The sequence below is a fragment of the Pomacea canaliculata genome, linkage group LG7 (assembly GCF_003073045.1).
Source record: "Pomacea canaliculata isolate SZHN2017 linkage group LG7, ASM307304v1, whole genome shotgun sequence".
Classification (NCBI taxonomy): domain Eukaryota; kingdom Metazoa; phylum Mollusca; class Gastropoda; order Architaenioglossa; family Ampullariidae; genus Pomacea; species Pomacea canaliculata.
Window position 1 is genome coordinate 15,215,615 of NC_037596.1, and position 144,179 is coordinate 15,359,793.

Below are 144,179 nucleotides of genomic sequence, written 5' to 3' on the forward strand. Positions count from 1 at the left end.
TAAAGTTTTGTGCATCACCTTCTCTAGGTAGATGTTGAACCACACGGGGTAAAGAAGCAGCCCTGACGAGCTCCCCTAGTGGTGAGGAACGACTTCCCGCACCTTGTTGTTTACGAGAACAGAGCTTCTGAACCCATCATACAGGGCTTTGATGGTCAGGATCAGGTCATAGTTCACTTTGAACGATCACAGTACATTCTACAGTCCCTCATGCCAGACTCAATCAAACGCCTTTCTGAAGTCGACAAAGTTGTGGTAAAGAGTGTTACCCTGGCGAAGGTTCTTTTATGCTATCGTTCTCTCGCTAAACATTAGTTGATCGTATTGTGGCAAACCTTAGGCGGCACTGGAGAACCTTGAGCATAACCTTGCTCGTGAGAATGATGAAGCAGATTGTTAGACGTTTCTTGAATTGCAGCTGTCGCCCTTCTTCGGCAAGGGCACCAACAACGACTGTAACCATTCACTTGGCCACTCCTTGGTTTGCCAGATTTGGCGACACATCTTCGTGAGCAATTTCGTCAGCTCCTCATCCCCTTCTTTGATAAGTTTCGTGGATATATAATCGAATATTGCAGCTTTTGCAGTCTGCCTATCCTGTATTGTTGCTTCGATTTCCATTCTGAAGACCTGCAGGTCCTGTGGGTCGTCTTGTAGTGTTTGCCCTTTATCTAGAACGGTCTCATCTGTCTTGACTAATGCATTTACAGCTCATCGTAATACTCTGTGAATCCCTAACCACATTGCAGTCAAACAAATATATGACAACATCCAACACACACACACAACCACACACACACACATATACACACAAACGCTTGCGCACGCGAACGCCCGCGCTCTCTGATTTAAGTACATGTAGTGCATATAGGCCGAACTATTACTACTATTTGAACACTTACGTCATATTAACGGCTATATTTAATTCCATTTCTCTGTATATAGACCTCTGCTGCATGTCTGATACAGACTACAAACTACAGTCACCTGTTTGTATTACCTAAACATATTTTAAAAATGCTCAACATTTTTATACAACATTATCGTTGTGTATTTTTATAAAACGATTACACTTTTTCTTATAGTTACAACTATAAATATAACCAGTTTTCACAGATTATTTAAATTTAAGTTCATAGCTTTAACATTTTTCTTCAGGAGCGGAGACGAGTACTCCCCAGATTGTCGGCGCTGTTGTGGGAAGTGTAGTCGTCCTCGTCATGATGATCTCGCTCGTTCTTGTGTTGTACTTTAAGTTTTGGAAGAAGAGTAAATATAATTTTATGTCTTCTTCATTTTCATCAATCATCAATCATCAATAATCAATCATCACCATCGTCAAAAAGGTAGCTGTTACACAACCAGTATTTTTAAAAAAATACAAGAATAATAAAGATATTCATGTTAGCTTTTTACTCACCATCAATAAGGTGGGCTAAAAGCATATTTAAAAACAAGATCCAATCGTAATCATAATCATAATCATAATCATAATGATAATCATAATCATAATCATAATAACAGCAACAACAACACAATACCTTTTCTAGTGCGATGTCAACAAAAATGTATTAGCCATGGCAGGATAGTCAAGAAAACCCATGGAGGAAAAATCAAAACACCTATCGGGATTTTACTTTATGTGTAAACGCACAGATGAAAAAAGCTAACTATATAAAGGAAAATTTAGAGGTTAAGCACAAGGCCCGTGAATGAGAAAATATAAAAAGTGCAAGGAACATAGGTAAGAGACAAAAGAGTTATAACTGCAGAGAAATGGTAACAAGCAATCCATCAAGCCAATATGGACGCAGAAACGAACACTATGTAGGAGATGTGATCTACAGGTTGCAACGCTTAGTAAACCATTGAATAAATCATCAAGAGAGATCTGCCACAAAACAAAAACAAAACCAAACCATAAAGTGACATCAATGCCAACATGGACCTACGAATAAGACAAAAAAACCAATAACCCTTTCAAGCCAATGAGATGATGTGACATCATTTAATGATAAGCAGTTAATTGTCTATTTTACTGAGACACAGAGCTTTTTTATAAACTTAACTAACCGTAGGATGAAAATAAGAGACTGAACAGCTGACAATGTTCTCCATCTTGTTGTATCCCTTAGTAAACCACTTCTAATTCTTTTGGTCCAATTTTACATTGTTTCTTGTTCTGTCTTTTAGTATTAGGGTTTGACCTTATCTTTATATTGTCTTTTTCTAATAATCAATAAGATCTTCCTTTTTTATTTTGTAAAGAATTATATACCCTGGGAACTATCAAACTTGTTTCCTTCAGTCTCGTGATGTGCCCAATAAATGCTCACTTCGTCACTTCAATCATTTTAATGCTAAAATCTGCTATTGAAAATAGAAATATTGGCTCTTTATTGGGGTTCTAATTTATTTAGTTTAAAACCTTAATAGTTTACGGTTTCATTTATTTGTTTCAGAATTTTCGACAGAAATTTTGACATCAAAAACGTAAGTTTGCATATTTTTTTCGGACAAATGATTTAAAAAAAAGAAATAATTTTCATTTATAAAAGTAGCAGAATAAACAAAATTAATGGTTTCTGCATTTGTGTTGCTAACCTATAGTTAATATTAGAATACAAAAACCACAGCATGCACACCTTTGCATATAAGTTTTCAATTATTACATGTAATTTATAAACATTGGGAATGCAAACCTTAGTATAAAGTTTCTTTTTCGAGGTTCCTGCCCTACCTGTTTAATCATCATCATCATCATCATCATCATCATCATCCTCATCATCATCAATAATCTTCTTCTTCTGCCTCTTCTTTTTATCCAGGCTCAAACTGATTTATACCACCGCAGGTTCCAAAACTTTACATTGCAACATTCATACTAGACTACTATTATCCCTTCTTATTTCAGAGGGAGCTCATTAGCTCTAAACACAGAGAACCTGGGCGAATCCACTGAAAACAAAACGACACACACAGTCTCAGACAGCCAACTCTAACGCGGTTCCCAGCCAGGCGTCCTCTGCAGCAGGCGTCCTCCACAGCAGGCGCCCTCTGCAGCAGGCGTCCTCCGCAGCAGGCGTCCTCCGCAGCAGGCGTCCTCCACAGCAGGCGTCCTCCGCAGCAGGCGTCCTCCACAGCAGGCGTCCTCCGCAGCAGGCGTCCTCCACAGCAGGCGCCCTCTGCAGCAGGCGTCCTCCACAGCAGGCGTCCTCCACAGCAGGCGCCCTCTGCAGCAGGCGTCCTCCACAGCAGGCGTCCTCCACAGCAGGCGCCCTCTGCAGCAGGCGTCCTACACAGCAGGCGCCCTCTGCAGCAGGCGTCCTCCACAGCAGGCGCCCTCTGCAGCAGGCGTCCTCCGCAGCAGGCGTCCTCCACAGCAGGCGCCCTCTGCAGCAGGCGTCCTCCACAGCAGGCGTCCTCCACAGCAGTCGCCCTCTGCAGCAGGCGTCCTCCACAGCAGGCGTCCTCCGCAGCAGGCGTCCTCCACAGCAGGCGTCCTCTGCAGCAGGCGTCCTCTGCAGCAGGCGTCCTCCGCAGCAGGCGTCCTCCACAGCAGGCGTCCTTCACAGCAGGCGCCCTCTGCAGCAGGCGTCCTCCTTAGCAGGCGTCCTCTGCAGCAGGACATGAAAAAGACAAGCCATTACTTCAATCAGAAAATAATAAAAATGTAGCCTGACAAAAAGATGCCTCTCACAAAGAATATCCTTACACCTTGAATATTTCTTCAGAACTGAGCGATAGAGAAGCTGGGAGGGATTTGTTCGTGAAAATGACTACAGCAATGAGAGAATTTTAATGTCCATATCCGTTGTCATCGTTAAATGCCATCAAGTGTCCATTGTTCGTCATGAATGACAGCCCCTGTCTAGATAACTAGCCAATAGGATAAATGTATTCTAGGGATAATTCCAGTTATATGAAACATACCAGAAAATTATGCACATCAGACTTACATAAATTATATAAAATACTGTGTTTAAGAAAAAAATTCTTTTAAAAGGTAAATACCAGCAAGTAAAAAAGTTATTTCATCTAATCTGTTAGAGAAATGTGTTTAGTGTAACATAGTTTATAAACTGTGACCGAGATTAGAAGCAGCTGCCAGTAATTATTTTGAGTAGTCGCAGTTTTAAGTGAGAAGTCAGGTCTACATCGTAGTTAATAGACATACATTAGTGCACATTCCTCTTAGAGGAAAACTTTCCCAAACTTTTTTCGTCCAGAGTACAGCATAGTTCAAATGTTATTTCTGTGTAATCTTATACACAATTGCAGGAAAAAACAGACAGCATGATGTTGAATAGTGTTAAGTGTCTGTTGATGTTATCTATCAAACTCTACATCAAACAGTAGAATATTGGCATTGCAGTTTAGATTGATAAATATAAATAATTGTGACAAGTTGGAAAGCAGTTTATATGAAACACCATTTAATTTTTACTTAATATAGTAGGCATATTGTTTCTAGTCCAACAGTGCTACAAGTCCTTTTTTTACACAAATTGTGGATAAACCAGAATTGCAGACTGCATCACATAATTAAATAAATAAGACTGACATCTCTGTCCAAGTTTAATATGTCCAGAATTATCAGACACAAATGGATTTCATTTAGCAAAACATTCTAAAGTACATTTTTACAAGAACACCACCGTTTTCATGATTATCTCCCTTTATTAAAATTCAGACACTGACTTTCCACAAACCTCTAGGGCATGTTTCTTACTGAGTAGACTGGAAAAAAACCCCACAGTCTAACTAGACCACCTTTCGGTTCAATCGCGACTGTTACATTATTACTTATGTTTATGGATTGTTTTTGTTGTCTTTGAGAATTTTCTAGAGATTTTTTTATTGCACTGTAATGTCTGTGCCATCTTGCCATTATTTTGGCGTATGTATCCATGTATCTTTTTTTAGCTTGCTGTCACATTCGCTTCTTCTTTTCCTGGATACACAACTCAAACTTAAAATGAAGTATTCAGACAAATCTTTTCTTTACCTTATTTGTATATGTGACACCTGAAATGCTGCTCTGCCTGACTCCGTTGTTTTACTTATTTAGTTTTTTACAACAGTTTTAACACGGTTAGACTGTTCTGTGTTGCTAAATGTACAAGATATTGCTGACCGATTGCTTATGTTAAAGTGTATCAAGCTTGAATCTAGTAGGAAAGTGCTCTTTTGTCACAGATGGTGACATAGGGATATCAGTCCACTTAGGGGCTGAGCATAAGTGCTGAATGACTAATCAAAATTCATTTTACTTAGATAGTATGAAGGATTAACTGATGTATGTTTATAAGCGAATTATTTTTAACATTTTATTGTGTATTTTTGTTAGTAAATATTATTTATATAGAGGCCTATAAAAGAGGTAGAGTTCCTTTGAGTAGATGTCACGCGGTGATCTGTGCCAATGCGAGATGACCTTCACTCTGATTGGAGACGTGGTTTACCCCCGTAGCGTGCCTGTGAAGCGAGAGAGTTTTTACTTGCTGTTGGTTTTGTTGGTTTCCTCGTGCCACGGATATAACCTACATAGTAAATTGTTTCTTCCCCGTCTCCAGTCGTACCAGTCTGCCGACAGTTTTTCGCACAGTGCACTAAGGAAATAGTCTGTGTGCCTGTGTTTTCTTTCTTCTCCGCTCTTTTTCATTCTTCTGTCTTTTTCTGCGCTGTTGTTTCTCCTGGTGTATTATCTTTTTCTTCGTTTTCACATATTTTGTGCTGGTATTTTATGAGAGCTTTGGCCATTTATTAAAGTTTCTGTATAAGAGGGAAAAGTGTACAATTTTGAAATATTTTAAAATTCTTTTCTTGCCTTTGATGCTTGTTAGTCATTTTGTAAAGTAAATTGAGTACTTTGTTCTGTAACCTAACCTTTATGACAAGATGCTCAACTTTGAACTTAACCATTATTCTCAAGTGCCTCTGGGGATCGATAAAGTTGTTCTGTATTGTACTACTGCAGACTCTGTGTGTGTGTGTGTGTTTGAGTATGTATGGGAGATCCAACCTACCATGACAATGTATCTTTAATACCAACTGTGTATAGCTATATATATAACTGTGTGTATTAAATGTCTGTATGAGTATGTATACCTGCCCTTGTGAGCAAAAGACAAATTTCTGTCTTGGGTCTCCTCGACAGACAATAAAGTCTGATTTCATTTGATTTGATTTGATGTGTTACTTGTGTAACAACTATAGTTAACCCATGCTAACGCTAATATCTCAGCCATCATTATAATTATTGTTAAGTTTTCCTTTGTGATATTTCACTGTTTTATATTTACTTGTATTTAGTTTCATTTATCTTTTATCTGCCTATATTTCTTCAAGCTTAGTCGTAGTAGACTACTAGTTGTCTATAGAATTTCTCCATCCTCCCCACGGGGTTAAGGAATAAAAAAATTTCAAATTCAACAAAGACCATCCTATAAAAATTATTCTTCAAAACAGGTGAAAGAAGTATCTGTAGACGGCACATGCTGAAATAGTGCAAACTAAATGATTTTTTGTGAAAGACATATTGCTTTTTCTAAAGTTTTTGTACCAGCGGTCAACTACACTGTGACATTCTGTGGCAGCTGGTCCTGCAGACCTACACAATTATATATATATATTAAAATTTGCACTTATATGTGAAATACAACTTACTGAAGCAAAATTAATAATTAATTTCTCAACAGTCTTGAAAGATAGTGAATTTGTACTTAATGTTTTGTAGCTCAAACATGCTGAAGATAAAGAGAATAAATTAAAATAATAAAATGCTAATTGTTTTATTTCATGAAGTAAAAAATGTATACATGTAAGCAATTTATTTATCATACTTACATTGACCTGTGCTATTAATGAGTGGAAAGGTAATATTTGAGCTGCCTAGCTCTGTTATGTTGTGTACCGTCTAAATCCTTTCTCTAATCCTTGACTCTACAGAGAAAAAGGAGGGTTAGGTTGAACTCTGGGGCACCTCCGCTTAGTTTATTATTAAATACAGCATAGTCCGCTACCATTGAGTTAAAGTGTGGGAGAGATACGCTGGTAAAAGAAGAGTTTGCAAAAGGACTAATGTTAAGAAAAGCAGCTGAAACTCTATTGTACACAAAAAGCAGTTTATGGTGTGCTAACTGTGTGATAAGCAACATTTATTTTTTACTTAAGGTTTATACATGCTCAGATAGTGTACTGGGATATCAAGTAGAAAGCAATATAGCTTTTGATGACAAAACCAGTGCAAAAAAATCTTTTCTCATCTACTCCAACTTGCCTAAGTAGAAAAATTTAGTCTCAAACAATTTGTTAAGAAAAAATTTCACTCACTTACAAAAAGGACTTTCTGGTCACTGTCATGTCTTATATTATGTTGGGTCCTCCAGGTAAGACTGTTAAGTAACTATAAAAACACCATCTGGTTTTTTATTCATTATTTATATAAAGGCCAAATGATGGTTCTAGTCTTATTAAAGAATGGGTCAATTATATGATGAGAAATATATGCCCCACAGTTGCAAGAGTTGTCACCCTTCACTCAACAGAAAAGAGAATGGTTAGACATAATATTCCTGATATTCTTATCTTTTGTGACACTGTAAAAAAGTACCTTGCCATTTGCAAGTAAACTGACTGTAATGTCGGTTATTCAAATATTTTTTTAAATTATCAAGTAGTGATATCAGTAAATAATAAAAATAACAAGTTGGATCACGTGTTGTGTCTCTGAGTAGTGTCATTCATCTTTTACCATCTTCAGAGTTAGTGAAAACAAAGATTACCAAAGACAAAAGGTGAATACCCAGAAACAATTGCATGTATTTTTACTGTGTTGAAGTCACAATGTGTCTGAGCGCTGTTTCCGTTTCTCATTTACAATTGTCCTTGTTATTTCTAAATTATTGTCATCTTCAAACTGTTTTCGTAATGAGGAGCTCCGCTGGCGAGAGGAAACCAAAGGAAAAGGCGGTGCTAAGTATTTTGTTTCCTCAATTTTTCTCTTGTTTTCAGTTAATAGGAACGAACAGTATTCATCGTGTTGAGCTGTTCTGTTTCTGAAAAGACAAAAAAACAAAAAAAAAAACAAAAAAAAAAACAAAACAAAAACAAAAACAATAAAAGAGTGTAAACAAGTGAATAAGCAAAACCGAAATGCCCAGACATTTTATGTTGTTGCAAACCAACGCATTCATCAGCATTCATTTTTCAACAAGCGCATATGCTTTTATAAGTTATAGAAGGTGTTGTTTATATTATACATTGTCGTTTATAATTGAATAAATGCTCGTTAGAATTTATTATATTGCGCGTTTTTTGCAGATCATAATAAAATAATATCCCTTTACATTATACATAAAAAGCTTTACAAATTATGTAATAAATACTTATAACAATTATTAATCTTACCTAAGATGAAACAAGCATATAATATCATGTATAGGAAGACGGGCTGTCAAAGTAAGGCGAATTAATAAATATTATCTCTACCACCAGCATGTTTTAAACATTTTGTAAAAATGTTACTACCGAGGAATAACTTACGATTTGCGAATATTCTTATCTGAAACAAGCAAACAAAGAAGTCGTTTTCGTCATTGAATTTCAACCGAACACCTGGTTATTAGAAATAAAGTTACAAACTCGACTTTATCTCTAAAAATTAAAACAAATTCTTTCTGGTAAAGAACTGTGCATTTTAAAAATTACTTAAATTGCAAACGATCTTTAATTTCTAATAATAATTATTGATATCAAACTTCGTGAGTAAATTTTAGTTAATTTGTACTAAATGTAGAATTGCAAACAGAGTATTTTATATCACTTGTTTATAACTTTAAAATAATTTATTGTTTAGATTTACTATCTTTTACTCTAAGTAAAAAATATTTACTTTTGTTAAGAAACTTCTTGTACATAACAACGCCGACCGTGGCCAATAGAACAAGTGCAACAACTCCAAAAACAATGCCGAGAGTCTCTTCAGTACTGCTTCCTGCTCCTGAAAAAAAAATGCATCTTTTAGTATGTATTTAAAGAAATTTTTTTAAAAAACTAGACAAAAATGTAAACTGCAGTCAAATAAACACACAATATTATGTAAAAATGAAATAATTATATGTGTTACTTATAATTTTCAAAGGTGTATTATTAGGTGACTCAAATGTGTTTTCAGATCATGGACCACTGCTTATATATAGATTTTAATAAATAAGCGAGCCTAAAATGGAAACACTGGATACTCTGTGATGTTTTTGTTTCAACGGAACAAAAAGATCAGAAATATGAAGGACATTTTTTTAATGTGTCACTCTCAAGAATGAAAAAGCACGAACGATAAAAGCATCAAAAACAATAAAATGGTATAACAGAAATGGGTATAGTCATCATATGAACATAGAACAATCCTTACTATGCCTAAGGCACAAGCACAGATAAATTCTTAAGATATCATTAAGACCAATAATTTTGTCCATGAGGCTTTTTCCTGGTAGGATTTAACATGTTTTTGAAGGCAATCAGTTATAAAAAATGAGCATCTGACAGACCTTGGTATGCCAATAATTAGCTCATACCTTTGTCACCATGTTGTTTGAGATCGCCTTCTCTTTGATGTTCATCCTGGCTTTTTTCTTGTTGTCGTTCACTTTGGTTCTCGGAAAATTTACATGATATGGTGTTTTCAGAGCTGGAACCTTCAGGAATACAACTATATGTTCCAGAAAATCTTAAAAATCTGGTGGGAACACTGATGTCAGCAACGTCTGAGACTGGCCACTTGCACTTGAAGCCCACTTGTTCGATACAATGAAGCTGGTCACCTACCCATGCACAGTCTACCAGCAAATCTGTGTAATTCATGGAAACGTGATTATTTGAAATATGGTAATTTCTTCTAAAAAATGTTTGCAAAACTGACGCAAATTAACTTCAGATTCTTTTAACAATATTCACATCATACAAAAAAATCAGATGACATTAATATCACTTTATGATGAGGTCTAACTAAAGGCCAGTAACAGTATAAAAACGCATCTGTTACTGAGTGAATAGCCAAGTAGTTACATAATATGAGTCCTCGAATAAACCATCATTTCCATCCCCGTGAGGTGGAAATTATTTGTCTTCAATTGATCTTACCTGACATCTTTAAAAGTTAGGAATGTCAAACAGTACGAAAGCTGGCGTGGACATCACTTTCCCAATAAACAGCTGGCTACGGGATGAGTTCGGTCTCTAAGTCTCACTTCCGGAAGACAGAAAGACTAGATGACTATGTAATTACTACTTCACGAAATGTAATTAATGTAAACAGCGAGTATTTATTGTATGAGTTTTATCGAGATGCAGAAATAAAAGGTTACCTGCTTTTCCATCGGCAGAATGAAAGTAGACCGTGAAATCTGTCCGCGTAGTGTTCAAGTTTTTCGGGAAAATGCATCTTAAAGCCACTACTTCTGATGAAATGCACTCTGTTTTTGTGATGTTTGCTGCAACACACATAAATACATAAAATGTCTTGGGACACTGTACGGACATCTGTTCTCCTGGTACTCGGGTTTCTTTCATCTCCCTTTTCCCTCACAGGGTGAAATCCCTCTAGTTTCCCGCCCAAATAGTCACCGAAAGCAAGGCAGTAAACAGTTAAACACAAGTTTTTATCGCAAAGATGTGTGCCTTCTCTCTAAACTTCAACTAATCTGTATTTAACCGGGTAGTGTCTCTGCTAGAGCAAATAGGTACAAGGTCGAAGGTTATCGCGAGAAGTGCACGGTGAGTGCGGTATTTTTATTTTATATTTCTCATAGTTTTCCACAGAATATTAAAACAGTATCTTATGACCCGGTTCTTCCCGTTGAGCCACTTAGTTTCTATCTGTAAGATCAGTGTGAGAGCTGACATGGGGGATCCTGACATGTCACTGCAGCCTGACACCTCGTATTCTTACTTGACTGACCAGATATGCATGAATGAACAACCAACAGACTCCAAATACACATTCTTTGATTTGCTACTCAAGTCACAGCACAGTCTCTTTTTCTATTAGTTTGAAAGTGTGACCAGGACATTTTAGAATCTTTTCAAAACAAACCAACAAAAAATAAAAAAAAGAGTGAAAGCAAATTAGTTTGAAGATCACATTTGTAGTCTATACTTACCTTGGACAGAACCAATAAGCAGCAGAAAGAAGCAGAGAATTTCATTCATTTTAATATGGTTTGTACCATGTAGTTGACTGTTCCGCACACACCGATAACTGAAAGGAAAATTAAATGTTAATCCACAATCAATGCGTATCGTTATAAACAGCAACTTAAAGGACTCGAAGCGTTGTGTGTATTTGTAAACAACCCTCGGCATAGATACATTTCAATGTATCCTTGACCTATCGTGTTGTCTGATAACGCTGCAGGTCATACACAGTCATATCATTTAGGGCCGACTGTATGTGTGCAGCGCATTTTCAGATGTTTGTTATCTTGTATTTTCCTGATATTACCACTAAATGTTTTGAAGGCGCAAATCTTAAAATAGCACATTAATAAAACTATATTGCTATAATTTTAAGCATTTAGTAAGTTTATCGCCTTTTATAAACTTATCAATCATTTCTGTGAAAATCATAGATTCACGAGTGTTTAAACATACATGTATTACTTTTCCTCTGTCTTTTTTATTTCTTCTCACCTCCAGTGGAGCATAGGGAAGACTTGTCCTTTTACTTGTGTATGTTTGTGTATAAAGCATACGACGTTTATTCTTATGTGATGTTTATATGTATGGTATATGTGAGGCTGCTTATATATATGTATGTGAAGGAGATTAAAAACTCTTAAGTATGGTCAAAAGTATCTCAGAATAAAAAATCCACGTTAACGGATCGGTAAGTAGACTCAAGAGTTTCACTAATTTACATTATATTAATTCTTTTTTTAAAAAAAAACTGTAATACTCACCACTTGTTGAAAGCTCTTGTTGCAGTTTTCGATATTCTCTCACACAGAATTGTCGAAGCTAGTGTCAAAACAATCGTCTGCCCCGACGTCAAGTAGGACGAGTGGCTTATTAAATTTGACTGATGCTTGCACAACTCTCACTTTTAGAAATAATGTCCGATTTCATTTTGCTAAAATGCGTTTAGTATTTGAGAATAAGAAATGGTAACCGGTTTTTGCAAGCAACAGCCTAACACGACAGAGGTAGCTGTGAAAAGGGCAAAATCCTCACTCACTAGGATGACTCAACTGGTTGTGCTGCGTCACATGGAACTTAAAACTAAAAATAGATTCGGGAATGTCCGAAAGTGTGTCCATTTATATTTCGCTTCTCAGTAAAGCTCGTAAACAACTAAAACAGCACGATGCTGTAGAAACTGTGGTCTCTAACACTTCCAAGAGCTCTGGTCAAATAACTACCTTTTAAATTTATGATAAAAGAAAGAAAGTTGTTAAAAGCAGTCTACCAAAAAGATAAGTTAAACCATGAGTTTAGTTGCTACTGGCGAGTAGGAAGTAATACGTATGTCTTTATAGATATTATGTACTGCATACTTATAAATATGTAAGTCTTGCTGGCATACATGGCATATTAGCGCTTTACTCGCGCTAGCATTTAAACTAAAGATTAGCTTAGAAACTATATTTTCGATGTCCTACTGACATTCAGTAAAAGCGAAAGACATATCACACGAATAAAAACTGGGCAAAAGTATGTGATAGAAAAACAAAATAAGGGTAGACAGGCCATATTAACCTCCAAACTTCTCTATTTATTTTTATTTGTAAGTAAGAGTCATAAAATGATAATTTATACTTAGTTAAACATATCTGAAAACTTCATATGCAAGTTGAAAGCCAAAATACCAGCTTCTCTCTTATCTTGTAAAAAGGAAAGTTTAAAAAACTTACTAATGACTGATAAAGATATACTTTTTATTCAGCAAGTTCTATAAATGCCCTCTAGTGTGGCAGTAATTTACAGATAAAAGCATTCGCTTGAACGTTTGAATGCTTACCTCTGTAAGAAGGCATAAAATCTTGTAAAATATAGAGGCGGTGTAATTAAAACAACATAAAAGTTATTTGTTCATTGCATAACAAAATAAATCGCATACAACAATGTTATAAAGCGGACTTTGACTATCCGGTTGTTTGATCCCTACAAATTAAAAATGTAAAATTGTTCTACTAATACCATCTGTAAAGCATAAATACATATGGCCTTTGTGAAAGAAGCATGCACTTTATGAGTTCTACATGTTACGCACTGCATTCCCTTTACAAATATTTATTATATGATTACCAAATATATTAACTAAAGGCTTTTATGAAAATAGAGATTATTAAATGTTGACTTACTTAAACAAATATTTTAAGAGGTACTCACTTTCAGAAGTTTTATTGGTGAGTACAAAGGTTATGTTTGAATCCCCGAGGTCTGTAAAAACACGCAGCATCCAAATCCCTTCTTCAATCGGTGGTTCTGTAGTAAGGTTAAGGGTTAATATGAAGTCTGGGGCACTTCCACTCAAGCCACACGCCACTTCCTTGGTGTTAGGTTTCGGGGGAAATTTTGTCATGACACATTTACTGATGACACCAGTGTAGGATCTCAGTCCAAGTGTCAGACCTTCGTCTAAAACTCTTGTCAAATCTTGGAGGTGACTATCAGTGTGAAACAACTGAGGCAGACCTGAAAAAGTAATCAGGGAAAAGAAAATGAGTAAATAAAAACTGTCTGTCTGTCTGTCTGTCTGTCTGTCTGTCTGTCTGTCTGTCTGTCTGTCTGTCTGTCTGTCTGTCTGTCTGTCTGTCTGTCTGTCTGTCTGTCTGTCTGTCTGTCTGTCTGTCTGTCTGTCTGTCTGTCTGTCTGTCTGTCTGTCACAGTGTCGTTGGCATGTTACCTAGTATGATACTTACATCTGCCAATGATGGCCACGGATCTGTTCAGTTCTGAACCCGTAGCCTCACACTTAATGATCGGCCAGACCTCCTGACAGCGAAACACTCCAAGAAAAATCACCAAAGGTTCGACTCCATGCGTTGTCGAACTCTGTGCTTGTCCGGTGCTGTCTACAAGTCGAATGGTAACCGGAGGATTTCCATTGATGAAAAAACAGGAGACGATAACCTCTTGATTCTCGTCAACGACGTGAGTCTCGGTAACTTCTTGTCCATTCACCTGCAACCCTGTGACCTTTGCTGGGTCTGTGGGAAAAGAATAATGCAAGAAACTACTGTGCTTTATTCTCATGCAATCTTTATCCGTATGATACATTAAGGCTTGACATTTCTCTGCTGTAAAATGTTGTTGGTGAAAACTCTTATTATTGAAATAAGTATCTGACGCCAACACAGAAAGGGAGAGAGAAAAAAATATCAGGAGAAAGAGATATAAAGGAGAAAGAAAAAGCGAATAACACATATTCTTTGTTCCACAGACATAAATGTGAGTTTTTGAATAAGACTGTTATAGTTTTTGTCTGTATCTTGAGAAGAAATGCTTAAAATCTGCAATGCAAGCTCACCAATGAGAAAACAATAATGGAGCCGATTTGAATATGACAGTTATATTATGACTGAAATCTTGTGATTGTGCAAAATAGCTATCGACTAAATGCATATATATTTTACTAAAAAAACACATTAAAGAGTATATATAAGAGAATATTAAAACTCATATTTATAGCAAATAATCATTTCCTGGAAATCTCATTCTGTAATACTTAATACTAATACTGTATACATACCTGCATACCTTATATATGAGTTTAAACTTTATGCAGAACAATTTGCATTACGATTCTTCTTTCCTTGTACAGTTTCCCCATAAATATCTTACAAATAATCTTTTTCAGGTTTCAAAAAATAAACAAAGAATGTCATGTTTACAGAGACGGATAAGAAAAAAGCATCCATTAATGACTTTAGCTTCAATCTACTGTTTACTTAATCTGGAATCAATAGCTTTTTATAATGTTTTTCTTGCAATGTTAAGGAGAAAATGCTTTTGCATTTATAACTAAAAGTTCTATCTGTGTCTGAAAATAAACATTTTAATCGCTCACACATGACTTGAAGTCTGGTTTTTTTAATCACGACTGGAGTGGCATTCGATCTGTAGAGTTCCCACAGGATGTCACTGTAGGTCCGCTTGACAAACACAGAGAACCGCATCTCATTGTTGTCAGCCTCGCAGATGGAAACATTTCTCTGATTCTTGCACACGGCATCCTTGTCAGGGAGCCAGCGGCATCTGCAAACATCATGATATTTCCCATTGTCACACAGCCTCATCTCGATTACAAAAGCTGATTCCTTGGAGGTCTCACTATTTTCTGTTCTCAAATTACATCTGAGGTCAGCTTGTGTGTTCTCTTTAATTGTGACCTCTTCGTGAGATGTCTGATTTGTTCCCATTCCCCCACCTGCAACAAATTTATTACAAAATTCTGGTTAAATTAACTGGCCTTGACAAAATAATTCATATTATTTTGTAAAAAATAATATTTTAGTTGGGATGGTAATTGTTTTACTTTGTGTCATTACACGCCGTAAGTTAGTAACAAAAGAATAGAAGAGAAAGAAAATAATGGAAGCGATAATGTTCAAAAGCTAATGGGCTCGAAAAAAACTATTAAAGAGATTGAAATAACAACGGTATTGTCCATTAACCATTAAAGCATATACAATGATCGTAGTAGAGAAAATGAATGGCTAAGCACTATATCTTCTAAAAAGTAGAGTACTCACAGGCAAACACGCTGTTTCTACCATTCTCATGTAAAATGAGCAAAAGAGTTATCAAGCAGCATGGTCGTTTCATGTTATCTCTTGTCTTCTGGTCAAGAGAATGAGGACGAAAAAGGGCTTGATGCGTCTTCATGTATTTGAGATTAATCCAGATGTAGCTAGTTTCGTATTCTCTGGTTGGTTTCCTTATTTTGCACCGGGTATTATAAGTAAATACCGTCTTATTTCTATTGTGCACATTATAAATTCCGTTTTAAATATATATATAAATAAATATCTTTGAGGAACACACAAGTCTTTAGAAAAAAAATTGGTAAAGCATGTACTTTGTGATGATGCACCACTTGTAACTAATACTTGTTTTGTTTCATTGTTCTTTCTCCACTAAGCTTTTTTTTTTTTTAGTAATATTGGTAATGTGTAATTTTCTTTCTTATTTTACCCGTTGACAAGATTTTTTACCCAAAATTTTCGTAAACATTTTAATTTTGTTTTATCCGTTCGATTACATACATATATGAATATGCACATAGCTCTATATGTTGAAAGAAATAATAGAGACTTGAAGAGTATCGAATAACCAGGAAGAAGAGAGACACCATTTATTCCCTCTTCCCCTATTGTATCCCATTTTTAGTAACTATCAATACCCTGTTCACTTCCATTGATAAACCTCTTTATAAATTTATCTGTTTCATAAAGATTTAAAGTGATCTGAAACTATTTGAGACAATCATCACGTGTCTGGCGAGTAACTGATCCCAAAGAATGCAAGTTAGGTTTGAGACATATTTTCCGAACGCATGCCTTGGTTCATCGAATCGGAGAGACTTTACTAGTGTTGATTTGTTTTAACCTGGAAACGGAATGAGTAAGGGATTCTTTCCTGAATCGGTCGTGTAACAGTCTCGTGAAACATTGACTGGCATAGAAAGCTGGAACTGCATTACTAAATGCTAAAAGAAAACAAAAATACGGATCAAGACGGCTAAAAGAATAAAACTGCACAAAAACAGCAAAATCAAGTACAAATCAATGACACCAAACCACACTCCATTTCAGATGTAAAAAAACAGTTCCTTTAACTTATCAGACTCTAAAGTGAATACGACCGCTATCCTAGTGTTTATTGCACGCTGCTAAGCTCATTATCGCTTGAGCCTGTCAATAAAACTGGGAATATTTCCTGTTGTAGTTTTTGCTTTACCCTGTTTCATTTTATAAATTTTTCATAGAAGTAATTTTTTTATAAATTATCGTCGTCGTCGTCGTCGTCGTCGTCCTCGTCGTCGTCGTCGTCGTCGTCGACGTTTTTCAGAAACTTCTACCAGTGAAATGAATAATAATTGCGATTTACGAAGAGAAATCGAAACACAAAGTAGCGAGGAAAAAATCTCAAACAATAGTATGCAATGCCGAATTGTACATTGATGAAATAGAATCTCTCTACCTCACACACACACACACACACAATGAAATTTTCTTTAAGATCTTTACACTTTACCTGCATTCTGTATCTGTCTTTAATCTCAGTCTGGTGAGAACTCATCTGCAATCAATCTGTAAGCAGCAATTGCATCCTGGTTTTACATTACAGTACTTTCCATGATCAAGAAGGGTTAGCTTATAGTTAAAACATTTGTTTGCAAGTTTCTGTAAAATTCGTTGTATTTATCGTGTGTCTTGCTGAAGGGTCAAGATTTAGGATTCAAATATTCAAATGCCAAAATGCTTCAGGGTCATTAACAAAGAGACTTTCACAAACATGTCACCCAGTTTTACTAAACTGTTGATAAATGCTTTAATAAAATTCGTGATGCACAAAATTGAATTCATGGCTGTAAACACTATACTTGGAGTCACTCAAAAGGTATTAGACGGGCTGAAGCTCGCTCCTTCTGTAAATGCTTTTGTCCATGTCTTTACGTGTAACTAGAAGAGCTGCAGGAAATGTAGTGTGTGGGTTCGTCTCTCCCTAGCAGTTTTGAGTGTATGAATCCCAAGATGCTGCATGTGTGTCTTCAGTTGGTAGTGTTAAGTACGAAGGTGGAAGATGACAGTATGCTAATGACATTTCAGACTGAGCATCTAGTCGTCTGATGGCGAATTGTATTCACTTGCCTGTCGGCCCTTGAAGTAGTGATTAAACTACAGCCTTGGTTTCCTTGTAGGTGATTATACTTTTATGTTCATTTTGTGACCCCGTCACATTTATTGTCAACTGTATTAAAGACATTTATGTTCAGTCCTAGAACTACATTCAAATATCCTTATTAAAACCTCTTTTGTTAAGTGGATTAACCAGTTAAATAGACTCTTGGTTTAGGTGTTTGATGTGTGTCAGTTGGCTCAAGTATTAATTCTCTCCGAATGTTTAAGTTCTGTCTATTTGTGTCTGTAGGAGGAAGGAAAGGAACGAGTTCTTACTTTGTTGGCTCGTCGTTTAAGGTTCGTCATAAATTCGTAAGTCCCAACAGCCTGGTATAATTACACTACGGTTACAGGTGAGCAAATATTCGCGAGTCGCATCATAAAACACATTGCGGTGCTTGAAAAACAATGACTACATAAGGGAGGCAACTACTGCAACAGAAATTGTTCCACTATTGATTACTTCCCCTTAAAATGGAAAAAAAATCACACCAATCAGGTAGCTGCGTTCGTAGCTAGGAAAAGATCAAAGTTCAGGCGCCATGTTCGTAGCAGTTACCGGTGTCCCAATTCAACAAGGTGTAATAAATAACTGAAAATGAGACTAAAACAGTAAGTGCTACTTAAATTCGAATGCATATTCTAATAAAGTATCTGTTTGTTTGGCACCTTATGTTTGTATACGTGATCAATGCAAGGAGACAGACATGCTAAAACATCTCTTGACTGAACGGTGGATACGTGATTCAAATGTTTGAATTGTAAAGTAAGTGAACATGAATATATAACTAATATCACTCTAAACACCCAGTCTTTGAAAAGATAAAATGTTGACTGGCTAATTTCACATTTATTATCGTACTAAGTATTAACTGCACGATGAATACAATGATGGTAATAGTTGAATGTCATACGATAGAGATTCAAACAAGAGAACTGAAGTCGAATGACAGAAAGATATGTACGCCGATTTCATAGGTGACGGTCAAGAATATATGTAATTTTTACATGGTGTCAAGTAAATAAACGATGTATAAACAAAGAATGAATCAAAATTAAGGATAAAAAACTCGTCACAGCAACTATATACATTAGGAGATGTTAATGTATGCAATCAAGCAAACTACAAAGATATCAACGATGCTATCAAGAGCCTTTTGTCAGATATCAGTCCGTGACCTTATGTTCTTCTGGTTATGTTAACTCCTTTGTGACACAGCTCTATGCATGAAAAGAATGAATGTGAGCATGCATGAGGAAGTCAGAAATATAAGGGTTAACGGAGATGCCAAGAGTAATCTTACCCTAAACTTTGGCGGAATAAAAGGTAAAAAAATTCTATCAGACCCGTAACACCAAACAAAGAAGCACCTGAGTTGAGACCTCCACATCTCACCTAGGTGGGATCGTGAAAAGTAGTGTATTGGTATCAATCTACGCTCTGTATGGAGGTGCTGATCCCTGTTGTTTATCCTCGCCTAGACGAGGGACGGTAATTATTATCTTTATCGCTTTTTTGCGTTATTATAAGAAAACTCTGTACACAGTCTGAGATTTTTTTTGTACAGAATTGACAGAGTGCAAATGTATGGATAAATAGTGTTTCAAATAGAAAGTACAGCGTAAAATGGAATTACAGGTTTTAATGCTTACCAGTCTGAGCCTCCAAAAACTTCACCATCCAGTCGCCTTTGATCCTCCAACGCAGCAGCACTGGGATCCTCACCACGAAGCAGTAGGCTAACTCGACCATACACGTGCAGTGTGAGTGTAAACAACCAGCGAACTAAAGTCGACCGTGATGTCGATGTGAGAGGACTTGTCAACAAGCCTACGTCAGTACATCATCAAGAGCCTCTCAAACCGATTGATCACCTGATCGACGAAGAGAATGCCCCTCGAGGGATGACTCTCGGATTTAGAAACTGGAGTGTCTGTGTTCTTTGTGTTATTCGGGATTCTCTTTGATGGCATGTTGAAGGACGACAGTTCTGGAGTATGTTCAAAACTGTGAGTATAGTCATTGACGACTGGCATTTATGAGCAAGGACCGTGAGATCTTTCAAGATTGTATGACTGTGTAAGTGTGTGTGTAGGCGTGTGAATACCTGCATATTTTTTTATAGTGTAACGAGTATTCTGATTGATTTTATGAGAGTGCTACATAGGTCTAGAACAGGGGTGGGCAATTAATTTTCCCAAGGGGCCGGATGAGAAACTGGAATGGTTCTAGAGGGCCGGATGAGAAACTGGGATGGTTCTAGAGGGCCGGACTAATATAGTTAACTCAGTTTTACCCAATACTGTATATATAGTATATTTACTGGTGGGCGGCCAGCGGGCGGGCCGGTCAGAGACAGGAGGCGGGCCGGATCCGGCCCGCGGGCCGGCGTTTGCCCAGGTCTGGTCTAGAAGATATTGCGTATTTTTTTTTCTTTACTGATGTTTGCAATTTATTGATGCTGTTTTGAAACTACAGCTACAGAAAAATAACATAATCTGGACAGCCTCGGGTAATCGTTGTGCTCGTTGAAAGAACGCTCAATTGTTATGAATGGGTGTGTTAGTAAAACCATTCGTCCTTCCACACAGTTGCATTACCACTAGCAGGCATCGACAGAACCATTGAATGTATTGCTATTATAGTAAGGCTTGCCGCCAGTAACAAAAATAGATGATAGAAAAGGTCATTCTACTTTTTGTCTCTCCACCATCATCCGGTTACAGCTCTGTCCTCCTATAAGAGACAGATTTACCTCGCGTATCTTAATCATCTGCTTCCTTACTCGATCAGGGAGCGGACTGAAATAACGGTGCACAGTTTATCTTTTTTGTTTCCCACGCCCGTCAAGTTCGGACACTCATCTCTGAATGCTTGTGTTTCCTTGGGAAGTCGCTACTTACCTGTCCTCAGCTATTTCTTCCCAAGTACAACCGTATCAGAATGTTTCTCAGCCCAACCGCTACCCCTAGGTTCTAGCGACAGTAACAGTAACTTTTTTAGCCTACACATTCTACCTAAGTTGGCTTGTGTTGCTGCATATTGTATTTGATCATGACTGGTGTCAATTAAGATTTTACCGTATGAAGGATCACAAACTGTCTTAGAAGTCATAACGCGCTGCAATATGTGGTAGGGTACATGAAATATTACAGGATTTTCTTTTTCATTTTATTCCTTTAACGACAAAATTCTTGCTCGGTAAATATACCTCTTAAACATAACTCTTACATTGCTAACCCTAACCCTAACCCTATGCCAACAGATTACAAATCAATCGACTCAGAAAACGTGACCGTTATTTAACTATGACCTCAGTTTAAAAGTTCTACACTCACGAAAAATATGATCAACACTAATTCCTGATTTCCCGTGAGGAAATTGCTGAAGACTTAAAATATTAACAACAGCAAAAATGATTGAGGAATTGATACCCTACTACCTTATATGATACTTACATCTGACAAGGATGGTCACAGATCTCTTCAGTTCTGAGCCCAGTGCCTCACACGTGATGACCGGCCAGACGTCCTGACAGCCAAACCCTCCCAGAGACATCACGAGAGGCCCTACTTCATTTTTGTTAGAATTCCGTGTGTTTCCTGTTTCGTTCACCAGTCGCACGGTGACAGGAGGGTTTCCGTTGGTAAAGGAGCACGAGACGTTAACCTCTTGGTTCTCTTCAACCACGACAGTCTCGTTAACTTCTCGTCCATTCACCTGCAACCCTGTGACTTTTGGTGGGTCTATAAGAAAAAAATAGAATATATAGTGAGTGTGTTTTGATATTTTGTATTAAAAAATATTCTAGAATGTTATACATACCTTTTGCGCAAAAGAAACTCGTAGCTGTTCTCCCTTTTCTACCCATTTCTCTCTCTCCCACTAAGTTATATTAAGATACATTTGTTTAAAATCAGAAGAAGCAGCAGAAAGAAAATAAAACAAAGATCAGGAAAGTAGACACGAACACATTTTTGTTAGTAGGTGCAATAACTGTCTTTAGTTGCAACTCGCACTGCATCGTCTTCATTGTGGATTATTGTCTTCGACATTCTCTCAAGGAAAGTTCTCAGTGCATTCGTTATTAATCATAAAGAAATATAAAAACATTTTCGAATTGCTTACAATTTACTCGGAGTTTCGTGTTCCTTAACACAACCAGAGGTGAATTTAATCTGATGAGTTCCCACAGGATGTGACTGTAGGTCCGCTTGACGAGCAGAGAGAAGCGCATCACGTGTTTATCAGCCTCACACATGGAAACATTTCTGTGATTAATGCACCTGATATTATCGCCAGTGATATTATCTGATATTATCCGGCATCGACACACATCGTAAAATTTCTCATTTTCACACAACTTTATTTCAATTACAAAAGCCGTATCGTTGAAAGTGTGACTGGTGTTCGCTTTCAGGTGGTAGACAAAATCAGCCTGTGTGTTCTCTTGAATTGTTAGGTTCTCGTGGAGTGCTTCATTGTTATCTCTTTTTGTACCTTCAAGACAATCAATGTTTAAAGACTGTCAAGAATCCTAAAAAAAGTGTTGTGTTTATCTTAACTAATGTAATTATTTATCAATTTAAATTATTTTTAAAATCTACGACCGTCATAGAGAGAAAACAAACTAAGAGAAACCAAAAGGGAAAGAAAATAACAAAAACAAAAATGAAAGAGAAAAGTCAAAATCAACAACAAGAGTACATTATTAAGCAAACGGAAATGTTTCATAACGATTTGATACATTCTTAGTCATCATAAGAAAGTTTAGTAATAAATATATACAACATATTAAAGATGCACAAAACTTACAGCTGAGAACGCCTTCATTTTTATAGATGAAGAGCAACATTAGGCACAGATAGGTCTGAATGTTCATGATGCTGTTTCTGTTGTCCCTGCGGTACTAAACACGACAGTGTGGTAACTGTGTAAATATTTAAGGTCAACCGATTAGAAATTTGTAGTTCCGGATTCCCTAGTTTCAGTTTTTCTGCAAAACGGAAAAGGAAGTAATTGTGACTTACATCTACATTTAACACTGTGTTTAAAGTATCATGTGACTTGCCCTGGTCATTACAAAAAGCTCTTTGCACATTTCAAAAGATTCTAGTTTGGTTCTCGTAGCTTTTGTTTACTTTGTACTCTTCCACTCATTAGAGCTCATTAAATTGAAATAAACACAATACAGTGATTGAGAAGTCTTTCCTATAAGGAAGAAACAATATTCTGGGTTCAGTACGCATGAGCCCTGCAGTAACCAAAAACCATCACACCAGACGAATGAGCTTTGGAGTAACCAATATTACACTGGTCTACTTTCGTTGATTTTTTTTTATACACACCAGCGACTAGCCTGTGCTTAACGTGTTACTAGTTGTTAGTTCTGGATGGCTTAGCATTTAAGTGAACAAGGACTAGTATTTCACGAAAGTATTTCAGCTTGTGTCACTCGTCGCAATATTGAGAAAATTCTTGGCCCAGCGTTGTGTGAGCACACGAGGAGTATTTGTTTTTCCACAGGTTTTTCTCTTCCTAATAATCTGTTAAATTAATTAACTAAAGAGATCGTAACCAGGGAAAACAATTTAACACCATAATTCGATAATTTTATGAAGTCAGTAGTCGTTGTAGCTTGTGAAGGTGAGGAGTGATGTGATTGTAACTCTCGCTGACATTTGGTGTAGTTCCATCCCTTTCTTCTTTTCTCAGCACTGTATAAATTCTTCTGTTACTCTTGTCTCAATCACAGTAACACGTGTTATTAAGTTCCTCATGGATTGTGTACTTCTCTGTAAAAAACACAGAGCTTTCCTACGAAAGCAGCAAGTTGCTATATAAATCTTTCTTTATTACTTTAAAAACATTGTCATAGTTTCAATGTTGCACTCAATGAGAGAGATAACTGAGTCAACGTCTCCTTCACTTTATGAGCCTAGTGACCTCCCCTTTTCAAGCGATGCGAGGAGGATTTGTGTGCAGCATTTGTATGTTATTATATAATTTATATTAGTAATAATCGCTGTAAGATTAGCACACAAAAGAATTTATGTGTTATCTTTACAAGGAGGGTGGAATTAAGAATAAGAAAAAAAGTAATTAAATCTGTAAAATTCAAAACAACCGTTACATTAAAAATGTATCGCCTTCTTAAATCGACTTTTTTTTCTACAAAACATAATCATCAGACAAGTGTTTTACGCTTTTAAAAATTCAATCGGTGAGATGTTGACCACATTAGTAGAAAAACTGGCCTCTGTCATTCTTTGCTCTCTCTCTATATATATATTGTTGAACGTTATATCTGATTACATTAAGAGCTGTTCAGTATTCTATCAGGAACTATTTTTTTCTTTCTGTCACACACACACACACCTGAGCATAAATTCATACACAGTTGAAAAATAGATGCAAGCATATTAATATTCTTTTTCTTGATTGCTGGGTTGTAAGGGTCTCACGGCCATTGATGTATTCTCCCACGATCTGCGCATTTAACACAAATAAGTTTGGTTTATTTCTTGTTACTCCATAGGGCCGCAACAACACCTGACACACTGAAAAAGGTCTTTAATTTGCCAATATATTTGAAACACCAAGCATTCTTTAAAAAAATCAACACTCACCTTTGCCTCGCAATGCATTGAGAAAACGAATGATCAAGTCTTATTTTTTGTTATGTAAAATATTTATTCACTTGAAAGACAATGCAAATTGGTATTTAAAATGGTTATCAAAACACATTGGAGCAATAAGATTGAAAAGTAAAAAAATCAAAATGAGTCCTTCTTGCTTAAATGACAATTAGGCAATAAACAAAAATGACAATTTTTGATGTGTCAAGAAGTTAAATGATCTTGAATGCAATAGTAAGGCGTAAGGAATCCAAAGGCTACCACTGACACTGGAAAATAGTAATAACAACAATACTTAATTGATCATTTCGTACATGGTTTAGCAAAACTCGACAAAAACAAAAACCCATAAATACTATGATTCATACACCTTGAGCAATAAATCCAGTTTCTAGTACATTCAATCCACTAATCTAGTACACTTATAAATCATAGCACCAACCGCTCACTTATCCCTTTCAAAGAGAGCAATAATATCAAACAAATGAACTTATAAACATAATAGTAAAGTAATCTGCCAAATAATATTGTGATTTTAATTAGCCTAAGTACAACATTTTTGGCGAAGCACAGATGGCTGTTACTCCTGGAAGGACTGAATTATTTGTGAACAGAGAGTTTATGTGTGTGTACATTATCCAGAGGATATCTCCTACATGAGTGTAGCAGTAATCTAGATTTTTATAAGAATAACAGCTTTTTTGGCGAATGAAGTCCAGAATCGTCCTTTAATGATTAACAATTAAGTGAAACCCTGTCCTCATCAACAAGACGACTGCTCCGTTGAGTAGGAAAAAAACTGATCTTTCACAGTTGACCGACTTGAGTTGTCATCTCTGCTACTGTTTTCAGTGGACACCAAGGATGGGGACTCTTCATCCGATTCCTCTCTGAAATAAGAATGACAATGTACAAAGAACAACTTGTAATCTAGAAGACAATGCTTGTATCTCAGTATGTGGGTATGTGTGAAAGCACATACAAATGTAAAATTATGATGATAATAATATTAAAAATATTCATACTGCTGCTAATGATGAATGATGTTTGATAATGTCAATGTAAAGAATTATTCTAATAATTTTGCACTCACAAAGCTTAACTGTTTCAGATTTAAAGAAGGATACACTTTTACTCTGACGTTTTCTATTTTATAATTTAGTGAACAAGAGTTTAACCCAGAGAAAACAATTGCGAAATTCTACAGGTTTTTTTTCCTACAGTTAACTTACGGTTTATGCATCTGGGAATCTGAAAAACAAGAAATGATTACATTTACTAAACTGTGTAAAACAATTTACAGAAACTATTCATCAGCTGCATTTTCTTAAAACCAGCAAATACCACTGTGATCTAGGTGACCTCTTTAGTGTATTCATTGGAAGCATTATCTTATCAACATCTACAATATTAAATACTATCTAGATAGGAAAACGAACTCTTATCAGTCTTTCATTCGCTGATAACCACTAACAAACAAAATTGTCATAAATCGTCAGATTTAACAGTTTGCCACGACTACATACCACGTGTCTCCTTTTAACATTATAGAGATGAGTGTCCTACTCTTTTCTCAAAGAATAAATAAGTATTATTGTGTATTGTTAAACGATTAACTACTACGTATATGATGTATTATTAGTATTACTGTTAGTTATATTTACATATAGGCATAATAATGTTCTGTACAATAATATAAAGTTTTATTTACTTCTGCAAATTTTCCTGTACAGCACAATGACGATCACAATCACTCCAACGGCGAGAACTGCTCCAATAACAAGGCCGATAACCCAAACAGGAAAGTCACTTGATGCTGAGGAAAGATGTTTTTTAGTACATGTGTTTAAATGACAAATAAAAGCAGAAACAATTATAGAAAGAATATACAAAAGAGTAGCATACAATGCACAAAACTATATCATTGTAAATATATACATTTATGCTCTATTACTTTTGAATTCAAACGTTTACCTATGACCATCAAGCATAAACTAGTAAACTTCTATCAAAACTATTTTGTAGAACACATAAAAATACGTAACTTTATATTACATATAAATGTTTAATTAATAAATCATTCGTGTAAAGTTCTATGAGGAAAAATGCATTTGAAATCATGTTTGTATCTTTGTCTTAACTCAAAAGAAATGCAAACATAGTATTTAGTGTTTACCTTTGTGATCATAATTGTTTTCGGTTATGTTAATTTGCTGAGTTTTATTCTGGCTTTCTTTTTGTCCCTCACTTTGGTTTTCAACAAAATGACAAAAGTTGACTTTGCTGGGGTCACCTCCACTAAGTGTGTATCCGATCTGGCTTGGTCTGGTAACAAATGTCTGAGGTACTTCGATTTCTGCAGTATTTGGCACAGGTAACCTGCACTTGAATCCTTCTTGTTGGATGCACTCAAGCTCGTCCCCCTCCCATGCACAATCCACCAGCAGCTCTGTAGGATGTATTGAAAACAGCGAAGTAGCTTTTTATCTTTAAACATATTTGAGTTGAGTATCATTAAATATGCAAGTTACATTTGCCACAACAAAAGGAATCTACGATTTTACGGAACGTCAACAACTTAACTTGACCTTTTTTTTTGCCTATTTATTTTCTAAATCCATCGATAACTTGACCTAAAGTTTTATCCAACATGTCACAGTAAAGTCGACAGAGTATTTTTAAAGGTAAACTATTTTATTGTCTTTGAGACTACTTTATTCAGGACCACCATTTTATGAGGAAAGTGGGTATTTATCGCCTTACCCTCACTGCATTACCTTTACTAATTATCCCTTTATAGTGTCGTGTACCTGTTCACGACAGCTGGGTTTACTGGAAGATTAACTCACCAGACGTGTATTTACACCAAAGTTGACTTAGTTGTAAAAACTTTTTTGAGAATTAGACACTATTGACTATTTAAAAGTGATATGCATATATCTTTTCTATAGAGACAGAGAGATGTGATATACCTGTTTTGCCATTTTCGTCATAAAAATAAACTGCAAAATATGTCCTCGTAGAGTTTTCCGGAAATATGCAGTGTAGGATAGCCGTGTTAGAGGAATTATACTCTGTTTCCATGCTACCTGCAAATTGCACGTACAAACACATATTAATGATATTACCAGACATAGTGGAGGTATTATTATTTTTGCTATTAATAATAATAATAATAAGCTTCCAAGCTCCAAAGATTTGCTCAGTGCACTTTAAATAAAGCATGAAGGGACTAAATCATCAACATCCATGCACACATACCCGTGTACAACAGGCGCACCCACAAACACACTCATACACACAGTAAATTATTCACAACCTTTATGCAAGTTCATGGCCAGGAGAAAGTCACAGTGAAGTTTAAGTTGTGGTTTTAAAAAGATGTGTCTTAACTTTGACCTAAAGGTGGTAAAAGAATCAGAGTATAGAAGGGTAAGCTTAGTGTCAGAAGATGAGCGAAGAAATGGTGCGGGCGTGTAGGTGGGAGTGAGCTCAGTGAGAAACTGAGGCCATACGGACCACGACTGGCACCCAGTGAAGAAATACTTGGAAACTCCGCATAAAACATGCGTTGTACATATACAATTATTACTAATAAATAAGAGTGTAGTCATATGCTAGGGGAAATGCCTGTTATCGACAGATAAAAACGAGATACACTCACCTGTTGGCACTAGACGTACCACAATAACCAAGAAGAAAATAAGTTGCATCTTGCCAAGGATAATGAGAGGACTTTTGAACAAAGCCACGAACGGACTAACTGCAAGCAGATAATACATAACAATTAAAATTAGCATGTTTTAACGCTGGTTGAACAAATAAATCAGGAAAAGAAGGGATCAGTGAACCACACAGTTTAAAATTTTTTATAATAATGGGATTCTGCTGACCCATATGAGCAGAGATTCCGTTAACAACATTTTTTTCGGCTTGAAATTATCCGACTTCTGTTTTCTAAGGGAAGTGAATCATTACGGGTGACTTAGGGATAATTTTTCTAATCGAGTTCCCTCCCATTAAGTAAAGGTGGGCAGCGCGCAACTTTTTTATTTTGTTTATTGAAACACATTTGCCCAGTCTTATTTTTTGACACATTAGCTGATAAGAAAAGTCTATAATGAGTCCAGAGAAATACATCATTGAAGGTACACCATCTCTCCAGTAGACATTTTGTTGTCCTGCAATATTACTCAAAAGCTGAAAAATTGCTTTACGCTGTTCTGCTACTCAAATGGTCAAGTTGAGTCCAGCTCTCCCTCTCTTCAGAGAACCACGGCGTACAAAACTACCTCTGCGCTAACCACTGGGGTATTTGCTGTCCCTTGGCAAATACACCAAGGTGCAAAGCTAAGAGCGCCAGGAAGTGTAATCCAAGGGGGCTAACACTGTAACACTAGCGAGTCTGGTTTCGCTCCCCTGCACGAAGCACACACACAGACAGTCCGACAGGATTCAGTCTGGACTCACATGGGCGCTAACAGAGCTTAAACCCACTTAAACCGACGGGCATATGCAGGTGATTTCAATATATTTGAAGGTACAGGTCATCTCTTGACCTATTTCAAACGATGCATTCTGAAGTGAGCGTACCACGCGGGCGCTTTCAGGCGCCTATGACGGTCAGGCCGTTCCGGAGCGAAACGTGAGTTAGCGCCCGTGAGCGAACGAACGCGTGCGCTCGAATTGCGGAACGCACGACGAATCGTTTTCCCGCTGCACCAAGTTCGAATTGCTATTACCGTAGCTCACTTCCAAGCTGCACTGCTCGCTACACAACTTGAGTTCGCACCCCGCGTTCACTACCCTCGCCCACCCGCGGCTGTTCAAGCCTGCAGCGGCGTTTTAGAACAGCTCACTCGTGAGTCACGGCGACCCATTGTTATCTATCATGTCTTGTATTAATTTGAGAAAAATAACAGTTTAACGAATAAGTCGCTGCTGCTAACTTTATTATATTACGTGAGCAGTAATTTTTCGATATTGATTGTTGTTATGTAAAACTTTTTAAAATTTAACCTAATAAATTTTTACTTACCTTATAAAAGTCAGCTTATATTCCCTTTTTTTCATGGCGATAGAATAAACCACATAGCGCCTGTATGTTTTGACTGTTACAACCATATTTGAATGTTGCTTCACCATCAAGATACTTCAGCTTCATTCCTAATACTTCGTTTCGAGAACTCCCTGTAGCCCTTATGCCAAGAAATATGAAACTTATCGACGTACGGACTACCCAGCGACTCAAGTGCTACTGGAGGGATCTGATGACCCTGTGTCTGCACCCTGCACACTGCATACAAAGACGATTACGGGTGCTGAAGTATTTTCCCCGACTTTATTTATTCTTTTGCTCGGTGTCTTCTTTCGCTTTTTAAAGAATGTGTTGATTGGTCCACTCTGTTTTAAAGCATTTTCAGCGCATGGACACGTGACGCAGCTGTGCTCTCTGGTGGGACCAAGCTTTCCTTTGGAGCTGCCAGAGTGCAAACCTGTGAGCAGTGACCACGTGACCAACGGGCTGCTCGGCTTTGGCTTCTGCTGAGGGGCCCCGGGACCCGGGTGTGTAGCTGACGAACAGGAGAGGGGCGGGAGTCCTCACAGGGTCAGAGGGCGAGCTACAGTAAAACTATGTGAAAAAGTTAATAGACTTGCTTCCCCGAGCTACCATGTATTGTGTGCAGGTGCGGTGTCCTCCTGTGTCACTTCTCCCTTTTAGTGTTTATTTTTAGTTTTATTTTCCAACTGTACACATGCAATTTTTTTTGGTGTCTCTCTTCCAAATCTGAGTATATATCTGTTTAAGATTTTTTCTTAGTTTAACCGCTGATTTTTTTTTTTTTTTTTTTGTTATTGTTGTAAAGGTCTCATTGAACGGAAAGACTTCGGAAGCGTGACGTCAGCGACACCCACAGTCCTTGATAAGTAATCCTCCGCTGTCTTTAAAGTAGAGTTGAGTTAAGTTTCCATCGATAAGACTTTGCACAGATTACAAAGTTTCTCTTGGCAATCAATGGGTTATTACGAAAGGCTTATTTGAATCGATCACATTAGATAAAAAAGTTTTTAAAAAACCCAACTTTCGAACGCAATACATCTGTAACACCACACTGACACGACATGCGCACTCTTCCAATAAATTTAAACATTTGTTTTACAGAGGGACGTCGATCCCGGCAATCTCCAACAATAGACAGCTAATATCCAACAAATACCAAAAGCGGACAACACTAGTCTCGCCATGGTCACACCACACTATCACAACTAGCCAGCATTTTAAGCGCGAATAAATTTTTCCCCAGCATTCAGTTGACGGGAACCAGTTCCACAACAGCTCACACCGTTAAATTCCGTAAAAACACTACTTCAGTCCGAAAAAATGCTGGCACATCGTCTATCGCCCCCCCCCCCACCTCCCCGCTCATTTGCAAAAATAAAAAAAAAGCTTACTGTGTTTCGGATCGTTGTGAACTATCGCAATGTAGTCGTCCGACGACAGCTAGCTCAGGTGACTCAGGGTGGTTTCATTTGTTCGTGCTCGGCTGTAGGGTGTCTACGCGCTTGTATGTCCTCAGGCTGCAGTCAGTCGCTTCACCTTTACTTACACTGTGGCCACTTTTGCTGGACACTTTGCTGCTGGTCTCGTGCCGCCTTCCTTATACATGTTTATCACCCGCTGCTCCGGTGTAGAGTGATGTTCGTATCAATACTGGCGGCTGATAAGGTTGACTGGCTAAGATAGGAAGCTAAAAATACGCCAACAGTCCTTTTGTTCCGGCTGGTGACATCGTCAAGTTGAGGGCAGGTAGACTGGGTAGGGGGTAGAACTACCCCTGTGCTCTTACCCCTCTTTTGTATCGAACGCGTTGAAAGCGTAGATCCTCCAATTTTTCAGGCTATACGTCCGAGATCGGTGCAATACAGTATAAAACATCTTTTTCAGGAACAAATCCGTACCACAGACACAACAAGCACAACAAATCAAAGTTTAAGGCAAAGTCAACATTAGCATGTTGGAAAACACATACCGGGATCAAAGATATTTACCTGACCCTCTACGTGTTGAGTAAAGACTTACCCAGCTGCCTGACTAGTTATTAGATGATGAGAGAGACTAGTGTAACGGTCACATTAACTGATGAGCTCTGTTAGCGCCCATGTGAGTCCAGATTGAATCCTGTCGGACTGTCTGTGTGTGTTTTTGCTTCGTGCGGGGGAGCGAAACCAGACTCGCTAGTGTTACAGTGTTAGTCCCCTTGGGTTACACTTCTTAGCTTTGCACCTTGGTGTACTTGACAAGGGGCAGCAGATACCCCAGTGGTTAGCGCAGAGGGAGTTTTGTACGCAGAGGTTCTCTGAAGAGAGGGAGAGCTGGACTCAACTTGATCATTTGAGTAGCAGAACAACATAAATCAATTAGTGGACTAGGCGCATGACTAAGTGTGGATTTGAGGGGAAAAAAAGTTTCTACAGAGCAAGAATAAAGATATTATGTCTCTTTTGGCACTTCAGGTTTCTGTCGTGCAACCACAAAGAGAAATAAACTGATGTTATCCATCCAGCTAGTGAGTTTGGGTCACTCGTCCCGCTACCCCGCGCTTCGCATTATCAGTGAAGCCAACACCGCGACCTCTTAGAGACAGACGGTTGACAAAGCAACTTTCAAATTTGTTAATTAGAAAACTATCCTTTTGATCTGTCATGTCTTGTTTAAATTTGAGAAAAAAATCACAGATTTACGAGTAAGTCGTTGCTGCTGACTTTATTTTATTCACTAAGCAGTAATTAAACATATCAATCGTCACTTGAGTAAGACAGTCGTCACTTGAGAAGACAGCGTTTGTAATAAATTAAAACCTTTACCTTCAGATATGCTGGCATAACCTTATTCCCGTCGGTTTAAGTGGGGTTTTAACAGTAATTTATATACATATATAGGCACAAGCTTTTAATCCGCAATACTACCCTTAGGCCCTACTTTTCTTCCACGGCAAAGTGGTTCAGCGTCAAACACAAATTTCCCATTCTTCTTTTTTTTTAATTTTTAGGAGACAAGGAGTGTTTCAAGGAAAAGCATTTAGTATTCAGTACGAGGAGTGAAAATCTATGTATCCCTAGTAGAGGGGAGACACAGTGAACCCAAACAAATGTTTTCCATTTTCCTTGAGTAGAATTTTAAGTGGGTGACTGCTGCAGGCGGGGCATTTTCAAGGTTGTCGTGTTTAATGTCCGCATTTAACTGGAGCGCGGACTAAGGGAAACGTATCGCATGACACGTGTGGGTGAAGATATCATTCTCGCTTATTGTCACTCGTCACCATGCTCACATGGCCTTCACATTGCTATATCCGGTTCTCTAGCGAAGCGGAACGATGCAGGAACCCACGGTGGAGCTCGCTCTGAGACTCCGTTGCTCGCTACACATGAGTATTGCGGACGGTTCCCACATATCAGCGCAACGCGGTTCGGAGAGAATGGCAAAAAGAGGCGCAAACAGTTGCAATAAGACAAGGTAACAGAGTAAATAGAGTGAACCCCCCAGGCCCGGTTCTACCTATTAGGCGAACTAGGCAGTCGCCTAGGGCGCAGCGACCGAGAGGGGCGGAAAAATGGCCTGCTGTTTGTTTTTTAAATGAATAATTTTAGGGAAAAATATCATTTTCACAAAATGATATTAGCAGGACACCTTTTCTCTGCTTGTAGACTGACCACCGCGCTAGTTTCTCAATACATGTAGTACAGGAAAACCCCATTATCCCAGGGCGCACTTGCAGTGACCACAGGTAACCAGCAGGCAAGTAGAGGGCGGCAGAGGGGCGGGGAAGGGAGGTGAGAGGGGCGCTGAGAGGGGCGGCGTTGATGGAAGGCAAAGGAAGGCAAAGGACCAAAGGTGAAAGGCACCTTTTCCTCAGCTTGTAGGTTGACTTCACCACCGAGTTTGTCAGTTCATGTAGTGATGTAGTACAGGAAAATCCATTTTTACAGGGCGCACTTGAAGTGGCCAGCTAACCAGCGGGGAAGAAGAGGGCGGAGAATAGACAGCGGAGGGGCGGGTTGGTGGATGGGACTCAGTGCGGACCCCTACGATGGAGTGGACCACATTCCACTAATACCAACCTCACCTTTCTTTCTTCTATCCTACTTTGGAAGATGTTCCACACTTATGCATTGAAAACACTGCAGCTGAGATCAGGGACAACAACACTGACTTGAGTTTGCTACGCGAGTTTCTCTTTGGTTATGACAACTAAACAGTTGCTCAATATTGTTTACACTTACAAACTTTCATCCCGAAGGAACTTAGCTAATGTCACGAACGCGTTCTTAGTTAATAAGAGTATTAAAGTCTTTCGCAGACAAACATTGTCATGAACCAGCCTGGTTCAAGGCCAGAAACCCGGCCGAAGCGGGGTGTAGGTGATTATAGGTAGGCGGGGATCAGTAAAAGCGGACAGTGGGGGAAACCTTTCTGTCCGTTTTTACGACTTGACAGGGCGCCGTGACTTATGGAGGAGATCGGGAACTAGAGTCGGGGGTGGCAGATGTAGTAGGTACGGGATTAGCGCGGTAGGCAGTAGTAGCGTTAGTATTAGAGCGATAGCGTTAGGCACAGGTAGATGGGGTGACGACGAGTCACGTGTTTGATTAGTATATAGTTAGAGGTAGATGGTTAGTCGGGGCTTTTCCCCTTTGTATCCAAGCAGAGACGTCGGTCTCGGAGTTTTCAGACCCTTGCAGCAGGTCTGCGACAGGGAAGCCCGTTCCGCGTAGAACGAACCGCTACCTGCTGGCACTTGCGGTCTGGTGGATGAGAGTGGTGAGAGGTGCAGCAACGACAAGCGAGGGCGTCAACGGTGTTACGTCAACAGGTGTGAACAACCAGTCACACCTATCTCTTCGTCTGCAAGTGTGTACAGTCAGTCACACTAACCTCTACATCAACAGGTGTGTACAGCCAGTCACACCTATCTCTTCGTCTACAAGTGTGTACAGTCAGTCACACTTACCTCCACATCTGCAAGTGTGTACAGTCACACTTACCGCCACGTCAACGGGTGTGTACAGCCAGTCACCCCCATCTTCTCAAGTGTGTACAGTCAGTCACACTAACCTCTACATCAACAGGTGTGTACAGCCAGTCACACCTATCTCTTCGTCTACAAGTGTGTACAGTCAGTCACACTTACCTCCACGTCTGCAAGTGTGTACAGTCACACTTACCGCCACGTCAACGGGTGTGTACAGCCAGTCACCCCCATCTTCTCAAGTGTGTACAGTCAGTCACACTAACCTCCACGACAACAGGTGTGCACAGCAGACGCACCTATCTCTTCATCTGCAAGTGTGGACAGTCAGTCACACTAACCTCCACGACAGCAGGTGTGTACAGCCGGTCACACCCATCTTCAAATCATCAGGCGCGGACACTTGTACAGATACGGTCGTATGTACCAATTAGTTAGGATTAGTTGAATAAGTTTAGTCTGTGCTCAGATTTGGGTCAACCTAAAATATTGTTATTGGTTTTTTCTTGTCTAATTATAATCCTTTATTTTGTACGCTGTTTTGTCAGTTGTGTGTTTTGCGCACGCGAGGAGAGCGACTGTCAGTCAGTGAGCGTGCGGACGTGTGGAACGGACGGGTGTCTGAGTGCGAGGGTGAAAGCGGGCGAAGCGAGCCAGCCAGAGGACCCCTTTCCCCTAAGGGCGGGTGGTAACACCACCCCATCCCTTTACAGACGCGCCAGATCCCCGTGTTCCATCACAAACATCAAGGTAGAGCCATTTGAAGTTTATAGCTTATCTATTTACTGACACTGAAGGCCTATAGTCTTGTGCTTACTGTTGTGACTCATGGTCGTGAATATTTAACTTTCTTATTAATTATTAAATTTCTGTTCGATTGGTGTATTACGGCCAGGGCTTCTGCTTACGCAAAAAATTGCGTACAGTACGCATTAAAAGTTCGGAGGACCCCTTCAATTTTCGTCAATGGGGTCCCAGGGGACCCCTTCAAATTTGGGCGAAGAACAGATACAAAATAGGGTAAGTGTAGTGTCTGACATCGTTGCCTAACCTATTGTTGTCGTCTGCTACAAGGTGAGAGTAACTTCCCTTGAAGTGAGTTTTTTTCCCTTACTGGAAAGAGTTCATTAACCTTTTCCAAGATGTCGTTGACAGCGTGGTTAACTCAGAAACGGAAAGAAAGTGACAAACAGCAAGATAATGAAGATGGTGAACCACCATCATCAAAAAAGTGCCTACAACGAAACTCCGTTATAAGTGTCTGTGTTAGTATGAAGAAAGGATTGGGGACAGACTGACAGCAGCCACGATAATATCCAAGTTTAAGCAAGACAAGTGCCTGGATATTTTTAACGATTATATTGTCGTATTCCATGTACATTTGTGAACGCGCGATGTTACTTCTACCACCAGCACCAGACAGCCAAACAGATTTTATGGGTTGTTTTCATTAAAAAATGTTAGTGCGAAAGATTGAATGGATCAAGTCAAAGTTAGTTAATGAACATAATACACATACTGAGATCATAAATATATAGCAGAAACTCTATGTTATGAGAAAAGAGAAAAAGAAAAAGAAAAGAGAAAAGTCACTGACCTCTGTCGTGGTCTTAGATGATTAGGCAGATTTGTTTAGATGCAAACGCTGGTGTGAGTCGGGGGTCGGTCTTTCCTGAGACACTAAATGACGATGTCTGTTGAACTGCAAGAACCCTGAACTTTGTCAGCCACCTTACCGCACGAGAAGACAGTGTAGAAGCGATATGGATATATATATATCAATAGTCGACGTAGCTGGCGAAAGCGGGTACCTGAAACATTAGAGTTTGAAGGAAGGTTAGGCAGCGAAGGTTAGGGGAAGGCACCGCCCTCACGTAAAGCTAACCCTGAGATAAGTAGGGTCTCATATTGATACGAACAAATAGAATAGGTCAGGGGACGACCTTTACCTTTAGACATACTGACATACTTGTTCCTACGCCACTGCACCTGCGCTGTTCAACCGTGAAAAACCTGCAGCGGCGTTTAAGAACTAACAGCTCACACTCGTGAGTCACCACAAGTCCCATTGTTATCTATCATGTCTTGTTTTAATTTGAGAAATATAACAGTTTAATGAATAAGTCGTTGCTGCTTACTTTATTATATTACGTGAGCAGTAATTTTTATATATTGATTGTTGTTATGTAAAACTTTTAAAAATGTAACCTAATAAATTTTTACTTACCTTATAAATGTCAGTTTATGTTCGTTTCGTTTTCATGGCGACAGAATAAACCACATAGCGCCTGTATGTTTTGACTTTTACAAGCTTATTTGTATGTTGCTTCACCATCAAGATACTTCAGCTTCATTCCTAATACTTCGTTTCGAGAACTCCCTGTAGCCCTTATGCCAAGAAATATGAAACTTATCGACGTACGGACTACCCAGCGACTCAAGTGCTACTGGAGGGATTTGACAACCCTGTGTGGGGCGGGGGTCCGCACAGGGTCAGAGGGCGAGCTACAGTGCAACTTGGTGAAAAAGTTGATAGACTTGCTTCCCCGAGCTACCAGGTATTGTGTGCAGGTGCGGTGTCCCCCTGTGTCACTCCTCCCTTTTAGTGTTTATTTTTAGTTTTTTTTCCAACTGTACACATGAAGTTTTTTTGGGTGTCTCCCTTCCAAATCTTAGTATGTATATTTTTAAGATTTTTTTTCTTAGTATAACGGCTGATTTATTTTATTTTATTTTATTTTATTTTATTTTTGTAAAGGTCTCATTGAAGGGAAAGACTTCGGAAGCATGACGTCAGCGACTTCGACAGTCCGCGTTGAGTGAATCCTCCGCTGTCTATAAAGTAGAGTTGAGTTTCCATCGATAAGACTTTACACAGATTACATAGTTTCGCTTGGCAATCAATGGGTTATTATGAAAGGCGGGTTTGAATCGAACACATTAGATAAAAGAATTCAAAAACAAAAAACCCAATTTTCGAACGCAATACATCAGTAACACCGCACTGACACGACATGCGCACTCTACCAATAAATTTAAACAATTGTTTTACAGAGGGACGTTCCGGCTATCTTCAACAATATACAGCTAATATCCAACAAATACCAAAAACGGACAACACTGGTCTCGCCATGGTCACACCACACTATCACAACTCGCCAGCATTTTATGCGCGAATGAATTTGTTCCCCAACATACAGTTCCACAACAGTTCACAGTTAAATTCCGTAAAAACACTATTTCAGTCTGAAAAGATGCTGGCACATTCTCTATCACCCGACACCTCCCAGCTCATATCCCTGCAAAAATAAAAAAAATATCTTACTGTTTTTCAGATCGTTGTGAACGATCGCAATGTGGTCGTCCAACAACAGGTAGCTCGGTCTCGTGTCGCCTTCCTTATATACCACCAGCTGCTCCGGTGTAGAGAGACGCCGATGCCACGAACCCCCCCCCCCCCCCCCCCGCCCCTACGCCACGACAGAAAGCCGAGACGTTGATCAGCCAAGCCAGGGAGCTGAAAAATACGCCAACAGTCCGTTTTCTGATCGCCACGTTGAGGGCAGGTAGATTAGGTAGGTAGAACTACCCCTGTGTTCTTACCCCTCTTTCGTATTGAACGCCTGGCAACCGTGGATCCTCGAATTTTTCAGGCTATACCTGCGAGATCGGTGCAATACAGTACAAAACATTTTTTTTTCAGAAACAAATCCGTTCCACAGGCACAACAAGCACAACAAATCCAAGTTTAGACCAAAGTCAACATTAGTGATGTAGGAAAACACATCAGGGTTGTAGATAGTTACTTTACCCTCTATATTTTCAATAAATAAAACTTACCCACCTACCTGTCCGGCTATGGGATCATTCGGTAGACTGGTGTCACGCTTGTGTTAAAGGATTGTGTTAGCTTGGGGCGACAAAGACCGTACATGTAAACACGCACTACAAGCCGAATATTGATATCCCGACTTATGAGGAAAGAAAGATAAGAGATAAAGAGAAAGACCAAAGAACGCAACAAAATTAAAGTTTGAAAATTCAGTTGTCTTTATATTTGTGTCGGAGTTCATTCTTCTCTACTTTATATATTCTAGTTTTGTTTGTGGAGAATGCACTCAGTCCTAACCCTGACAGTATGGTCCCATAGAAGTAGTTTTACCTCAGCGCTCAGACCCTACAGCAAGTTTGTCGAGTGGTGAAGACGTTTGTGAGAGTGCGAGACCGACTGTGATAAGCGACAAGATCTCTTTCCACAGACCACTGATAACGGTGGGGCTTACATTCAGGCTTACAGTCTCTTTTTTCGTCGAATCATATTTGAGGGCTGTACCTTTCCCTACACACATTTATCTCGGCATACTCACGAGGTATTAAAGAAGCATGACACTCTCACGAACACCCTTCAAAGAATGTGAAGAAATGTAGAGACCGTTGATCAATAGAAACCTGGCACAGGAACAATAAAATATATATATATATTGTATATTTTTATTCAGTGAAAATTTTAAACCTTAGCTATGTTCATTAAAAATTTCTTATTTTAAAAATCCACAGTGTTCAGTGCACATTGTGTGTGTCTAAGTTCGGGTGTGAGAAAAACAGTGACATTGCAGAGAGGGTGTGACGGCACTCGTGGAGAGCGGGGCGCCGGACTGAAATGGAGCGGGGACTAATGCAAGGTACAGGTGTGTGAGGCAGGCAACAAGGGACCAGCAGCCCCGTGTAGAGCAAAGGTGCCCCACCGTCTTTGTCAGGGGTGTCAAACACCCGGCCCGCGGGCAACATCCGGCCCGCCATGAAATTTTACCTGGCCCGCTAAAGAATTTTAGTTAATCATTGTTAATGGCCCGGCGACGGCGACAGTTAGAAGGCAAAGAACAGAAAAGTTCCCGTCAAGCACAGCAAGCGATGGGATGAGTTTAGTGAAGTTTGTGCAGACCACCAACAGTGCACTGGTCAAGTTACCACCGCTCCTGTTACTGACCTGAAGGGAGGGTGAAGGCGGGGCCCATAAATCTGACCTTTGACACGGGACACGCTGGCCTGAACACGGGCCGCGGGTCGAAGATTTTTAGTACCTGTTAACTTCCCTGAATCGGTCCGAGATCAAAGGGTGACTAGGGGGTAACCCACGTGTACGATGAGGCAGCTCAGCAAAAGACTAATAGAAACTCATCCTTTTCTGAATGTGTGGGCTGGCGAGCGGAAGTTGTCTTGATGAGACGTTAAGTTTTGAGAAGCAAATGTTGGTGGGAGTGTAGCTTCTCCAAGGACAGGGGATTATATATATACCTACCAACTAGAATTATATGTCCAAACTGTGCATGATACGTGCAAACTGAATTAAACTCGTGGACTGTGGATGATAAGTGCCGACTGTTTAATACTGACTGTCCAGTTCCTGCGTCGTCAAGAGTTAATGACTGCCGCCAGAGATATAAGTATCCGAGTATAAACAGCAAGCCACGGTGTAGAAATAATTGCTGCTTGTGTATTGATGATTTGTGTCTTTTTTGCCTAAATATAGCTTCTTTTACATACATATACTGATGCAATAACATCACATGTCATAGCAAATAGTACTGAGCAGAGCAGAGCACGCGATTGTTTATTAGAATTAATTGAAAGCTGTGTGTAGTGTGTGAACTTAACGCTAGTCGTAGGTACTGGTGCGCCATCTGTCGGGGAACAAAGGCAGATGATCAGAGCGAAGCACGTGTTGTGAATTTTTCTAAAGACTTTTACTTACTGTTAATTTAATTAATAAAGATCGAGAACATTACACTGTGTAGTGAAGGGATTTTTGTAATTTAATACCAATCAAATTTCAAATTAAAGCTAGCCGTTAAAATGGCCAAGAGAAAAGCTGATTTTGAAAACAGAATCTTTCAAAGCCAATGGGAGGCTGAATACATGTTTACTAATATCAGCGGTAAACCAGTGTGTCTACTTTGTGGAGATACAATAGCTGTGACCACAGAATATAATCTGAGACGGCATTACGAGACTAAACATCAGGACAAGTTGAAAAGCCTGAATGCGGAACAGAAGCTAAAGAAAGTGGAAGAACTTACGAGGAATCTAAGATCACAGCAAACATTGTTCACTATAGCAACATCACAAAGTGAAGCTGCTGTGAAAGCAAGTTTTATTGTGGCAGAGGAGATCGCTAAATCAGCCCGGCCATTCAGTGAGGGAGAGTTTGTGTAGAGTTGCATGATGAAAGTGTGTGAAGTCTTGTGTCCAAACAAAAAGCAAATGTTTGCAAATGTAAGCCTCAGCAGAAACACGGTTGCTAATAGGATTTGTGAGATGGCCACTGATGTGAAAACACAGCTGATCGAAAAAAGCAAAGACTTCGTTGCATACTCTCTTACAGTCGATGAAAGCACGGACACGACGGACACCGCACAACTCGCCATCTTCATCCGTGGAGTCGACTAGTCTGAATATCACAGAAGAAATATTAGACATAAATCCATTCATGGGACAACGACAGGAAAGGACATTTTTGACAAAGTATATCAAAGTATAACAGACATGAACCTGTCCTGGGACAAACTTGTTGCACTTACAACAGATGGCGCCCCAGCGATGTGCGGCCCACAGAGTGGACTAGTTGCAAGGATGCGGTCACATATCCAAGAAAATTGTACTGGGCAGTTGATAGCATATCACTGTATCATACACCAAAAATCGTTGTGTGCTAAAGTCCTCAACATAGAGCATATCTGTGTGAGCAACTTTTCTCTGTGATGAAGATCAACAAAACATCACACAGGAGTCGTCTTACTGATGTACACTTGCAGTCCATCCTGAGAATCTCCACAACAGAGAAACTTACTCCAAACATGAACTTGTTGCCAAGAAAAAAATGTCAAACGTCCACTTCTGACAAAGTAAATTAAGAAGAAAAACTGCTAAGCTTTGGTTTGTTATTACTTTAACTTTGTTTTAATGTATGATTTTGTTTACACAAAATTAATAACAAAACGTTTACTTTTCTACTGTTCAATAAAAAGTTATCGGACTTAAATAATAACCTTCGGCCCGCCACCTTGTGTACGATGTGAGATTTGTCCCCCTGTGTAATTGAGTTTGACACCCCTGGTTTAGGGGAATTGTGTAGTCGGGGCCTTTTCCCAAACACACGAGCAGGGATTACCGTCTTGGAGTTGGTCGGAGGAGAGAGTGTGTTGGATCGAGGTTCACCAGAGCCAGCACCATCGACTGGCATCAGAAATAAAATCTAGAACACTCGAGTCTTTTGTTGTTGAGGAGAGATTGGGGAAAAGCCCGAATCTTATCCTGTTACACAAGCATAGTACAGTGTCTGTTTAAAGCTGAGGATCAATGCCAGAGCCAGGACACTTGGAGGGGGTGAGGGCACTCGCGGAAATGAAGTGCCCCGCGCCGAAACGTCCGGCGGCGAAACGTCCGGTAGGCAAAACGTCCGTGTACCTGTGCATTTAATATTCGTCCAAAGCATTTCTTGGATAGACATATTTGTGTGTATCTTCACTGGACACACCTGTAGGAGCTTTGAAGAAAAGTGCAGCTGAGCTAAGTTTCTAAAGAGCAGACGACCACCGGCGATGTACCAGCGGCGCGTGCAACGAGATATCGGCCGGCAGGTCATTATCGTCTCTGGTCAAACACCGGAGCCCGCAGAGCTACGAAAAAGAAATAGGGATCAACAAGGCAATGCTAAAAGGCAAAAGCCAAAACCAAAGGCGCGGATGCGAATCAGTGTATGGTATTTTTAAAGACAAGCGGGACATTGAAGGACTTGCCAAAAAGCGAGACATTGGGCGTCCCGTCCGGACATTTTATGAGCAGGCGGAACACGAGATCAAAAGCGTCAGGTCACCTTACCTCGGGGCTGAAGCGCGGGGCCCCTTCGAGAGCGGGGCCTGGGGCGGCTGCCCAATTTGCCACCTCCTAACGCCGCCGCTGCGTGTAGGTTACGAACTTACTCAGGCGAAATATTTGTTTCTCATTCTATGATTAGTTCTGTCGGTCAAGAAAAAAGTTGACTCACAATTAACCTTTTTCCCCCACGGGCAGAGACGATTCGTGGTGTATGTTTTGAAGAAAGTCACTGTCGCGTAACGCGACTGGGCGTCGCGGGACTTGTTCTCTCAGAGACACACTCGCAATCACACAGACAAACTTGCACGCCCCCAAGCGCGAGCCACGAAGCCAATCACTCCTCAGTGGACACAAAACACGCACACGAAGTTACAACACAAAACTCAAGTTTATTGGTGGTCCCCAAAATACGACTCGCCAACTTATAAGAAAAAGAAAAAGAAAGTAAACATCACGTCAGGAATTACATCAAAAATACAAAGTAAACGGAGGAAAGCCCCTCCACTGATGAGAAGACACTACCATTAAAGGCCGAAGTTTTGTGTCCGGAGGAAAGACAGTGGTATCGCCCGTGCGAGGGAAGGTAGGAGTACAGGCGGTGCTGACTATTTGTGTCCAGTCGTCTCAAATTACTACTGTACCTGGACAAAGGCGGGGTAGAGATCAGAGACACCGCCGAGTGGCCTGGCCATAACACGTCTTCCTCCTCCGACCATTGTACTTGCCGCAGGGTCTGAGCGATGAGGCGAAACGACTTCTATGTGAACCTACTGTCACAGGCTAAGGCAATGCAATGTCTTTCTGAGCCGAGTACTTGGTGTTGACGGTTAGAAAGCTGAAGTGAAACGGTTTCCAACTGAACACACTGTCAGGGTTAGGACTGAATGTATTCTCCACCAACAAACAAAACTAGAATATACAAAGAATAGAAGAATGAACAGCGAAAATGACACGAACATAAAAACAACTGAATTTTTGAATTTTCAAACAAAATCAGTGGCTGGAGGCCATACAGATTGATACATAACAAAGCAAAATCACCAGTATAACAATGGAAGCACAGAATTTAACACTATTACTGATCCTTCAATTGATATCACAGAATAACAAACATGTAAAGTGAACAAGATAAAAATCAGCTATAACATACGAGTGACGAGTAGGTCTTGCAGTCTTAGACTGGAAGGAACATGTCTATATAGACAATACATTTATCGGTGTGGAGCTGTACCGTGGTAACAACAATTCAGTTTTGAAAGTACAAACATTGATGGTAAATTATTATCTCATTAATCAATTTGTTATTTAAATTATATTATTAATTTCGTCCTCTTTGGTGATATGCTGGAGGTTTACAACCTTGTGAGTCGACAGTCCTAAAGTAACATGATCAGTGTGATACGAATTTTTCCGGCATGCGTGCCGTTCATCTGTCATCACACTGATCCCGTCGTCCACAGGAGACTGTTCTGCTGCAAGTGCAGCTGCGACGGACTGGCGCTTCAAGACGTCAACGACTGCAGAAAACCGTCGTGCTCACCAACAAACAAACATGGAATTGCTGATGATGTTTGTTCTTGCATGGGTACATTACCACTATCTTGACTGCAGGGAAACTCAGGACTTTCACCGCTCAAGAAATTATCCAGTAGAGAGGACACAAAAGCAGACCGGGACTTACATCCCGATTTTTTAGCCCAAGTTCAAACTTATCATTAAATATTTTTCTTGCTTCTTTCGTCATCAAAAAACAAGCGTATATCTTTTGTTACAAACATTATACTCGTAGGTTTTAACAGTGCCGTCCGCCAAAGTTCTCTTACTGCGTTTCTTTAGTGGCGTTGGGTTTTTTTTCCATTGTAAACACTGTTTGTAAATCCAAGATCCTGTAAAATATGTTAAAATAGTCCTTGAACTAACAGTTATTTTTACCAGTGGGCCTGATGTTTTTTCACGTAAAAATCAGCGCCGACTCACACGGAGAAAAGTCAGTCTTCTGAGTGGATTTTGATCACTTTCTTGGTTGCGTCCCTATTCTCCAAGTTTTCTGTCTGAGGCGTAACGGTTGACCACGAGGTAGCGAAGTTTTGAGCTGCGAACTCACTTCCCAAGAGTTGATTGCAAAAAGCCTCGAGTTTGCTTCAAACTCAAAATCGAAACATCTGGCACGTGGCATTCACGCATTCGATTGGTCAGACATACCACGTGTCCTACCATTACAGCCAATCACACACTACAGTTAGTGTATGACGTAGGTCCCATCAGCCTCTGCGTGTTACGTAATTCAATTGCCTAATTGTCTTAGTTATTCATTTCTAGTTCACGTTGCGTAACATTGTCCTTTCTCTTACGTAATCAAAGTACGTAAGTTTCACTCTAAGACTTGTCTGTTACGACGATAACACCTCGTGGCTACATCTCACCCTGCCTTACGTCACCGTCATGACGTGAACGGCCACGTGACTATCTGACTCTTCCAGGCTCTCATTCTGTCTGCGTCGTGCTAGTTTGAGTACAAGTTTTTTTTTATTTCATTTTTCGGTTTTGTGGACTCAGGAAGACACAAGCACCGATGACCTCCACAATGGTCGGGTTAGATAAGAAGAGAAGAGACCGTGGGGGCACTATGTTGCAGTCGTGAATTGTTGGCCATTTGTAAAAGTTTGAACATTGCACTCAAACCAAGGTGTACTTTAGGTCAGTTATCAGGAGGAATGAACTAAAAGTATTAAATATTATTATCCCTCTTATGAGAAAAGAAAGATGTAAGGAAAGACAGTATGTTCAGATAGAAGCCGTTTCGCCTCACTTTTCTTAGACCCTACATCAAGTACTAGTCGGCTGAGAAAGGCGTTTTATTGCTAAATATAGTTTGCAACTGAAACTCGTTTAATTTATTTGTACAGTTTCAAACACATTCGATCCCCCTTCATCTCATGATTTACGTAAAAAAATCAAATCAAAAAATCAAAACAGACTTTATTGTCTGCCCAGGAGGACAGAAATTTGTCTTTGCTCACATACCCATACAGACATTTAACAAACAGTTAGGAGTAAAAGTGAGGAGTAAAATAGTGTTGATTGCACCAGTCCATCAAGGCAGTGTATGTTTATCCTAACAACAAACATTCAGATTCCACTGAAAGTCACTGAGCTGAGGGCGCCAGGTCTTGCAGAGGTTCGCTTTTCTACCTTTTCTACCCATTTTTGAAATCTTCACTTTGAGCCAAGAGGTGCACGAGACTGAATGTGTATGCACGTGACCTACAATGTTATTCACCTTGTCGTACTCACCAACAGACAAACATGGACCGTGGGGCCGCTGTTGTAGATGGTGAATGGGCTCTGTGTTACAGGTGTGAATTGTTGCCTATTTGTAAAGGTACGAACATTGCACTCAAAACAGATGTATTTTATGTCAGTCACCAGGGGAAAATATTGAATATTATCATCCCTTATCAGTGAAGAAAGATATAGAGAGATATAAACAGATAGACGAAAGCATTCAAAATAAAGTTTTAAAATGCGGTTGTCTTTGTGTTTGTGTAATTTCCGCTGTTCATCTCTTTCTCCCTTATTTATATTTTTATTTGATGGAGAATACATTCAATTGTCGGTCCTAACCCTGACAGTATGTTCAGTTGCAAACCGTTTCACTCCAGCTTTCTAACCGCCAACACCAAGTACTCGAAACACGTTTTATGGCTCGGTTTATCGCTTGCGATCTCCACCCTGCCTCGGGGCCAGGGTAGCAATTAGGGAAGACTGACCGCTGGTACTGACCCCGTGTACTCCTACCTTCCCTCGCACGGGCGAAACCATTTGAAAACACGCCCATTTCGACTTCGGCCTTTAAGTACACAAACATTTAGATACTCCTCCCAGACAAATTAATGGTGCCACGCGTGTCCGCGCGACACTGAGTGCTCACTACAACAACTCAAGCTTTTACTCGAAACAATCCTTGCCTCTTAAAAATTAAAAAAAAAAAAGTGGGTAGGAAATTTGTGCTTGAAGGTGAACCACTCTGGCCGTGGAAGAAAAGTAGGGCCTAAGGGTAGTGTAGAAAATATATTTTCTACTTTTGTGGCATTTTGTGTATTTAGTGGATTTAGTGTGTTAGTCGGGTGGGGGTAGGCTTGATTACAATGATAAAAGCAGTGAACTGGTCAAGCTGGCGGCATATCGGCCCGACTGGCGCGCCAAATGTCTGGCCGCCCATTCATCACCAGTGGCCAGTCGGCGATAGCGACAACAATCGACATAAGCGGCCGCGAGTCAACCATGGCCAGGTGGAGACCACCGGGTAACAGCCCGACCCCTCTGTCCAGCTGAAGGCCGGGGACCACCTGAGGCGAGCAACGCCCCTTACACCTGCGTCCAGAACCTTTCTACACCTCCAAGGCCAACGGGAGGAAGTTACGCCCACCGGAACGAAGAAACCAACCAAGTGTGGGGAGGGGGAGAGAACGTCACTTCTCCAAGTAGCGAGCTGTACCCGTATGCATGAAAATCGACTGAGGATATTTCCAAGTAGCTGCTAGTCCCGGAAAGCTACTCGGGACCTACTCCCGAATACGGTCTCTCCGAGTTCCGCATGCACGAAGCGCTACTCGCCCTCAACTAGCTCTCCGGGCCTGGCTGCGGGAAAACCCGGTGGCTGTCAGTGGAGGTGAAGGAGGCTAACTACTTCCTATCGTCACCTCGTTCTTTCCTTACATCGAACTGTCGTCTTTGAGGTCCCACCTACTTAATTAGCAAGTCACTGTCTCAATGTTCGGTATTTGACCCTGTTGTAGTGAGTCAAGTAACTCAGAGTGTGAGGCAGCGATCTCTCACCTTGGTGTGTTTGCGTGGTTACTAGCGGAGACAAAGAAAGTACGGAAATAAACAAAGGGGCTGGTGAAAGGATTTGTCAGAGAGCAAACGGGTATGCGATGTCAACCACCAAAGGGAGTTGTATCTTGTGACTATATTACATGTGCAAAAGTTTAAAATGTTTAAGAAATAAAACATGTGGGCAAGGCTAACTTCAGCGTTCCGACATTGCTTGTAGAGATCGATCTCCTCAAGCATCCTGTTTTATTTGGTAATCACAGTCACAGTCACAGCCTAAAAAAAAAATCATGAGAGTCAACATGCAAAAGGTGAATACCTGCATTGTGGGTTGGCATTAGAAGTGCCCAGAGTGCAAAGACAAATGAAAGCCTTGAGCCTTGAAATGTAAATATGACAATATATATAGCCTGTGTTCAGTCTAAGGTTGTGTTTATTCGTTACATTATTACACTGATAAACCCAGATGATGTATAATTTAACAGTTGAAAGCAAGTGACTGTTTAGTATCACACATCGATAGAGGAGTTCATTGCATTTACAAAGTGTCTACACACATACTAAACACACAGAGTGGCATTTAGAGAGGCAACATTGTAGTTTATGTGAAAACTGCTTTATACATTCGCTAACATGGTGATTCCAACACACAAAATATAATGTCATTGACCAGTGACAAGCATTAGTAATACCAGAGGTTAACTTTAAGTCTGCTAAGTTACAAAGCAAGTGCTCATGTTACAAAACAAGTGGTACATCGTAAAAAATGAATGGCTTGATACAAAAAATTCCTAGTTTCCTACATCTATTCTAGGACCATACCCTTTACACTCACACACCTTTCACTTAGTATTCATCAGTTGAAATGATTTTGTGTATATATATATTTATTGCTTCTGCACTTTTGGAATAGCATTAGTTTGCTGAATTTAATACAAGTTCTCCTGCAATGACATGTTCAAATGCCAATTTCCTGACAATTTACTAATACCAACAAAACCCAAATTCTTCTGCTTGACACCAATGACTCTTATAACTAACATGGCAATTTTGTTCAAGCTGTTCCTATCATGGCAGACAAGCACAGCATTTGTCATGTTTAACCAGTGCTTGTATTTGGGGATTTCATTTTGTAACTACTTTAAGAATTCTTGAAGAAATATTTCGTAATGTAGCACTACTTGTTCATTCCTTACATCGATCTTCACCAATGCACTTAGTTCATGTTTTTCAGAGTGTCATCAGTTTGTGAAGCTTATGCTTCAAGAATCTTAATTTTTTCACCCTTTCAAGGGTATTGAGATATTCAAAATATACATACATTCACACGCATTACTAAATATCTTATATGCAATCTCCCTCATACACACACACATTCACTGGTCAGTTTGTAACAGTTAATACATTAAAAGCTAATTTTTGCCTCACTCACTTGTTCTTTCCTTCTTCTAGCCCTTTAATGCAAATCGCATCACTGCATGTAATCAAATAAATCAAAGTATATAAACACATGTAAACAAACAAAACGTTTTGGAGGATGTTTCTGGCCCCTGTCATTCTTGCCTAGCACAGATATATACACATACATTCTTACTTATATCTGCATACATATATAAAATCCCCCCTTACACACCTACTCATAGATGCTTATTGATGCTTACACAAGCCACATGCACACACACATATATATAAACTCCCCCCCCCCCCCCCCCCGACACACATACCTACTCATATCGATATATATAAAATCTCCCCTCACACACGCACACACATCTGCTTATGCACACATGTGTAACCCCACCCATCCACACACAGCCATATATCTGCTTATATACAAATATGTAACCCCCCATGCACATACATTCATCTCTGCCTTTATATATATACATGTAACCTACCTTACACACATACTCATATCTGCTCCTGACATATACACACACCTACTTACTCATATGTGCATATATATATATTTAAAAATAATCCTCTACACACAGTCTCATATCTGCTTATGTATATATACACAAACATACACATGCACACGTCTGCTTTATATAATATCCCCCATCTGCATATACATAAAATATCCCCCGATACACTCCCCCTACTCACTCATATTTGCATATATATAAATATAATTCCTCTCCACTCATGCACACTTGTATCTGCTTATGAATACAAATTTAACCCCCACCACCACCACCACACACAGCCTCATATCTGCTTATATGTATATACCACCAACACCACCTACTCCATATGTATATAATCCAACTACACACACACACAAACAGCCTCATATTTGCTTATTTATAACCTCCCCCACCCCGGTACACACAGTCTTATATCCGCTTTTTATATATATATGTAATCCCCCCCCACATATATCTGCATATATAAAATACCCCTGACACACACACCCTTACTCACTCATATTTGCATGTATATATAAAATCCTCCCTCCCTCATGCACACTTGTATCTTCTTATATACACATGTACTCCCACCACCACCCAACACACTCATATCCATATATATTTAATACCCCCCAACACACACATCTCTGCTTATATATGTAAATCTCCCCACATACATATATTTGCTTATAGATATACTACCCACATCCACACACGCATATACTCATATTTACTTAGTATATATATGTAAACCTCCCACCTCCACACACATATACATATTCTCTTATTTCTTCTAGTTTACCGTCCCTAAGTAAACAAACTTAGCTCATCTAATAAGGGTCTGTTTATTGTTGATGTCAGTAAAAGAATGAACTTAAGACATGAGATTGTGAGTAAATTAAAGTGATAAATTATTTCTACATTGGTCAGCAAATTTTTGTAGCGTTGAATAGATAATGAATTACAAAGTATGTAGAGCCTTTCATTCTAGGGTTTCATTTTGTCTACATGTCTTTGCTTACATGTTTTGTACTGTAGGTTTGTTTTGCAATACTTCATGTGTGGTGCATTCAACAAACATTACAAGCGCCTTACAAATTCAAGTATTAATATTATGGATAAGTTTACTTATTTTCCATTGGAGTCCGAAATCAAGTTGCCTGTCGATAAATCCAACTACTTTTGAAAAATTCACAAGCCCGATGTGTCTGCATGTCTTTGTCTTTTCAGCACAACCTTGATCCGGTAATGAAATTCCGTTAGGGCTCGCGATGCAAACTATCGGTGACTCTCGTCACAGTACTAATAACAGTCGATTTGTCTACATCAGTGAATTCTCCACACACTTCTTGATAGTTTAACATGGCAAAATATCGTAAAGTGATGAGCACTTGTAGTGACGATGTTAGTGTACCTTGCCGACTGGTGACAGCGATCTCGCATGCCACTTCAGCGGTCAGCGCTAGAATGTTCTCTCGTCTAAAATGAAGTTTGCAATACAGTTTTTAATTCATCCAACACTTCAAACGGGTGCGATCTGTCACCAAACACCCGATTTCGTCTCGACAATCGACGTTGTTGCCAGTAAACACAGTGAAGGCCGCCATTTTTCCTCCCGGATAGCGAGTTACACAGCCCCGGGGCCACCGATAACTTTATACACGAGAAGCCAGACCGGACAGCTTCTCCGGGCTCTCGTGCATACGAATTTTTCGCTCCTATCCACCCGGACGAGCGTTATTACCGATTAGACCCCTTCTCCGGGCTACATGCATACGGGGCCTGGTGAGCGGCCGCTTGAGAGTCCGTCTTATGCATCATAGAAGACGTTAAAGTCCACGTGGGGACTGAAACTGTCAAGAGTGAATTTTTGGTATTGATGAACTGTGAACTGAAACTAGTGACTTGTGAACAGTGAGCAGTGGAATTATTATCGTGAGAAAACTAACAAGAAGATACACCAGAGAGATAAGTGTTAAGATATACTTGTAGCTATTCTGTTATGTAGATATGTGTATATATGTACATCTTTTCTTTGATTATATCCTTTGTTCATGTTGAAGTCTGTATTTTGAGGAGTGTTTTGGAGTGAGCGTGTGGACGCATGCTGGACGGGTGCATGCGAGTGGAAATTAATCCTTGCACACAGGACCCACACGTGGCAGTCCATTACAGGTAGTATTGCGGATTAAAAGCTTGTGCCTATATATGTAAATAAATTTCTGTTGAAACCCCAGTTAAACCGACGGGCATATGCAGGTGATTTCAGTATATTTGAAGGTAAAGGTCGTCCCTTGACCTATTTCAAACGATGCATTCTCAAGTGAGCACACCGCCTTTAAAGTAGGTTCGCGGGCGCTCGCGGGCCCCTATGACGGGCGGGCCGTTCCGGAGCGCCCTTGAGCGAACGCGTGCGCCCGAACTGAGGAACGCACAGCGAATCGTTTTCTCGGTGCACCAAGGTCGCTTTGCTATTACCGGTTCTGTCTCGAGCTGGAAGAGACGGAAAGAGCCCGTAGTGTAGCTCGCTTCCAAGCTCCACTACTCGCTGCACAACTAGAGTTCGCACCCCGCGAAGAGTTGACAACTAGACTTCACCACCCTTTGCCCACCCGCGGCTGTTCAACCGTGAAAACTTGCAGCGGCGCAGTAATTTTTATATATTGATTGTTGTTATGTAAAACTTTTAAAAATGTAACCTAATAAATTTTTACTTACCTTATAAAAGTCAGTTTATGTTTGTTTCGTTTTCATGGCGACAGAATAAACCACATAGCGCCTGTATGTTTAGACTGTTACAACCTTATTTAAATGTTGCTTCACCATCAAGATACTTCAGCTTCACGCCTAATACTTCGTTTCTAGAACTCCCTGTAGCCCTTATGCAAGGAACTATGATACTTATCGATGAACGGACTACCTGTCGACTCAAGTGCAACTGGAGGGATCTGACGACCCTGTGTCTGCACCCTGCACACAGCATACAAATACGACCACGAGTGTTTCAGTATGTTGCCCGCCTTCGTTTATTCTTTGCTCGCTGTCTTCTTCCGTACTCTCTTGTTCGCTTTTTAAAGAACCTGTTGATTGGTTCACCCTGTTTTATGGCCCCTTTTGCTAAGCACTTTGCTGCTGGTCTCGTGTCGCCTTCCTTAAGTTATATGCCACCAGCTGCTCCGGTGTAGAGTGATGTTCGTATGAACATTCGGGGGCTGATAAGACAGAAAGCCGACAAGTTCACCCGCAAAGAGAGGGAGCTAAAAATACGCTAACAGTCCTTTTGTCCCGGCTGGTGAGATCGTCAATTTGAGGGCAGGTAGATTAGGTAGGTAGAATTACCCATGTGTTCTCACTCCTCTTTCGTATCGAACACGTTGAAAGCCTAGATCCTCCAATTTTTCAGGCTATACTTTCGAGAGTGGTTGTTAATTGAAAGGCCGGTACACTCGGCCATGAGAACAGTGTTTGTTTTCTTTGCCACCAACTGGTGAAATTGTCACCTGTTGTCTAGGAAGACAGATACCAATATTTAAATAAGACCGCGAGCAATCAGGGTGTTGCTGGATGGGGGTGTTGTTGGCTGAAAGCAGGCCCGCCGAGAGCCAGCCCGGGCCCCGGGACAGACGACCTCTCCGGTCCCCTTGTACTTATAATCGTTAAAAGAAAAAGAAAAGGAGAAGAAGAAAAAAAATCCACTGACCAAGGCCGGGCCCCCTTGACAGCCGCGGGCCCGGGTACACCAGACCCCCCTGTCTCCCCCTCCTCTCGTCAGGCATGGCTGAAAGCTAATTTGCTGAGACCCAGAGCTGTCACCTGGAAATTGCCTCTTGCTGTGTGTGCAAACGTAGTACAGCGTCTGTTTGAAGCTGAGGCTGAGGATTGATGCGAGAGCACAGGACAGCTGATAAGAGTGTCACGGTTCTTGCGGACATTAGAGCTCGGGACTGAAAAGGAGCGGAGATCGATGTAAAGTTCAAGACAGGTAACGGGTGTGAGGCAGGCAACAAAAGACCAGAAGCCCCATGTAGAGCAAAGGTGCCCCACCGTCTAATTGACAGCAGGAACGGCGACGCACGGCAGTGGATCAACCACCTACAAACTGACGGGTGGGACTGGGAGCAGCGTAGGGCGGGTGTTGTCTAAGCCGGGCACGGGTACCTGTACTGAGGACAGCCTCGCCGGGGCAGCCGCATAGCTGTCATCGCATGGACCTCGAAGGATCAATTCGCATAGTAAAACTTTCTGTATCTTTGTAGAGGTAGAAGCCTCTGTCTGTCTTATAAGTAATCAGTATACAAACCCTAGCAGCATCGGAAACCATAAGCTCAAGGGGTCCACCAAGTTTGTCTTGATCCGACTGTGATACAGGGGGTCAATCTATCGCAATGCTTGACTCGTGGGGCATGGCGCTGCCAGCGCATCATGCGCACATAAGCCAAGCTCCACGCTCGCCGAGGCGAAACCAGAGTGCGGGAGATCAACCCCACATATAGGGTCGTGACCCCTAACAATGGCAATGACCTTTTTGCCATGGCGTGCTACATACGACCGGCCGCCATTTTCAAATTTGCGAGTCTATACTTTTCCCAACAGAAAAGCTTCTCAAGCGGTCAATTTCTATACTGATACATGTGTTCGACGCTTCCGATAACAGTACGTATAATTTTTATCACTCTATATTAACATAGTTATTGAGATTTTAACTACAGAAATGTCCAAATTTAATGCAGAATATCATTCTAACAGAAGAAAGATTAAGAGTACACATTAACGCAATAAATGCACAAGTTTTCCAGACAGAGGTAGAAATCGTGCTCAGCAGTTCTGAACGCTTGCATTTGATAATTCTTTAGCCGTTAGCAATGGAGAGAATTTGGAGCTGTCAGAATTTCCTCAAATTGCGATTACGAAAGTGGAACGTAACAGAGCTTCGACAGTTCGCGTCTGTTTACTGGTACGATAGCGTTAAAATGCCAGGTTTCTTTGGGCAGTATAATATTTTTTTCTCTTATTTATTGTGGGTTTGTTTTGTTTTTTTTTGTCTTGCAAGTCCTGGGCTGTGTGTGAACTATGCTGATTATTAGGCTCAATAACCTTTCATGTTTATTTGTTCAAGAAGCAGTGTTTGTATGGTAAAGGATTTTTGGTGTAAAATGTACTTGCTTTGTCACATATTGCTGATAATGTTGACAGATTTGGTCCTTTGGACTCTTAACTCTGCCTCTCAATTTTATAACTTTTTAGGCTAGCTTAACGACTTTTCAAACACCAAACTTTCCACTGCAGCAGCTAATTAAGAATATTTGTCAAAGAGCAGCATAAGGATTGTGTTCCCAGTGGTGAACCAAAAAAAAAACTTATATAGATAGCCCATTGACAACTGATTGTGACTGGAAGTATCATTTCAGACAACTTTAATGGTCATTTTCAACAACAAATCATAATAACTGCATAATGGTCAATAATTTATTTTACTGTTATTCTAGATAGCTGGCTGCTGGCATTTTAAGATGAAAGTGGTCACAGGGTGTGCAACTTCCCACAACAATCTATTGAACCAGATGCAAGCTTCATTAATTAGAGCTATAAAGCTCATTCCTCATGTCCTATGCTTCCAGTTCTCCTGCACAAGTCATTAAGTAAGTGCAATTTACTTTTTGATTCATAATATTCATAATCCTTGTGCAGAAAGAAAATTTATGAAGCATGTGACCATTAATGGTCAAAATGACTTCTATGTTATTGTGTGCTGCAGATTTAAGGAAGGAGAAAAAGATAATACCTGAACTGTTTGAACACAGTCATTACACCACAGATAGTGTAGCTTTTGTTGTGATGCTGCACTATGAGTGTGTTATTATTATACTTTTGATCTTGATTTGTGAAATCTTATTTGCCTTCTTTATTTATTTCCATGCAGGTAACTACCAAGAATCTAGCTGAATCTGCAAGGGACAAAAATGTCGGAGGTGGAGAGTGATGACAAAAATGCTCCCACTCAACCAAAAAGGATACGGATAACTCCGATTAGATTTCGGTCTGTTTTCATTTCCTCTGCTTAATTTTAGGGAATTTTTTTTGGTGACATCATGTAGGGACACAAGGCTGTGTCCTCTTTCTGGTAAAATAGCATACAGTGATAAACAAGTTTTGTACAATAACAATAAAATGTTCTTTAAAAAAATTTTTAACAACCTATCAGCAGCTGGACAGTTTTAAATGTACTAAGCTGAAAAAAAGTTTATGCAAATGTATTCATTTTGACACAGGGATGCACAGCTAACAGCGAAGGAGAGAAGGATGCCGAGGAATCACTATATGCTGACCATTTCAGTTATGCAGCAATGTCCACCACCATTGCCATACTCTTTGCCACTAGTGGTTGGCACCATCTCAAGGGTGTCCCCAAGTAGCAGCTTTCAAAAAAGGACTGTTTCACCTTTGCCTTCACACCCCCAGCGCCTTCCGATTTCCATTGTCTGGTTTTCAGCCTGCCAGCATAAAGACCATAACCCCTTGGAAGGTATTTAAAGCATTTTGTTTATAATCATTTAGCTTTTTTTTTCTTTCTTACCCCTTGGCCAAGAGTTATGAACAGTGCTTTTATGAGTTAACTGGAAGCGGAAAATCCCAACCTTTTGCCATAGTGAAAAAATTTGAACAAATATGGATCATATATCAAATAGATATGACAAATGGTAAAGAGTAACCAAAAATTAATGGTATTTCCAGGCATTGTGAACTATAGCAAAGCTAGCAAAGATCAGTATTTTACATGTTTTCTGCTATTGTGTTCTTAGGTTAGAACTAAACTAGAGAAAGTTGGATGCAACAACTGTCTCTTCTGGAAGAGATGAAGAATGATACAAACAACCTTAAAAGGATGTTTACATGGATGGAGGAACAAGAACAGGAAAGGCAAATGACACGGGAAATCTGCCAGAGGGGTTCCAGTCTCCCTTAACAATCAGCAGAAGATGTAGAGAGTCTTGAGGGAGATATGAAGACAGACCCATAAAAAAGGAACATGCTTGGTATGTTGCTTTATTCTGATTTGTTAGTAGGAGGAGTCAAATCTTTTTATCTGATATCCCTTTAAAGGTTTCCATACCATACCATTCATTGTATAAAACTAATGACATGTTTGCAGTACTAAAAAGTAATAAAGGCATTGTTATGGTGGCATTGATTAGAGCAGATAGTAAAATTTTCTGTACCCACTTTTGCTTGGTTGTATGAAACTTCCTGAATTGTTGCTGTCTTTTTTTTTTGGGGGGGGGGGGTGTCTTTAAATACTAGTTGTCATAACAGTATTATAATGTTGCCCACTGCAATTTTTTTTAAAATGATGTATTTATTTTTGTCTTGTTTTCAGGAATGCCATTCGGTGAGCGTCGGCTTCACATTAAAGCATGTAGTGAAGGGGCATTTCTATCTGTGCTATTTTCAACTGAGTTGGCCTGATCTTACAACTTCAATGGGGACTCAAGAACCACCCCTTCATTTTACAAACAGTTCAGGGTAAGGATTTAAATATTTGACTTCTGTGTGTGTGTGTGTGTGTGTACGGTACATTAATACATGCCTGTCATAAAATAGGACTGTTGGATTGTTTCTTTATCTTTTAGTTATGAACCTTAACCTTTGACTCTGCTAGGTGCAGACAAGGAATTTTCATGAGTCATAAAAAAAAAAAACATGACAGGAAGATAAATCAGGCCTGGAGAACTGTCCCTATCTCATTTTATTGTGATTGAATTACATTGCCAAAATAAAATATGGACACATGTTTACGCACATTTCTAGTGACTGTAGTCCTTTAATCAGCTGGTTAACACTGTGTAGAAGGAATTAAAATGAACAGTTTATAGACATCTTTACAGTTCCCATGTATTGGGATTGTTTTTGAAAATTAGAATTTCCAGAGTTTTTCTGCCTATAGAAATTCTAACTGAAATTCAAAATGCAGTTCCACTTGTAGTTCCTTTCTGTTTATAACACTTTAAATTTTTATGCCACTTTACATATCAGTATAATTTGCTTGTACCTCTTTTGTTTCACATTATATTCTGGATTTTAGGGTCAGTAACCTACAATTAAGTGATTACTTTTTATGCAGACCTCATATTCTTATACTTGTTCTATTTTTAGATGCTGCAAGAAAAAGTTATCCTGAAGCTACGGATGCTGACTTGCATGCATCAACTTGGTTAGCTGGTGCTAGGGATCAAGAGAATGGCAGAAGGGAAAGGGCTGAGCAAGCCTATACGTCAGTTAATTGTTCTGGGGTGGAGGACAAGTAAACTGTGCAACTTTCTACCTACAGTTGTAAAATTTCTTGTACATAAAACCTGCATATACTAAATCTGGATTTATATAATTATATTAAAACTGTGCTGTGATTATTATTGTACTCTAACCATTAATTTATCAATGAGGATATTTTCACCGATCCAATAAGAGATGTGTTGTGGTAAATTCAGAATCATTTATATGTTTACAGTTCTTTTCTAATACCTTCTAAATTCTTGAACATAATTGTGTTTCAAACATCGTGTTTGATGGTTTCCTCTCTTTAGTGATAAAGGTGCAATTTAAAATTTTTAATCTGTTTTAAAAGATTGTAGTTAATACCATAAGCTGCAATCCAACCTAGAACCTTTTATAGTTAATTTTCATGACTTTGATTTATTTTTAGAAAATGTCTTTAAAGCATCACTCTTTTTTGACAGCAATTCAGTTCATACTTTCATTTGATATATTGTCATAGATCTTTGAACCTTTTCTTTGGGAAAATGTAATTAGTGTTAAGGAAACTGCAATTTAATTTTAATTGTTTTGTCAATGGATACATGGTTTTGCATCGTTCTACAACTTATATTAAATAACGAATGTTGCATTAATTATATCAAGAGGAAAACATCTTTTATGTATGCAAACAGACCAATGCTTTTAAAAAAATTTTATATATTTTTAAAATTATTTTTTTTTAACAGTTTGCTTTTTATCCTTATTTATGATTAACATTTTTACCTTGATAAATGATAAATTGTTTATGTATACAAATGAGACAATGCTTTAAAAAAAATTGTATATTTTTTAACATTATTTTTTTTATTAGTTGCTTTTTATCCTTAATTTGTGATAATATTTTTACCTTGATAAAATGATAAATTGTTTATGTATACAAATGAGACAATGCTTTAAAAAAAATTTTATATTAAAAAAAAATTTTTTAGTTTGCTTTTTATCCTTATTTTACCTCAATAAACGCCAATAAATGACAAATCATGTTTGTTTTTTTATAACATTTTGCACTTTTGTGCACTCTTTTGCTGCTTGTTATATATATATATAATTATTGCAAAATACACAAATTATTAATCCATTTGATATTGGTATTTTTTAGGAATTTTGGTATGTCTTGATTTAGAAATATGTAAATCAGGATATGCCGAAATCCCTAAAAATACCAATAATCTGAAGATATAAATAGTGGGATATATAAAAAAAAAAAAGATGGGACGTACCCATGAGCCATCAGGGTTGACTAGCGGTCACAAGGGGGAGAGAAGCGTCCCACGCTTGTTTGACAGGTAAAACCGACATGACCCCGTTGTTACGGCCCGGTTTCACTTTCGCTATGGGTCGGACGCCATTTTGCCACATGGCCCCCGGATACTCAAGACATGTGTCCCACCTGTAGCCAATATTCCTTTGCTGCTGGGGAAGTCTCATACTCTACGTCTTCGTCTGCGTCTTCATTTTCATCTTAATCTTCGACAACTTCTTTCGTACTCTCTTGTTCACTTTTTAAAGAACGTATTAATTGGTTCACCCTGTATTAAAGCATTTTCATTGCATGGACCCGTGACCCAGGTGTGCTCCCGGGTGGGACCAAGCTTTCCATTGGAGCTGCCAGCGTGCAAACCTGTGAGCAAGCCCACACGTGACCAAGTGGCTGCTCGACTTTGGCTTCTGCTGAGGGTCCCTGGGGCCCGGGTGTGTACCTGACGGACACGAGTGGGGCGGGAGTCCTCACAGGGTCAGAGGGCGAGTTACAGTGAAACTCGGTGAAAAAGTTGATAGACTTGCTTCCCCGAGCTACCACGTATTGTGTGCAGGTGCGGTGTCCCCCGGTGTCACTCCTCCCTTTTAGTGTTTATTTTTAGGTGTTTGTTGTTGTTGTTGTTGTTTTTGCCAACTGTACACATGCAGTTTTTTTGGGTGTCTCTCTTCCAAATCTGAGTATATATATATGTTCAAGATTTTTTCTTAGTTTAACCGCTGATTTTGTTGTTGTTGTAAAAGTCTTATTGAAGGGAAAGACTTCGGAAGCTTGACGTCAGCGACCTCGACAGTCCAAGCTATGTGAATCCTCCGCTGTCTTTAAAGTAGAGTTGAGTTAAGTTTCCATCGATAAGAGTTTACACAGATTATATAGTGTCTCTTGGCAATCAATGGGTTATTATGAAAGGTTTGTTTGAACTGATCACATTAGATAAAACAATTTACAAAAAAAAAAAATTTCGAACGCAATACATCTGTAACACCGCACAGACACGACATGCGCACTCTACCAATAAATTTAAACAATTGTTTTACAGAGGGACGTCCCCACTATCTTCAACAATATACAGCTAATATTCAACAAATACCAAACACGGGCAACATTAGTCTCACCATGGTCACACCACACTCTAACAACTCGCCAGCATTTTATGCGCGGATGAATTTGTTCCCCAACATACAGAGAGCGGTCCGGTGGCGCAACAGTTAGCGCCTGTCACCAATACAGTGAAGTTTGGCTGCCCAGAGTTCATTTCTCGTCTCGGGCACGCTGTTCTTCACTCTGTTTACAGGGCTGGCTGCTTGCCGTAATATAGCCTTAGTTGCTGGCACGGCGTAAAACACAATTCCCTCCCCCTCCGCCCACAACATACAGTTGTCGTGAACCAGATCCACAACAGCTAACACAGTTAAATTGCGTAAAAACACTACTTCAGTCCGAAAAGATGCTGGCACATTGTCTATTGCCCCCCCCCCCCCAAACCTCCTCGCTCATGTCCCTGCAAAAATAAAAAATATCTTACTGTATTTCGGATCGTTGTAAACTATCGTAATGTAGTCGTCCACCAACAGCCCCAGGGTGGTTTCCTATGTTTGTGTCCGCCTGAAGGGTGTCTACGGCGCTTGTACGTCCTCCTTGTACGGCGCTTGTTGCTTTGGCCCCTTTTACTAGACACCTTGCTGTTGGTCTCGTGTCGCCTTCCTTATATACCACCACCTGCTCCGGTGTAGAGGTTGTTAGGAACACTGGGGACTTTTTTCAGTCATGGTATCCCGCAACCCCAGGACAGAATGCAAAAACGTTTACCCACCAAGAGATCGAGTTACAAATACGTCAGCCTTCCTTTTCTCCGTCTGCTCAACTTCTTTTGACATCGCGCTCTTGACAGAAAGTTGAATTACGCTGCATTTCGAGTGCATGGTATATAAAGTATTATGTTCTATTAAAATCTATTCGATGTGTCTCCGTTATATCAGGACAGACATGTTTCCTTGCACTCATGCTGGGCGTTTCATGGGCTCGATGACAGGAAGTATGAAAAACTGTTGACAAAATAGTTTACAAACGGTTACAAACCAGGAATGTTAACCATACAAAGGGTTAGTAAAGCGGTTCTCAACCTTTTACTTGTGACGCCCCACTGACGAGCAAAGATACGTCCGCGAGCCCCCCTTAGCCGGCAATGTAAGCTAATTTCACTAATACCGGTGTAAGGAACTTTAAAAAATGACAACCTTCGCGCCCCCCTTGTAAGCACTTCGCGCCTTTCCCCGTCCCCCATGAACAGCCTCGGTCAGGTCGCCTAGTTTGCCTCAAAATGATGCGCAAACGGCACTGCAAAAGTTTGAACCCTTAAACCAAAGTCAAAATTAGTGATGTAAGAAAACAAATATCGGGGTGGTAGATACATGTTTGAGTATATTTTATGACCGAAAAGAAAACTTACTCAGCTTCCTGACAGCTTATTACAAGATTAGGGAGACTGGTGTAATGGTTATTTTACCTTGACTAAAGTTTACACAATTAACATGCCTGGGTGAACTTAACAAAAGGAAGAATGTGACCCAAAACCACTTCGGACTTATATCTAACAGAAGTTAGGTCCTTCTCAGTACACACAAACGGGTGAGAGACGACGTTCAGCGAGTAAACACACACACACACAGACACAAGCGCGCGCGTCTTCGCACGCATGAACACACACACGTACACACTGATGCACAGATCCCTGGTCGGAACAATACACTACGAAAGGACGATGTGTGTGTGTCTTAAAGAAAGAGAGATTAGAAGACAATGTTAAAAGCGTTCTCTGACTGCAGAAATACCAAGTGCGAGAGAGAAGGACACTAGAGCATGTGTAACGGCTTGACCTTTACGAACTTTGCGGCGACAGTCTTTTGTCTAATGAGCTTCATTTCTTCACTCAGAACAGATAAGGTCGCACTAATGCACTGTTCACAAGATTGCCAGCATCAACATCAAACACAGAGAGAATGACTGACAGTTCGGATTATTCAGACCTTCAGAGTCAGCAAGTCTCGCGGTTCTGAAAAACTGCTACTTTGACACGAGAACTGAAGACTTTCAACATCCCAATGATCGAGTGTATAACGAGTCAATCACAATGTCGATTATTTTGGAAAACGGTGCAGATCGGTGCAATACAGTACAAAACATCTTTTTCAACAACAAATCAGTACCACAGGCACAACAAATGCAAGTTTAGACCAAAGTCAACATTACTGATGTAGGAAAACACATATTAGGGTTGTAAATAGCTACTTTACCCTCTATACTTCGAGTAAATAAAACTTACCCAACTACCTGTCCGGCTATAGGATGATTCGGTAGACCGGTGTCACGCTTGTGTTAAAGGATTATTTGGGTTAGCGCTGAGTGGAACCTGAACCCTGGCGGCGACAGTGTCGTGGCTTCATTGCGACAGAATTATATAGTCGCGTGCTTTACAGCCAGGGACTCGGGTGAGTGGAGTCAACCTTCTCTCTAGTAGCAGAGGAGTGTTCTCTGATTACAGAAATACAAGTGCGACAGAGGACAATAGAGCTTAGTAGCAGCGGGGTCAAGACCTGTTTGAAAGGTGTTAACTTCATAGAAACCCTTTTTTCGCTCTCATAGATATGAACAAAAGTGTAGTTAATTATCACTCGAGCTTATATGTCCACGCGTCTTGTTGTATGATAGCTAGCACACAAAATAATCCCTCGTGCAATGATAGTATGCACTAAAATTTATCATTACAAGGCCCGCTTACATCACCAGCTGCTCCGGTGTCGAGTGAGGTTCGTATGAACACTGGGGGGGGGGGAGGGCCGGCTACTATCAGTTCACCGGCATAGACAGGGAGTGAAAAATACGCCAACAGTCCACTCTTTCCTACCTTAACCTCTCCGTTCCTGCCTGTACAAAAATATCTAAAGTCTTACTACGCGGATCGCTCCTCTGAAGACCTTGCCACGACACTGCTGCCCCCCCCCCCCCCCAGTTACTGATATCACATATTGAAGTGAATGAGGCTTCGTTATAAGGATTCGTTTCACTAAAATATAAAGAAAGCAAGTGTCCTGATATTTTATAATAAATATATTGTCGTACTCCACTTTGATTTGTTCAAAGTGCAATGCTTTTTTTTTTGTTCAAGAAAAACCACACAATCAGACAATAAAGCAAGGTTTTATACGAGATGGATTGATTCTCTGTGGTAGGTAAACTTTTGCACAAGGAAATAATCCTGCAAACGTTAAAGCGAAAAAGAGAATCAACGTTTGTAATGTAGGAAAACACACATCGGTACCGTACTATGTACTTGACCCTCTATGTTATGAGTGAAAAAATAACTTACCCAGCTCCGTGACCGGGTGTTAGATGATTAGGCAGACTGATGTAACGATCACATCTGTCAGCGCATACGTAGGTGAGAGAACAGACGCTGCGGGTAGCAACACGTCCACGCTACGTGCGTTTGTGTGCACTTGAAGCAAAGTTGGGCCACGTGACTCGAGTGGCGAGGAAAAACTGTAATTGATCCGCGGCTCCGCCAGTGACGTCAAAGGGGGTTATATAACCTTTTGAACTGCGTTGGATACGCTTCGGTACTAACCAGTAACCTCGCCCTTTATGAAAGGCTTGTTAAAACCGATCACATTAGAAAAGAAAACATCAACAAATAAAAAAATGTCAAAGTTTCCAACGTAATACATGTCATGCCACAAAAACAAGACATGCGCACTCTTCTAATAAATTCAAAAGAATTGTTTTACAGAGGGCATCCCGGCTATATTTAGCAATCAACATCAAATATCAAACAAATAAATTTCAAAAGCGGGCCACACAACTCTCATCACGGTAACACTAGTAAAGTTCGCCAGCATCTTTAGTGAGATTGCCCCATCTACAGTTGATGATAACAAGTTTCACGAATGTTCACAAAGTTACTTTCCGTAAAAACACTATTTCATCCGAAAAGACTCTGGTACACCGTCCCTCCCCCCCCCCACCTCCCCACTCATACCACCACAAAAATTTTTAAAAAATGTCCACTGTGTTTGGGATCGGTATGAACTATATCAAGGTGGTCATCCGACAACAGCTAACTCGGTTGCCCCAGGGTTGTTTACTCTTGTTCGTGGCAGGGTGGCTACTGCGCTTGTACGTCGTCAGGCTGCAGTTAGTCTCTTCACCATTCGTCTCGCTAATTATCTCGGTATTCGTTGTGCTAAACACCTGCTTACACCTGGTCTCGTGTCGCCTTTTTTATAACGCCCGAGATATTCCCGTGTAGAGGTACGTCTGCACTTCAGGAACAGACGCTTCTTCACAGACGCCTCAAACTTCCCGAGAGCTTATTTTTAGCCACGGCAGTGAGTTAAAAATCCGTCAGCCGTCTGCTACTCGCGGCAGGTCGAATTGTTACGGATAGAGTATGTATATTGGGAATGGGGGTAGAGCTCCCCTGCTTTCTTACTCCTCTTCCGTAAGGAAAGCGTGGAAACCGTTCGTCCTTGAAATTTTCGTGTCTGAGAAGACAGATATGAGTATTTAAATACGACCGCCAGCTGCCAGGATGTTGCTGGATGGGGGTGTTGTTGGCTGAAAGCTAGTTTGCTGAGACCCAGAGCTGTGACCTGGAAAATGCTTCCTGCTGTGTGTGGTAAGGGTGTGTGAGGCAGGCAACAAAAGACCATAGCCCCATGTAGAGCAAAGGTGCCCCACTGTCTACTAACTCTACTTGACAGCGGGCACGGGGACGCGCGGCATCGATCACCATCCTAAAAAATGACGGGTGGGACTGTACCACCTGGGAGCAGCGTAGAGCGGGTGTTGTCTAAGCTGGGCACGGGTACCTGTACTGAGGACCGCCTCGCGGGGGCAGCCGCATAGCTGTCATTGTATAGAACTCGAAGGATCAATTCGCATAGTAAAACTTTATGTATCTTTGTACTCAGGCTGTCTTAAGTAATCAGTATACAAAGTCTCATTCTCTACGTCTTCGTCTGCGTCTTCATTTTCATCTTAATCTTCGACAACTTCTTTCGTACTCTCTTGTTCACTTTTTAAAGAACGTATTAATTGGTTCACCCTGTATTAAAGCATTTTCATCGCATGGACCCGTGACCCAGGTGTGCTCCCGGGTGGGACCAAGCTTTCCATTGGAGCTGCCAGCGTTCAAACCTGTGAGCAAGCGCACACGTGACCAAGTGGCTGCTCGACTTTGGCTTCTGCTGAGGGTCCCCGGGGCCCGGGTGTGTACCTGACGGACACGAGTGGGGCGGGAGTCCTCACAGGGTCAGAGGGCGAGTTACAGTGAAACTCGATGAAAAAGTTGATAGACTTGCTTCCCCAAGCTACCACGTATTGTGTGCAGGCGCGGTGTCCCCCGGTGTCATTCCTCCCTTTTAGTGTTTAATATTAGGTGTTTGTTGTTGTTGTTGTTTTTGCCAACTGTACACATGCAGTTTTTTTGGGTGTCTCTCTTCCAAATCTGAGTATATATATATATGTTTAAGATTTTTTCTTAGTTTAACCGCTGATTTTGTTGTTGTTGTAAAGGTCTTATTGAAGGGAAAGACTTCGGAAGCTTGACGTCAGCGACCTCGACAGTCCGAGCTAAGTGAATCCTCCGCTGTCTTTAAAGTAGAGTTTAGTTAAGTTTCCATCGATAAGAGTTTACACAGATTATATAGTTTCTCTTGGCAATCTAATGGGTTATTATGAAAGGCTTGTTTGAACTGATCACATTAGATAAAACAATTTAAAAAAAAAACAATTTTCGAACGCAATACATGTCACACCACACAAACACGACATGCGCACTCTACCAATAAATTTAAACAATTGTTTTACAGAGGGACGTCCCGGCTATCTTCAACAATAGACAGCTAATATTCAACAAATACCAAACACGGGCAACATTAGTCTCACCATGGTCACACCACACTATAACAACTCGCCAGCATTTTATGTGCGAATGAATTTGTTCCCCAACATAGAGGAGCGGTCCGGTGGCGCAACGGTTAGCGTCTGTCACCAATACAGTGATGTTTGGCTGCCCAGAGTTCATTTCTCGTCTCGGGCACGCTGTTCTTCACTCTGTTTACAGTGCTGGCTGCTTGCCGTAATATAGCCTTAGTTGCTGGCACGGCGTAAAACACAATTCCCTCCCCCTCCCCCCACAACATACAGTTGTCGTGAACCAGATCCACAACAGCTAACACAGTTAAATTGCGTAAAAACACTACTTCAGTCCGAAAAGATGCTGGCACATTGTCTATTGCCCCCCCCCCCCAACCTCCTCGCTCATATCACTGCAAAAATAAAAAAATATCTTACTGTATTTCGGATCGTTGTAAAGTATCGCAATGAAGTCGTCCAACAACAGCTAACTCAGGAGCCCCAGGGTGGCTTCCTGTGTTTGTGTCCGCCTGAAGGGTGTCTACGGCGCTTGTACGTCCTCCTTGTACGTCCTCCTTGTACGTCCTCCTTGTACGTCCTCCTTGTACGGCGCTTGTCGCTTTGGCCCCTTTTACTAGACACCTTCCTGTTGGTCTCGTGTCGCCTTCCTTATATACCTGTTCCGGTGTACAGGTTGTTAGGAATTCTTGAGACGTTTTTCACGCATGGTATCCCGCAACCCCAGGACAGAATGCAAAAACGATTATCGAGTTACAAATACGTCAGCCTTCCTTTTCTCCGTCTGCTCAACTTCTTTTGACATCGCGCTCTCAACCAAAAATAAAGCTGCGTGTATTTAAAGTAATATGTTCTATTAAAATCTATGTCATGTGTCTCCCTTATATCAGGAGAGATATGTTTCCTTGCACTCATGCTGGGCGTTTCATGGGCTCGATGACAGGAAGTATGAAAAACTGTTGACAAAATACTTTACAAATGTTTACAAATGAGGAGTGTTAACGATACAAAGGGTTAGTGCAGCGGTTCTCAACCTTTTACTTGTGACGCCCCCCACTGACGAGAAAAAGATATTTCCTCGAGCCCCCATTAGCCGGCAATGTAAGCTAATTTCACTAATACCGGTGTAAGGAACTTTAAAAAATGACAACCTTCGCGCCCCCCTTGTAAGCACTTCGCGCCTTTCCCCGTCCCCCATGAACAGCCTCGGTCAGGTCGCCTAGTTTGCCTCAAAATGATGCGCAAATGGAACTGCAAAAGTTTGAACCCTTAAACGAAAGTCAAAATTAGTGATGTAAGAAAACAAATATCGGGGTGGTAGATACTTGTTTGAGTATATTTTATGACCGAAAAGAAAACTTACTCAGCTTCTTGACAGCTTATTACAAGATTAGGGAGACTGGTGTAATGGTTATTTTAGCTTGACTAAAGTTTGCACAATTAACATGCCTGGGTGAACTTAACAAAAGGAAGAATGTGACCCAAAACCACTTCGGACTTATATCTAACAGAATTTAGGTCCTTCTCAGTACACACAAACTGGTGAGAGACGACGTTCAACACACAAACACACACAAGCACACGTGCCCCCGCACGCATGAACACACATACACACATACACAATGATGCATAGATCCCTGGTCGGAACAATACGCTACGAAAGGACGATGTGTGTATGTGTCTTAAAGAAAGATAGATTAGAAGAGAATACTAAAAAGCATTCTCTGACTGCAGAAATACCAAGTGCGACAGAGAAGGACACTAGAGCATGTGTAACGGCTTGACCTTTTGCTGCGACAGTCTTTTGTCTAATGAGCTTCATCTCTCAGAACAGATAAGGTCGGACTAATGCAATATTCACAAGATTGCCGGCATCAACATCAAACACAGAGTGAATGACTGACAGTTCGGATTATTCAGACCTTCAGAGTCTGCAAGTCACGTGGTTCTGAAAAACTGCTACTTTGGCACGAGAACTGAAGACTTTCAACGTGCCAATGATCGAGTGTATAACGAGTCAATCACAATGCCGATTACATTGGAAAAAGGTGCAGATCGGTGCAATACAGTACAAAACATCTTTTTCAACAACAAATCAGTACCACAGGCACAACAAATCCAAGTTTAGACCAAAGTCAACATTAGTGATGTAGGAAAACACATCAGGGTTGTAGATAGTTACTTTACCCTCTATACTTTGAGTAAATAAAACTCATAACCCTAACCCAAACCTTGAGTAAATAAAACCTACCTGTCCGGCTATGGGATGATTCGGTAGACCGGTGTCACGCTTGTGTTAAAGGATTATTTGTGTTAGCGGTGAGTGGAACCTGACCCTGATTTATGAAGGCAGCAAGATCACTGTCGATGACAGTGACTAGCAAGCGTCTTAATGACTGAAAAGAATCAAGTGTTAGTGAGAAACGCTCGTGAGTACAGCGTACGAAGTCTTTAGTCTGTAGATAAAATGACAACATTAGTACTGCACATCTTTGTTTGTTTCTACCGTTACAATTCAGCTGAAATAGGCCACACATGTCTATGTTTATGTCATTGTCAGCAATAGAAGGGAAGAGAGACGAAGATAATATACCGCCATATAAAAAGCGGAGAAAGTGAACTGGACAAACATACTAACTCGCCTGATACATGTTGACTCAACTGATGCATTCTACAACATATATTACAAGCTGCATCAGTATATACTGCTCCTCCTTACATAAAACATTTGTGTACAGGTACTTCCTACTTGTTATTATTTGTGTAGATATGCTTCATAGACTGTCACTATAGTGACAGCGTGACTTGTGTCAAAACTAAGCAAATGTCACTGGAGGCTTTGCAGTTTTATCAGTTTCTCGTGACTCGGTTAAAACTGCGGCCACCCGTTCTTTGGGAGACACCTGATAGATCAGCACACACACACACACTAATTCTGAAAGGTAATATTTTAGTAATGGAAATAATAACTAAACAAACCGCCACCCACTGCGGGATAGTGTTCTTGCCCCTGAGACCTTTAGGCGTGACATTAGATGAAGAGCACTGTGTATGTTGACACGGTCTCCTTCTCTTTCTGTGGCCTTACGCGACTCAGAAAGGGTGGGTGCACAATGCTCTAGATAATAAGTCTGCTTGCAAGAGTAGTACTTCAGTTTACCCCCTGCGCTTTCAAACCTTTCAACCCAGTTTGCAAAGCTTGCTTCGAGTAGCGGTTGACACCAGGTAGCTCAACAACATGGTCAATGGGCTGTCACGTAATGCTCTGAGCATACTTATTGAAAGATCTATCGTTTTGCAAGTACTACTGAAAGAAATAATAAAATCTCTCGCTACTGAAACATGAAACATGTTTCTTGTACTTTAAATGGCGTTAGAAAGGATTATTGCTTGACCTTGTGCTCTATCTTAAGAAACACTATACTTAGAGCGTAGACGTGGTACAGTTATGAAAAATCATCTTCAAGCATCTTCATATAAAGATATCTCATAATTGAAAAAAACAGTGATTGCAGCAGATTATACTGTAAAAACATTAATTTAGAAAAACTGTCCTTAGTATGCAACAATTATGAAAAACGTTTTCGTGCTGCTTTTAAGAAACCGCTTCAACTACTGTTCTTCTCCCTCCACCCAGCTTTTCTGAAGAAGAACAGGAGGTGCAATACCTATAACTGACATTTGCACCAGCAGGTTGGTGTGCTACAACAACAGCTCCACAACTTGCACTCTAAATGTAATAAAGAATCTGAGACATTTAGTGCTTGTGTGGCGGATGAGGTTTATACTTGTTTATACATGTTTATACTTTTGATCCCTCTATGTCTCTACTCTTAATTTGTGTGTGTAATACATTTGTTGCTTAGTACAATTCGTTTTGTTTTTATTGTATTGTGTGGTCTGCGCTCATCTGTGGTTGTACCAAAACCTCGTTCGCCGTCTCTGGCCGAGCGAATGTTTGTTTGTTTGTGTGTTTGTGCCGACTGTTTGAGCGGTTGTGTTTGTGCATCCGTTGACGCTGGTGACGGGGACTCTCTAATTTATTTTTCTCTCTGAGACACACAGGTCTATTATTAACTAAATCAGTAAAACAATGAAAGCAGCGGGTGTTGTGATGCTACCACCGTATAAGCGCGTGTGTGTGCATCATTACACACACATACAGACAAACACACACACCCCCCTTTTTGATATTGTACAAAGTGCAATCGTATTTGACTTTTATCATGGCAGGCGAGGGGACAGTACGACAGGTGGCATATCAACAGCAGACAGAGAAGAAAGAAAAACTGGATTGTCGAGTGGTGTTGACAGATTCTGTCAGCTTATTTTGCCTGTTATCTCGCAACGAGTTTCTTCATACTAAAAGTTACGCGCACACAACAATATGCTGACTTAAAATACTTGTTTTCTAAGGATTTGTTTATTTACTTTCTAAGTTTCGACGCCAATAAGTTCGACACACACAGACACACATAACCGCTAGCCTGAATAGTGACACACACACACACACGAACGTACACACATACACAGCTCAGGAGGACAGCCGAGTTTGAGCAAGTCGAGTGATACTTTACTCTAGTATATTGTAGTCTTGTACATAGATTTGTTTGACATGAACAGTGGGTTATTTTCTGAGTAGAAAAACCACACTGCCAGACAGCAAAGCAGAATTTTATACGAGTTGGCTTGATTCTGTGTGTTAGGTAACAGCAGGAAACAAGAGATTAAAATGAAACTATGCCTAGCGAATGGGCCTAAGCCCAAGTAGTTGGTGGATGGGGTGGGCATTGGTGTTCAACCCCGAGCAAGGAACTATGACAGTAATATGTTTAATCAGCGTTTAGTTTCAACATGAAGATATACCTCTCGTGTACATTTAGTACCAACACGGGATTCTCCTTCTATTTAATCTATAAAACATTTATTTTCATATCTAGATACTTTAGCTTATTTTTCACAACAGAGAGCTTCCTTCAGACACCTGACAACAAGAGTAAAAATAGGGATTGTTCAAATTTTTAAAATTCGAAAAATCCAAGACTACACACCTGATCTTGCACTTCAGCATTTTTATCGCCAGGTAAAGCACCTGCTTTTATATGGATCATAAATATGGGTGTTAAAAATAATGTTACAGTAGAAATGGTACATATGTTTTCTTTGACAAAAAATTAATTAACGTCAGTTCCAAAACCCATTATTGTCAGTTCGAATGCAATATGGTCTACAGTAACAGGTACATTTCCCCTTCATGTGCAGCTAGGCTAACGGGCTGACGCCGCTTTCTGACCTAGTAACCCCGCCGCCGACACCTGTGCGATGCATTATTGTAAACCACAGTAGAGTCTGAGGTTGTAATTCTGAGCGCGAGTGAATGAATACATAAGGGAGAAAACACTGAAACCTTCAGGAATTGTTCCATCATGGATTACCTCCCTTCAGCCCCCGAAATCAATATTTCAGTATGTTTGAAAGTAGGCAAAAGTTGATAAGCGCCATGTTGAAGTAAGTTGCCTGTTACTCAATTCTAAATTGACTGGTACTTAAACAACTGAGAATGAGATGTTAAGACTGTTACAGTTTTATATTAATGTGCGTGTACTCTCAAGACACTTCAGTTTCATGCCTAATACTTCGTATTTATTAATACTGACCTGAGGCGGCATTACTGGAGTGTTTGTTTGTAGTCTAAAGATCATACCAAGTCCTTGATGTTACAACTACAGGGACAAATTTGCCAAAGTGCAATGTAAGAGAACGAGAAAAGTGTAACCCAAGGGGGCCAGCATTTCTGTCTTCGTCTCTCACCTTAACACACACGCAGAGTGAGTGGAGGTTGATATCCGAATCGTTAAAGTGAGAGGTCCGAACTGAGAAAGTTCTTACAACGAGTACTTAGATAACCCAAGTGCTGTTTAAATGTCAGTATATGGGTTGTTGTGTGTGTGTACTGCAAACAAATTGTTTTGTAATATTCGTCTGCGTAAGAGTTAGTGAGATCACATATTTCAATCGACGTGGCTCCATTATAAACGTTCGTTTCGGTTAAGAATAAAGAAAGTAGTTGGGACAGACAGACACCAAACACGAGAACATCCGAGTTTAAGCAAGTGTCCTGATATATTGTCGTACTCCACGTTTATTTGCTCTACGTGAAATGGCTTTTTTTCTAATGAAAAAAATCTATACAATCAGACAATAAAGTTTTATACAAGCTTGATACTATGTGCTAGGTGAGCAACCTGATGTTTTTATAACAAAATGTTACTGCAAATGTTTGAAGCAATAAAGGGAAGTCAACATTAATGACTGAGGAAAACACACATCAGTACCGTAGAGATGTACTTGACCCTCTATGTTATGAGTGAACAAAAAATCTTACCGAGCTGCGTGGCGGGTGTTAGATGATCTGACAGAACGGCGAAACGATCACTGGTGTCGTCACCGCCGTGCGTGGTCGACTGTTGGGCTGTTGCGCTTGCATGCGGCCTCGGGAGTCTGTGAAAAACAGGCCCTAAGCAGGTCATGCGTTTGTTGCTTCCACAGTGCTGGGGCCTATAAAAGGATAGAATGTTTCTTGGATTGGGGTTATATTCATATTTCCCCTCAAGTGAAGGTGAACAAATTTGGAGCCCGTTGATCTTCGGTTGTAGTTAATGTGATCAATAGAGACCTGGCACAGGAACAATAAAAGAATATAATTATATATACACATAGTATTTTTGTCAACCCCTGTAGGACCCCGGGGTATGCTTGCCTAGCGAGCATTGTAAAACTAGGGTTCCCTGACATCCAGCCAGGCGACTTGGTAAGAGGCGACTAAGGTGGACACCTCAGCTAGATGTAAATTAGGTTGTGGTAAGGCTAACATCCCCACCATGTAAAAAATAGATGTTACAGAAACCAATACCAGAATACTCACTAAAGTTGGCGGAGGTAATGAAGCAGGCCAGTTGACTGGACTAATGATGGACGACAGCCAAACCCGAGAGGGAGCTGGACAGTGGATTTCCTCAAGCCGAGGCAAAAGTTGAGGATGGGTTGCTGCAACATCCAGACCATGTACCAGACTGGCAGGATGCTCTAACTAGTCAAGGAGTTTGACAACTACAACTTGGACATCCTGGGAGTCAGTGAGGTCAGAGCGTTTGAGCCCACGATATCTTGCTCATCATCTGCGACCTCAATGCCAAGGTGGGAAGTGACAACACCTGCAGGGAGCATCTCATGGGCAAGCATGGAATTGCAACCATCAATGACAACGGAGAGACACTGGCAGACTTTTTTGTGAAGAAAACAACCGACTGATTGGAGGCACACTCTTCCATCACAAAGACATTCACAAGGCAACGTCGATATCACCACATGGGATTACAAAGAACCAGTTAGACCATGTCATCATCAACCGAAAATGGAGGAGGTCATTTCGAGATGTCAGGGCCTACAGAGGAGCAGACATTGCCAGTGACCACACTCTTGTGATAGCCACAGTTTCTCTGAAGCTACGTCGATCACGAGGAAAACAGGCACGTCAGCAGAGAGTGGACTCCGGCAAACTAAAAAATCCAGCCACCGAAAGGGCCTTTGCTATGGAAGTAAAGAACAGATTCCAGGCTCTAGGAGGCCAACAAGAGATGACCTTAGATGACTTCAATCGAGTCTTACAGGAAAAACGCGAGAAAATACTGGGCTTCCAACGGAAGAAGAAAGAACAATGGATCAGAGAAGAGACATGGAAAAAGATAGACGAGAGAAAGCCAGCCAAACAAAAAATCAACAGCACTAGATCAGAACTCCTTAAAGAACAACACAGACAAAGATATACAAAACTAAACAAAGAGGTAAAGAAGATGACTAAAACTGACAAAAGAGTCTACGTAGAGACATTGGCAGCTGAAGCTAAAATAGCAGCAAGGAAAAATGACTTCAAGACACTGTAAAAGATAATCAAAGAACTAAACAACGGGTTTAAGAACAGTGATGTGCCAGTGAAAGACGTGAACGGTAATGTCATCGAGGGAGAGGCAGGAAAACTACAGCGCTGGAGGGAGCATTTTGAGTCAGTTCTGAACAGACCAGATCCCCCTCAGCTTGCAGACATCCAGCCAGCAGCTATAGACCTTGACATCTGCACATACCCGCCAAGCTTGGAAGAAGTGACTGCAGCAATCAAGAAAATGAAGAGCGGCAAGGCACAAGGGGCAGATGGAATTACAGCAGAGATGTTGAAAGCAGATGTGAATGTGACAGCTCCCATACTGACAAATTTGGGAATCAGGGCAACTCCCTGCTGATTGGAAGACAGGGCTCATCTTCAAATTACCCAAGAAATGAGATCCTGGTGACTGAAATAATTGGAGGGGCATAACACTACTCTCCCTCACCAGCAAGGTCTTCATCAAGATTGTTTTGTCGACTGACGGCAACTCTTGAGAAAGACCTCCGACCACAGCAAGCAGGATTTCGTCCTGGACGATCCTGCTCCGAACACATCTTCATTCTTCGACAGATTCTGGAGGAGAGCAACGAGTGGAACACACCTCTGTACATCAGTTTCATCGACCTGGAGAAGGCCTTTGACAGCATTCACCGAGTCTTTATGGAAGATCCTGAGGCATTACGGAGTCCCTGCAAAACTTGTTCAGGTCATTGCAATGCTGTACAGCGATTTCAAATCCCAGGTTGTCTGTGACACGGAACTTACAGACCCCTTCAACGTCAGTACTCGGGTGAATCAGGGCTGCATTCTGTCGCCGTTCCTCTTCATCCTGGCCATGGACTGGATCATGAAGACTTCCACCGACAGTGAGAGGAGAGGGATCAGATGGACCATGACTATGACAGCAAGAACGCTGGAAGACTTGGACTTTGCTGATGACATTGCCCTGCTGTCGCATCGCCACCAAGACATGCAAGAAAAAACAAATATCTTCTCAGAAACAGCTGGAAACCTTGGCTTGAAGGTCAGTGCAAGGAAAACGAAAAGTATGAGAGTGAACGCCAGAGTCCAAGACAGCATGAAACTAAATGGAGAAGAGATTGAGGAAGTTGACAGTTTCATATATCTTGGGTCCAAAATGTCAAACACTGGGGATACGGAGGTGGAGATTTGAGCCCGACTGGCGAAAGCCAGCCAGGCCTTCGCCTCACTCAGGAGCACATGGACGGCAACAAACATCAGCCAGAAGATCAAGATGAAAATCTTCCAGTCAACTGTGATCAGCACCCTCCTTTACAGATCCGAATCACGGAAGATGACCAAATCCATCTGTAACAGATCGACTTGACGTCTTCCAAAACAGATGCCTCAGGCGCCTACTTAACATCTTTTGGCCAGATAAGATCACCAACGAAGAACTCCACCGAAGAACTGAAACTGAGTCCATCACCACGCAGGTTCAACGAAGGCGTTGGCGATGGATTGGACATGTGCTCCGCCAGCAGACAGCAGACCTCTCCAGAGTCGCCCTACGATGGACTCCAGACGGCCGAAGAAAACGAGGCCGCCCAAAGGAAACTTGGAGAAGAACGGTGGAAAGGGAGATGAAGGGAAAGGGCTGGACATGGGGTCACCTAGAGCGGGTTTCAGCCGATCGACATCAGTGGCGGACTCTGGTTGAGGCCTTATGTGCAACCTGATGCACGAAGAGGACAAGAAGAAGTATTAACTGCACGATGAATACAATGATGGTAATAGTTGAATGTCATACGATAGAGATTGAAACAAGAGAACAAGAGAACTGAAGTCTAATTACAGAAAGGTATTTACGCTGATTTCAGAAGTGACGGTCAAAAATATATGTAATTTTTACTTGGTGTCAAGTAAATAAACAATGTATAAACAAAGAATGAATCAAAATTAAGGATAAAAAAGTCGTCACAGCAACTATATACATTAAGAGATGTTAATGTATGCAATCAACTACAAAGATATCAACGATGCTGTCAAGAGCCTTTTGTCAGATATCAGCCCGTGACTTTATGTTCTTCTGGTTATGTTAACTCCTTTGAGACACAACTCTATGCATGAAAAGAATGAATGTGAGCATGCACTAGGAGGTCAGAAATATAAGGGTTAATGGAGATGAGAAAAGTAATCTTACCCTAAACTTTGGTGGAAAAAACGTTAGAACGCTTCAATCCGACCCGTAACAGCAAACAAAGAAGCGCCTAAGTCGAGACCACCACATCTCACCTAGTTGGGATCGTGAAAAGTAGTATATTGATATCAAACTAATTTCTGTACGGCGGTGCTGACCCCTGTTGTTTATCCTCTCCTAGACGAGGGACAGTAATTACTGTTTGGCTTTTTTGCGTTATCTAAAGGTAAGAAAATTCCGTATGTATGTATGGATAAAGAGTTTTTCAAATAGAAAGTACAGTGTAAAATCAAATTACAGGTTTTAATGCTTACCAGTCTGAGCCTCCAAAAACTTCCCCATCCAGTCGCCTTTGATCCTCCAACGCAGCAGCACTGGGATCCTCACCACGAAGCAGTAGACTAACTCGACCATACACGTGCAGTGTGAGTGTAAACAACCAGCGAACTAAACTCGACCGTGATGTCGATGTGAGAGGACTTGTCAACACGGCCACTTCAGTACATCATCAACAGCCTCTCAAACCGATTGGTCTCCTGATCGACGAAAAAATCCGCCTCGAGGGATGACTCTTGGATTTAGAAACTGGATTGTCTGTGTTCTTTGTGTTATTCGGGATTACCTTTGATGTTAAAGGACGACAGTTCTGGAGTATGTTCAAAACTGTGAGTATAGTCATTGACTACTGGCATTTATGAGCAAGGACCGTGAGATCTTTCAAGATTGTATGACTGTGTGAGAGTGACAGTAGGAGTGTAAATAACTGTATATTTTTTAAAGTGTGACGAGTATTCTGGGATTGATACATAGGTCTAGAAGATATCGCATATTTTTGCTGTGTTCGTTGAAAAAACGCCCAATTGTTATGAATGGGTGTGTTAGTAAAATCACTCATCCTTTCACACAGTTGCATTACCACTAGCAGGCATCGACAGAACCATTGAATGTATTGCTACTATAGTAAGGCTTGCCGCCGGTAACAAAGATAGATAAGAATAGATGACATTCTACTTTTTGTCTCTCCAGCATCATCGGTTACAGTTCTGTCTACCTATAGGAGACAGATTTACTATGCGCATCCGCGTCGTCTGCTTCCTTACTCAATGAGGCAGTGGACTCAGCTAACGGCTCTCGGTTATCTTTTGTTTTCACGCCCGTCAAGTTCGGAGACCTATGTCTGAATGTTTCCTTGGGGAGTCGCTACTTACCTGTCATTACCCATTTCTTCCCAAGTACAAACGTGTCAGAGTGTTTCTCGGCCTAACCACTACCCCTAGCTTCTAGCGGCAGTAACATAGGTTACCCATGCAAACTGACTTTGTTAACCGACACATTCTACCTTCGTCGGCCTTGTTTTGTTGCATATTGCAATTAATCATAACGGGTTTAAATGGAATCTAAGATTTTAACAAATTATTGTATAAGTCAGGACGTGCTGCAATATATGATAGGATACAGAAAAAGAATGTATTTTCTTTTTCATTTTATTCCTGTAACGACAAAATTCTAGCTCAGTAAACATAACTCTTACACTGATAACCCTACGCCAACAGATTATAAATCAATCGACTCGGAAAAAGTTATCGTTAGTTAAATAGGACCTCTGTTTAAAAGTTACACCCTCATCGAAAAATATGATCAACACTAATTCCTGATTCCCTGTGTGCAAATTACTGAAGACTTAAAATAATATCAAAAAATGATTGAGTGATTCGTACTCTGTTACCTACTACCTACTACAATACTTACATCTGACAATAATAGCCACAGATCTCTTCAGTTCTGAGCCCGGTGCCTCACACGTGATGACCGGCCAGACGTCCTGACAGCCAAACCCTCCCACAGAAATCACGAGAGGCCCTACTCCATGTTTTGTAGAATTCTGTGTTTTTCCTCTTTCGTCCACCAGTCGCACGGTGACAGGAGGGTTTCCGTTGGTAAAGGAGCACGAGACGCTCACCTCTTGGTTCTCCTCAACCACGACAGTCTCGTTAACTTCTCGTCCATTCACCTGCAACCCTGTGACTTTTGGTGGGTCTATAAGAAAAAAATAGAATATATAGTGAGTGTGTTTTGATATTTTGTACTAAAAAATATTCTAGAATGTTATACATACCTTTTGCGCAAAAGAAACTCGTAGCTGTTCTCCCTTTTCTACCCATTTCTCTCTCTCTCCCACTAAGTTATATTAAGATACATTTGTTTAAAATCAGAAGAAGCAGCAGAAAGAAAATTAAACAAAGATCAGGAAAGTAGACACGAACACGTTTTTGTTAGTAGGTGCAATAACTGTCTTTAGTTGCAACTCGCACTGCATCGTCTTCATTGTGGATTATTGTCTTCGACATTCTCTCAAGGAAAGTTCTCAGTGCATTCGTTATTAATCATAAAGAAATATAAAAACATTTTCGAATTGCTTACAATTTACTCGGAGTTTCGTGTTCCTTAACACAACCAGAGGTGAATTTAATTTGATGAGTTCCCACAGGATGTGACTGTAGGTCCGCTTGACGAGCAGAGAGAAGCGCATCACGTGGTTATTAGCCTCACACATGGAAACATTTCTGTGATTAATGCACCTGATATTATCTCCAGTGGGCCATCGGCATCGACACACATCGTAAAATTTCTCATTTTCACACAACTTTATTTCAATTACAAAAGCCGTATCGTTGAAAGTCTGACTGGTGTTCGCTTTCAGGTGGTAGACAAAATCAGCCTGTGTGTTCTCTTGAATTGTTAGGTTCTCGTGGAGTGCTTCATTGTTATCTCTTTTTGTACCTTCAAGACAATCAATGTTTAAAGACTGTCAAGAATCCTAAAAAAGTGTTGTATTTATCTTAACTAATGTAATTATTTATCAATTTAAATTATTTTTAAAATCTACGACCGTCATAGAGAGAAAACAAACTAAGAGAAACCAAAAGGGAAAGAAAATAACAAAAACAAAAATGAAAGAGAAAAGTCAAAATCAACAACAAGAGTACATTATTAAGCAAAGGGAAATGTTTCATAACGATTTGATACATTCTTAGTCATCATAAGAAAGTTAAGTATAAATATATTACAACATACTTTAAAGATGCACAAAACTTACAGCTGAGAACGCCTTCATTTTTATAGATGAAGAGCAACATTAGGCACAGGTAGTTCATGATGCTGTTTCTGTTGTCCCTGTGGGACTGAGCACGACAGTGTGGTAACTGTGTAAATATTTAAGGTCAACCGATTAGAAATTTGTAGTTCCGTATTCCCTACTTTCAGTTTTTCTGCAAAACGGAAAAGGAAGTAAATGTGACTTACATCTACATTTTACACTGTGTTTAAAATATCATATGACTTGCCCTGGTCATTACAAAAAGCCCTTTGCACATTTCAAAAGATTATAGTTTTGTTCTCGTAGCTTTTGTTTACTTTGTACTCTTCCACTCATTGGAGCTAATTAAATTGAAATAAACACAATACAGCAGTGATGCCCAACATTTTTCGGCCTGCGGGCCATACACATTTCCGACATGCGTGTCACGGGCCGCTTCACCGCAAAAATACAAAAAACAAAAGAACAAAAATAGAGCAGATACCATTTTTTATTAGAAACAAGTTGTACTTACGATTAATTATGTAGTAATTAGTGGGATCTAGAGGGATTGAAGTTGTTTACCCCGAAACCAACTTCTGATGTCCGCCTCATCGTAGAGACACCAAAAGCGGAGAAGAGCACTGAATTGAAATGTTCGTCCATCGAAAAAAAGATTGAGAGACTCCCCTACGTAGGGATAAATACTTCTTCTCCCCTTGTTTTTCGTTTTTTAGGTCTTTTTTTCATTACTAACTTGCTGATTTCCTGCACTGTGTGCAGACGTTTTGCGGGCCGGATGGCACCGTGTCGCGGGCCGGATATGGCTCGCGGGCCGTAGGTTGGGCATCCCTGCAATACAGTGATTGAGAAGTCTTTCCTATAAGGAAGAAACAATAGAGCAGATTGGCCTTAAATTTCTGGGTTCAGTACGCATGAGCCCTGGAGTAACCAATATTACACTGGTCTACTTTCATTGGTCTTTTTTTTTTTTTACACACTAGAGACTAGCCTGTGCTTAACGTGTTACTAGTTGTTAGTTCTTGATGGCTTAACATTTAAGTGCACAAGGACTAGTATTTCACGAAAGAATTTGAGCTTGTGTCACTCGTCAGAATATTGAGAAAATTCTTGGCCCAGTGTTGTGTGAGCACAAAGAGTATTTGTTTTTCCATAAGTTTTTGTCTTCCTAATAATCTGTTAAATTAATTAACTAAAGAGATCGTAACCAGGGTAACCAATTTAACACCATAATTCGATAATTTTATAGAGTCGGTAGTCGTTGTAGCTTGTGAAGGTGAGGAGTGATGTGATTGTAACTCTCGCTGACATTTGGTTTTACTTATGTGTAGTTCCATCCCTTTCTTCTTTTCTCAGCACTGTATAAATTTTTCTGTTACTCTTGTCTCAATCACAGTAACACACGTGTTATTAAGTTCCTCATGGATTGTGTACTTCTCTGTAAAAAACACAGAGCTTTCCTACGTAAGCAGCAAGTTGCTATATAAATCTTTCTTTATTACTTTAAAAACATTGTCATAGTTTCAATGTTGCACTCAATGAGAGAGATAACTGAGTCAACGTCTCCTTCACTTTATGAGCCTAGTGACCTCCCCTTTTCAAGCGATGCGAGGAGGATTTGTGTGCAGCATTTGTATGTTATTATATAATTTATATTAGTAATAATCGCTGTAAGATTAGTACACAAAAGAATTTATGTGTTATCTTTACAAGGAGGTTGGAATTAAGAATAAGAAAAAAGTAATTAAATCTGTAAAATTCAAAACAACCGTTACATTAAAAATGTATCGCCTTCTTAAATCGACTTTTATTTTTCTACAAAACATAATCATCAGCCAAGTGTTTTACGCTTTTAAAAATTCAATCGGTGAGATGTTGACCACATTAGTAGAAAAACTGGCCTCTGTCATTCTTTGCTCTCTCTATATATATATTGTTGAACGTTATATCTGATTACATTAAGAGCTGTTCAGTATTGTATCAGGAACTATTTTTTTTCTTTCTGTCACACACACACACACACCTGAGCATAAATTTATACACAGTTGAAAAATAGATGCAAGCATATTAATATTCTTTTTCTTGATTGCTGGGTTGTAAGGGTCTCACGGCCATTGATGTATTCTCCCACGATCTGCTCATTTAACACAAATAAGTTTGGTTTGGTTTATTTCTTGTTACTCCATAGGGCCGCAACAACACCTGACACAATGAAAAAGGTCTTCAATTTGCCAATATATTTGAAACACCAAGCATTCTTTAAAAAAAAATCAACACTCACTTTTGCCTCGCAATGCATTGAGAAAACGAATGATCAAGTCTTATTTTTTGTTATGTAAAATATTTATTCACTTGAAAGACAATGCAAATTGGTATTTAAAATGGTTATCAAAACACATTGGAGCAATAAGATTGAAATGTAAAAAAATCAAAACGAGTCCTTCTTGCTTAAATGACAATTAGGCAATAAACAAAAATGACAATTTTTGATGAGTCAAGAATTTAAATGATCTTGAATGCAATAGTAAGGCGTAAGGAATCCAAAGGCTACCACTGACACTGGAAAATAGTAATAACAACAATACTTAATTGATCATTTCGTACATGGTTTAGCAAAACACGACAATAACAAAAACCCATAAATACTATGATTCATACATGCTGAGCAATAAATCCAGTTTCTAGTACATTCAATCCACTAATCTAGTACACTTATAAATCATAGCACCAACCGCTCACTTATCCCTTTCAAAGAGAGCAATAATATCAAACAAATGAACTTATAAACATAATAGTAAAGTAATCTGCCAAATAATATTGTGATTTTAATGAGCCTAAGTACAACATTTTTGGCGAAGCACAGATGGCTGTTACTCCTGGAAGGACTGAATTATTTGTGAACATAGAGTTTATGTGTGTGTACATTATCCAGAGGATATCTCCTACATGAGTGTAACAGTAATCTAGATTTTTATAAGAATAAAAAGCTTTTTTGTCGAATGAAGTCCAGAATCGTCCTTTAATGATTAACTATTAAGTGAAACCCTGTCCTCATCAACAAGACGACTGCTCCGTTGAGTAGGAAAAAACTGATCTTTCACAGTTGACCGACTTGAGTTGTCATCACTTTTGCTGTTTCCAGTGGACACCAAGGATGGAGACTCTTCATCCGATTCCTCTCTGAAATAAGAATGATAATGTACAAAGAACAACTTGTAATCTAGAAGACAATGCTTGTGTCTCAGTTTGTGGGTACGTGTGAAAGCACATACAAATGTAAAATTATGATGATAATAATATTAAAAATATTCATACTGCTGCTGATGATGATTGATGTTTGATAATGTCAATGTAAAGAATTATTCTAATAATTTTGCACTCACAAAGCTTAACTGTTTCAGATTTAAAGAAGGATACACTTTTACTCTGATGTTTTCTATTTTATAATTTAGCGAACAAGAGTTTAACCCAGAGAAAACAATTGCGAAATTCTACAGAATTTTTTCCCACAGTTAACTTACGGTTTATGCGTCTGGAAATCTGAAAAAGAAGAAATGATTACATTTACTAAACTGTGTAAAACAATTTACAGAAACTATTCATCAGCTGCATTTTCTTAAAACCAGCAAATACCACTGTGATCTAGGTGACCTCTTTAGTGTATTCATTGGAAGCATTATCTTATCAACATTTACAATATTAAATACTATCTAGATAGGAAAACGAACTCTTATCAGTCTTTCATTCGCTGATAACGACTGACAAACACAATTGTAATAAATCGTCAGATTTACCAGTTTGCCACGACTACATACCACGTGTCTCCTTTTAACATTATACAGATGAGTGTCCTACTCTTTTCTCAAAGAATAAATAAGTACTATTGTGTATTGTTAAACGATTAACTACTACGTATATGATGTATTATTAGTATTACTGTTAGTTATATTTACATATAGGCATAATAATGTTCTGTACAATAATATAAAGTTTTATTTACTTCTGCAAATTTTCTTGTACAGCACAATGCCAATCACGATTACTCCAACGGCGAGAACTGCTCCAATAACAAGGCCGATAACCCAAACAGGAAAGTCACTTGATGCTGATGAAAAGATGTTTCTTAGTACATGTGTTTAAATGACAAATAAAAGCAGCAACAATTATTGAAAGAATATACAAAAGAGTAGCATACATACAATACACAAAACTATATCATTGTAAATATATACATTTATGCTCTATTACTTTTGAATTCAAACGTTTACCTATGACCATCAAGCATAAACTAGTAAACTTCTATCAAAACTATTTTGTAGAACACATAAAATACGTAACTTTATATTACATATAAATGTTTAATTAATAAATCATTCGTGTTAAAGTTCTATGAGGAAAATGCATTTGAAATCATGTTTGTATCTTTGTCTTAACTCAAAAGAAATGCAAACATAGTATTTAGTGTTTACCTTTGTGATCATAATTGTTTTCGGTTATGTTAATTTGCTGAGTTTTATTCTGGCTTTCTTTTCGTCCCTCACTTTGGTTTTCAACAAAATGACAAAAGTTGACTTTACTGGGGTCATCTCCATTAAGTGTGTATCCGATCTGGCTTGGTCTGGTAACAAATATCTGAGGTACTTCGATTTCTGCAGTATTGGGCACAGGTAACCTGCAGTTGAAACCTTCTTGTTGGATGCACTCAAGCTCGTCCCTCTCCCATGCACAATCCACCAGCAGCTCTGTAGGATGTATTGAAAACAGAGAAGTAGCTTTTTATCTTTAAACATATTTGAGTTGAGTATCATTAAATATGCAAGTTACATTTGCCACAACAAAAGGAATCTACGATTTTACGGAACGTCAACAACTTAACTTGACCTTTTTTTTTTGCCTATTTATTTTCTAATCCATCGATAACTTGACTAAAGTTTTATCCAACATGTCACAGTAAAGTCGACAGAGTATTTTTAAAGGTAAACTATTTTATTGTCTTTGAGACTACTTTATTCAGGACCACCATTTTATGAGGAAAGTGGGTATTTATCGCTTTACCCTCACTGCATTACCTTTACTAATTATCCCTTATACTTATAGTGTCGTGTACCTGTTCGCGACAGCTGGGTTTACTGGAAGATTAACTCACCAGAAGGGTATTTACACCAAAGTTGACTTAGTTGTAAAAACGTTTTTGAGAATTAGACACTATTGACTATTTAAAAGTGATATGCATATATCTTTTCTATAGAGACAGAGAGATGTGTGATATACCTGTTTTGCCATTTTCGTCATAAAAATAAACTACAAAATCTGTCCTCGTAGAGTTTTCCGGAAATATGCAGTGTAGGATAGCCGTGTTAGAGGAATTATACTCTGTTTCCCTGCTACCTGCAAATTGCACGTACAAACACATATTAATGATATTACCAGACATAGTGGAGGTATTATTATTTTTGCTATTAATAATAATAATAATAAGCTTCCAAGCTCCAAAGATTTGCTCAGTGCAGTTTAAATAAAGCATGAAGGGACTAAATCATCAACATCCATGCACACATACCCGTGTACAACAGGCGCACCCACAAACACACTCAGACACACAGTAAATTATTCACAACCTTTATGCAAGTTCATGGCCAGGAGAAAGTCACAGTGAAGTTTAAGTTGTCGTTTTATAAAGATGTGTCTTAACTTTGACCTAAAGGTGGTAAAAGAATCAGAGTATAGAAGGATAATTTTAGTGTCAAAAGATGAGCGAAGAAATGGTGCGGGCGTGTAGGTGGGAGTGAGCTCAGAGAGGAACTGAGGCCATACGGACCACGACTGGCACCCAGTGAAGAAATACTTGCAAACTCCGCATAAAACATGCGTTGTACATATACAATTATTACTAATAAATAAGAGTGTAGTCATATGCTAGGGGAAATGCCTGTTATCGACAGATAAAAACGAGATACACTCACCTGTTGGCACTAGACGTAGCACAATAACCAAGAAGAAAATAAGTTGCATCTTGCCAAGGATAATGAGAGGACTTTTGAACAAAGCCACGAACGGACTAACTGCAAGCAGATAATACATAACAATTAAAATTAGCATGTTTTAACGCTGGTTGGACAAATAAATCAGGAAAAGAAGGGATCAGTGAACCACACAGTTTAAAATTTTTTATAATAATGGGATTCTGCTGACCCATATGAGCAGAGATTCCGTTAACAACATTTTTTTCGGCTTGAAATTATCCGACTTCTGTTTTCTAAGAGAAGTGAATCATTACGGGTGACTTAGGGATAATTTTTCTAATCGAGTTCCCTCCCATTAAGTAAAGGTGGGCAGCGCGCAACTTTTTTATTTTGTTAATTGAAACACATTTGCCCAGATAAGAAACGTCTATAATGAGTCAAGAAAATATATTATTGAGTGTACACCATCTCTCCAGTAGACATTTTGTTGTCCTGCAATATTAGTCAAAAGCGGAAAAAGTGGAAATATTATCTGATCATACTCCATGTAGATTTTTCAGCGTGCAATAAGGTTTTTCTTTACTGACGAGACGAAACAGTCAAGCAGAGTTTTATATGAGATGGCTTGATTCTATTTGAACCAATAAAGCCAAGTCAACATTAGTGATGTAGGAAAACACATACCGAGGTCACAGATATTTACTTGACCATCTACGTGTTGAGTAAAGACTTACCCAGCTGCCTGACTAGCGATTAGATGATGAGGCAGACTGGTGTAACGGTTACATTAACTGATGAGCTCTGTTAGCGCCCATGTGAGTCCAGCCTGAATCCTGTCTGACAGTCTGTATGTGTGTGTTTTTGCTTCGTGCAGGGGAGCGAAACCAGACTCGCTAGTGTTACAGTGTTAGCCCCATTGGGTTACACTTCCTCGCGCTCTTTCTTTGCACCTTGGTGTACTTGCCAAGGGGCAGCAGATACCCCAGTGGTTATCGCAGAGGGAGTTTTGCTCTCTCTCTCGTAGACTGCAAGTGCGAGGTTAGGCAGCGTCGGTGTGGGTTATGCGCCCGCAGTACAAAAATGTCATGCCCCAGAAACACAACAGCTAGCCATGCGAGACGGAAGGTATACCTTTAGTAGGGAGTGACTGAAATACCCCTATAGAGTCTGCCAACTGTACACAGTCAACGATCGTCAGGTGAATGAACACGCAACAAGAGGCCGTGGCAGAGATTACAAACAGTAACTCCGATGAATACAATCGGCGTATTTCCTGGAACAGGAACGGGATGGCAGTAAAAGTGACGACAGCGTGTTATGAGAGATGAAGACAGTCATCTCCTTTCATGTCTTTGTGTCATTACTATCCACTTTATCTCTTAGTCCTACACACAGGTCTATCATAAAATTGTTCAGTTTTTAGCTATCTTTTAGTCCTTCTAACTATTATTTTTCGTTTCACACACACACTACCCAAACACACACACGTTTCCAGTAAACATTCGCAATGTTCAAATAAACGGTCGTTTCAGGTAGCAATTCACAAAAACCGAAGTAGATGTGGCTTCTTTACATTCACACCCAGTTGAAGCCTTGAAGACGAAAGGTTAGCAATATTTCAGACTGGAAAGTAGCCTACACAAGTGAACAGGGACTAGACTCACTAGAGCGTCTCTCTCCTCGCCGCTTCTATCTCTAAAATAAAGACAAAGTCTTACTAGACGATTCGTCCCTCCGACGTCTCTGTCCCGTCACGCCGTTAAGTGGCTGTCGGTGCTCAGTACAGGTCACACACCCAGATTAAAATATGGATACAACACCCACCCACCCGCTAGTGTGCGCTGCTACGATGCCTTTTCCTTCGCAATACCATCCAAGGCCCCTATTTTTCTCACAAGACCAGAGTAGAACGAGTTCTATATGCTGATTTATCGGATAGATAGAAGACGACGAAAACAGATGAAAACATGTCCTTAAAAAATCCAAGATCGAGTGACAGCGATTCCGCATAACATGTAGATCGTTTTTTTTTCTTTGTGAAGAAAAAAAAATGGTTCTATGACAATAAAACAGCTGTAGTTTATTTCATTTTATCGTCAGATTCAGGGTTAAACTGCCCTCTCTGATCATCCTTACATCTGTCATGTAAACAATGACACCCCGCAAGTTTCTGCTCACCTGGTCAAGTCTGCTTGCTTAATGATATGTGCATCTGAATGAATTATGTCATTCGAATACATCACAACTGCACGTGCCAAAGTCGTAAAACTGTGAAGTATGTTAGCTTAACTATGTCTTTATAGTGAAGCAGAGTTCAGTTAAGTTTCCATCGATAAGACTCTACACAGATTACATAGGTTTTTTTTTTTTAGCAATCAATGGATCTTTATAAAAGGCTTGTTTGAACTGATCACATGAAAAAAAAAAAATTCAAAAAGTAATAAATACATACCCAACTTTCGAACGCAATTCATCTTTCACACCACACACACACACACACGAAATGCGCACGCTTCCAATAAATTCAAACAATTGTTTTACAGAAGGACGTCCCAACTATCTTTAACGATGAACATCAAATATTTAGCAAATAAATACCAAAAACGGGCCACACTACTCTCCTCGCTGTCACACCAAGGAATTACAGTTCGCCAGCATTTTTGTTTTGCACGAGTGAGTTTGCTCCCCAACAAACAGTTGACGGGATCCAGTTCCATGACAGTTCACAAAGTTAAATTCCGTAAAAAAATATTTCAATCCGAAAAGACTCTGGTACACGTCCCGCGCCCCCACCTTCCCGTTCATACCCCGACAAAAATTTAAAAAAAAAAAACTGTCTTACTTTGTTTCGGATTGTTGTGAACTATTTCAAGGGGGTCATCCGACAATTGCTAGCTTGGTTGCCCCAGGGTGGTTTCCTCTGTTCTTGCCCGGCTGGCAGGGTGGATATGGCGCTTGTACGTCCTCAGGATGCAGTTAGTCGCTCCTCCGTTTCTCTGGCTTTGGCCTCTTCTGCTAGACACCTGCTCGCTGGTGTCGTGTCACCTTCCAACTGAGCCAGTTTGCTACCGTGAGGAGATTGTATGTCTGAAAACTGTGTATACATTTCACTGCGACGCTAACGTCGCGAACAAGCTGCCAAGTCGCCAGGACGCTCGAGGCAGGGTTATAGGTCACTGGTTGGTGAGGAACTTACTCAGGCGTTGCGTCGCGGGACTTCTTCTCTCAGAGACACACTCGCAATCACACAGACAAACTTGCACGCCCCCGAGCGCGAGCCACGAAGCCAATCACTCCTCAGTTGACACAAAACACGCACACGAAGTTACAACACAAAACTCAAGTTCATTGGTGGTCCCCAAAATACGACTCGCCAACTTAAAAGAAAAAGCTAGGAAAAGAAAGTAAACATTACATCAAAAATACAAAGTAAAGGAGGAAAGCCCCTCCTCTGATGAGAAAACATTACCTAACTTACACAAACATTTAGATACTCCTCCCAGACAAACTATTGGTTCCCGCGTGTCCGCTACAACAACAACTCAAGCTTATACGTCTCCCTGACCACTGCCTGAGGTAACCACGCGAGTACACAGTCCGTCCTCACGACGACTTGTCTGCTGCAATGAGATGCTGACGTCACCACGTCCAGTGACCCGTCACACTCTCACCTATTGCCTTGCGGCCTGGCCCCGTATGCATGTAGACCGGAGAAGGGGTCTAATCGGTAATAGAGCTCATCCGGGTGGATAGGAGCGAAAAATTCGTATGCACGGGAGCCCAGAGAAGCTCTCCGGTCTGGCTTCTCGCGTATAAAGTTATCGGTCGTCCCGGGGCTGTTTAACTCGCTATTCGGGAGGGAAAATGGCGCCTTTCGCTGTGTTTTCTAGCAACAACGTCGATTGTCGAGACGAAATCGGGTGTTTGGTGACAGATCGCACAGTCGCTTTGAGAAAGACACAATCTACTTCCTTCGCCTGCCGTCTCTCTGTTCAGCGTATCCCTCTGAGCCCAGTCGGCTCATAACGCGTTAATTCTGCCGCACGCATGTGCTAGTGTCCACACTAGTATTATTATTTTATTTTCCTGTTGTAATGTATGTAATGTAGAATGTCTTCACCAATTGCTGTACTATGGTTGTCACTCATGTTTCTATCTAACTAAACACTGTGTCTCCCCTCTACTAGTGATACCTATATAGATTTATCCCGTCCTCGTACTGAAGAGTAAATACTTTTCCTTGAAACAATCCTTGCCTCCTCAAAATTAAAAAAAAGAAGAGTGGGTGGGAAATTTGTGTTTTACGCTGAGCCACTTGGCCGTGGAAGAAAAGTAGAGCCTAAGGGTAGTATTGCAGATTAAAAGCTTGTGCCTATATATGTATATACATTTTTGTTAAAACCCCAGTTAAACCGACGGCCATATGCAGGTGATTTCAGTATATTTGAAGATAAAGCTCGTCCCTTGACCTATTTCAAACGATGCATTTTCAAGTGAGCATACCACCTTTAAAGTAGGTTCTCGGGCGCTCGCGAGGGGGGGGGGGTGGCGCTGAGTTTTTTTCCCTAAACGTCCCAGTGAAGGGAAAAACTTCGGAAGTGTGACTTCAGCAACCTTGGCCGACCGAAGTCAGAGAAACCCTTCGCTTCAATCTTTGGAAGCTATGAAACTTGCTCTGGGGCTAATTCAACTACTGTTAAATACTATGAAGGGTTGCATTAAATTAATAACTCAATGCCTAAAACTGATGAGAGGTAAAGGTAAAATAAATGAGAGCCCAACAACGCAACAGAGACAATGTTTAACTACAAGTTGGTTAGATTAGAGAGCACTGTGAGCACTGTGGCCTAGTGGATACAAACGTCGAGACAGAACCGGTAATAGCAATGAAAACCGGGTGCAGCGGGAAAACGATTCGCCGTGCGCTCCGCAATTTGGGCGCACGCGTTCGCTCAAGGGCGCTCACTCACGTTTCGCTCCGGAGCGGGACGCGTATCTTTTATTCCTGAACGATGAAGCAGCTTCGGAAGCCTTCGGAACTTCGGAAGCCTTCGGAAGCGTGACGTCAGCGCCCTTGCACACTTCCCTTCTAAGCCAACCTCCGCTTCACTCTTTGAAAGCTATGAAACTTGTTCTGGGGGCTAATTGTACAACTTTTAAATACTATGAAGGGTGGCATAAAGTGAATTGCGACAGGCAAAATAGCTCAAGGCCTTAAACTGATGACATCCCATCCAACACAAGCGAGACGATATTTCTACAAGTACGTTAGATTGCAATGCTTTGTGAGCTTCGCCTATGTAGTCTAGTGGTTACATCTGAGGCCTGATGTTTGAAAGTAGGTGTGTTCAAAACTTGGGGTGGCGATCCCTTTTATTTTGATTTGGAATGTTTTTCGTTTGATGTGATATTTATATTTCTGAATCTAAAACTTATGAAAGTAAAATTTATTTATTTATGAATTTAGGCGGAATACCATAGTGGTTCATCAGCAATTATTTAATGCTGTTGAATCTTCAACAAAATTGAGTAAAGAACATTTGAGAACATTATATCACTTTTAAGACTATACGCAGCTAGATTACATGACTTCTCTGGCTTGATAGAAAAGTGATCATATTAGAGAACGAAAAACATTCCAAAGCAAAATGAAAATGATCGCCACCCCAAGTTTCGAACACACCTACTTTCAAACATCAGGCCTCACACGTAACCACTAGACTACACAGGCGAAGCTTACGAAGCTTTATAATGTAACGTACTTGTATAAACATCGTCTCCCTTGTGTTGGATGGGCCCTCGTTGATTTTACTTTGACCTGTCATCAGTTTAAGGCCTTGAGCTATTTTGCCTGTCGCAATTCACTTTATGTCACCCTTCACAGTATTTAAAAGTTGTAGAATTAGTCCCCAGAACAAGTTTCATAGCTTTCAAAGAGTGAAGCGGAGGTTGGCTTAGAAGGGAAGTGTGCAAGGTCGCTGACGTCACGCTTCCGAAGGCTTCCGAAGCTGCTTCATCGTTTAGGAATAAAAGATACGCGAGCGGGACCCCAAAGAATTTAGCCTTAGCATTTGTGCGATGTACAGGTCACTTTTGCTTGACACCTGCTGTCGCCTTCCTTATAACCCACCAGTTGCTCCGGTGTAGAGCAAAGGTGCCCCACTATCTATTCTACTTGACAGCACATGGAGACGCACCATGGACAGTCAACCACCTACACCTGTTGCCAGCTGGTATAGCCCAATCCCTCAGTTTAGACAACACCCGTCCTATGCTGTTGCCAGCTGGGAACGGGTACCTGTACCGAGAACCGCCGCCAGGGGACAGCCGCATGGCTGTCATGGTATGGACTTCGATTGAGCTATTCACATACTAAACCTTTTGTATCTTTGTAGAACTAGAAGCATCAACCTGTCTTATAAGAAAGTACTCAGCACCCAGTGAAAAAACTGTTTAGACATGTTTGGCACAGAAAAAAAAAAAACTTTTGTTATTGCAAGATCCTGTTGTAGTATCTGATAAATTATGAAAGGCCGACGACAACGGCAACTGTGGGGAGCCAGCCGACGTCTAGCACTCTTCGTTTTGGGGAGCTTGTGAGAGTAAAAAAAATCATCTTCACTGAGTATAGAGCGCTAAACATTCCTACTTTGTGTCCAGGACGCGTAATCGACGCTTACTCAAATGTATGTGTGCGGTCATGCGTGTGAAAGAAAGCGACTCAAAAAGGGTGGGTGGACAATGCGCTCTAAGTCAGACACATTTCTAACTCAACAAACATGGGGTGCTCTAATACAGCCTCTCTCTTAACAATACAAATTTGAATCCTAGCACAGAAAACCCTAGCACAGACTAAGCATAGAGTCGCGCAAACACACACACACATGTGAAGCCTCTCGTCCGTTAATCAAATGTTCCATGTATATGTTAAAACAATGTAAAACCGCCTAAAAAATCATGTGCTCACTCACCCGGCTTGTGATTTGTCCGGCGATCACCCGTTCACAACCAACAGTACCGGAAGCCCACTGTCACAAACCTGCTGAGATGTATTTTTTAAAATTTTTTTTTGTTAATTAGTAAAAGTAATTGTTCGAGTGAGGTGGTAAAGACAGCTATCACTGGGGCTGTTAGTGTCAACAGTCTGAGGCGTGCCGCGCCATACGGGGATGGCCGGCCGGTCTTTGTGTAATTAAGTTCTGTTCATAGGTTGTTTGGTGGTTACTTTGAACAAAGGAAAGAGTGTGATAGTGTGTTGGATGTGTCTGGTTTGATTGGGGTTTTTCATTGACGGGAGTGGGAAGAAGGGACAGTCTTCTTGGTGTTGTCAGTGCGTCCGGAGCGGACGGCTATTGCTTTGTAACCAGTCTTGACGGACTTGGTGTTGTAGACCTGTGTACAAGTCCTGACCAGACTTGATGTGTGTATAAGTCCTGAACGACTTGAAGTACCAGACTTGTTTGTGTTTGTTAACATTGAACCTGTTGAAGTTTTCTTGTGAAGTTTTCTGTGGATTTTTACTTTTGGATTTACTTTTGGATTTTCTTGTGAATTTTCTTATGGATTTACTTCTGGATTTACCTTTTGGAGTTACCTTTGGATTTACTGTTGAGGTTTACTTTTGGATTTTCTTTTGGATATAACTACAAGACGAAGTGGAAACTTTGTGTACTTTTTCACGTGGATATATAGTACATGTTAGAAGTGAAAACATTGTGCCGTTTCAAGTGGAGACTTTGAGAGAAACTGGACGAGAGGATTGAATACTTTTGAAACTGTTGGAAGAAACGTGTGTACGAATTGGGAACAGCAAGGAATGTCTCAGGAGACTCCTCACCTCTCCCAGTATCGGTTATTAGTACGACCCTACTGAATAAAGGATATTGTCACTGTCTTGATTTTAGTACTAAATAAAAAAACTTACAGGCCCTTACAAATGTCTTTTTTCTTTTTCACTGTGACCGTTAAAAACCAAAAATTCCTGATTTACCTGATAATCATGTACACACTAAAGCACACTTGTTCTCTTCTACATGGATTAGTATGCAAAAAATATTCTGCATGAAAAAATTTACTTGAGTTCTAAACACATTTTTGTAGTCGCTCGTTTACATGATAATTAAATGAGAAATTATAACTGGAGAAGTTTGCATCATAAGCTAAAACACAAAAGTGACACTCTAGTCTTATTTGAATAGCACAAAAACATGACATCATCTGCATAATGTGACAAGAGCAAATTATTAAGGATCCGGTGACAGGAATTAAAGATATGCAACTCCTCAATTTACACGAATAAAAACAAATCATAGTGGTGATGCAAATGCAAGAGATGTGAAAAAATTCAGATTATGCAATGGAAATAGTAAAGGTTGCTGGGAGAGAACTGAACACAGTGATGAAAAAATACACAGCCATATGGTGCATGACAATGCTTTGCTGCTGCTGTGTCAACTTCAGTATTCTCTAGACAACATATAAGCAGCAACGGCAAATCAATCACACCTATCATAAATATAAATGGTCATATCATATAATATATGGCACATGGTGGACACAATTATTAATGATGGTGACACAAAGACATATACACCTCAATTTGCAATGGGAAAAAAATTACGCGTGTTGATACAATGCAAGAGAAATCTAAGCAGAAATATTCAAATTATATTAATGAAATATAAATGTTGGTCGGAGAAGAAAAGCAAACACTGATGATGGATGCTTTGCTACAGATGTGGGTATGGCAAATATAGTGAATATATTTCTGGAGGCTGATTTTGGTGCCAGCAACCACAATGTGTCAAGCAGCTTTGTTCTATTGTTGAACCTCGTTGTACTGTGGCAGATGAGGCTCAATCCAACCTGGAGAGCCTGAAAAATTTCACAAAAGATCTCTATGAAAGTTTGTGTTTATCGTGTGTGTGTGTGTGAGCATTATTGTAGATATGTTTAGCGCATACATTTATGCATATATATATATCTTGGACATTCACATTCCTTAAAATTTGATTTGGGCATTTTTATTTATATTTTATTAAGTTTATTACATTTTACTTTATTTTATTACGTTAACTTACATCAAAGGCGTCCGGGAACATTCGAAGTGAGATTTCAACTGGTATGTGGAGTATCCTGGAACGATGACTTCGACGAAACCGATCATGTGCGCATTGGAATTTTCATTATTGTCCTGATTTACTTTCAGTGGACAGGTGGGCCGCAAGCTCGATATTTATTTGCGACGGCTTGGCTACAGCACGGCGGGGTGTAGCTTGCAAAACAAAGACTTCACTCAAACCTCGCCTTAAGTCGGCCATCTTGAAACTCTGGCTTCCGGCTACACTGCGTTGCACAGGGACCGCTAGCTTTCGCTAACCGCTAGATTCGCTAGGCTAGCTTCGCTCGATTCGCTACGTGCTATGCAACACGCCACAGTGGCAAAGGCCGGCCCGCCTACTGTCTCTGACCGGCCCGCCCGCTGGCAAAGGGATAGTATATATACTGTATATACAGTATTGGTTAAAACCGAGTTAACTATATTAGTCCGGCCCTCTAAAACCATCCCAATTTCTCATGCGGCCCCGTGGGAAAATTAATTGCCTACCCCTGTCTTAGAGGCTGTAACCAATGGCCAGCATCCACAACACCCACGGGACTACAACGTATGAAGGCTTTTTTTGCGCCGACACTGCAATTACAGCCTCAGGTCGAAATTTCTCATTGGCACCGGTCCACCTTTTTAACTTTACTAGTCTAGTTTAGCTTCAGGCTACGCGACTTAGTCACTACTCTCACTACTGAAACATGAAAAATGTTTCTTGTACTTTAAATGGCATTAGAAAGGATTATTCTTGACCTTGTGCTTTATCTTAAGAAACACTAAACTTAGAGTGTAGACGTGGTACAGTTATGAAAAATCATCTTCAAGCATCTTCATATAAAGATATCTCATAATGGGGAAAAAACAGAGATTGCAGCAGATTGTACTGTAAAAACATTAATTTAGAAAAGTGTCCTTAGTATGCAACAATTATGAAAAACGTTTTCGTGCTGCTTTTAAGAAACCGCTTCAGCTACTGTTCTTCTCCCTCCACCCAGCTTTTCTGAAGAACAGGAGGTGCAATGCCTATAGCTGACATTTGCACCATCAGGTTGGTGTGCTACAACAACAGCTCCACAACTTGCATTCTAAATATAATAAAGAATCTGAGACATTTAGTGCTTGTGTGGCGGATGAGGTTTATACTTGTTTATACATGTTTATACTTTTGATCCCTCTATGTCTCTACTCTTAATTTGTGTGTGTAATACATTTGTTTTAGTAACAATTCATTTGTTTTTATCTGTATTGTGTGGTCTGCGCTCATCTGTGGTTGTACCAAAACCTCGTTCGCCGTCTCTGGCCGAGCGAATGGTTGTTTGTTTATGTGTTTGTGCCGACTGTTTGAGCGGTTGTGTTTGTGCATCCGTTGACGCTGGTGACGGGGACTCTCTAATTTAATTTTCTCTCTGAGACACACAGGTCTATTAATAACTAAATCAGTAAAACAATGAAAGCAGCGGGTGTTGTGATGCTACCACCGTATAAGCGCGTGTGTGTGCATGATTACACACACACATACATACAAACAGACAGACACGCGCACACACCTGTTTGGTAATGTACAAAGTGCAATCGTGTTTGACTGTTACCATGGCAGTCGATGGGGCATTACGAAAGCTGGCATAACAACAGCAAACAGAGAAGAAAAGACTGGATTGCGATAAAAAAAAAAAAAAAAATGGGTGTCGATCAATTCCATCGACATATTTTGTCTGTTATCTCACAACGAGTTTCTTCATACTAAAGTCACGCGCACACAACAATATGCTGACAAAAAAAAATACTTCTAAGGATTTGTTTATTTACTTTCTCAGTTTCGGCACCAATAAGTTCAGCACACACAGACACACATAACCGCTAGCCTGAATAGTGAGACACACACACGAGCGTACACACAGGCACCACTCACGAGGACAGCCGAGTTTGAGCAAGTCGAGTGATACTTTATTCTAGTATATTGTAGTCTTGTACATAGATTTGCTTGACATGCAAAGTGGTTTTTTTCTGACTAGAAAAACCACACTGCCAGACAGCAAAGAAGATTTTTATACGAGTTGGCTTGATTCTGTGTGTTAGGCAATCAGCAGGATGTTTGCATTAGGAAACAAGAGGTTAAAATGAAACTACCCGAATGCCTAGCGAATGGGCCTAAGCCCAAGTAGTTGGTCGATGGGGTGGGCATTGGTGTTCTACCCCGAGCCAGGAACTCAGGCGATATGACAGTATCGACAGCGTTTAGTTTCAACATGAAGATCAACCCTCGATTACATTCAGCTCCCACGCAAGATTCTCATTCAATTAAATCTATAAAATATTTATCTTCATATCTTAATACGGTAGCTTATTTTTCACAGCAGAGAGCTGCCTTCAGACACCTGACAACAAGAGTAAAAGTTGGATTGTTCAAATTTTTAAAATTCTTCGAAAAATCCAAGACTACGCACCTCATCTTGCACTTCAGCACTTTTATCCCCAGATTAAGCACCTGCTTTTATATGGATCACAAATATGGGTGTTAAAAATAATGTCACAGTAGAAATGGTACATATGTTTTCTTTAAAAAAAAAATAATTAACTTCAGTTCCAAAATCCATTTATGTCAGTTCGAATGCAATATGGTCTACAGTAACAGGTACATTTTCCTTTTATGTGCAGCGAAGCTAACGAGCTGACCCCGCGGCCTGACCTAGTAACCCCACCGACCACAGCTGTGCGATGCATTGTTGTAACAACAGTAGAGTCTGAGGTTGTAATTCTGAGCATGAGTGAATGAATACATAAGGGAGAAAACACTGAAACCTTCAGGAATTGTTCCATCATGGATTACCTCCCTTCAGCCCCCGAAACCAATATTTCAGTATGTTTAAAAGTAGGCAAAAGTTGATAAGCGCCATGTTGAAGTAAGTTGCCTGTTACTCAATTCTAAATTGACTGGTACTTAAACAACTGAGAATGAGATGTTAAGACTGTTACAGTTTTATATTAATGTGCGTGTACTCTCAAGACACTTCAGTTTCATACCTAATACTTCGTATTTATTAATACTGACCTGAGGCGGCATTACTGGAGTGTTTGTAGTCTAGAGATCATACCAAGTCCTTGATGTTACACCTACAGGGACAAATTTGCCAAGGTGCAATGTAAGAGAACGAGAAAAGTGTAACCCAAGGGGGTCAGCATTTCTGTCTTCGTCTCTCACCTTAACACACATGCAGAGTGAGTGGAAGTTGATATCCGAATCGTTAAAGCGAGAGGTCCGAACTGAGAAAGTTCTTACAACGAGTACTTAGATAACCTAAGTGCTGTTTAAATGTCAGTATATGGGTTGTTGTGTGTGTGTACTGCAAATAAATTGTTTTGTAATGCTCGTCTGCGTAAGAGTTAGTGAGATCACATATTTCAATCGACGTGGCTCCATTATAAACGTTCGTTTCGGTTAAGAATAAAGAAAGTAGTTGGGACAGACAGACACCAAACACGAGAACATCCGAGTTTCAGCAAGTGTCCTGATATATTGTCGTACTCCACGTTTATTTGCTCTACGTGAAATGGCTTTTTTTCTAATGAAAAAAATCTATACAATCAGACAATAAAGTTTTATACAAGCTTGACAGTATGTGCTAGGTGAGCAACCTGATGTTTTTATAACAAAATGTTACTGCAAATGTTTGAAGCAATAAAGGGAAGTCAACATTAATGACTGAGGAAAACACACATCGGTACCGTAGATATGTACTTGACCCTCTATGTTATGAGTGAACAAAAAGTCTTACCGAGCTCCGTGGCCGGGTGGTAGATGATCGGACAGAACGGCGAAACGATCACTGCTGTCGTCACCGCCGAGCGTGGTAGACCAGACAGGCTGTTGCGCTTGCATGCGGCCTCGGGAAAAACAAACCCTAAGCAGGTCATGCGCTGGCGGCTTCCACAGTGCTGGGGCCTATAAAAGGACAGAATGTATCTTGGATTGGGGTCATATTCATATTTCCCCTCAAGTGAAGGTGAAGAAATTTGGAGCCCGTTGATCTTCGGTTGTGATTAATATGATCAATAGAGACCTGGCACAGGAACAATAAAAGAATATAATTATATTTACATATAGTATTTTTGTCAACCCCCTGTAGGACCTCGGGATATGCTTGCCTAGCGAGCACTGTTACAATAGGCTCCATATATAAGTTCCGTGTTTGCTGCTTCTTGCCAAGAGGAGCTGTAGTAACATTACCATATATGGTATAAACATTTAGCCAATCAGAATACAGATTATAGCGGTCCTCGGCCGATCAAAAATTGTTGTCACGTGATTGTCCCACCCTGATAGTGCGACAAGATGGCGAGCAAGCGGAGCACTGTGTGTCTTGACGATGACCAACTAGCAGGCCTGACGAGAGGGGGGGACAGGGGGTCTGGTGTACCCGGGCCCGCGGCTGTCGAGGGGTCCCGGCCTTGGTCAGTGGTTTTTTTTTTCTTCTCCTTTTCTTTTTCTTTTAAAGAAAGGTCTAAAGACAGAACACCCAAGCATTACACATGCAGAGGTTGAGTTTGAGTGTAGATATTGAGATTCGAATTGTAAACATACATTATATACTGGGAAAATAATTTACGATTACAAGTACAAGGGGCCGGAGAGGTCGTCTGTCCCGGGGCCCGGGCTGGCTCTCGGCGGTCCTGCCAACTAGCCGAACTACGAGCAGCATTCGACACAGTGAGTAGACCAAGCTTCTTTTTTGTACTACCTGTGATTTTTCGGAATGCTTTCAATCGTATTTCTGCTCGACTGTTCCTGTGGTCTCTCTCGGGGCCTGGACTCACGGCGCGGGGATTACAGCCCCTTACCTGCTTGGCAAGCGTCGGCTTTACCGGTTCGCTGAATCGGTCACTGAATGCCAATCCAGGTGCAACCATCTCGAATATTCAATCACATTTGCCCCGTTGGCATACTTTGTAATAATATCCTGTTACTACTAAATAAAAGTAGATTTCCTATACTGTCGGGAACTCATTTCTCAGTGTCAAAACTGTTAATGTTCATCGATTGGGTGTGATAATTAACTATATATATCGTAGAATAATTTGTCCCGGGTTGTGTGCAAAGACTGCCGTGTAAACGTTATCGTTTTAAATGAGGCGGAAGAAGAAGAAAGCGACGATGACGTTTTTTTACTTGATTCGTCTCAACCTTCTACGTCGTCGGCGGTGGTGGCACCACCACAACGAAAGAGGCGGCTAGAGCCAGAAGAGGAGGAGGAAAAAAAGACAAACAAAGTAAAAAGAAAGCTGTTTCCCCCCCCTTCCTCCTCCTCCGAAGAGTTTGATGGTCTCACTGAAGACCAACTAGAAAAGATTTTCGACGAACCCTTTGACTCCTAGCCTCCCCCTCTGCTGCCCCTTTCTTTATGTTATTTATTTTTTTATTTATTTGGGTTTTTTGTTGTGTTTGTTTTTTTGCTTGTTTGTTTGTTTGTTTTGTTTTGGGGGGTTTTTTGGGTTTTTTTTTTTGGCAGTCGATTTAGCCTCACCTCCACGTGGTGACTGCTGGACAAAGGCTCACTTTGAATTTTCTTTTTTTTGGAGTGAGCTTTTGACGAAGAAGACTAAAATAAAAATAATAAAAACAACCTCCAACCCAACACTAGTCCTCACAACTCTCTTGGGAAAAATACACGTGTGCAGTGTGTACAATGAAGAGTGGTTGGGGTGGGTGGGAAATGGTACCACGCTGGTACTAGCGGTTGTTCACCTCTTTAAGATTAATGTAGGTCAATGATGCTGACAGACTGCTGATGCTACCCAGATGACACGTTAATTACCGCTGTATGATGTCCCCGCTGGCACTCATCTGTCATTCAGCTTTTTACCACGTCAATCACACAGCACATAAAGCTGCCTTTGGCGAACCACCAATCAGCTCGCCTTTAGCATCCTATTTAGTCACTTAGACTATCTCGATCCATGCATTCGAGAAGCAAATCACTTTTATTTAACACCTCTCTCTCTCTCTCAGCAACCATGGCAAACGTAAGTTGACGCCTAAGTGGTTTTTTTTTCTAAATATTTTAAAAATGAGTATGCATGACGGAATTTTTGTTTGTTTGTTTTCAGATTTGCCGTATGTGCGGTTTAAAATTTACTGCGGTCAGGAACCTGAATCGTCATGTTAAAGCGATACACGAAAAGGTAAAAGGCTTTCCTTGTTCTTTGTGTTCTCGAACCTTTTCACGCAAAGAACATCTTGGCCGGCATGTGCAAAAGGTTCATCTGCTTCAGCCTTCGGCTACTTTGACGGCTCCTCCGCCTAAAAAGCAAAAACCCCAGGCGCAGGGTCGGTTAGAAGAAGATGAGCTTTTATCACAGTTACCACCTGATGTTGAAGAAGTATATCGCAAAAACTGGAGCGCAGTCAAAACACATAAACGGTACGGGAAACATCAGTCGGTGTTTACGTTTTTTTGGGCTCCCAATGCCCCTCCCCTATGGAGACAACGTCTCGTGGATCTTTTTCATTCTCAGAAAAAGCGTTTTAAAATTAATTTTTCCCACTCCTTTTTGTTAAAAAATAAAACTTCAAATGAGTTATCGTTTTTTCATGCCTCTGCCAACAACCACAGAGCACTAAAAAGCCCCCGTCTGATTTCTAACAAACAAGATTTTTTGGACTTTGTAAATCAAGTTCAAGACCACGACGCGTTGGAGCACGCCCAAAACGAACGTCCCGACAGTAAGGTGGCGGTGGAGGCCATCATGTCCACCTCCTTTTATGTCAACCCTCTCGCCGACTTTCCTATCGGTTGTTGTACAGATGATGCTTTACCCGAATACATACAAAATAACAAAAACCTGCATACACTTCAAACAGACGAAAACAACAGACAGGCATACCGTGATAATCTTTGTTTTTTTAGAGCCCTCGCATTACACCGTGGCGCCAACGCACACTCGTTACAGATCCCTGCGCGAGAACTGTTCAACCAATGGTCCCCGTCTGCTTCCTTTTCTGACTTTCCAGGAGTGACCCTGCTAGATCTGCCGAGTTTAGAAGATAAATTTAAAGTAAATATCGATGTCTTTCAGTTTGATGAGAGTCAGTCTCCTCCCGTTCTCGTCCCCCTCCAGCGGAGCGCGTACAAGTATACAGACGTTCTCCGTCTTTTACATTACAAGCAACATTTCATGCACATCATCGACATCGACAAGCTCACACACGCGTTTCAATGTCCCAAATGCGGAAAACTTTGGAAAAAAAATTGGATGATGGAGCGACACGAAAAGAAATGTCAGGGTGATAAGGTAAAAGAGATATCACGGCGGTGTCTATCAGGGTACACCGTCCTGGAAAGTTTACCCTCTGTTTTTATTGAAGAGGACTCCCCTTCAATACAATAACCATCCCCCTTCCCTCCTCCCTCCACATTCATTCCCTCCTGCCATAAAGTTTGGTACAGGTACAGTAAATGAAACACAATTTACTGTACTGTACATTTTTTTTTTGTTGTGTTTTAATAAATACACTTTTATTTCTTATTTCTTGTTGAGACTCATGTTTTTCTAGATATTATATACAAATTAGGCCAGTAAATAGGCATTTTCTGGGGCTTGGAACGAATTAATCCAGTTTCCATTATTTCCTAAGGGTTTCATTGCTTCGGTTCTCGAACAATTTGGTTCTCGACCGTCCTCCCGGAACGAATTATGTTCGAGAACCGAGGTATCACTGTATATGTATTTGTATGAGAGCGAGCGGTTTCGTGACCAGGCTGGTCATAGATGTGTATTTGTACAAGGGTGTTTTTAAAAACTGAGAAATGTTTAGAGTGCCGTATGATTGACTGGATGAATTGTTTTTCTACAGGCTTTCATTTGTTTTCTTCTACGTGTGTTACTTCTTCTACATGTTCTTCCAAATCGTGATGTCGCTGGACGTTTTTTAGCTCCTCATCTGTGTCGTCGTCCTCTTTTGTGTGACTGTCCGCCATGGTGTCGACCCTGCGCCATCATCGCCTCGTCAGCTCGTGAGCGCGACCCTGCTGTGCCAGTGTACGGCCTAGCCATCGGGGGGGAGCGCCTAGGGTGGAGGCCGACGAGCGGAGACTCCATGACCAAGGTCTACCCGGACGAGGGAGTGAGGTCTGCTGGACAGCTGGTCCAGTGGGAGAGGGGGTGGCACCGCTGGTTCTGTGAACACCTTGAGCGGACACTTGACTGTGCTATGTCACCGTATACTTTGTATTTTTTTTTCTTTCTGCTGTGTGTGAATATTATTTGTAACTTTCTTTGCGGGGAGGCAGTCCCCATTTTTTTTGACGAGTACTCGTAGGTGTATTTTTTATCTGGGTTTTATGGGTGTGTGTGTGTACGTGTTTATATTTTTATTAAACTGCGTGCTTGTATCGTTTTACCCGTCTTTGTCGTTGTCTGTGCCGTGCACGGGTTCGAGAGGTAAGTCGCTGACTGCCTCCGGCCGAGTGTCTGTGCGTGTCTGGCCGGCTGTGTGAGCGGCTGTGCGCGTGCTTCCGGCGAGGCTGGGGGTGGAACGCAACAAGTCACTACAAAGCAAGTGAGAGGGTGCTTCCACCTCGGATCCATCTGTGCCATCATAAACACAACACGCGACACTTTATCGACCCGCACCGTCCCCCGCTCACCCAGGGACAAGTCACTCGTGGTAAGTGGGGAGGGAGAGGAAGGGGGGGATGACAAGATGGCCGCGCCCATGAGACTTCCGACAAGATGGCTGACAAGATGGCCGCCACGGATATGACATCATCAAGATGGCCGCCCCCATGCGACTTCCGGCAAGATGGCGGCTGTGACGTCACGGCTCCCCTTCCGGCTCCCCAAATGAGGCATGGATGCAACATGCCTATACTACTACTCTCGTAGTAAGGTCTTTACTACACTCTCGACTACTCCGCCATCCCTAATGTTTTTATTACCACTCTTTCGTGACAGACACTAATCACGAGAATATCCAAGTTTAAGCAAAGACAAGTGTTTTAATATTTTATACACTTAGATTCTCGTATTCCACGTATATGTGTTCAACGTGCGGTATGCGTTTTTTTTACGAGAAAACCAGGATACCAGAGAGTAAAACGGTTTCATACGAGGTCGCATGATTTTATGTTCTAGGTCAGGGATGCACAACCTACGGCCCGCGGGCCATGTCCGGCCCGCGAAACTTCTGCCCACAGTGCAGGAAATCCGCATGTTAGTAATAAAAGAAGACCTTAAAAAAACGAAAAAAAGGAAGAAATATTTATCCCCAGGTAGGGGTGTTTCCCAATCTTTTTTTCGATGGACGAACATTTCGATTCAGTGCTCCGACTTGGTGTCTCTACGATGAGGCCGGACATTCAGAAGTTGGTTTTGGGAAAACAACTTTAAATATCCCACTAATTAGTACATAATTAATGGTAGGTACAACTTGTCTCTAATAAAAATGGTATCTGCTCTATTTTTTTTTCCTTTTTGTATTTTTGCGGTGAAGTGGCCAGCGACACGGCTGTCCGAAATGGATATGGCCCGCAGGCCGAAAAAGGTTGGGCATCACTGTTCTAGGTAAACATCCTGATGTTTCTATAAAGAAAGATTATTGTAAAAGCTGGAACCAATAAAGCAAAGTCAAAATATTAAGGATGTAGGAAAACATCTCGGGGTCGTAGATATATACTTGAATCTCTACGTTATGAGTAAAAAGTAAACTTACCCCGCTCTTTGATCTGCTATTAGATGATTAGGCAGACTGGTGTAGCGATAATGTCACATGATCAGTTCTGTTACAGTTTTGTTAGCTCCTGTGTGATGGACCCAGAACCTGTATAAGTGATCGCGACAGTACCGGACCCCTGACTATGCATTATCAACCTATTTCGTATCTTAACTTTCCGGCCTTCGTCATTTAGTTGTATTGTTTCCTTCCGCTACATTGAACTTTGACCTTTTTGTCACTCGCGATCGATTTTGCCGTGGGGAGTAATGCGTGAGCGGAGTGAGATCACTTGTTCAGAAATGTTACCACTGTGTCGCGGCACATGTGGCGAGCTACATGCTCAGACATGTTTAGCTAAGGGCGGGACTTGGAGAAGTTTTGTTGGAGCCACCTGGTGATGGAGGATTGAATGTACTGTTTTCTCCGCAGGCATCTTTTTCTTCTCCTTCTATTTCTACGTCTCCATATCCGTCATCGTCTAAGTCCACGTGTAACCTTACATATAAACATCTCCATCTGTCCACCCGTCTACTCTGCGCCCTCATCACCCTGTCAGAGAGTATTTTGTCTGTCTCACATCTGTGACCGGGGCAATTTTTTTTATTTCTCTCCTCTAAGTTTGGGTATGTGTGTATGAGATATTTTATTGGTATTAATTTGTGTGTGTAATACATTTGTTGTTTAGTACCATTCGTTTTGTTTTTATTTGTATTGTGTGGTCTGCACTCATCTGTGGTTGCACCAGAACGTCGCTCGCAATCTCAGGCCGAGCGAATGTTTGTGTGTTTGTGCCGACTGTTTGAGCGGTTGTGTTTGTGCATCGGTGACGTTGGTGAGGGGGACTCTATTTTATTTTTCTCTCTGAGACACGCAGGTCTATTATTAACTAAATCAGTAAAACAATGAAAGCAGCGGGTGTTGTGATGCTACCAGCGTATAAGCGCGTGTGTGTGCATCATTACACACACATACAGACAAACACACACACACCCCTTTTTGATATTGTACAAAGTGCAATCGTATTTGACTTTTATCATTGCAGGCGAGGGGACAGTACGACAGGTGGCATATCAACAGCAGACAGAGAAGAAAGAAAAACTGGATTGTCGAGTGGTTTTGACAGATTCTGTCGGCTTATTTTGCCTGTTATCTCGCAACGAGTTTCTTCATACTAAAAGTCACGCGCACACAGCAATTATGCTGACATAAAATACTTATGTTTTCTAAGGTTTTGTTTTTTTACTTTCTCAGTTTCGACGCCAATAAGTTCGGCACACACAGACACATATAACCGCTAGCCTGAATAGTGACACACACACACGAGCGTACACACATAGACAGCTCAGGAGGACAGCCGAGTTTGAGCAAGTCGAGTGATATTTTATTCTAGTATATTGTAGTCCTGTATGTAGATTTGTTTGACATGCACAGTGGTCTTTTTCTGACTAGAAAAACCACACTGCCAGACAGCAAAGCAGAATTTTATACGAGTTTGCTTGATTCTGTGTGTTAGGTAACAGCAGGATGTTTGCATAAGGAAACAAGAGGTTAAAATGAAACTACCCGAATGTCTAGCGAATGGGCGTAAGCCCAAGTAGTTGGTGGATGGGGTGGGCATTGGTGTTCTACCCCGAGCAAGGAACTCAGGCGATATGACAGTAATACATTTAATCAGCGTCTAGTTTCAACATTCAGTACCAACACGGGATTCTCCTTCTATTTAATCTATAAAACATTTATTTTCATATCTAAATACTTTAGCTTATTTTTCACAACAGAGAGGTTCCTTCAGACACCTGACAACAAGAGTAAAAATGGGGATTGTTCAAATTTTTAAAATTCTTCGAAAAATCCAAGACTACACACCTGATCTTGCACTTGAGCATTTTTATCGCCAGGTAAAGCGCCTGCTTTTATATGGATCACAAATATGGGTGTTAAAAATAATGTCACAGTAGAAATGGTACATGTGTTTTCTTTGAAAACAAATTAATTAACCTCAGTTCCAAAACCCATTAATGTCAGTTCGAATGCAATATGGTCTACAGTAACAGGTACATTTCCCCTTTATGTGCAGCTAGGCTAACGGGCTGACCCCGCGGCCTGACCTAGTAACCCCACCGACCACAGCTGTGCGATGCATTGTTGTAACAACAGTAGAGTCTGAGGTTCTAATTCTGAGCATGAGTGAATGAATACATAAGGGAGAAAACACTGAAACCTTCAGGAATTGTTCCATCATGGATTACCTCCCTTCAGCCCCCGAAACCAATATTTCAGTATGTTTAAAAGTAGGCAAAAGTTGATAAGCGCCATGTTGAAGTAAGTTGTCTGTTACTCAATTCTATATTGACTGGTACTTAAACAACTGAGAATGAGATGTTAAGACTGTTACAGTTTTATATTAATGTGCGTGTACTCTCAAGACACTTCAGTTTCATACCTAATACTTCGTATTTATTAATACTGACCTGAGGCGGCATTACTGGAGTGTTTGTTTGTAGTCTAAAGATCATACCAAGTCCTTGATGTTACAACTACAGGGACAAATTTGCCAAAGTGCAATGTAAGAGAACGAGAAAAGTGTGACCCAAGGGGGTCAGCATTTCTGTCTTCGTCTCTCACCTTAACACACATGCAGAGTGAGTGGAAGTTGATATCCGAATCGTTAAAGCGAGAGGTCCGAACTGAGAAAGTTCTTAGAAAGAGTACTTAGATAACCCAAGTGTTGTTTAAATGTCAGTATATGGGTTGTTTTTTGTGTGTACTGCAAATAATTTTGTAATGCTCGTCTGCGTAAGAGTTAGTGAGATCACGTATTTCAATCAACGTGGCCCAATTATAAACCTTCGTTTCGCTTAAGAATAAAGAAAGTAGTTGGGACAGACAGGCACCAATCACGAGAACATCCGAGTTTAAGCAAGTGTCCTGATATATTGTCGTACTCCACGTTTATTTGCTCTACGTGAAATGGCTTTTTTTCTAATGAAAAAAACTATACAATCAGACAATAAAGTTTTATACAAGCTTGATAGTATGTGCTAGGTAAACAACCTGACGTTTTTATAAGAAAATGTTACTGCAAATGTTTGAAGCAATAAAGGGAAGTCAACATTAATGACTGAGGAAAACACACATCGGTACCGTAGATATGTACTTGACCCTCTATGTTATAAGTGAACAAAAAATCTTACCGAGCTCCTTGGACGGGTGTTAGATGATTTGACAGAACGGCGAAGCGATCACTGCTGTCGTCGCACCCGTGCGTTGATCTATACATGTTCACAGTACGGATCAGGTTTTTGAGAAACGCCTGCTTGGATTGGCTGTCTTAACAGGTCATCGCAAGGCGACCAATAGCGCGTGTCGATTTGTCCCAGCATACCAGGAGTTACAGTCACGTGACACTGTGACGAACCCCTCAAGCGAAGGTAAAGAAATTTGAAGACCGTTGATCTTCGGTTGTAGTTAATATAATCAAGAGAGACCTGGCACAGAAACAATAAAAGAACATAATTATATATAGTAGTTTTATCAGGTGAACATTTAAAACTAAAGCTCTGTTCATTACACATTATTTCTTTCCAGAATCCAGAGTGTTCAGTACACATAGTGTGTGTCTTAAGTCCGGATGTGATATAAACAGCGATATTGCAGAGCAGTAACACACACACATATACACACACCACATTGTAACACATCGTTCTGGCACATGAGTTTCAGCTCACCTGAAATCTCGATGGCTCCGGGAGATAAGGCTGCTTAGAAGAGCAGAACTTCTACAATTTTACTCCTTAAAATCTGTGCAAAGATAAACTAGTGCTAGTTAGTAAACAGATGAGATCACAGTGACTGAGGCAGCATTCCTCAAACGGATTTAAAAGGAGAGGAAGAATTTGAAAAAAATCAGTGAAAGTAAAGGAAGAAAAACAAAAAGGATGAAAAAGAGCAATCAAATTATAAGGACAGAAAAAGGCGTGAAAGTAGAATTTAATTGAAGAGTAGAAGCAATCAACAGCTGAGAGGAGTTTCTTAAGACAGATTTAATCTAATAGAGGAAAAAGGGGAACAATCTTTAGTCTGACATTGCATTTAACTCCCTTGGTATATGTTTTCACACATAACTTTTTCTCTAAGCCTTACACCCGCCCCTCTTTGCGTTGCCATGGTGACATCCTTGATGTCAGCGACCTTCTTAAGCATCAAATGGATGCCACTCAGTGCCTTGATGAGACTTGACCACTCGTTAAAGTCAGCTCACTATAATATAAAATTTTCTTTGTTTCTGACCGAATGAGTGGTTGTGTGTTTGTACCGACTGTTAAAGCGGTTGCGAGCGTGCAATCGGCAACGACTGGGACGGTTATGCGACAACGAAGAGTAATAAAATGATGAATAACAAATTCACTTCTCGTTATGAACCTTAACCTTAATTAATGTAATAATATTTCATGACCTCTCCAGTCATAAGCCTTTACAAATGCAGCAAAAAGATGATTATATCTACCACTCCACACATGCAGCTACGCAAGGCTTTATATGAAATTTTGCATCCTGCTAGACATCAAACTTATCGTAAAGTCATTCGAGTACATCACAACTGCACGTGGCAAAGTCGGCAAAACTGTTAAATTAGCTTTCACAACCTTAAGCTATGTCTTTAAAGTAGAGTTTAAGTAAGTTTCCATCGATCTTTATGAAAGGCTTGTTGAAACCGATCACATTAGAGAAAAAAATTGTGTAGACATGTTTGGCTGGGAAGAAAAACAAGTTATCTTCACTGCGTATACAGTTCTAATCATTCCTACTTGCTGAACAGGAGGCGTAATCAACGCTTACTCAATGTAGGTGTGCGTGTGTACGTCCTTTTGAAAGAAAGATGGGTTCTTCGACTGCAGAAATACCATTTTGATGGTAAAGTCAGCTCAGCCATAGTCTCCATCTTCACATTATCACTAGTCTACCGAAGATATCAAGAAAGATGATCGGCTTCTACCGATGTTAAGGCAAGGTAAAACGTGACCCACACCAGTGGGGCGGCTTTAGAAACTTTCGTGCGACACTTTCGTGCCTCGTGACCTTTAACCTAGTTCTTTCTTTACGTGTTGGACCCGGTAGTGAGATGGCCCACCGCTCGCATTTGTTCGCGTTGAACTGCACACCCTTCTGCACGCTCAGGGGCCTAGGCTTCCTCTCGCGGGCTTGGATTATTCATATTGCCCGAATTGTCTTCGGGATTTCCCGCAGATAATATCTGACACGACCCTCTCTAGGAAAAGCTGAAATATGCTGCATTTTGTGTGTGTGGTATATAAAGTATTATGTTCTATTGAACTCTATTTGATATGTTCCCGTGATTTTCCTGTTTTTGGAAAAAAAGAATTAGGAAGGCAGCAAGATCAGTGTCGATGACAGTGACTAGCAAATGTCTTAAACTGACTGAAAAGAATCAAGTGTTAGTGAGAAACGCTCGTGAGTACAGCGTACGAAGTCCTTAGTCTGTAGATAAAATGAGAAAATTGTACTGCATACCTGTGTTTATTTGTACCGTTAGAATTCACGTGAAATAGGCCACACATGTCTATGTTTATGTCGACTTCTTTTCATATGTTCACGAGCATACAAAATAAGTACTGGTGTAATGATAGCATGCGCTGAAATTCATCATTACAAGACCTGCCGGCGCTAATTCAATCCGCCAAATGTAGATGCCCTAGGCACAAGGAATGAAGGAGAGGGAACTGACCGCTTACTGGACCACGAGATAAGCAAAGGGAAGCTGCCCGATCAAACCGCTTCTCGCAAGGCCTGCCCGTCTGGCGCCAGCTGCCTAATGCACTTCTGTAACCACTATAGTGTCTTAATTTGCAACCCTATGCGTAAATGACTAAATACATAAGGCAGGCAATTCTGGAACCTTTAGCACTTGTTTCTCCATTGATTACTTCCTTTTAAAGGCTAAAAATGTCAACCAATCATTGTTGCGAAAGACAAAGTTGTATTTCTTCCGTCCCTATGAGTGGGATGATATTTCCACATCTTAATGATTAAAATGTACTTAATATCTTCTCTAGTAAACATTTAAATCAACAACAAGTGTTACTACATTTTTTTTAAATACCGAGTGATATGAAGTCTTTATACCTGGCTAAGTGCAGATTTATCGCAAATTTATGACATCCAATGAACTGATCAAAATTATTCAGGCCAACAAGCTGATTGCAGAAAATCTAGACAGTTTTTTTTCCTTTGAACAAACAATTGAACAAGAATTATATTCAGATCCATCGTTTAACGTTTATTTATTTTAAGGGGGAGGTGAATGATCTCTATTTTGCTAGCTAGTTGAAGATGAATTTTTTTTCTATGTCGTATTCGTCACTCTAACCTCCACCTAGCGTGTTCTTCTTCCTACATTTTTACTAGAAGAGACTAAATAGCCACGAGTTTGTTTTTTTTTTTTTTTTGTGCAATCCTTCCTAGGACATAGTCAATTTAACTCAAAATTATGATGATAATGATAATGATAATGTTAGTGATGATTGATGATGATTGATTGATGATTCCTTGGAGATTGTTTTGTTAATTTCTTTTTAAAGAAAAGTTAATAAAAAAAATGCTCAAGATTTATATATATATAAACAAACGGCACAAAGTAAAAATTAAAACTACAGAAAAATAAATTTTAAATCAAGTTCTAATTTTAAATCACGTTTGTTCTACATTCAGCAATTTAATTGTGGATGTATTAAACACAAATTAGTTGTTATTTGTCATAGGCAGACATATTAGTATTAATTTTAATTTTTTCTTGAAGAAATTAGAATAAATATATCTATGTCATATTTTAAGTTTGAAAAACTCAAGTCACAAAAGTGGAAAGTAGTGTGGTGTGTGTGTCCCGATGTGTGCGCGTGTCTTTAATTCTTTTCGTTTTATGCTTTCACGTTTTCTTGGTTATTTGGGGATTTATTCCTGAACAACAGTTAGTGTTTAGCAAAAGATAAAAACCCTAACTTCCACTGGGAGAGGGGAGACCATCATAGTGCTGGAGTTAAACAGAAACATGAGCGACAACCACAGCACACCAAGCGGTTGAGACATTTAATTATTACCTCCCTTGGCGTCCTTCTAAAACACTTCGTCTTTTATCTTTCTAACTTCTGGACATTTTTTTTCTCTCCGCCTTCCAAAGGACATGACAGCGAACATTGGTATCTTGAACTGAAGAGCTTGATCTGTGCTGCATTCAGTTAAGTAATGAGACACGACACGTGACTGAATTTAAAGGCATTTTCAGCAGGTGCGCTATGTTCTTTTGTTGATGGACCCTGACACTAAAAAGATATAGAAATGAACAGCAGCCGGGATACAGTGGAAATTTTGTTTTGATTTTGGCTTTTGTCTTTTGTTTTTGTTTTTTTGTTTTTTATTTATCATTTATTTTTTTTTTTTTTTGCTTATTGAAAATAGTATGAGGACTAGTTAATTAAGCCAAGTACCATAAACGATGAACAGGTGAACCATACCACAAAAAGCACAGCGCAACGTGCTGTTCTCTTGCTTTCCTTATGCACAAAGCTACCAAAAAAAAAAAAAATAATAATAATAATAATTCCAATGGCGATCCTTAGTTAATTTCATAAAAAGGTTTAAGGATTTTGATTCGTGCATTCATTCATCATAAAACAATGTTACACACAAGAGTCGACGTGTATGTTTGCACCTTAAAAAGAATTGAGAGATTTCTTATACAGTTTCAAATGTAGTTTAGGGAAAATACAATCGATTACAAATACACGAAACAGAAAACACAGAAATCAAACAGAAAAAATATATATGAAAATATAAAACAGAAAAGTTACAGCAAATATGCAACACACAGACGACAACATACCGACCCACACAAACTCGCAAACATAAGCAGACCGATTCATCCCTTGAATATCAATCACAACCACCGACATCATTACAATAAACGTGTTTCTAATTATACATTAACTCTGATTATATATGAGCCCTAAAAGTAACTAAGTTGTTTTAATTTAACAGAATGCAGTGTCCAATAGTGTCAGCCGTCCTTGTGACTCATCTGATCCTCAGATACATGCCAAGTGGTTGCTGGGTAGGGGAAACACCGGTGTGTTTACAGGTGTTTGTAATTTAAACACGTCCTCGGGGCTTTAGCATACATGTTACAGTGCGGGGTGGGCTAGTGGTAGAAATGGTTTATGTGTAAAGCTGCAACAATAAGAAAAAAAACCCACTTCTTCCTAGTTATTGACAATATAAAAATGTCATAAAATAAGCGATTATTTAAAACTGACTTACACACACTACACATCATCTTTTATAAAAATACACTTTGAATGCATATTACGCTATAATCAGTTGAATTTTTAAGAACCTTTTTTGAAAGCAATCTCTTCAATGCTTTGAAAGTAATTTTAGTATTAGGGCATGTTAAACTGCACTGAACCAACTGTTTTATCATACTATTATTAACGTAGATAATTATCTTTAACTAATTAACTGTGATCTCAACCTAAATTCTCCAAACTATCATACTTATCTTGCTAACCGTTCCGCTCAATTATGAAACTATACCTCTAACATAAGATTCTCAAAGGTATAGTATTAATGCTCACACACACACATACACAATGAATCATTCATCCTTGCAAGAAAGTCAAAGGTTACAGTTTTAATATTGACAGTCTACCCACATCTGCACACAAGGGTGCGCGTTTGTAAACTTTAAGTATTTACACTGGTATCGTTCTGAGAACCTATATTGTTTTACATATATGCATTCGTTATATAATGACAAACTGAAAAATAGCTGTATGAACTAACTGAACAGAGACAGCCAAGCAGTAAGGATAAGGTTACCAAAAATAGTTCTTGTCGAGGTTGAGGATAGTTTGTTCAAAGTTTAAGGTCAAGCTGCTCCCCCACCTAGGAGAAGATTGGTTCTATTCTTAGTTGGGTTCGTAAGGGTAGGAACTCGTCTGTACAGCCATTCAACAGACGTGTGGGTGTTTACCTCAGTCCTGGCGTAGGCAGATAAGATGAGTGAGGAATAAGTTGAAGGTCAGAATGTATTTAGGTCAGACTGTTGATAACGCAGTTTCTATTTTAAGGCATACAGTGACATACTTGCAAAGCGCAATTGTTATGCACCTGTCGCATGCTCGTAAAACAGTACGGACACACACACAACTATATGTATATGTGTGTGTGACTATGTACATTTACCAATATACACTAAACTATTCTGTAAAAGAAATCTTAAAGCATTTTCATTGATAGCATTCTCAGAACCTGCTATTGATGTTTGTACTTATAATCCAAAGAAGTGTTTTCTGCTCTATTTATAAAGATATCTGTAGCGATGTCTCTTATTGCTAGTTGTCATATTGTTATATTCTTGTTATTATAGCTGTGCACCTATTATGTAGCTATTTACTAATCAACGAAAACCTTACAGGTATATGAATTCCTAAATTTGATAGGTATGTAAAGTGATAGAGGGGAAATAAAAGTCCTGTATACCAGCAAGGATGCAAATAGAAGCAAACTCAAGTTAAACAGAGTTAGCAGGGATTTTAGTGTCGCAATTGAAGTTTCCTTTCTATACACAGTGCTGGGTGACTCACACACTCAAATGTGTGTTGGCCCAAAGCTGCACTGATCTTACTCACTCGTAAAGGTCTGAACAGGGAAGACTGAAGCAGGAAGTAATTTATACAGGACTTCAGCGGATGTTCCTGTGTGTTTGTCGATATTTAATGGCCTTTTGTGCAGAAGGATATTATCTTTACAGAAACGTGTCTTTGTAGCTGTGTTCGTATGGAGTCGACATGAGTGCAATCATATATGTAAGCATATAAGTATCTAACGTGATTGTACTGAGATGAGTACAGTATAACCTGGCTTTTCGAAATCATTCCTCCAAACGAATCTCACAACAGACAATTAAAAAAATGACAAATTAAAAATTTAAGGCTACACTCATTAATTGAAACCAGCCCATTCTCGTCAATATATATATATCCGAGTGATATAATTCTACAATCATGGGAGTCGTATTTACACGATATAATTTATAATAAATAAATGCTGAAACAGATGAAAGGAAATTAAATACAGGGTACAAAGATATTTGGGGATTTAAGTCAATTAAAATGCAAAATCGTGTCAGTCACTACAAAGCAAAAAGTAAAATTAAACGTTTTAAAAAAAAGTAATAGCAAAAGCAACAACACTGATAATAAAATGTAGAAAGATCCTTCGCAAAGTCCCAAATATCAGTAGGTATATTGAACACATTTATGATAGCACGAGACTGATAAGTTCCCATTTCCTTCTTCGACACCACGCACAAATGTACTGAGGAATACGAAACTGTGTATGGCTACATCTAGTCCGATCAAGATTTTATAAGCCAGCGATCAGTTATTCCTGTTTACTTTCAAGGGATCCAAGAAGCAGGATACAGAATGGAGAGACTACACTACTTATGTTTCATAGTCAGTTTTTTCTTTTTGGTCGACAATGGAGAAAATAGCGGTTTTGCTTGTAAGTGTTTTAAATACTGTAACTAAATTAGATATTACGATACATTATTTCCCTTATGGATACTGACAAACAATTTTTCGGTTCTAGCTGCATTTATTTAAAGAAAAAACTCAGAACTCCATTTTTCAGAGTTATCTTTGTGTGTTTTTTTAATTGCTTGGTTTTCTTTTCCTACTTTTAATTTGTTTACTTTCTTGTTAGTACGTCAACAATTCCTAATTCTTAAAAATACAATTTGTGACTTCGCTGAACAGTATACAATTGCTAGTTACAATTGCTGGAAAAGTATTCAAGGTTTATTGATAATTTTGATTTATTTTGTAGGTACTCTAAATCAAACCCATCAGGAGGAAATAACCATAAAAGAGAAGACACAAGCCAACTTTAGCTATCAACTAAGAGAAGAAACAGACGAGACTTCAAAAGAATCGGCTTTTATAATTGAAATAAAGTTGTGTGAAGATGGGACCTATCATGATGCCTGCCGGTGTCGATGGACATCTGGCAATAAAGCCGCGTGCACAAATCAAAGAAATGTTTCTTTTTGTGAGGCTGACAGCTCCGAAATGCGTTTCTCCCTCTTTGTCAAGCGGACCTACAGTGGTGTCTTGTGGGAACTCTACAGAAAACAATCGACTCTTCTTGTGTTGAAAAACACAAAATTACAAGTCACATGTAAGCAATATTTTTAAGTGATTTAATTGCTGACTTGTATTCCGAGATTTCATTTTTTATATTATTATTATTATTATAGTAGTTGCAGCAGCAGTATAAAAAAACAGGAGTTCATGATTTGCTTACAGACCCAGCAAAAGTGACAGGGTTGCAGGTGAATGGAAAAGAAGCTCACGAGACGCACGTTATTGACGAAAACCAAAAGGTCAGCATCTCTTGTTCCTTCACCAACGGAAATCCTCTGGTACCTGTTCATCTGTGGGACGACACGGGGCGCGCGCAGAGTTCCACCAGTAACGGGGAGGGTCCCCTCACTCTGTCTCTCGGAGTCTTTCACTGTCACGAGGTGTGGCCGACTGTCAGGTGTCAGGCGCCGGGATCGGAGCTGAATCGTTCTGTCACCCTTCTTGGTAGATGTGAGTATTATTCAAAAGTCATCATCATCATTGTCATCATCGTCATCGTCGTCCTCGTTCTCCTCCTCGTCATTGTTGTCTATATTTCTTCACGTCTTCTCTAAACTATTTTTAAAAATTACTATTTCAGGTGTTCCTAAGCTTTCACTCATTGGTTCTCAGCTGCTGGATTTAAGTAGTGTTCTAGATAAAGGTTTGAAACTAAGACTGAGGTCATACACAACAAATATCAGGAAATGTTTGCTGGCAAAGTTGCCCCCTGAGCCAATCTCTGGGGAAGTGAAGTGTGAATTAAGTGGAAGTCTCCCGGAGTTGACCTTAACCCTGCACCCTGCGAAAGCCCCTTGGATTGGAGAAGGGATTTGGACATTACAGGCCTTAACAGAACTTGGCTATTCAAATATTACTTTTGTTCTCATCAATATCACTGGTAAGCAAAATAAGGAAGATGTATTAAGGCTTTTTACATCAATCAATCTTAATTCTAAAACTAACGCCTTGAAAAATTATTCAAACATGATCATAATGTTTACGATGCGCGTTTTGTTTTACTTATTTAGTGACAAGCTTTCTAATTTACTTATTGATTTTTTTAAGAGAGCGAATTTGTTCACGATTGTAATTTTAAACAATGGCCTCTACTGTTGATGAACAGGCCTTTGTCTACTGTAGTATATTTTTATGGACTTGATTCATTTTTTATTATTACTACCATTTTAACTGCCTGCATGCCTGCATACATTCTTACTGTGTTTTCTAACACACGCACAGGCAAGCACATGCATGTTTATTATAAAAGGGATATCTATATTCATATACAAAAAGTACTGGAGTCGCACGCACAACACGCACAACTTGTTATATTTGCACATATTTATTTAGCAGAATAACAAAGTCAGTTGTATTTTAATCTTATCGGTGGCAATTTTTAGTTGGTGATCGAGGTCCTGCAATAATAAACAGCAGTAACAAGACAATGACAGGTGAGTGTGAAATTTTTTATACATGTATTGATTTTAAACAAAGAGGCATAGTTGTGTACTTTCTATCTATTAGCATTGTCTGTCTTTTATCATGTTGTTAGTTTTGCTTATAAAAATGTTTGAATAATAAATGACTCCTAATGATAATAAAACCTGGTAAATGAAAGATTTATAAACAGACAACGCCCAGAAAGGAAGGGGTGGAAAAGGTTGATTTGAAAATGAGAGATGTGATGGTCATCCTACTTTTTTTCAGTACTAGATGAAAATTTTTTAAAGAGATTAAGGTTAATACTGATTCGTCTATTTTATTGCTGTTGAGGGCCGGTAGTGCGGCGTTGTTGTTAATTTTGGCGGGGCCGGTGGATGATTGTTTGTTGTTGGCGGGATTTTCTGAGTCATGGCGAGAGAGGGTACTCGACAGTGAGTATCTGGGGCTAAAACTCCTGACGGCCCCCAGACATATAGGAGCATCGCCTTTCGAGAGATATACAAGGGCAAAGCTGAGACGAAACGAGGGCAGACGTCGGCGTAAGAGAGAGGGAACACAGACATGTGACAGAGGAAACAACAGACTTTCAGCGCTTCTGGCGATGTGACACAGCTGTGGCCATAGTACAAGCCTGTGTAATAAAGCCTGATCACACACCTGCTGACTGTTCCTGCCTTTGTTTGAGTGATGGATGTTTGTTGTCGTCACTCCACAGCTCCCACCACTAGGATACACAGCATCTAGCTTACCTGTGTATGATTTTCTTTCAATCCTTGCTTTTCTTTAAGATGCTCTTTGTATATTACCGATGTCGTCCTGTAACGGACAGTAATACGTCAACAGCCATAAACACAATCAGAAAAAAACCTGGGCAGATTAGGCCTTGACGACATAGAGACTGTTATAGAATGTCAGCTGACGTGAGTTTAAGATCGATATGTTTCCGGCTGAACCTTGGTCATACATAATCAACGACGTGGAAGCAAGCAGCATTCAGCTACGTGCGGTGTTTTCCGCTCGCGTCGACGCAAAAACCCGTGCATTGACTTGGCAAGCATCTTTACTTTTTCAGAAATCTAGAAACCGTGCGTAGATCCTATTAATAGTAATTTGCAGCAGATGCTGGCTGGAAGGTATTTGTGCAGTTTTAGGCGTGACGGAAATCAGCAGCCGACTACAACAGTGTGAGAAAGCAATCTTTGTGAACACATCGTACGTAATGAAAGCTGTCGGCGTTTATGTCAAATCACGCCACCATTTATTTATGTTATCACATGGTGAGTACCGCTGTATTCAAATTGATTATTTATTTCAAAATATATTGGAATGTTGTCGTTGATTATATGTTTCATTTATCTTAAATAACAGACATTGAAAATAGCGAGTAATAGTTTCTTTAAGTTACATATTTCTTTTTCTCTCTAACCTCAGTGATTTCATGTACCATATACTCCTCGTCGCTAAAATGATACACAATGGAACATGTGAAATACCTGGCAGAACACACTACTTAAAATCAGACACCATGTTATTATTTCAGATAAATACGTTAATGAAGATACAGAGCAACCATCTGAAACTGTCAATCCATAGCTACATAGTTTTGTTTTCTTTACAGAACTTTGCTATTCTGTTGTTAGTAACTATCCAGTTTTTCGCTTGCAAGTCAGTTCGTTTTGTCTGTTCTCTCTGTCACACGGATCTACCATGTGACTTTCTATGACCGTGTCGCTTTGTTTGCCTTCTACAGTTTCAGCTCATGAGTTGTCAAGCAGGCTTTCACTTTGAATTTGAATTTCGATGATATGAGCGTCTTGTGTAAATTCTGGACGATGAAAAGTGAACCTATAAAGACGACTTTGGTCCATCGTTTTCTTTAACTTGTGGGGTATTTTCCATAATATACTACGAACTTTTTGAAATGGTTGCATTTCTTCTGATTTTAATAGGCATTGGATAAGGAAATACTTTGTTAGATCTGTCGAGTTAGCCGCTAAATAAGATAGCACCATATTGTTTCCTAGTCCAAACTTTATCTCTTCTTCTTTCCTGTTGTTTTGGCTGGATTCTCTCATTCTCAAGGACATTGCAAAGTATATGTAGGAGACATTTTAATAATACTATTTTTTATATTTTATTTTCTCATGATGATTGCTTTATGGTAAAAAATACACTTCACTGTTAATTACAGGCTTGAGATGAAAGGATTAACGATTTGTCTACTCCTGTTTGTTGTTCGACAAGGTAAATAATCAATGTGAAACGTTAAAATAACAGAGTTAAGAGCACTGCTTGTAATGATTAGTTACGGAGGCTAGTATGTCTCCAGCTACAAGTAGATAACCCACTCTTACAGAAGAAGATACATGATTTGTGTGCCCTCGACAGTGCACTGGCAATCTGCCAGACCTACACAAAGAGGTCAAGAGAGAGACGAGCAGGTAGAAAACATGAAATCACATGTGGCAGGGGTTAGTTCTGACGCGAGGGCAAGTACTTGGCCTGTGATAACATCACAAGAGCTTCTTGATAACAAAATTAAACAGTGTTGCTCAAACACGGTAGATGTTTTACCCACAGAGCTGTAGTTATAAAGTGCAGGCCAAGGTGCCATCAGATAAACAAACACGAAGAAAGAGAGAAGTCAATAATACAAATATCGGGGTAGTTTGTAAACTTTTTTACTCTGTGCAGGCTTCAGACAAGTGGAGGGCTGGGAACATTGAGTAATAGAGTGCAACATAACTTTACGATTTAGACCGCTTTTTACATGGTATTTTTCAATGCTGTTAGCCAATCATTAATAGAGTGCAGCATGCACGTTCTTTAAAGTAAATTAATTGAAAGTTATTACATTGTTTTTAGTATTGTATGTTTAAAGACTGCTGGTCACTGCCATGTATACTAGTTTTCTTTTTTATAATTTATCAGTGTGTACATGTGTACATGTGTGCATCTTTATTTGTGTGCTTGCCTGTATTCTCTTTCTCTAATTTCAGGTAACACAGCTTCGGAATGCAACACAATTAAAGAAACAGCAATACAATGCAAATTTCCAATGGACATGTCTTCTACCAAAACCAACTTTGCAGTATATTTTCAATCACAAGATGGGAGAAAGGGTATATTGTTTATCTCTAGTGTGATTTCCTCTCTGTGTGTCTTTGTGTCTACCTCTGTCTTTCAGTGTCTTTTAATTTTTTTCATTCATGTTTAGAAGAACTTCTTGCTGAATAGCAAAAGTTTAGTGTCGGAAGATAAGAGTTATTTTAAGTGTGTATGCTTACTACTAAACCTTTTGTTTGAAACGTATTACTAACAATTGATAATGTTGTTTCTTTTTACAGAAATAGCTATAACATGAAAAAGTAATCAAAAATAGAGAATGTAAATCTGTTTAAAATTTTTTTAAACCATTCGATTTTCACCTTTATTTATCGTTCTGCAATACATTGCACAGAGATGCTGATTGACTGCGCATGGGAGGACGCAAAGCTTGAGTGCATCGAGCAGATAGGTTTTGAGTTCAAGCAGCCGGTGTCAGACATTGTTGAAATCAGCGTGCCTCCACGATTTACAAGCAAACCTGGATCATACATATGTGTACCTGAAGGTTTCAACACTCAAAACTCCAAACCCTGTCAGTTCGCCGAAAACCAGCATAAAAACCAAACCGAATTAGTTCAAGGCAACGTAGACAAAAGCCACCTTGATCAAAATGGTAAAATCACATACTTAAAATATGCTGGGACTTCAGCCTGCTTATTCACAGATTTATCACAAATATATTTTAGGAATCACTATAAATTAGGTATATATATAGACAGGGACTCAGAGAGAACACACAGAGACACACATACACACAAAATTGTTCACACTATTCTCAAAGTAATGAAACTTGGCATTGTTATCGTCGTACAGCTTCTCAGCCAATAAAAAGTACTTTACATAAATACTAAGTTATCGATATTTGTTATAATTAGTATCAGCTGGAACAGCACTTAAAGTATTGGTACACAAATAGATAGTCATATATTAGTTATATATGTTTTGGAATAATCACTATCCTATTCACTGTTAGAATTTTCTTTGAAAACATACAGTCAAATTATATTATAGTTCTTGTTATCTTCTATAATCAAATTGAAGTGCGCTAAAACAATATTTATTTAACAGAGAAAGGCTATTCTACAACCACGATTTTTGCCATCTCTGGATCTCTATTGGGATGTGTTGCCATTGCCATTCTGATTGCGATGCTGCTTAAGCGATGGAAGACGAGAAGTAAATATATTAGTTCTTACCTGAAATAGACAAACCAATTTTAATTACAGGCCTTAAAGAATGTTCTATAAAGTTCATTAATAATAATCTTAGTCATGGAACAGTCTCAAACGTTTAAAATGTTTTAAACAGCAATGAAACTTCTTGATCCTCTTAGGATGTGACTTCTTAGACCCGAGAAGCTTGTCAGCTGCAAACGACAATTTAGTCTGGAATCATTGACATTTTCTGACCTCGTCTTAAGTTTTAATTGTTTCGGGGATCAACGGTTAACGAAGATGGATTTCGTGTCTTTACTCAGAGCAGTCACAATCCCATGAATAAAGGGAGATAATTCAAAGGCAAAAAGCGTATAATAACAAAACGAATCTTAGAAGCCGAAGCTTTTTTTAATGTTTGACTTTTTGGCACAACATTGATGCGGCATGTGAAAGAAATTGAACTTAACTACCAAAGGAAAACCTGTTTGAAATGTACTTTAAATTTTCAAAGAATTTGTGACCTATTGGAATTTAGCCCTACAATATAAATGTGGGTGAAAGATTTAAAATATCTGTTCAGCGCTAATTTAGAAGTAAGCAAGAATGTGTGATCAGAAGAACTTCTGTTTCAAATCTGCGGAAGAAAAAAATTATTACTTTTTCCCTTGCTTGTTTCAGGTTTTTTAAAACATGAACGGTAAGTTTAATGAATTGAATTTTTTTTTCATTTTTACGGCGCAAGTCATTTGTATAAAAGTAAAAATGGAGTATTTTGCCCTAAAATGAATTTCCTCTTTTTCTTTGAATCATCTTAAGTTAACGATTTTGGTATCGCAATAATTAATTTTTTTTTCGTTATGTTTTACTTTAACGACAATTTTTTTTGTTTTCCTTAATCCTTATATTCTAACTGATAATGTCTGATTTTCCTGATATAAAACCATTCTAATTATGTTTGTGATGATAACATTATAGTATATTCAGTTACTTTGAGATTTATACATTGTATTCACCCGTTTCATGTCATTTCACATCGGTCATTTAGACTCCTCTGATAATTTAACACGTGAACTCAGCTATTGCTTAGTCGATTAATAATTGTAATACAAAAGAAATTATTCAGTTATTTTTCCTGTAAGTAGCTGATTGATTTATGGAAAACATGTTTAGTTTCATCTTTTGAATTAGGAACATAATTAAAACCTTGCTTTATAAGTTAATGTGTATACTCTCTCTCTCTCTCCCACACACACATTCCATTCCTCTCAAAGAAAGGGAGAGGGAAAATTAGTAAAAAGGAAGATAGACGTAAGTGCAGTGACAGCACTATTAACACTAAGTCTTTTGTAAATAATAATTAATTTCCTACAATTATGATTGCATTTCAGTGAGAAATCCCATCGATTCCCTAAAATTGACATTGAGGACATGGATTCAGCGCTGACAGACCAAAGAGGTCATATGGATGCGATGGACAAAGTCAAGCCACTTTCTGTAAACCATAAGAAAAAACAACAGGCTATGCTACAGAAAATTATAAATTAAATAATGAAAAACTTTCTTTAGAATTATATCCTGCAATATTCCAGGTAACCTTCATTACTTTTTAAATGGCTTTCTTTTTAATTTTATTTTAGTAATGCATTGTAAGCACATTACTCCATGTAACAGAATCACATTTGCATAGTGGCTGTCACGGACCAGTCCGTGCCTCCAGTGTTTCTTCACCTGAGTTTGGTAGAAGGGGGTGGAGGGGAGCAGGGTGGAGTAGCCCGCCCTGTGTGTTGCCCCTCTGCCCTGTTACGTAAAACAGTGTAAGAAAGGATGGATGGAAGGTTGACGCTCTTGATTGTCCTGTTATAGTTGGAAATCGTGGGTCATAGGACACCACGTGTATTTTGGGCACCACGTGAGTGGTGGACCTCGTGAGCGAGGCATGAAGTGCTCACCCGGAGTAGGGTGTGACAGGAGTATATATAGACGAGATTTGAAAGCCCAAGGCGGGGGGCGATCTTTGGATTAACACAGACGACGGTGTGTAAAAGTGAAGAAGCTGTTTGGAGGTTGCTAGCGAGAGCGAGGTGTGTCGTGTACTACTGAGGGGAGACTCAAGAAACGAGTGGGACCGGAGACGCGGCACAGTCTCCAAGAAACTCTGCGATTGTCTGCGGAGAACGACTCTACTGCAGTGAATGGGGAGTGAGGCGCCGCTCGAGACGGCTAGGTGTGACAGCCGGAGTCGGCGCGACGACGACGACGACGACACCAGCAACTGGAAGGATGGTGGCCTGAGTAGAGGAACCCCCCATCATCCCAAACAGCCAGAGAGGTCGTTACGACGACAAGAGCGCCGGGAGGGAAGGCCTGTCTTCAGCAACTCTACCGCTGTGTGCGGGGAGCGAGGAGGGCAAGAGCCGGCGTGAGAGGTTCAGGAGAGACCTGATTAGAGCGAAGCAGGTGCCAAGGACTGGGCACCATCGTCACCCACGTGGAGGAGACAGTGAGACTTTCATACTCCTTAGAAGGATGATCAGGATAAGAGCCAATGTTTGAACTGTTTAAGAAGACAGAGACACTTTGAGAAGCGAACTGGTAGAGTGGGATATTAATGGGCACCCTTAGTCCTTGATTTGATGTGTAACATGAGTATTCCAGCCACTTGACTGTGTGTCTTGCTGGCTGTGTCCAATAGTTGAGTTGAGATTTGCATGCAGAGAGTTCATGCCATATCAGGATGGAACTGTAGTGACGTGTAGCTGTAAACTCGGACTTTCAGGACATTTGTGTGTGTTGCTGAATATTTATGAGCACGTGGACTTTTCTTGCGGCTTAGAAAAGCGCTCTTTAAGACTTATCTTTACCAGTGCCTTGAAATTGACAGGTTGTCATACCTACCAGTGGATTTAAGTTCACAATTGTGGAAACTGCTGTCTTAGTATCAGAGTTTAGTCATATTTGGTGTATGCTAGTGCAACGCTGATATTGTTGTGTATGAGGAGAAGTGTATGGTAAACTGCTTTATTTGGAAGTTTCATGTATTGCTATGTATTGTTGAAGTCTTCGTGTATAATAACTAACGGAATGTACCAACCTGAAGTGATCTCGTGTTTTTATTTGAATGAACGCGCAATTCCGACTGCCGGTCGTGACAGTGACAAATATTCGATATCTAAAAATTTAGCTCTCTACTGGGTGATATTGGAGGTTCTCTAAATCATCTTTCTTCCGACGTAATCTAGAATAACTAGTAAAAGACACACATATATAATCACACAGAAACCGTTTTTCTGACTCAGCCAGCATCTTCTGTGTGTGTGTGTAGAGTAGCAGAGGCTCCGACACAGTCAGTCTTGTGTATGTCCCGAGTGGTCAGTGAAACACATCTATGACTCAGCTTCTTGTGTGTGTTCAAAGTTTTGGAGGCCACAGAGCCTCAAATCAGTTGAAGGAATTTTTTTCTCAAAAGATGTAGGCACAAAAAAGACTGACTTCACGGAGTTGTGTTTCCTCCTTTAGGTAGTAAGAACTGCTTCTGGAGTAGTTCTGAGGTTGTGCTGTTGATGATTATTTACTGTCAGCGTATTATTTGCAAGGTTGCATACAAGAGGATGCTGTTTTATAGAGCTGTAAATAAAAATGCTTTTTTGAAATAACTTTGACTTTAAAAGCTCATTTTCTTGGGCAGGCTGGTATAGTAAATTTGGGACCCGCAACGAGACATTGACGACGACATAGGCTATGGCTTCACTTATTAGAAAGATGAAACATCTGCTCTTGAAAAGTTGTGTGTAATTAAATGCTACATCTGAACGATAACATTACACATGCCACTTAGTGAGTAAAGCGAGGGGATGAAGACATCAGAATTTCTGTGTAGATTGTGTAGATATTTTCATTCTTAGACACAAATGTTAAAAGTACGTGTTTGATCTTTCTAATAAGAGAAAGAAAATAATGACTTCAGACACTCAATATTTTCCTGGAAGTCAAATGCACTTATCATTTAATTTTCATAGTCTTCAAAAAGAACGAATATATTTAATCTGAGCTGCATTTTGGAGTATGGGACGTCAGTTCTTAATTCTAATCTTAAAATTATTTCTGACAAAAGCAAATAGTTGGTAATACCATTTATTTGGCAAATAAGTTGTGTGAATTCTTTCTTAACAAGCACAATTAACAACTAGCACTCCTCACATTGATATAAATCACAGAGGATTTGTCTAATATAAATGTTTAATCTGTATGAGGGATATACAAAAAGATTTTCAGACTCATCAAAACTCAGTGTCTGATTGTGTCAAGTCAGGTATAACCTTTAACCCTGAAAATGACTTACTGGTTTTCTAGGAGTTAACAGGATTCTATCAATCAGTAAGCAACTAAAACTTTAAAGTTTTAGTAAAAGAGTAAATTCTGAGACTTAATTCTTTCCTTATTTTCACACACTCTGAGCAGACATTTGCATTCTTTCCTTTTAAAAAAGTAATAACTCAAGATTACTTCAGTTTGGGACGTCTCAGCCCAAGTTAGCACAAATAATTATTTAGAAACAATATAATATACCAATGCACACAAATGGCTTAATACAAAGTTAAATGAGCCTTAAAACAGTGATGCACATTCCAATTAATTATTATTATTAATTTATTAATTATTTATTATTAATTATTATTAATTTACCTAGGTCAAGGACTAAAGAAACAAAACTTTCACTTTCTTCGCACTGGAGCATGCCAAAAATGGATTGGGAGTTGGGACTAGACCGTCCTCCTCCCCCGTTTCTACCTCGTTACAAAGAAAAAACTCTTACTGTTTATTTACTTACTGTGACACGCGGCTGCCCTGTGGGTGGCGGTCCTCGTACCCGTATTTATCATGAGCAGACGACTCCTCAAAAGCTCCAGTAACAGCAGCAACCCCATCAGCGGCGACAGCAGCAGTGACAGCAACAACAACCAGCCACGGAAATTCAAGCGACGGGGAACACGAAGGCAGGGTTAATAACTATTGCCCACGCCACACTCACTACCCTCCCTTTGTTTTATCACAGAAAAACAAGACAAAGATATTGCTGAGCATTTTATTCCTTAGCTACTATAATTAGAAGGAATAATAAACTATTGTGCAATCATAACTAGTAAAATTAATATAACAAAAGTAAATTGTTTATGGTTATTAATTTTTATAATCGGTTATTGCTTTCATTATAATAATATATTACATACTTACAAAACAGAACTATTAAAACGGTATGATCAATAAAATGCAAAATTTTGTTTTTACTATTAATGAATAATTTCTGCCTGTGTTATGAAATAATTAATCATGAGTTATGAAGGAATTTTCTACTGCTTTATAATAGTAATAGAAAATATATTACGGGGGTTTTTTTTGGGGGGAAAATAACTAATGATAAAGGAAATTATAATGAATATAATTATTATCTTTAAAAGTTGTATCCCATTCGAGAGGAGGACAATCTTTTATCCTTCATATATAATTAATATATTAATTAATATAATAAATAATTATATATATTATAATTAATTATAGTTGCTACAGATTTTCCCCCTCACTAGAATCTAGTCCGTCTCAAGGCAATGAAGCTGTTTTGATAAGCAGTATGTGATCATCAGCTTCGCCCTCCCCCTCCTTATAAACCAGCAGATTCTTAGCTACAAATTAACCTCGTGTTATGTTTCCCTTTTGTTTCACTATACTTTCGAACCATAGAAATTGACTCAGATTTGAATTTCAACTAATACTTATGCACTCAGTAAACTTCGTGGTCTTTGTGTATTTTACAAATAAATTTGTTTTGTATTTCCTGTGTGCCTGTCAGCTGATAAATATTCTCCGCGTCCGAGTCATTAAGAAATGGACTTAATATGCAACATATATACATGTTAGCAAACATCTATATCAATAACTAAAGCTAGATTAGATTATTTTTTAAATTCAGTTATATAAAGGTTTTATGGTTAGGCAAGTTCAGATTTATGGTAAATTTATGACATCCGATGAACTGATAAAAAATACTTAGGGAAACAAGCTAACTATATTGAAAAGGTAGAGATAGTTTTCCCTTTGGTACTGTCGGACATTTCCACGTAATCATAAGTAGCATGGACTGACAACATTCATATAGTGAGGTTTGAGCTGCTTAAATATCATAGAGCCGATTTCGTTTACATAAATTCTGCAAGAAAACATCAAGTTTTATGCGCTTATTTATCTTTAAAAGATTCATTTGGCTTACAAAAAGTTGATGTTGACTTTTTCATGTCTAAGAAGCAATTATACATACTGAGCACATCCGAGAAGTAAGTTCATAAAAATGAAATCGAAAAGTAAATAAACCTTTTAAACTTTCTTGAAAATCCAGCCCAGCAATACTTTAGAAAGACAGCCTTTCCTCACCAAAGCTAAAGATGAAAAACACTGTGGGGGAAATTTGCTATATAAATTCTATTATTATTAATGCTCCATCTGAATTTCATTTTATAGAGATCCTGGCAGATTGTTCATGGGTAGATGATGAAAAACACCACACAAGTCTTCCTCCAATGACTTAAAAAGGGAAGGTTACTGGGATTAAAATTGCAAGAGCGCTTGACTTAGTTATCTCTCTTTCTGATTGCAACATTATAAGGATTACAATAATAATAATAAAAGTAATAAAGTTAAATTTTGTGTAGCTCTTTGCTGCCGAAGATGGTCCATTTCAAGGGAAATCCAAGCAGTGCACAATACAATAACAAAAAAAGAAAGCAATAGCACATACATCATGATATACTCAAACTGTATAAAGAATTAAATAATCAAGTATTAGTATTAATAGTATTATGAATTATTTGAAAATAAATAATTGGCAGTAAGATCTTTTTTTAAACCATAGAAATTATTAGAAATAATTGTTATTTTCATCGTGTGTGTGTGTAAAACAGAATGTTTATGAAATTGATTTAAAACACTAGTAAACTTTTCACTTCTTATGTTTAGATACATATAAATAAACACTTCACAACCTCTCAGCCTGTATTACTTATGTAACTATAAAAATATAAAATTTTGAAGCAAACAAATGTAACAAATAAGAAAACGAACAAAGTAATAGCTTTGTTTGATCTGCATATATCAGTTAATTGGGATGCTTAATGAAGAAGCATAACCATCGCTTAAGGTTTTCCTTAACATCGCGAATAACATTCACAGTGACTCGTCAACATCTTGGTGTATAAATAAGAACACATCCACCAAAACAACAACACTAGTATTTCATTCTCTGTACATAAGCAGATGAGTGAGATTGTGCGTGCAAAGCGCGGTGTTCCTAACTTTATCTACAACACTGAGCTGTAGGAACAAACATTATTATCATCTCTATATGTTCTTAAGGAACATTGTTTTCTTGCTTTGTTTTTCATGTTGTTGACTACATTTGTCCTCGAACCTCGTGATTTAGGTCAAGGACGAATGTTATTGTCCCCCTCCCCCACCCAACTGCTGCAACTTGTGATGAAAGGGCCTAAGCCTTCAAATGACTACATGGTATATTTATATTTAACCACAAACATATAACTGAGTCATTCTGTGTGAGAGTTGCACGAACCCACTGATGTGAATGATTTAATATTCACAGATTGTGTACGCTTGGGTTCGTATGCGTGCATGCTATGTTTTTATATGCGTGTATGCTTGTTTGTGTTTGTGTGTGTGTGTGCACGCGCAGAGATGACGCGATGTGAATTGATGCTTATAGATCGACAAGTTTATTTGTGTAGAATACATTAAACGTGTTAATTATTTAACGATTGAGCGAGTATGTTTTTATTATCTGTATAGTGAGGAATATGTTTTATTGGATGCAAGATTAATTGTAGAGGATTGATTCTGGTACTGCGTAATTGTTGATGCACTCACCACAAAGGCTCTTCTAGGTCGTATTTACAAATATTTTTCAAGCCTATCAGCTGCTTCTATTTATAAACATTTACTGGGATATTGTTCTTTCTATTGAGAATTTCGAGAATATCTTGAACATTCATTTTAAAAGGTAAGCAGCGAAAGGTATTGCACGTATTAGATAAAGTTGGAACTTTATATAGGCAGGTGTGTGACCATGCAATCTTTCTCAGAAAATTAAATAAGTTTTAACGCTATAGTCAACATTTACTGTAGTTTATACCAATTTGATATAATCAGGAAAACCTATTTTAAACATAATATAAATGTGTCTCTATTTACGCATATATATGTCCCAGTGGAAATAATGCGTCTCTAAATTAATATAAAACAAAGAAGAAGAATACAGTCATCCCTTAATCATAATATTATGAGACTTTCTTCCCCATTCATCTGTATTTTTTTTATTTCTGTGCTCTCTTTTCAAATGTAGTGAACTGTGAAACGTACTAGTGTGTTCACAATTGACACTACTGCAATCGCCATACCCGACATTGTAACAAAAAAGAAGACATGAGATACCCATGTTCATTCGCTTTGTATATGAATACTCATCAACATATGGTATATTTTATGTGTTATTCGGTCTGCTGGCATCCCAAAGACCTGGACCCACCAGCGGAAACATTAAGTACAAACATTAATACTAATAGGATATATAATTCTTTTTACAGTGCTAAGGAGAGAGATAATGAGTTTCCATCTACCATTTTTCCAAATTTTATTCGATTGAAAGCATGCTTTGTTCTGAGTATAGACGATAATAGCAATGATGAGGTTAATGGAAGACACTTACAAAGTCATTTTCTGGGTTTTTCTCTAAATAGTATTCCTTTCATTAGTTTTTTTTTTGACATCTTACATAACGAAAAGCAAAATGACAACATGAAAGTTTGACTTTGTGCTTAACAACGTTTCTGTTATTTAAAATCATTCGCTCACTAGTTCTCCGTTACATTTTACTAAACACACAGATTTAAATGTAAACATTGTTGCCAGGCATGCCAATTTTAGAAAAAAACTCGATATCTTACGATTAATGACGAAGACAAAGAAAAAGAATCTGAGGACTACATAACAACTGTTCCAGCTTTCCCTATACTAAATAAATGTTTCACGATCTTTTGAACAAAACATATAAGGGCTTGGTCAATAAACAAAGATTGACTGATTACAAAGACAGGAAATAATACAATTTTTAATATCGAGTTTGATCCGCGAGTTTCGGGCGAAATCAGCTGTCGCTCATCCCTAAGTCGATCGGAACAAAAGCTGTAGGGAAACACGCGGGATGATAATATCAGACAGAACATGGGTCAGACAACCCTTGACATGTCAGTAAAATATTTCCTTGTGTATTTTAAACTTCACAAAATCCTTCAAAGACAAACATAATGAATAGTCTACTTTAGTCAAGCTTTCAGTATAAACACGATGTTTTTGCAAACTAATAAAAAGGACAAGCTTTCGATACAGATAATTAAACAATCTTCCATTATGTATAATAGTGAAATAATAAAAAATACAATTGGTTTAAAAACACAGTCACAAAATGTCATAATTAAAGTGTAATACTGTTTGATATATCTAGACAGTTCGATGCAGTTTTTCAAAATTATAGGTAACGAATACCTGCACTATTTCCGGTGAAAGAGCGATTATTGAATACTTAATAAATGTCGTACACATGTTGTACATTATTTTCTCTCTCGATGTCATCACCTCGCCTGTCGCTAAAATATGTGAAGAAATGAGGAAAACAATGAGTCTACTAAAACTACTACAATCTTATGATGGTATTAATATAGATAGACTAGCTAAAGTCTAGTATCCCTACGAGCACTGCATATCAGCGTGGCTACATTTATTAATCCACTAATCCGCTTTACTATAACAATATTTCCCATCTTGTTCGAGTCCGGATGTAGTATTATGTTATTCTTTCGTTTGATTCAAATTTTACCACTAAAAGGATGTTTACATCAGAAAATTAACTGCTAGAAATAATGAAATAGTTGAGCTACTAAAACTAGGTTTATTGCTCATAATAGACTATGTTATTCTTAGCGATTTTTTTGCTTTATTATAAGAGTATTGTTGATTTTATATCCTGTATGTGATCTCGGAAAATAAGGAAGATATTAGTTCTAACTTCCGGACACGAAACTGAGTGAATGTGAGAGTGGTGAAATGCACATAGCATTATTTGACCGTGTTTTGGGGTTTGAACCTGACAGCTGGCAATTAGCATAAAGCTGATTTTGAATGGGCTTTCCAGTTTTACCCACAGCTTGCAGGTTCGTGTGTCTGACTGTTGACTAAGGGGTCACACTTTAAACTTTGGATGGAAAACTACAGTCGACAGGACAAGGCTTCAGGCTGGTTAAAGAGAACAGAATTTCCTGGTGGATGCACTTCAGCCAGTAAGATACTTAATTACCAAGGCAACCACTTCCTTCGACTCTGTTTCACAGAAACAATTGCCAGTGTAGAGAATGGAAAGAAACAACGCAGTTTGCTGGATGATGCTTTTATTAGCTCTTCATGATAGTAAGGCAAGCAGCATAGTAAAGTGTGAGTTTTTAAATGTTTGTAATTCACTATGATAGTAAAATAATAAACTAAGGATTGACTCTCATTATGTTATCTTTAAAACTCGTTTAAATATTCAAACTTCTTGTATAAAAATCGTTGATTTTGGAGGTCTTTGTTCCTACTAAAAAGATAATACAACATTTCCAGTAACTTCTTTTCTAATATAAAGTTTACTAAAATGTGAACGTAGCACAAATGGACCCAGTGTCCATCCATTGTACACAGCTTATTTATGGAATAATAACACTAGTTCGAAATGTAGCAAATGATAATTGTCTTTTGATCCAAGGGACACAAGAAAGACAAGTACAATCCCTTTCTCTATATTTGCTATTAGGGTGTCTATATATATAGACTGATTGACACGTTTGACTAATAACTTTGATAAGCAGTAGCAATCATGCCATGAAGAAGTCTATCCACTTGTTTTCGAGAACCAATGTTTATTCTGTTGATCAGTGTCTGACGTATGATCTAAGAGTTCTGTGCCCCATAGTCAAACCTCTCGGTTCCCATAATGAATTCCTTGGACGCACGTGTTTACATGTCCATGATCCTTAGACACATGTGTCTGTCAGTCTGTTGGTGGTCTCTGGTTGATGCTTTCTCTGTGTGTTAAGGGAAAAGAAAAATATCCCTGTGAGATCCATTCTGAAAAACAAATAGTTTTAGTTTTGATTCATAGGATTCAAACAGAATTTTTATTGTCCTATTGCTATGCTATCTTGCATCCTAACACATTTCACAATAATATGAGGGTTGTTTTGCTAATTTCTTCATGTTAATTAGACGATAGATTTGTTTGTTGCTTAATGCCATTGTACATATTGGAGTGATATCCCTTTGATTCACTGGGTAAAATGTGACAGATCTCCGTATCATTTTAGTAGATAAACGTTTCACCACCACCACCACCACCACCACCACCACCACCACCACCACCACCACCATCATCATCATCGTCGTCGTCGTCATTGTTTTTGTTATTGTTATATTTTAACTATCCACAGGTCCACAGGGAGATCAAACTCTAACTTCTTACGATGTCAGTATCCACGCAGAAAACACTTACACCAATTTCAGCCTGCCACTGACCTCGGTGATGACACAGACTTCTGGAGTCTCTGATTTTCGAATTGAAATAAAGTTGTGTGAAAATGGCACTCTGCCTGCTCACGCTGCGTGTAGGTGCCGATGGGTCTCTGGTCAAGGTCCTGTTTGTAAAAACTTAATTAATGATTTCATTTGTGAAGCCGACAACTCTACAATGCGTTTGTCACTGCTCATTAAGAGCGAGTACAGTGATATCCTGTGGACATTCTTTCAACAAAACGCAACTCCAGTTGTTTTAAAACAAACCACTTTACAGGTCACATGTAAGTTTTTTTGGCAATAGTTTAATACATTACAATAAAAAAAGCCATTAAAAATATTTACATTTGATCATAACTTATGATTGCTTCAAGTACTTTATTTAAAATCTGTTCTTCCAACAGACCCTTCGAAAATCACTGGAATGTATGTGAATGGAGATGAAATAAACAAAAAACACCTTTTTGACGAGAACCGGGAGGTTAACATCTCCTGTTAATTTACCAGTGGAAGCCCTCCTCCTCTCAACGTTTGCCATCTAAGTGACACTGGACATGAACAATCCATCTGCCGTGAAGAAGGTCCTCTAACTCTGTCCTTAGGTGTTTACAAATGTGAAGACGTGTGGCCAACCGTCAGGTGTGAGGCGCCGGGCTCCGAACTAAACAGATCTGTAGCTATTCTTTTCAAATGTGAGTTTTTCAATTAGCTTAAATGTACTGATGAAGAAAATGTTCAGCTGTATGCGGTGACCAAAATGTTTAGACTGATGAGATGTTGTGATTCCAACCAGTGATGATAGTTTTACAAAAATCACTAAGATAGACACCAATGTAATAATCGAAATTCGTGTCTCCTTTCCAGGTCTACGTCTTTTCTCAGATACGGTTACTTCAGTTTCAGACCTGACAAAAGTTATAAACGAAGGTCTTACATTTCGACTGAAATCCTACACAAATAACAGTATTACATGTAAGATAGAATCGGCGTCGTTACATCCTAACAGTCTGGAATTAATCTGTGAACTAAGCGGAAAGGTCCCGAATTTCAACTTAACTGTGGGCTTTGGTGATAAAAAATTACGGATTCCAGAAGGTAACTGGACATTGAAAATCACACATGAGCAAGGAAATGCAAGCATCCATTTTATGCTAGTCAATAAGACAGTTGGAGGTGAGTCTTAATTTTATCTTGTTACACATCACATCAAGTTAACATGTTTTATTTCCGAATGTACATGTTACTTTGTCACAACTGCCCATTGATTAGAAAATGATATGCCATGATAGAATCAAGGAAAGGAAAAACTGAACAACCACAACAAAGAAAACGCGAGCAAAGAAAAAACAAAACAAACAAAAAAATTCAAGAATAAAACTATAAACCCTTTCCGTGCAAGTAATAAATAAGTTTAGTTACAAGTGACTTATCGTACACAGATTTATTGAAAAAGTTTTCGCTTTAACCTCCACTTTTAATGTCTATTGGTTTCATAGATATGCTATGATTTTTTTGAATTGTAAGTCTGCTTTTTTTCTTTCAGACATTTTGCAGACACCAGCAGATGTTTCTCCGGTCTCGCAAAACACTCTCATAATCATCACTGGGTGTCTGCTAAGTGTCGTCATCTTCATTTCATGTATTTCAGTTATTATAGTTAAATTTCGTCGACGGGGTAAGTTGTTTGCGTGTTATGCAAGAAGATTACGCAAGCGTGTTGTATTTACGTTTATCTTAGCAAAAACAAGAAATTCACAGTTTCTCAACACCGCGGAAAGTTTTCGAGGCTGCTAGTTATTCCTTGCATAGAAATTAAGAAAAAAAACCTATACAATATAAACACATAGAAAGTACCAAGCAAACATATTTTTATTGGAATATACATTAGAATTTAAATACTACTTATTATTTTCTTTTTTTTCGGTTATTTGAGTAATCCAAGTTGAACTAACTGGCAATTGACTTTAAAATGGTGCTTGATCAACTACACCTTCGCCTACTTTCAAACATAGCGAAATACCGACTTTAGGGGGAGCTAAAGGGAAGTAACCCATAGTGGAATAATTTCTAAAGGTTCCAGTGTTTTCTCCCTTATATACTCATTTATTTATGCACAGACTTAGACTGGTTGCAATAATGCAGCGCTCGGCCGGTGTGGGCGGGCCGTGTGTAAACAGAGACGTTAAACCAGAGAGTATAATTTCTCTGGTGTAGCTCAGTAAAATCGTTTATTTTAAAGGGTCCGCCAGATAGAAACAGTCACAATCATTTTTTTTTATTCTCCAGGACGACGTCAAGGGTATGTTGTTTTTTTTAAGTATTATTTCACATTGTGCAGCCTTGATGTAGAATTACATGTAAATTTACTTTTAGCGCACACATGTTTGTTAAAAAATCTGCTTTTATTATGCTTTCCTACCCTTACCATTAACATTAACATTATATATATATATATATTTTAACCTTTTTTTTTTTTGGAAACGTTACACTGTTTTCAATGCAGAGCCCGCTGTAGCAAACGAAAAGCAAAAAAGCTAAAGAAACTTGACTATTAATAAGAAATATTGGTGAACTATTTACTCTAGTGACTTCGATGTATGTTCAAGAAAAACAAAGAGACGAATTCACCAAAGTTATAAAAAAATCCAAACTTCCTTTTTTTAACAGTTGCTGTAAATTTTCAGGTTAGTAACAATGATGACGATTGTTATTACTTTTTTCTTTAGATTGAGTGTCACTGAGGCTGATGCAAATACAAACTACGAAGCAGAGGAGGACGTGGAAACTGATGCAGCGAGTAGGTTACTAAGATACAGACTCGGACTGTTGCAGAATATCATTCTGTATAGTTAATGAAGAAAAACAGAGTGTTTCCTTGGATTCTTAATGAACACAGTCTCCTTAAAGGTGCTGAATAACTGTTTGTTTCAGTCCAGATCGATGTTGCAGTACCTATAATTATTAAGCTATTTTAATAGACATCTCGGCTTCCCTAAACAATTCAATGAAATTCAAATTTCTGAAAACATTTCATTGTTTGAAAATAAGGATATTAGGGAAGGTAACTGGCTGGTATGCCATAACTTTATCGTACTAGAAAGTGCTGTGTCTATGAGAACAAATTGATGAGTCATTTGTTAATAAGTCTTATCTATGTTTCATTTATTTTCCATTAATAAAGACTACATCCTTCGGTAAGAAAATGAAGACAAAGAGTAATGTAAGCAACACAGAAGAGCCCCTCCTTTTCGGTTCTCGGTTAACTTAGCAAATTATTTACCAAGAAACCAATGACGCTTAATTCTGCTCTTAGAAAACTGTAGTGGTTACCATGGGTACCTCTCAGCGCCATGACGTATAGATTCCGTTTATAAGACCCGGAAGTTATTAAGAGGTTCATTTTTGAATGCATGTCCTTTTGTGTAACATCCATTTTAATCATTCTTCAGATAACGACATCAGCTACCATACCTTCACTTGTGCACCAGCTGCAATCCAGGTAAAGATAACATTACCTGTCCCTTTTTATTTTATGCAAAAGGAGTTTTAACATAGTAATGTTGCAGATTAGTACGTGTATATCTGTGGCTTGATATTTTTGTAAAGGTCATTAACAAAGAACGTCTTTATATAATTCAAAAAATTTACTCTTATGATTTTCATATAATCACAAAAAGTCTCATAATCTAATACAGCTGAGCAAATAAGTGTTAAGAAGTAAAAAAAAAAAAAAAGGTCGTAAACTAAGAAAAAGGTAGCAGTAAATTTGTTACACATGTAAAAGCAGTTTGTTACATTTAGAAACAGAACAAATTCGTTGGATAGAAGTCAAGTTAATGTAATTAAAGGAATAGAGCATTCGGTCACTGTAATTTACATCTTACATTGTTGTGAAGTACTGATTAAAATAATCTAAAAAGGACATGTTAAGCTCAAACTATAAACGTTATCATTATTTTTTTACTTTATTACTCACATTATCATTATCGATTACAAACTTTTGGTCATCTAAAAGTGAAATTGTCGATAATTGTTCTCAGATTTTGAACCGTGATATAGCCTTAAATGCTGGCACGGTGTTAAACACAATTGAACACAAATAAACAAACATATTATTATATTGTAATAACAGCAGGATTTATTCTTTGGGTTATTCGTGAAAAATATGTCCATATTATGACAGTCAGAGCTATTAATATTAGGATTAAAACCTGTTATTGTTACATATATTTTATGATTATTTATATGCACGTTTCGTAAAAAGAACATTAAGAACTCAACTTTTCTAAATCAATTTAAGGATGGTGCACTTAATTACAATATAAAAGTAAGCAATGTGGTTTATAAAATGTTAGCTTTGGTGGGTAATGGCATATATTATATAAAACACATAAACATAGCAATGATGAAGTGGAGTAAATTTTGTTTGTTTGTAATAGCACCTGGTGTCTACTTCGGCCAGTACCAATGATCGTCTGGTTTACCTGGAGCTAGACTTCACAGAAAAAACAACATCTGATGTGGTTCTCGGTTCCAAAGCCGAGACACAGTATGCCAACATTAACTTTGCAATTTCGTAATTTCGTTGTTGGGTGGACGCTGAACTTTTTTACCATGTGCTTGACTTAAGTTTATTGTTTGTGCGTTTAGCAGACACGTGGCTTTGTGTGTAGCACAATATATTTACATGCAATACAAGAGACTGCAAAGTATGTTTGTTGTCATATGTGCAAAAAACCTCTATTTATTCTTTATTTTAATGTTAAACTTAAGAAATGCCAGAAGGCTTTATCTATAATTCAAGTCATTTTGTTTTGTAAAGAATGATACCTTAAAGTTTGCACTCAATGTTACTTTTATACTCACAATTATTGCAAATCATTAATTAGGATATTTACAAAGTTTTTTTGTTTCTATTATTATTAGTTTGGAATTGATACTCTCACCTGTATGTTATAAATATATTATAAAATATAATAAGTGCCCAAAATAAATAAGTACTGGTAACCAAATATATAATTTAAAATAACAGTACATAATATCTCTTTTATTATTTCATATGTTTTGCTTTGAAAGAAAAACAGCTCTAGAAATTGTAAACAATGTTTTCATTTAAATTATCATTTTATTTATTTTTGTGTTTGTTGTGTTTATTTTAGATGCGAAAGAACGTGCATACCTAACCCAATGTAAGCCCAAAACTTGAAATGATTCATTATCATCACCAGTCCCCATTTTAAGGAAAAATAATAATAACAGACAGCTGTAACGTGTCTATTATAATAGGCAGGCTGACAGACTAATGTAACTTGTCTAACATAATAGCAAGACAGACAGACAGCTGTAACTTGTTTAGCAAGAGTCATGTCTGCAGTGACAATGTATCCTAGATTCTTGATGGAGGACACAAAGGTGGTGATGGTTTCGACACCTTGATGTGACTTGGTGGACAGACGAGTGAAGATGGATTTCTTCTTTTCACACATAGAGGAGCTTCCGTTTTATCATCATTGAGTTTAAAGTTTCTTTCACTATCCAGTCTTTGATTTAATTCATACAGACTTCTATGGTGCTAGTAGCAGAGTGAGACAGTCGGTGGAGTGGAGCTGTACAGCTGCGTATCATCAGCATATGATTGATGAGAAACGTTGTGAAACTGAATGCAAGATCAAAGTAGCTTCATATACAGAGTAAACAGAACTGGGCCGAGTACTGAGCCTTGAGGGACACCACAAGAAATGGGAGCCGGGTGAGATGTTTGACCATCAACGAACACAGTCTGCTTCCCATCAGTGAGATAGAAGTTGAATCCCGCTAGTGCAGGTCCAGAAATAACCTAAAGGTTGTGTAGTCCAATGCAGCAGACAGGTTTTAAAACATCACCACTCTCAAGGGCAGATAACATGTCAGTGGTCACTTTAATTAAAGTAGTTTCAGTTCTGTGAAAAGTCTTTATGCTGTCTGAGCATGGGGGATGAGCTGGTGTTTTTGTAAGTAGGCCCAGAGATGTGTCAAAACTACTTTCTCTATGATCTTCGAGAGAAAAGACAAGTTGGAAAGTGGGCGATAATTGTTCAACACATTGACATCCAGGGTAGATTTTTAAGAAGTGGCCTCACCAGGGCCAATGCCAATGCCCTGGGACAGACGAAGATATCTTTCGATGATCTGCTCATTCAGCAGCATGGATGTGATCTGAAGCCTCCTCGGAATACTAGTAAACATTGACAACCTTTAAATCACAATTATAAAAAAGGAGAGCTTGAAATGTTTTCTGAATTTTATTTCTTTTTTTTTAGAACCTGAATAATCTGTATTGTCAGACTGATGTGTTAGAAGGTAACTGAAGTAAAAATATTTATCTCTCAGATTGGTATATATATATAGGACACATACATACATAACACATATACTTCATCCTTTGACATACTTTCAGGGCAAACTGCTGGTGATTGTGTGAAACGGTTCCTAAGCCAATACAGTAATCTGTTGCGTTGATTCCTTGATTTGCTATATTTATCTTCGGATAGAGCTTTCGATCGCCTTTCAAAGAAAGGCTAGGTCAAGGCCGATAGAAGGTTTCCACGCTAGGATTCGAGCTCTTATCTAGACCAGACAAAGGGTTGGAAATTTCCTACTATGGACGCATGTGTAAACATACTTTTCATATACTCAATGTGATCATATCAGGTACAGAAGGAAAGGAACGGCTAGTCCCATCTCGATGGTCAGTTTTACTGTTTGGCGGTTGTTTTATTTTAAACTATCTGTAATAAGTTTGCTGTTTTTGGATTGTCGTTATTGTCCTTTTCTCGTTCCCTTGATTTCATAGTCTTCGCACGCCTCTGTCTGAACAAGTGACTGATGCTTGCAGTGAACCCTTGAAAGTAGAAGTGCTTCTTGAGCTATGTGTACTTTGCACAAGTGTGGTGTGGAGTGGTGGCTTATCAGTGTTAAATTTGTGAGAAGGCAAGAGCTGCGGATTCGCGTCACCTTCACCTAGATTAAGGGGATAAAAAAAGTCATGCACATGGATGATAATATTTCCGACACTCGTTATTCCTTTTCGTGAGAGGTGCCACGTTGAGCCTTTCAAGCGCACCCTTATTTTTTCCTCGTTTTCATGATTATTTTCTTTGTTGACGGTTTTCGAGAAAGGGGTCAACAGCCGTACACATGATTTCAAGCCAATCGTTTTGCGAGGCGAAGCAGCTGATAATTTAAGATTTGAGTCGAGGCCAAGATAATCACACGCTAACTAAAACTACGTGGGTCTGCTTTCTCTGAGGTATGTAACAACAAAATATTTACTAAGCTTTAGTGGACGCATTCATTCATTTGCTTCCTGTAATTCTTCTGTCCACAAACTTGACCAGAATTGGGTCAAATAAATTTAAATAAATTACCGGCATGCAAAGCGATCTAGATTGGCCTACTTTGAGCTGTAGCCGCTTTTGTAGGCCTTTGGTGATTTACCCTGTCCTCTGCTGTGTTGGGTGTTTGATACGAAAAATAAAGATAGCGAAGCAGGATGACGTCCGGACGAAACAGCTATGCTCTAACATGTTGAATCGACTTCTTGTTTGGACGTGTCTTTCGTGTGGACGCGCAAAGAAATGCTCAGTTCTGATAAAAAAAATCGCAACATTTGTTTCTTTAACATTTTGTAACATTACTTTTCTATGCTGACGAGGCTACAACTGCACAAGTTACATACTAAATGACTGCTAATATGGATTTAATTCTTAATTTAACATTAAGTTGATCCTATTGTTGCAGTTTTCGGTGATTGAAGGGACCGAGCTAGAAGTCATCACTTCCTACTATGAAAAATGTTTTCATTTTACTCCTACTGCCACAGCTAGTCTCAAGTGGTAGATGTTCGCTCAGTTTTCAATGTATATACTACCAGAAGTGAAGCTTTTCAACCATGATTTTGAATATTAAATATTTTAAAGAATACTCTACACGTCATTTAAATATTAGTTTAACGATGTAAAACATGAATATAAATTAAATACCTTAATATAAAGAAGCACTGTAAAAGATATATATTAGAGAAGTGGCTGATATAGTTTTTACTTGGTTTAGGTCCTCGGTAACAGTTTGCATTAAGCTTCTAGTAAACACCATGTAACCCAAAACGTATCCAGGATGTATAACTGTTCACTGTTAGTTTATATATTAATTATATAGTTTTGTAATAATATTAAAGTGTGTGAATTATGTTGTCAGTTTTGATGGCATCAAAAGTGTATTTGTACTAGAGTAGCAGTTAATTGTCTCATGTAAAATCACGTGTATGTAGGATGTACATACTTCTATTCCAGGAGAGGCAGAAATAGGGTGTGAGGAAACTGTTGAAGGGCACTTGATGTGTACATTTCCAGAGAATGTTAACACTACAGAAAAGGACTTTGGGGTTTACTTCTATCCTGTTCACGGTGGCGAAGGTAACTCACGAAAAGGCATTCATTATATATTTTTCCTTTTCTTCAAAATTGGACTGCTTGATTGGTCAAGCCATATTAGAGGTATCAACAACAGTCTAGTTAAGAATTTTCCTAATTTCTAAATGTCTGAGAGTAAGCCCCTCACATCTGTATCCCTCGTTCTCGGTTCTCACTATCGTACGACAAACACCACACTGCATGGAGAATTTTTAAATATTTACAGTTTAAAAAGTTGTGCGTGTATAGCTCTGATATCAGGGCTGGTGTTGCCATGATTACCACCAAAAATAGCTTAGATTGAATCTTAAAATGGTGCTTAAAACCGATTAAAAAGGCTCTTACAATGAATGGCTGTTTTCTTAGATTTCTTAGGTCATGACCTCTATACAAGGGTTACTTTCCGTGATACTCCAATTTAAGTACAGAGGAGTAATCTCCCTGCACAGGTAAATTTACACTTAGGATCGTCTACTAGGAGATCGCTGCACACAACACAAGTAGTCCTCTCTCCAATGGTAGTTTTCATGAGGCTTGGCGTGGTATATTACATAGTCTCTCGCTGCTTCCGCTGGACGTTCCTCGTCTCGTCCACGTCTTTGTTCGGGATCACACAGATACCTCGTGAAAGCTAGAAGAGGCAAAGACTTCGCGACTCAGCTGCTTTGAGTTTACCAAAAGTAATTCTTAAAACCATCTTTCTATATTAATTGTACACAAAACAACTGTACTTTCCAACCCAGCCCTTATAGTAACGTAGACTCTTTCTCACACTTGTTACAGCTTCGTTAATGCGCATAAATAATCATTTTAAGTTCGAAATACACAAAATACAACTATGAAAAACAACTAACTAAAACTTCTGAAACTATGTACAAGATTACCTTTACTGGGCAAGAAGTCGCTCAAAACCTCACAGTTGCCGATTCCTTGGCTCTCATCTAAAGATTGCCATCTAGGCTTGACGGGTGTCTAGTCAAGAATGTCAGTCTTTACCTCACCCCTCTAAAAGTGTGAAATGATCTCCCATTAACTGATATTCCTACGCATACAAATAAAGTTCTTGTTTATTAGGTGACACCAGTCTGCACAAAAAGGTACCTGGGATCGACACCTTCTGCAATCCTGACAAATACTTGCTCATAGTTTCAAAATAGCTGGCGCATTTTTCAGTTTGCTATTAACATAATATTTAATGTCATTTCCACGAGCTTAACCTCACACACACTTTTTTCATTACTGTTTTTTTTTAAACTTAGTCATTAGCCTTTAGTTAGCCTTTAGTTACTGAGTTACTGTTAGATGAACAACATAGTTTCAGATAAAATTATTTCAAGATTCTCAGCTTAAAAAATCCAAAATAAAATTGAAGGAACTGTCTGCATCGTTATATTGTCTGTCTAATCACTTACACTTTGACCTCACTTTTTCTTTAACTAAATACTGCATTACATACCATTTAAAATTTCTGTTCTACCATATTAGTGTTACCCTTAGCTGTTTATATTATTGAATTATATTTCTTTTTTGAGAGAGTATTTCTGCTTTATTTAACTTTAAATTACGACAAAAATTAAAGCACATGTGTATTAATATATTATGGTGTAGGAAACTAAGATTTTAATTCTTTTTTTCTGCTTGGTCACGTTCAACAGTTATTACTCTTTTATAGAAAGTATAGAAACTGCTTGAAGAATGATTAAATGTGCTTAATTTGCACAGAACCTCTTTTGGACTGTGGATGGGTCAATGCGCAGCTTCATTGCATCAAACAGGAGGGCGTTGAGTATAAACGTCCAGTGAACACCACTGCTGTGATCATCATACCCACAAGGTTTTTGGAGGAAAACGGAAAGTACAGATGTGTTAGTGATGGCCACAAACATAACACAATTAAACCTTGTCAGCTTTCTAGTAAGCAAGGTATGATAGCTTGTGGGTTAATAAAACCTTGGTGTTCCTTTTGAACTTTTACTTTCACAAACTTCTTTAACTATATGTGTACTAAAATAAAGCTGTATTAATCAATGCATTAGTCAGTAAAAACAAGCAAACGAAATGCTCGTAAACAGTACATGGCAGCACTACTTTACTTTAATTGAATAAAAAGAAAAAAAATGAAAATATATAGCATGAATAATAAACAACATAATTTGCATAAGCTTTATTAAAATAATGACAAAAGAAAAAAATCCAAAGATATGTCTGCAATACACTTGTAAAATGGAAATCACTTTATTTTTGCTCGTTTCTCTTGTGAATAAATTGTCAGCTTTTTTATTTGTATTTCTATAATATTTTTAAAAGTTGTCTTGAAATATTGACTTTAAAATATTTTCACGTATGTATGCGTGGGTTTGACAGGACGAAAACTAAGTCAATGGAGTTGCTGTCATAAAGTTCTCTCTACATCTAAATGAAGAAAGACAAGGACATAAAAGTAACCGTCTAAATGTGTGTCCACATTGTTTAGTGAGCGCAGCAAAAAATCGTGAAATGGAATAACTTTGAACCCTAAAAATATTTAAAAAATGAACACCAACTACAGGAACACACGTTTTTCAATCCTTAAATATACTCTGCTAATGTAACTTATTTTACACTGTTTTTTTTAGCTATAAATGATTTTGATTTTTTGAACTAACATAGACAGTATTAACGTTTTATATACTAATTTAGTGTCCTTGAAGAACAGAAGGGTATCTTCATACAAACTATAAGATATTAATTTAATTGGTAACAATGTTAACCAATTTTCTCTTACAGTAATCCTTCAGTATTCCTTAATTATATTAAATTTTAGTGTTTGCTAGATATTCTTGTTTAGGTTGTTACTTTTAAAATGGTAATCTTATGGAAGTGATTTTTAGGCATATCTGTGTCATAGTAATTTTCCCTAGAATCTTAAAGATTAAAAAAAATTATTTATAAACATGTCTCCCCTTTCTTTATTTTAAGTTCTAACTAACGCTGCAAGGATGCTGCCTTATCTCTCCAGTGTAATGAATTGTGTGTACTTGGTGACTATTTTACTGTTTTGTTGAAGAAAGGTAAGTTGTTGCTTTGTTTCGAAGATATAACATAGATTGTAAACAAAAATACAAACAAAACATTTTATTTATAGACTTTACTAGTTTTCTTTATTTAAAATAAATTATTTTTTAAATCTTTTCTTTATTATTATTAAATACATTATTTAAAATGAATAATATTTTTTTTAAATGATTTCTTCCAAACAAGCAGAAGCTCTGTAAACACGAAAGTATATGTCACGCCTTTCTCATCACACAAATAAAGAATTAATTTTTACTTTTAAGGTTATTCAGATGTTTTGAAATCATGCAAAAACAGAAAGAGAAATACATCATTATAAAGGGATATACATAGCATATATGTACATATTGTGCCTTAGGTATTGTCTGAGCAATGTTGGATAATGAACATATGAGACTAAACAATGCGAGTCAAGACCTGTTCTGTTCTTTT

The 144,179-nt window shown here is 39.2% G+C and overlaps 3 protein-coding genes and 1 long non-coding RNA gene across 10 annotated transcripts in view; 1 reads left to right on the top strand and 3 right to left on the bottom strand.

Annotated features, from left to right (window-relative positions):
* Window positions 1–3,281, top strand: part of LOC112567928 — a 7,437-nt gene extending 4,156 nt beyond the window's left edge. Inside the window, exons 5-8 of the mRNA XM_025244825.1 lie at window positions 1,159–1,269; window positions 2,463–2,493; window positions 2,915–3,034; window positions 3,131–3,281. Of these exons, the coding sequence (XP_025100610.1) occupies window positions 1,159–1,269; window positions 2,463–2,493; window positions 2,915–3,002 (230 nt within the window). The 3' untranslated portion in view covers window positions 3,003–3,034; window positions 3,131–3,281. The remainder of the gene's footprint in view (window positions 1–1,158; window positions 1,270–2,462; window positions 2,494–2,914; window positions 3,035–3,130) is intronic.
* Window positions 3,282–4,972: 1,691 nt separating this feature from the next.
* Window positions 4,973–18,513, bottom strand: LOC112567917. 3 transcript variants are annotated; one of them, XM_025244804.1, is made up of 8 exons: window positions 15,071–18,487; window positions 11,961–14,210; window positions 11,163–11,260; window positions 10,368–10,493; window positions 9,579–9,851; window positions 8,897–9,004; window positions 8,548–8,566; window positions 4,973–8,060 (listed from the first exon to the last, which is right to left on the bottom strand). In XM_025244804.1, the coding sequence occupies exons 3-8, from the start codon at window positions 11,209–11,211 to the stop codon at window positions 7,844–7,846; spliced, it is 792 nt and encodes a 263-aa protein (XP_025100589.1). In that variant the 5' UTR covers window positions 11,212–11,260; window positions 11,961–14,210; window positions 15,071–18,487; the 3' UTR covers window positions 4,973–7,843. The 3 variants fall into 3 exon arrangements, with proteins under 3 accessions (XP_025100589.1, XP_025100587.1, XP_025100588.1); XM_025244802.1 differs by lacking the exons at window positions 11,961–14,210; window positions 15,071–18,487 and having other exon boundaries at window positions 11,163–11,941; XM_025244803.1 differs by lacking the exons at window positions 4,973–8,060; window positions 8,548–8,566; window positions 8,897–9,004; ... (1 more) ...; window positions 10,368–10,493; window positions 11,163–11,260 and having other exon boundaries at window positions 15,071–15,430; window positions 15,756–18,513.
* A 6,411-nt stretch (window positions 18,514–24,924) lies between these two features.
* On the bottom strand, window positions 24,925–84,978 carry LOC112567926. Of its 5 annotated transcripts, none has more exons than XM_025244819.1 (6): window positions 84,862–84,978; window positions 84,170–84,286; window positions 26,722–26,994; window positions 26,257–26,361; window positions 25,778–25,796; window positions 24,925–25,435 (listed from the first exon to the last, which is right to left on the bottom strand). In XM_025244819.1, the coding sequence occupies exons 1-6, from the start codon at window positions 84,908–84,910 to the stop codon at window positions 25,309–25,311; spliced, it is 690 nt and encodes a 229-aa protein (XP_025100604.1). In that variant the 5' UTR covers window positions 84,911–84,978; the 3' UTR covers window positions 24,925–25,308. The 5 variants fall into 5 exon arrangements, with proteins under 5 accessions (XP_025100604.1, XP_025100606.1, XP_025100605.1 ...); XM_025244821.1 differs by lacking the exons at window positions 26,257–26,361; window positions 26,722–26,994 and adding exons at window positions 82,899–83,003; window positions 83,368–83,640; XM_025244820.1 differs by lacking the exons at window positions 25,778–25,796; window positions 26,257–26,361; window positions 26,722–26,994 and adding exons at window positions 82,420–82,438; window positions 82,899–83,003; window positions 83,368–83,640.
* Window positions 84,979–107,046: 22,068 nt separating this feature from the next.
* Window positions 107,047–109,256, bottom strand: LOC112567936. Its single transcript, XR_003099945.1, has 3 exons — window positions 109,209–109,256; window positions 107,405–107,477; window positions 107,047–107,164 (listed from the first exon to the last, which is right to left on the bottom strand). It is a non-coding gene; the product is annotated as an uncharacterized LOC112567936 (long non-coding RNA).
* Window positions 109,257–144,179: the final 34,923 nt, after the last annotated feature.

Coding starts and splice junctions, on each gene's coding strand:
- LOC112567917 (XM_025244802.1), bottom strand. CDS start 11,364: ATGCCGAGGGTTGTTTACAAATACACACAACGCTTCGAGTCCTTTAAG. Junction 10,494..11,162: donor GCTTATTGGTTCTGTCCAAG/GTAAGTATAGAC, acceptor TGTGTGTTGCAG/CAAACATCACAAAAACAGAG. Junction 9,005..9,578: donor CAAACAACATGGTGACAAAG/GTATGAGCTAAT, acceptor TTTTTTTTTCAG/GAGCAGGAAGCAGTACTGAA.
- LOC112567926 (XM_025244817.1), bottom strand. CDS start 27,770: ATGCTTTATTTAAAGTGCACTGAGCAAATCTTTGGAGCTTGGAAGCTT. Junction 26,995..27,517: donor TGACGAAAATGGCAAAACAG/GTATATCACATC, acceptor TACATCCTACAG/AGCTGCTGGTGGATTGTGCA. Junction 26,362..26,721: donor AAACAATTATGATCACAAAG/GTAAACACTAAA, acceptor ATCTTTCCTCAG/CATCAAGTGACTTTCCTGTT.